This window comes from Mesoplodon densirostris, chromosome 4 (assembly GCF_025265405.1).
Source record: "Mesoplodon densirostris isolate mMesDen1 chromosome 4, mMesDen1 primary haplotype, whole genome shotgun sequence".
In the NCBI taxonomy this organism is placed as follows: Eukaryota; Metazoa; Chordata; class Mammalia; order Artiodactyla; family Ziphiidae; genus Mesoplodon; species Mesoplodon densirostris.
Genome location: NC_082664.1, coordinates 22872064 through 22993959, shown reverse-complemented (window position 1 = coordinate 22993959; position 121896 = coordinate 22872064). Strand labels below are relative to the sequence as shown.

Genomic DNA, 121896 nt, shown 5'->3' with positions numbered 1-121896 from the left:
CCTTGGAGTACTAAAATGGTTCAGGGAATTCCCTGGCAGTCCAGTGATTAGGACTCAGCACTTTCACTGCCATGGCCCCGGGTTCAATCCCTGGTCAGAGAATTAAGATCCCACAAGCTGCGTGGCGTGGCAAAAAAAAAAAAAAAAAAAAAAAAAACCCAACAACAAAAACCTAGTTCCTATACTGGGGATCTCTAATGAACCTTAAGAGGTTTCATCTCTAAAGTTATTCTCTTTCGTTTGGGCCCTTCGAGAGGTACATACCCTTTTCTCCCTAGTTTCTCTGCCCCTATCCATTTACTACACTGAGATTTGTTAGGGAAGTATCATGCTGGAATTTCTCTCTCCCAGAAGGATAAAATAATTCTAGAACTTGATAATAGCCATCAAAGCAGCCAACCAGTGAACTCAGTGACCCTTTGACATCTCTGGACCCTTGCTCCATCTCTGACGCTACTAGACTGATTCTGGAAACACTGATAATTTGTCCCTATTGAATCAGCTACCACACTCCTTGTGGGCAAAATCTCCAACTGATATGGGCAAATTTCACAGCCCACCTCCCATCAAGATTCAAATAGATCCTTCAAAACTTCTTCCCAGAATTAATCAATATCCTATAAAGAAAGAAGCCCTTCGGGCTTCCCTGGTGGCACAGTGGTTGAGAGTCTGCCTGCCGATGCAGGGAACACGGGTTCGTGCCCTGGTCCAGGAAGATCCCACATGCCGCGGAGCGGCTAGGCCTGTGAGCCATGGCCACCTGCGCGTCTGGAGCCTGTGCTCCACAACTGGAGAGGCCACAACAGTGAGAGGCCTGCATACCACAAAAAAAAAAAAAAAGAAGCCCTTCAAGGCATAAACCCTGTAACAGAAGATTGCAAGGCTCAAGGCCTCATAATCCATTGTACTACCCCCTGTAATACTCTGCTCTCCTTCTCAAGTCTCTTCACAGGGAGACAGCCTCCACATCCTAAAGCTTTTAGCTTTAAAGGGATATAAGGTCACCAAAGAAAAATTGCAGTTTGCTCAAACCCAGGCTTGATATTTAGGGCATCTGATATTAGAACAGGAAGTACACCTAGATCCAGATGGGCTTCATGGTGACCTAAGTTTTCCAAAACCCAAAACTGAGCGCCAACTGCAAGGTTCTTGCAGGCTAGCTGGTTATTGAAAAAAAAAGTCTACTCAATTGCTTTTGGCATTTAAAACCTCCAAGGGCTGGCAAGACCTTAATGACCATCCAGTGCAAGCAGCCTCTTGATAAAATGAGCGGTTTGTCCAAGACCATCCACTCACCGTGAGGACTAGAGTCCAGTCCAGAGCTTTTCTCCCCTTGCTATGGCACCCTTCCTTTCTTCCTTTGCATTTCAGCGCCGTTCACTGGGGGCAGGACTGATCCCTAATCTCTTTTATGAAGGGATTAGGCAACTCAGGAAGGTCAATGGGAGAACCTGTAGGGAATGCAAGACCCAACTATAGGCCATGGAGGTTGTGTATAGGTCCATCCCTGTGCATCTGTCCAATTTGTTATCATGACTCTGGCACTGGAATAGTGACTCGTAATTAAAGAGCCCCTTTCATTAGTAGCAATAGGTCTACTGGGATGCAGTGTAGTGTTTCTGTAGCTAAGGCTGCGGTTTCATCCCAGTTCACAGGCCTTTCTTCTACTTCACTGCTTTAAGGTATAAATGTCCAGTTCCTAGCTTATTCACTGTGCCCGGTGAGACCTAATAGGTTCCTTCTTTGGTTTAGTGAACTTGAGTACAAAAAGCATTAGTTATGCAGTTTTAATTACTTTTAAGCCTTAAATGAGTGATGAAATATAAATACCAATTAACACATCTAAGGCTTCTTCAATTACTTTTTTCCTTGCCTTTGAAATAATAAAGGCTGTTGTTCACAGCTCCAGTGTGGACAGTTCCCTTTACAGCATTTATTTCATCTAGAGTCAAAATAGGGACTATAGGGAAACCAGTGTGCTGTTCTCACCTCTGTCCTGGCAGTAAATTTCCATGCATTGTGTAAGATGCTACCAGCCAAAGAACATTGTCCAAATAGTATGCAAAAGAAAACAGCATCTGTACAGGTTGAAGAAAATTCAAGTAAATTCTTTACTAGTACAAGGGAAACAAGACCAGCTGGATGATTCCCTCTACTTCCTCCCCCTCCTCTCTTGCACAATTGGGATTAGTTTCTATTTGTTTCAAAAAAATTTCATTTAGAACAAAAAGATTCAATTAATCAAATTTTCCTAAGGAAAAAAAAATTTAGGCAACGCATGCGTGAAGAGTGGGGAAACCCAGATGCACAAACTCTGAAACTCACAGCTGTGCTTTCACATCTTGAAATAAATGTTTCCAAGAATGGAGGCTTCCGTTGTTCACATTTAAATCTTGAATCATGTAAAACTCAGTGACAACTTCATTTTCAAAGTCAGAATCCTTGTTTAGGATACTTAAATCTCATATCTAATACTTAGAAGACTTATGAGAAACTCTTTTCAATCCTGAGAGGCTAAATGAGTTCTATTGGGAGGTAGAGAGAAGGCAAAAGGAAACCGGACTGAGCAAAACCAGAAAATATTTATATGAATGTTCTCAAGTCTATTAACTGACCATGTTCGACTCAACTTACATAAGAAAAACATCACGTGGGGCTTTTGTAAGTGGGATTTAATACACAATTCAGCATTAACACTAGGTCAGGTTTAAAATAAATTAATCCAGACTGAAAACATTTGGCCACTAGGAAAACCAGAGTTTTTGCTCAATGTTGTTCAACCTGATGGCTTTCTAAGTAGTGGTGGAAATGACATGGGAAGAAATATACAAGATCCGTTAGTGCAGAAGCATCTCCTTTTGAACTGGTAGATCCTAAAGCTCATCTTATTTTTCACTTGACTCTTCAAGTATTTGGAAAATATCCAAAAAGTAAAAAAATCTTTTTTTTTGTAGTTTCCACTACAGAAACTATTTCTAATTTTTTTACTTGCATATATTTATGTATATGTCGTGACACAGTATAAGCAAATTTCAAGGTTAGTGTAGCCAATCAAAATTAGTGTCATAAAGGTAAAAGGGAGAAGCTGTTTCTCATCAAGTTGCATCCAGTGAAGACCAAGGACTCATTTTAATGACTTGTCAGAAAGGGGCTAACTGGTAAATAGGCATCACACCCACCCAACTCCAGGTTGAATGATCAAACTGCTGATGTTATAGCTCCGATGTCCAACTTCCTCAAAACTTTTATTTTAGTCAAGGTCAAAGTCATCTTGGGTGGCTATGCTCCCAGAAGTAAAATTTGAGAACCAATTTCTCCACTTGCCACAATCTGCATCATCCAAACTTTTTCAAGGATCTGATGCTTCTAAGATGAACATTTTAGCTTGATTTCTTTTGAGTTGGCTGCTAGGAAGTTAGGGCCAGATTTATAGCCTGGTTCTAACATGCATTTTGTGTACAAAGTTCACTCCTGATTTAACACTATTTTCTCCTTTGTTTCCCCTTTACTTACTTACCCTACATAAATTTCGTCGTGTTGCACTGTTATGTAGCTCTGTAAGCCCTCCTAAAAACTTTATGGGAAAAGGCAATGCACAAACAAACTTTAGCTAAGTTTTACCATAATCAGGATAAAAGTGAATACGCATACTATATATCACAGGCTGATTCAGGTCAAAGATTTCAGAGATTTAAAAAGGGAAACATTGGGGGCTTCCCTGGTGGCACAGTGGTTGAGAGTCTGCCTGCCAATGCAGGACACATGGGTTCGAGCCCTGGTCTGGGAGGATCCCACATGCCACGGAGCGCCTGGCCCCGTGAGCCACAATTGCTGAGCCTGGGCGTCTGGAGCCTGTGCTCCGCAGCGGGAGAGGCCGCGATAGTGAGAGGCCCGCGCACCGCGATGAGGAGTGGCCCCCACTTGCCACGGCTAGAGAAAGCCCTCGCACAGAAACGAAGACCCAACACAGCCATAAATTAAATAAATAAATAAATAAATAAATAAATGGGAAACATTTCTTAGCAAATTCATATTCTGTAGGATAAAATTCAACTTACAGAAATCTGAATTTCAATAGTTAAAAGTAAATGTAAGATGGATTCAAACTTCCCCTAATGAATTCTTTCCAGAAGTTTCTGAATTTCCAAAAAGGTTCAGGAAAAAATTGAATGATTCAGGTTTTTAAAAAAGTCTGCCTGGAGAGGTGCCTGGCTATGGTATGTTATAGCATACAGGATAACCAGAGGTGGAATCTTTATTTCACAGGTTTCAAGATACAGTACAAAACGAATCTGTACATCTCTCTATTAACAGGATTTGTTTACACAATTATATTACACTTCACCAGCCTTTATACTGAATTTAATTAAATACAAAATAAATTTACAAAAAGTCTACCATGGCGTTCTTTCCAATGCCAGCTTACGGTCTTTTAAAACGTCTCCTAAATATTGATAGTGGTTATACCTTGATCGTATCAATATTATGATTTTTTTTTAAATCAAAGAGAATAGTGTCATCTTGTTATTCCAAACGGGAAAGCCGGTGCATGCGAGGTGACTCCCTGCACACAACCGAGACATCCTTTTCACGCACACATCAGGTTTTTACTTGTGCAAATAGTCACTTTAAAAATACGAATCATTTTTACTTGGAATATTTTCAATTTTCTTGAAATACCAAGTGGAAGGAGAAATATAGCTTCTTTTCGAGGACTACTACACATTTAAAAATCAGGTAGTGCCTCTGACAATAGGATATTCAGAAATTTTGTATTTTCATTTATATTTGAGAGCAATGACTGATGAAAAGTATTTTCGTGAAAATAGAAGTTTCTTTTGCTTTATTTCTTGCACAGTTGTAGTCATAATATTGTATAACATAATTAAATTCACTTTCAAAACAAACACTAGCTGTTATTGGGACAAATGTAGCCCACGTTGCTCTTCTTGGTAGGTAAAGGGACTGTTTCTCTGAAGCATTTTTTGTTTTGAAATGTGCATGTGAAATGTTAGTCCAAACCTCTGAAAAAGGTTTTTTGCAGATGTAGCTAGACAATATAATACACATGCTACACACATGAAGAGCTGTGGTCTTCATTTATAGGCTCGCATGCATACTTCCAAAACACTGGTTTGAAGAACAAACATGAGGAGCAAAGAAAGGGAGGAAAAAAAAAAGCTTATACAAAATACTTAAGTTTCCTGGAGGCAACAGCAGCTCCTTAATTAAATAAAGCAACAGATCATGGCCAGATCACCAGCAGAAGTTTCTACAACTTCCCAATGGTACAGAGATAAAATGGTTTAGCAGTAAAACTCTCACAAATTAACCTTATATGCAGAAGGGTAACACATCCTCAACAGTATTAAGATAAATGACTCACAAGTTCATCTAAATGCTAAATAATAATGAATTTTGAAAAAAAGAAACCTTTTGGTTTATTTTTCTATGCCATTGGATATTAACCAAAAATAAGATAAGCCTTACCCAGAATACAGAAACAAAAGCTCCAAAAACAAAAAGGAAAAAAAAAAAAAAAACCCAAACCCCAAACCCCAATGCTACCTTTGTTAACATAAAGCAAAACAGTCTCAAGACTCTGGAACAGTTGACTAACCAAGAAACCAAATGCACAAGAGCATAGAAGCTAAGTAGAGTACTATTGTCATCACCTTGGGAGGCAGGAAGACAGACTATAAAAGGGATTGGGAGAGAAGGGCTACCACGGAGAAACGAAGCCGTACTCTATCTGCTAGCTCTAAATTCTAACATTAAAACTCCTGAATCCTGGAGTTAGTTTAATGTCACTGACATTAACTAGCTTTAGTTACTGTCATTTTATTCAAATGGATGCCATTTGATTGGGTAGGTATTGAGCATTATTTTAGGAGAAACACCAAACCCAGTTCCTATTTGCTTAGGTATCATGTCCCTTGTACAGAATGAAAAAGGGAGAAAAGTATTTTGAGACAGTCTTTAAATGAAGCCATAGGAACGAAGTTATTTTAAATTTACCATTCAAATTTCCAGTAGCAAATGACCCAGGGTAAAACAGGAGGTGGACAAAAGCCAAGAAAAAGATCTATTTGGGAGATTAATAAAAAGGACATGCCTAGTGGTACACTAACGGGAAGTTATTGCCTGGAGAACAAGACCACACTTTCCCATCTGCCTCTGGGTAGTGCACACTGCTTTAAGAAATGTTTTTTCAAAGTACTAGAAGGAAGTAAAGATAGAGATAAGAATGCTGCTAAAGGAAAAATTAGGTGGATGGTAGAAAAACATGGAAGTTTAGTTGTTCAAGTTTTAAATAAATTAAAACAGTTCCTTCGAAATGAAGCGTGGCTGCTACTGTGGATCATACTTATTTTGAAGGTTGGGGGAGAACAGGCAGGGGTGAAGACACCAACGTACTGTACCGACTGTACTCAAATCTCTAATGTAAGAGATCAAACAAGTCTTAATATTTACATGAGCTGCCCAAAGCAACATTACACTTCTGAGGGTAAAATTTCTTACCTTTCAGATCTGCGTTTATACATATGGTTCTCGCTGTCACCACCTCTTCCTATTTAGAAGCAATTACCTAGGAGGAAAGTTTGCTTACCAGGTTTCTCATAATACTCTAAACACCAAAAAAGAACACTACTTCACATTTAGAGCCTTCATGTTCATTACAGACTAATTCACTCTAGTTCTAAATACAATCTCTACTTCAAAAACCAAAGTCTTACAACTCTTCAAGTTTTCTGGCAGATAAGGGGTTATGGAAAAAGAGTATAAAGATTAATATAAACAGATGAGGTCAGCAGGCACAGAAAGCCTGCTCACACACTAAGAGAGCCTCACACCAGATACAGGCTGGTGAATGCTGCCATCCGACAACAAAAAGGAAGACAATTTGGTTGAAGTTTTAATTTTGTCATTTGTGGTATGTGACCTTCTCTGTTTTCTTTGTTGTTGCTGTCGTTGTTGTTTTCTGTAGTACTTAACCAGACAATTCTGAAGTGTTATAGCCTTGATTTTCCTGATGTTAACAGTGGGAGGGTGGTGAATACGAAAGCTAAGCAAGTAGTTGATCTTCTACTGTAACGTCAAACTGCAGAAATAAAAATCTCCCTGAACAGTACAAACAGGCTTTGGCTTTCCTCAACCACTGATTTTAATGCATCTCAGATTCTCTGAGTGTTAGTATTGCAATGGTAGTCACTGTATGCCATAGCTTGGCAACAATATTTCATATTTTAAAAATTCAGGAGGGTGGTCTGTTCTTTTGCAATAAGAAATGCAAAGTAAAATAAATCCTGGGAACAAATGCTTCAACTTTTGGGAAAGTGTGTCTGTGTTCTTGGTACCCCACCCAGAGTTCTTCAATATTGTTTTCTAATCTCTCCCCTTTAGTCCATCCTCTGGCTTCCAGATAAAGGCTCTGTATACTCAAAACAAGCAAGCAAATTACATTGAGTAATTTGGGGCAAGTTCACGTGTTAGCTCAAGAAGTCAGTTCACAATGTTTTCTATATATTCCATTCCGAGGAAATGAAGTTCACATAAAACTCTTTAACATGGCCTTTCAGTCTTTGAAGGAGAGAAGTATGGTGTAAAGTATGACAATCACCAACAGTAAGAAACCTCCCAACCTTGCCTTTTAACGTAACAAATATGCTGAATATGTACTTGCATGTGGCCTGGTAAAAGTTCCTCGGTTATCGCAGCTCTGAAACACTTTGAAGATTTTTTTTTTAACTTAAAAGGCAAGTTCTATTTTCAGACTTTCAAACATGTTAAGGTTAATTTTGCAACTAACTGGGTTTTCCTTTTTACATCGATCAGTTTTTAGTGTCGACGCATGAGACCTTAGAGATGGTTGACAGAACTTATGCACATTGAAAGAATGACCAAAAGGACCCAAGAAAGACAGCTGGACAGAGCAGACATTACCTTGAGTGTCTCACATGTTTCCAGGAAAAAAAAAGTGGGGGCAGGGGAGCCACTGAGAGTTGTTATTCCATACGGCACTGAAACGGACATTCAACTCAGTTTAGGTAAGAGTTACTTATCCCTGAAAATAAAGGCATCAGATTCTAAGCAGCTTTAGGAATTCAATGCTTCCTTGTGCCTCTTCCAGGAGGTGGCCACTGATCCAAAGTCCTAAATCAAATGCAAGTGTTCTTGGTAAACGATTTCCTTGTTTGTCACTGGTCAAGGCTGGCCACCGTGGGTCACTGTGGTGGCTGCTGCTCGGGCGGCCCCTCCTGCTGTGGTGGTGCTGGCCGTGGCCCGGGAGGCCTGGGGACAGGCATGTCCTGGTGCTGTCTCTGCCTGTAAGCGATAACTGTCCCCAACAGCAATGCGATGATGGTCATGAGGTAAAGGTCCCACTCAGGTCCCAAAAGCTGGTCCATATCAAGCTGGGTGAACAGATCTCGAAGCTTAATGAGAAAAGTATAAAAATCATTATGATCATTAAAATGTAATAGAAGGAGCTAGGAAAGTTACATCAGAGATTAGAGATAAATACAGAATTTATTAAATCAATTGGCTTTAGTAACATTTTGCAATGTGTTCCAAAAAAAAAGGGTTTTACTAAACACAGAACTACCATATGACCCAGCAATTCCACTCCAGGGTATATATCCGAAAAAACAGAAACACTAATTCTAAAAGATACCATGCACCCCAATGTTCATAGCAGCATTATTCATAATTGCCAAGATGTGGAAGCAACCTAAGTGTCCATCAACAGATGAATGGATAAAGAAGACATGGTACATATATACACAATGGAACATTACTCAGCCATAAATAAGAATGAAATTTTGCCATCTGCAGCAAAATGGATGGACTTGGAGGGCATTATGTTAAGTGAAATAAGTCAGACAGAGAAAGACAAATAGTGTATGATATCACTTATATGCAGAATCTAAAAAATACAACAAACTAGTGAACATAACAAAAAAGAAGCAGGCTCAGATACAGAGAACAAACTAGTGGTCATCAATGGGGAGAGGGAAGAGGCGGAGGGGCAATATAGGGGTAGGAGACTAAGAGGTACAAACTATTAGGTACAAAATAAGCTACAAGGATGTATTATACAACAGGGGAATTATAGCCACTATTTTATAACTATAAATGGAGTATAACCTATAAAAATTGTGAATCACTACATTGTACACCCGTAACTCTATAGTATTGTATATCAACTATACTTCAATTAAAAAAATAAAACCCACCAGACTTTAACAAAGGATCCAATCTAATAAAATTAAGGACAAAACAAGACAAAAATATAAAGACAATGAGTTCAACTGAAAAAAAAGAAAGTTTTAAAAGCCTTCAACTGAAACTCAAAATGATGTCTGAGGACCAGAGCTATGGTTCCTTTCCATTAGTAACCTAATGCACTGATTTCCAACCATTTTTCACAGGAAATATTTGAAACAAACACTGGGGACAATGGAGGACCAAGGGGGAGCAGAAATCAGTATCTTGGCCTCACCTATAACCTATTTTTAGTGATGACACACTAGCTAAAAAGCTCTCTTCTAATGAAAGCAGGGCTGTTTTACTACTTCTCGCATGTAACTGAAGATGACAGGAATTCAGAAGTTTAATAGCTGAACAAATAATGCTTTTTAGTTAGGATTTAACTAAATATTTAACAACTGAAATTGAACTTAAAAGTTATTTTCTTCATCTATGATATTTTAATTGTTTTAGTGTCACTTAAGTTATTCCTGGTATTTTCTGACTGCTACTTACCCACAAAGAAAGTAAATATGGGGCATAATCCTTTATGTTTAAATAAAATTACATTTAAAAGGTCCCCATAATATAATATTTGTAGGTACAGGTGCTAAAATTTTTCTGGAAAAAAAATTATAACAAACTATTAACTGTGTTCCCTGGGGTGGGACCCGCAATAGGAGACTTTTTTTTTTTTTTTTTCTTTTTTTGCAGTACGCGGGCCTCTCACTGTTGTGGCCTCTCCCGTTGTGGAGCACAGGCTCCGGACGCACAGGCTCAGCAGCCATGGCTCACGGGCTTAGCCGCTCTGCGGCATGTGGTATCCTCCCAGACCGGGGCACGAACCCGTGTCCCCTGCATCGGCAGGTGGACTCTCAACCACTGCGCCACCAGGGAAGCCCGAGACTTTGTTTTTCTGTATTTTTTTTACTTTCTTACCATCAATACTTATTACTCTTTTTTTTTTTTTTAAAGTTGGAATATCTAGGTGGTAGGATTATGGGGCATTTTATTGTTTTCTTGAAACTTCTGTATAAAACACAACAACTTAACATGGTGTATTACATGACCAAATCCTAGACTGTAATCAGTAGTTTATTAGTAATAAAAACTGTGAGAGACAAGGGTCTGAAATAGTCCTGAGAGAAAAAGAGCAGGCGGCTACACTATTAGTTTTTCAGTTAAAGGAACAAAGATCCTTTGAGTTAATGGAGCGTACAGCATATCCTGGCTCACGCTATTGAACAATTATAAATTTGACATTACAGATGTATAAGCAATCAAGAGGACAGAGGCCAACATCTCCAGCCCTCTGGAGCCCTATACGTGGAGGACCTCAGTACATGGGCTAGGGTTGCAAAAGGGAGAAGTTGTCGAATTTCTCTTTATAGATGCTGAAGCATTTACATCGGTGTAACAAAGAGGAAAAGCCCCTTCCGGAATCTAGTGCTGAAATGGTGCATCAACTTGTTCTAAAAGATATTAACAAAAGGTTGAAACATCATCCTTTTCTGGTCTGGTGTGAATTAAAGTTAAATAGCCCTTCTTTCTGCATACATTTTAGGACTTTCAGAGTTAAATGCTGCACCAGTGAATCCATTAGGAGGAATGACAGGTACTGTAAACAAAACAGAAAACTGGAGAACCCAAGAGCACCAACACTGTGTTGGTAACTAGAGTTGGTAGTTTTGAAGAGAATGGGTAACCCACCCATCTCCTAGCAAAGTTCTACCATTAAGCATATTTAAATAATTCAAGGTATTTTTAGAAAATATAGTTCCAGTGGTATTTTTAACATGTTCCACTATCAGAAGAACCTGAAGTACAAGAGCCTGGGCAGGTTCTCCTTCTTCCCATGTCTTAAATTCTCTTTTTAAGGGGCTGGTCTGAGTCACTGCTAGGCAGTCATCTGATTTAATGTTTACTGGAATTAGTTAACTACTATTTCAAATTGCCATGGTTTAGTCTCAGTTTTCCCTAAACCAGAAAACATCTGCACCAATGAAAAATGCTTTAGCACTGGGAACCATTGTCAAATGTTACCTGGGAACTGTTAAGTGCTTCGTGGCTATACTCATCCCTCACCTGATGAGGTCCCTTCATCTGGGAAGAAGGAAAGAGACCAGACAGTTGCAGGTCCTTCCTCCCCTCCCCCAACTTTGCAAAAACGAAACTGTGTACTGAGAAGGTTACATCATTTGTATTTTAGTTAAAAGAGACATGGACCACTTACATTTGTTTCCCGTATGTACTGCAAGAAATAGACAATACCCAATTTGCAGAGTGCTAGGAAGACTGGTACTTGAGCATCTGGGCTGGCTTCCGCTGCCATGTCATAAAAACGTTTTGCAAGGTGAATATCCTATAATACGGGCAGTAAACCAAAGTTCATTTCTTGTTAAACTAAGTAAAAATAATTACTATTTATATATTAGGAAAGTTTATTTTACCTTTCAAGTTTCATTTTAAAATTTCCCTTACCTAAAGAAAAAACCCCAAGCTTTAATTAGGTAAAATTTGTTTAATTATCTAACTGCTTAATTTTGAAAAACTTAGTTGAAAAATTTTAAAGTTAACTTGTGTTCCCCTGATCTGACATCCCACTTGCTGCGCAGATACGGTGGACACAGCTATATACCTATGCATAACACTGCTAACCTGGAGACTTCCAGGGGTGACCTGTAAGTCTCAAGTTAATATTTTCCTACTTATAACCAGTCAGTGTAAGCAATTCCTGGTTTCAGTCTGCAACAGTGATCTTCAAACTGGGGTAGACATACTCAAAGTTTTCCAAGGGGTGCATGCATGGACAGTGTTAAGGGACTTGCATCCTGTGTTCTCCTGTCTTAGATGTATTTCTATAAAGGGCGAAACAAGTCTTTACTAATTTTGGCCCAGGTTGGCGTGCTCTGCATTCAGATAAGTGGTGGAATGGGATGGTGGGAGGTGCAAAATTCTCACTTAACAACCGCACTTCTCCCAGCCCCTGACTACTGTCAAAGAATACCAAACTCATAGGTAAGAAGTCCATGAGACATGGGAAAGAAAGGCTAAACATCAAGACTGACTTTTTCTACATATTTAAATATAAGCAGTTACTTTCAGCTATTCTCTATACTTGTCCCTAAGGTGAATCTTTTTAGTTAAAAAGAAGAGCACCTTCAGATAAAAGTAACAGTATGGTCAGTGTCTTTGACTTTTTAAAAAATGTAATAAATTTTATTTGTAGTAAGATTTCAGAAGACTGCCCTGCATCTCTCTCATCCTCGAGCACATACACATACTGATATCTACACTGTTATATTTAGGATATTGAGCCAAAGACAGACTCATGAAAATGGAAAAGTATATTTTTCAAGATCATGCATCAAACTTTATGTGATCCGCAGACTCTGTGTGGATGATTCAATAGGGTAATTAAATCTTATCTATCAATCAAATCCTGAATTATTTATTCCAATTATAACCAATCCCCAACTTGTTTAATACTTAATATTTTTCTATCTATACTGGATGCTGGACTGATTAGCTTTTAGAGTATGAGTATCTCTTTTATTTTAAAAAACAGAAAACAAATAAGAAAAGGTGATCATAATATCTTATAAAAACTAATGAAATTATTGATTTTTATACATGATTAATTATTCTTAAAAGCTGAATCCCAGGGTTCCCTCCCCTAATGCTAATCAAAGGAATTCTATCCCTTTTATCATAGTCTTTATTCATAAGACTTTGTATAAGCTTTACATTACAAATTAAATTATGATGAGAAAAGCACACTGATTAATTTTCTTGTTTTACAGCCTATTATAAAAACAGACTGTTATATTACTTCAATTGATTGTCTTTAGCAAATTATTACTAAGCATATAAAAGCCATAACTTATGGGTAATCTTTACATTAGGCATCAAACCCATATTACTTTTATTTGAATTAACAAAGTCAGACTTTCTGATAGAAACTAAGTCTGATTTGGCTGACTGATCTGACAATGCAGGGAGGCTTCAACAACTATGTTACATGGCAGAGATTGTCTATGAACTGAACGCACTCAGCCTGCAGCTCCAGATTCTTGATAAAACTATATTCAAGTATCTAATATTAATATAAATGTAAAATATCAAAACTTACATATTGGAATTAAAATACTCAAGTGTCATAAAATAAAAAAGCACTTTGACAAAAAACAGTGCATTAACAAAATGAAATGAACAACCTTCTAGATTTAAAAGCACATAAGGTCACAAAGTGTCTCTAAGTGACTGAATGAGCGAGGAGTGTCATTAGCTATTGGTAAGCCTTGGGAAAGCCTTTTAGACATTACTCCCAGAAACTGAGAAAGTATGAGTCCAATGATCAGGGGACACCTTCTTCTGCAAGTCTCTAGTTTCCAAATCTTTGCTTTCAACAGAACTGAAGAGAGGCTTAACCAAGTTATCAAGTGACAGATCATTAGAAATAATTTTAATGACAGATCAGTCTGATTTTTGGCATATGTTATGGACTAAATGTTTATGTCTCCCCAAAGCTCATATGTGAAACCCTACTCCCTAATGTGATGGTATGAGGAAGTGAGGCCTTTGAGAGGGAATTAGGATTGGATGAGGTCACAAGGGTAGAGCTCTCATGAACGGAGTTAGTGTCCTTATCAGAATCCCTAAAGGGCTTGCTGCTTCTCTCTCGCTTTTTTCCTCTTGAGAGGACACAGAGAGAAGAGGGCCTTCACCAGACACCAAATCTGCTGGCACCTTGATCTTCAACTTCCCAGTCTCCAGAACTGTGAGAAACAAATGTCTGTTGTTCAAGCCACTGTGCTATAGTATTGTCACAGCAGCCCAAACTACCAAGACAGCATATATAACTCTGGAGCAGTTTAAAGAATGAAGTGACCTTGCTGTAATAAAGTTCTTCCCATTCCCCTATACTTATTTATGTGAACAAGGTTCCAGTCATATATTTATAAAATGAAAACAAGAATTAATGGTAAACCTGTTCCATGATACTTAGGCTAATTTTTAAAAATGCTCTATTCGACTCATTAAAAGATACATTTTCAATAATGACCACAAAAAGTAAAATTTTATCAAATTTTACAATATCATGAGGTTGATGAGAACAATAGTCTATTAATAACTGACCAACTATGGCTAATAATATCTCGAGAATTTTTTTTAATACTTAAGAGCCTGTCATCACAGGAAATAAAATTCAAATTTGAATTTATACACTTTTTTGTTTCAGATAAGCATGATCCGTGATCAGTACATTACACTGGTATACAATTCTGTGGGAATAATGGACTGAAATATAAATTCAGGGAGAAAAGGAAAAGATACTATTTTCATTTAATGCATTTGCTGTGTATTTTTAAAAAATGAATAATGGGGTTATCAACTTATTTTGGTATTTCGAGTAATTTAGTCATTTTATTTATAAAAATGTTAGTGGTTAAAATAGCTAGGACTTAGACCCTTTGAAACTTATGATGAGATATTTTAAATGTCAAATTAAAAATGTGCAAGAGGATACACAGTTTTTCAAAATTATTTTAAGGGTACACAGGCAAAAGCTGAAGACCGTGGGTCTAAAGAATGTTAGACTTCATTAGGAAGGTAAAAGAATGAAGATAAGTTCATCAGTAGCAAACATTAAATTCATTTCAAAATAATCTAGAAATGATAGAATTTGGCTGTTGATGGACAGTTTCTCAAACAGCAGTTATCAACAGAGGCAGCACTGCTTTTCCGATTTCATGAGTCTGTCTTTGGCTCAATTTCCTAAACACAACAGTGCAGATATCAGTATGTGTGTGTGCTCGAGGATGAGAGAGATGCAGGGCAGTCTTCTGAAATATTACAAAACTGTCTCTTAACTTAGCCCCTAAAATCTGAGCACATTCTAAAGCAAATCTATTTCCTATAAAAATGAAGATGCTTCCCCCCAAATCACAATTACATTATTCATACATTTGTTTCAAAGTCACACTCACCTGTTTAATGCCTAGTCCTTTCTCATGCATATATCCCAGGTTAAACATAGCTTGTGCACTGTGCTGCTGCTCAGATGCTAGGCGATAATGAATAAACGCCGTCTCATAATCTACGTCAGTGCCAAATCCATAGAAATGGTAGTCTCCAAGCTTAATTCTAGCCACAGTATAGCCTGAAACAAAAGGTAAATGCAAAACTGCCAATAAATAAGGTGTGTTGAAAACAGACCAAACTCTTATTTCTCCTCCTGCTAACATGTTTATATAAAATAAATGTTAATTTGTAACACACAAACTTTATAACAAATTCTTCAGCCACCATAGAAATTCAGTAAAAATTTAACTAGAAGCGTTGCTCTTCTGAAGAAGGCTTTTGTAATAGTCAGGGAGACGTAAAACAAAGTGGGTGTAATCTCTATTTCACTAATAATACTCCTCAGATGATCACTCTACTCTGTCATTTAACATTTTAAAATAATTCAACTGGGGCTTCCCTGGTGGCGCAGTGGTTAGGAGTCCGCCTGCCAGTGCAGAGGACATGGGTTTTGATCCCTGGTCTGGGAAGATCCCACATGCCGTGGAGCAACTAAGCCCGTGCGTCACAACTACTGAAGCCTGCATGCCTAGAGCCCACGAACCACAAGAGAAGACACCACAATGAGAAGCCCGTGCACAGCAAAGATGAGAAGCCCCTGCTCACAGCAACTAGAGAAAGCCCACACGCAGTAACAAAGACCCAAGGCAGCCAAAAATAAATAAATAAATAAAATAAATTTATTAAAAAAATAATAAAATAAAATAACTCAACTGGACCATTGTTTAGGGTTAGAGAAAGGGACAGGGAGACGAGGTTGAGAGTAGTATGTGTGAGAAAGAACTATTCAAATAAAAAGGAGTGGGGAAAGGCTGAAATCTTAGGTTTTACACCTATAGTCTATTGCTCATTCTATTCAGTTCTCATTTAGTACAACATACTAGCCTCCAACTAAAAACCAAAGAGTAAAGCATAGCATGATATAAACGTCCAGTACAATAAAGACCTTGAAGTTCAACTTAGAAACCCTGGGACTGGAACTTCCGTTTTAAGAATGAATACCAATCATGAATGCAAACAAGTTAAGCTATAGTTAGTATCTCTGCTTAATTTTAAAGTGGTGAATGACATGATTTAATCTTTATGTGAGATTAAAAACAAACAAACAAAAAACAATAAAGAAAGGCCCCTGGGTGAAATTCTTATCCTAGAATTAACCAACCACTCACCTTGTGAGGCGGCCCGGTTCCAGTGTAGCAAAGCTCTGGGATAAGTTTCATTCTCACCTATGATGGTTGCTTCTCCTACAAGGAAAGTTGAAATACAAATCAGGTGTTTAAGGAAAGGCCCTAGACTTTTAGGCTTTATCTGCAAACCAGGGTGGATACATGGAGCATAATTTAAATAAGAACTGGGATATAACAAATATTAAATGAAAAAACTATTGACATTAAACAAGTATGGGAATAAAATACTGAGTTCAAAGGAATCATTGGATTCAAGGCAACATTACTTCCTGAGACACATTTTCACCACAGAACTAATAACGAGACTACTGAAACACTAGATCTACATACCACTGGAAAAACAATGTTTCTGCATCTGCTGTAGTTTGAAAAATGTATTTACTGAAAGCAGTTAATTTTTTGATGGACGTCAAATCCATTTTTATCGTCAACTGTATAAAACTAACTTTGATGGCTTAGAGATCTGAGGTAAAATAACTTGAGCATGTGTGCTGTTATGTTCTAGTTATAATAATAAAGAAGTATCTTTGTGGCTTTCCTTTTTAAACAGGTTAACCCAAGGCAGGACTAAAATGAACCTTACTCTGATCGAGAATGAAGGCTGCGTTGCTTTGTGCCACTTCATAGCCTTGCTCTGCCAGCAGGAGGTACTGGATCACTGCGGCATTGTAGTCACCATCTTTATAGCTGTTATAGGCAGTCATGAGCCTCTCAGACCACCGGCCCCGTTCACATACATTCTTAAACAACTATGAACACAGGAAAAATAAATCAATACAAAATTAAGAAAGATATGTTGGAAAATCATTTTTGTACTTTGGCTATAAGCACTTGTTAAGCTTGCTCTCTCAATCTCTGGCAGTTTTACTAAGTATATATATAAAAGTCTGGGATATTTATTTGAAGCTTTCACCTAGTCTTTAGAACAGGTTTATAAAAGTAATAGCAAACAATTATATACCATTTACTCTGGCCAGGCACTATCCCAGTGATTTATGTATAGTATGTATATTGACTCACTTACTCCTCCCATGAGGGACCACTCTCTTATGAGGTAAGTCCTAGTAACAAACAGCTCCATTTTACAAGAGAGGAAACTGAAGCAGAGAGTGGTTTAGAAACTTTGCTAAGCATTTAACAATGTCCCTCTAAAGTGCCAATTACGAGAAAGCTAACAACGTTCATTTAACATACACTTTTTGATGCTGACTATGTCTCAGATACTGTCTTAGGTGTTAGAGAGACTGTAGACAATAGTATCTGCCCTTATAAACGCTGATTCCAGGAGGGAGAGACAAATGGAATAAGTGTGACTCTAACACACAGACCCTCAGAGCCTTCTTTCAGTATACCAGTGCTAGTTGGCTAAGTCTGTTTCTACTCTAGAAGAAATCATGCAAAGAAAACCAGAATTAAAACAGTAGGACTGGGTGTGGGGCAGGAGGGAGGTCCAAGAGAGAGGGGATATATATATACATATAGCTGATTCACTTTGTTATACAGCAGAAACTAACACAACATTGTAAAGCAATTATACTCTAATAAAAAATAAATAAAACAGTAGACTTTCCTATGGGGCAAATTAATTTCCTACATACAGGTTGGTAGAAAAGCCCTTACCTCCACTGCGGTGTGACATGATCGCATTACACCTGTGCCGCTGGCATGCATCTGAGCTAGGTTATAGAAAGCCAAGATATGGCCTCCCTGAGAAGCTAAATTAAAATACTTCAAGGCCTGTTTATAATCCCTCTTGACTCCAATGCCATCTGTAAGGAAAATTACACGAGAGGTTAGGAATAGTCTTAAATAAGATATAGCTGAAGCATCAGAGAAGCCTTACATAGGACTAAAACTAAATGAAATTCAGAATTCTTACTCTGGAAAGATGTGAATCTTATTAATATAGATTTGTACATCAATACAGATTAATATACTCTATAATGAAACACAAGATGCACACATCATTGAACTGGGAGGACATCAACCAGCTAGAAATTCGATAGCTCTCAGTTCCATATCATAGTGGCATCTAGAGGAAAATAGGTAATTTAGATTTGGTGTGTCCATCATTAATTCCAGCATTACTTACTATAGTACATGGAGCCAAGCTGTAGCTGCCCATCCACCCAACCTTGTTCAGCAGCTTTCTGGAAATACTTCAGTGCCAGATCATAATTCTGTAGAAAAAGAGGTCATATGATCACATGGTAAGAAAGCTCAAAAGGCTGATATACTCAGAAGCCAGGAGATTCATTCATAAAAAGAATTAACAAAGCATACAGAAAATATTCTTAAAATCATTAAAAGGATGACGTTCTAATTTTTTTTTTTTTTTTTTTTTTTGCGGTATGCGGGCCTCTCACTGTTGTGGCCTCTCCCGTTGCGGAGCACAGGCTCTGGACGCGCAGGTCCAGCGGCCATGGCTCACGGGCCCAGCCGCTCCGCGGCATATGGGATCCTCCCAGACCGGGGCACGAACCCGTATCCCCTGCATCGGCAGGCGGACTCTCAACCACTTGCGCCACCAGGGAGGCCCCGTTCTAATTTTTTATAATACAAAGATGGTAATATTTTTTAAGTCATGGGGGATTAACATTTAGGACTGTTAAAGAAAGCAAATATACTATTTTGTGAAACAATTTGATGTCTGCTCTCAGAAAGCATAAACAACACTAGTAGAACAGCAGGCCAGAAATTAAGAAACAGTCATCGTATCTTTTCGATTAACCAACTAACCCTTTTAAACCTCAATATTTCTAATATTAAATAAGAAAAATTCTCTCCTTATTTGTTCTTCCCTGGGTAGCTTATCAAACATTATATGATTATTAGATTTCAAATATCAGACATATCCCCAAAGAAAAATTAAAACAAAGGTCACTACTGGATTTCAGTACCCTAAAATGACTAGAAGGAATCAAAATGAGACCACATTACTGTCTTTTGTGCTAGGAAATACCTACAGATTAGAATTCTGTACCTAGATCTTAGTTTCGGGCCCAAATTAAAAGAACATATTGCTTGGAGAGATCACACAGAGATGAGGACAGCGATGAGGATCCAGGAGCATCCAATGAGCAAGTACCACAGAAGAATGAAGAGCAATGGCCCAGGAAAACCAAGACAGCCCCCGGGAAGAAAGAGTTCAAATAAGGTAGAACCAAAAAATGTCCTGTGGGGTTGACATTGAGGAGGTTACTGTTGAGCTATGTAGAGTAGTTACATGAGGTAAAAGCCTGACTGCTGAGAGCTGAAGAGTGAATGGTAGCAGCTCACACAGTTCATTCTTTGGGGAAACCTGGCTTTGCAGGAAAGGGCTGGAGAGAAGAGAGGTGGTAGCTAGAAGGGCAAGGGGTAGAACAGAAGGCTCTTCTCCCTCTACATGGGAGGACTTAAGAATTTTCTTAGGCTTGGGTGAAGAAATAGCAGGGAGATATTTAAGTCTGGGAGAGATGGCAGAGTAGGTGGGGTAGAGGGCATAGATGGAACAATGAGAAACAGCTTCATACCTTGAGGAGAAGGTGCCAGAGACACAGCCATTCTAAGAAGGCAGCTGCTATGGTGGGGTGGGGTAAGGGGTGGTAGGGAACCAAACTCAGAGTTTCAGCTCTAGTTATAATGAAACGGCCTCACCTGGGCTGACTGGGAGCTAGTTAAGGAATACCTCCCTACCTCACCAGCTCATTAAAGTCAGACGTCAGATTGAAGACTTACAACTTGAACTCCTCTCCCGTAGAGGTAAGCCATTCCAAGCCCACTCTGTCCAACTGGGTTGCCCTGCCAACCAGAGACAAAGTGAAAGATTCATTACAAAATAGTCAAGAATAAATGACTGCAAAAGAAATAATTTACAAGCATATTCAAAACATGTTTTAGTACTTTTCAATTTAAAACAAAATTTTCTCCTTCCCATCAGACTGAACATGATATTGAGTTTTAGAGATTTGACTTTCAGTAATTGCTGAAAAAGAGTAAACAGTAAATTCACTTACAATTAAATTTTGGTGACTTACCTTATGACTATCTGTTTCATGAATTTATGATATAAAACATGACATGTATTTAATCTTTTCAAAATTCAAAGTAGGTCATTTTTTTTGGTAGTTTTTCACTGGTAACCTCCCACCCCAATAAAGAAGATGTTGCCATGGGGCAGAATCAACAAATTAATATTGGGATCAGGTGGCAAGGATATGCTTAAGATTGTTGCAATGTTGTGGAGCAAAGACAATCATTGTTTTGAGACCGAAAAGAGAAAAATCTAGTATTCACCTAAACTCAGAAGGACAGAGACATCTTTAAAAAAGTGTCACAGTGCCCCTTTGGGAAACACTCCACTGACATTTGGGACTACAGTAACATGCACTAGTTGACAAAGAGGTCAGTGTACACACTGGAGCCAGAGGGTCTTAAATATTCATAGGCAGTTTTCTCTGGGCCAAAGAAAGCCTAACTTATGTATCATGGTTATCAAAACTACCCAGTCATGTAAGCTTTAAACCTCAAGTTGCAACACAAATAGGATAAATTATATAACACTCAATTCCATTACTAAAATCAGTATTTCCCTGATCAGGAAACTTCTCAATGAAATTGAAACAGAGAATTAATATTCAATAATCTGGTCCCTAAAAAACATACATACTGCTTTTTACCGAGTAGGTTTTTTCTAGCCAATTCATCCATATGAATCATACTTACATAAGCGCTTCCAATAATTTATGGAGCAAGTCGATTATGACTAATCCCCTTAACACAATAAACTTTCTTATTAAAATAATAGTAATATGGTACACATTTCAATATATACTGAGTCATGAAGTCTTACCATGTCAGCAGCTTTTTTAAAGTAGTGAAGAGCTGTCTCATTACTCTGAGGTACAATATCGCTTCCCTCTGAATACATCTGGAAAACAGACCCCAATTTCAATATGAGCTGTAACCTTCTCTCCAATTACATTTTTCTCCTACCTCAGCTCTTTCTTGGTTTTGTTAGATTTCATGGAATCGTTCAAAAAAGTTTAAAATTCCCCACAGGATATTTTAGAATTAAAAGCAAAACCTTAAAAGTAGACATTTTTTATACATTCTACGTCATGTCAAATTAATGACTTATCTATAAACATGAATATATAAAATCAGTTCACTGATCAACCTCAAAAGAAGAAATCTCTTTTTATTAACTACAGTTATTTGATTTTTTAAACATCTTTATTGGAGTATAATTGCTCTACAATGTTGTGTTAGTTTCTGCTGTATGACAAAGTGAATCAGCTATATGTATACATATATCCCCATATCTCCTCCCTCTTGCGTCTCCCTCCCTCCAACCCTCCCTATCCCACTCCTCTAGGTGGTCACAAAGCATCAAGCTGATCTCCCTGTGCTATGCGGCTGCTTCCCACTAGCTATTTTACATCTGGTAGTGTATATATGTCCATGCCACTCTCTCACTTCGTCCCAGCTTACCCTTCCCCCTCCCCATGTCCTCAAGTCCATTCTCTACGTCTGCATCTTTATTCCTGTCCTGCCCCTAGGTTCATCAGAACCATTTTTTTCCCTTAGATTCTATATACATGTGTTAGCATACAGTATTTGTTTTTCTCTTTCTGACTTACTTCACTCTGTATGACAGACTCTAGGTCCATCCACCTCGCTACAAATAACTCAATTTCATTTCTTTTTATGGCTGAGTAATAGTCCATTGCATATATGTGCCACATCTTCTTTATCCATTCATCTGTCGATAGACACTTAGGTTGCTTCCACGTCCTGGCTATTGTAAACAGCACTGCAATGAACATTGTGGTACATGTCTCTTTCTGAATTATGGTTTTCTCAGGGTATATGCCCAGTAATGGGATTGCTGGGTCATATGGTAGTTCTATTTTTAATTTTTTAAGGAACCTCCATACTTTTCTCCATAGTGGCTGTACCAATTCACATTCCCACCAACAGTTCAAAAGGGTCCCCTTCACTCCACACCCTCTCCATCATTTATTGTTTGTAGATTTTTTGATGATGGCCATTCTGACTGATGTGAGGTGATACCTCATTGTAGTTTTGATTTGCATTTCTCTAATGATTAGTGATGCTGAGCATCCTTTCATGTGTCAAAAGGAGAAATCTTAAACCCTGAGACAAATCTTTCTTCTCACTCTGTCCCAGCGCAAATGGTTGAACAATTGCATGGGATAAGCGATTAAACAAGGAAAAGAAGAGCCGAGCGCAATGTCCACCTTCCTTTCTCCTCTACCACTGCTTTCCCCATGATAAGATGCAGGGTATGTCTTAAATTCAGGAAAAGAAATAAAAGGTTATCTTAAAAGGTTTCAAGCACTGAATGTCTATATAGTACCAGGTATGGGAACTGATAAAAGGGCCAGGAGAAAGGAAAACTCAATGACCAGTAGTACTGTCTTTATCAATGTAAGTACTAAGGAAATAAGTAAAGAAAATCTTTTTATGAGATAAGGAAAATTAGTAAATCAGAGCAAGAATCGAGAGGGCTGAAATGAAAAGTTGTTAAATGCCAACAAAAATAGATAGGCAGTGACTTCCCTGGTGGCAAAGTGGTTAAAAATCCACCTGCCAATGCAGGGGACATGGGTTCGAGCCCTGGTCCGGAAAGATCCCACATGCCGCGGAGCAACTAAGCCCATGCGCCACAACTACTGAGCCTGTGCTCTAGAGCCCGTGAGCCACAACTACTGAAGCCCACGTGCCTAGAGCCCATGCTCCACAACAAGAGAAGCCACCGCAATGAGAAGCCCGCGCACCACAAGGAACAGTAGCCCCCGCTCGCCACAACTAGAGAAAGCCCGCGCGCAGCAACAAAGACCCAACACAGCCAAAAATAAATAAATAAACAAACAAATAAATAAATAAATGGGGGGAAAAAAAAAGATAGGCAATACCAATTTCTATGCTGTAATAGGAAGTCTAAATGTAAAGTTCTCAGGTCCCAAATGACTAGCTGTGGCAAATACTGGTTAGATCTTCTCTTTGTAAAAGCTTTTGAGATATAGTCTATCTGAGCCTCCTAACCTTAAGACTTGGCTATAGATGAAAATATCCATTGGTTTATAATGTGTTAATTTTCAAAATAATGAAAAAAGGAAGTTTTGAGGTTATGCCATGACATATGGAATCTATTCATTAAGTCTCTAGACTTAAAGGTTCCCTTGCTTGAGAAGAGAACTGCATTGAGAGGTGGGTGATGGCTATCATATTTAAAGACAATTACAAGGTCTGCAGACACATTTCAACACACTCTAAATGTCTCTTATTCAGCATGAAAGTAAACAGGTAATTATGACAGACTTAGCAAAAAACTGCATAGCATAAAGAATAAATCCCTTATTACTGTGTATAATACACAAAAAGTAGGGGTGCAGACAGTGATAGTTAACTTCGATGGAGAATTAACATACTGACAAGCAAATGCTATGTTACCTTTAAGTTACTTAAGAAAATGCCTCAGAATAGCACTTATCTTAAGACAAGATATAATATGCTTGTATTGGAAATTTTATTTCCAGCTTATATTTGGTAAATTGTAGATGATGAATACAATACGTGCTTACTATGTGAACACCTCTTGCTATTACAGAAAATGTTCACAGGATGTACAGTACCTTTCCCAAGAAGGCCATGGCATGAGAATTGCCAGCATTAGCTGCTAAATTGAAGTAGTCAAATGCTCTCTGTGAGAAAGGAATTTATGAAAATTATTAGTTGTTAATAGAACCTGCCCTTGGCTTTTAACCAAAATAATTACCTCAGGAACATTTAAAAAAATCTGTTATACTGCAGTACCTCAGTTTAAGTAAATGGCAACACGTCTCCTGGTTGTCTGAGGTACCCACCCCACTTCCCTCTCATATCCAATCCATCACTAAGTCCTATTTCTTTCACCACCAAATACTGATACATCTTGAATCCATCTACTATCCTCCATTCCCATAATTCTAGTGTAAGCTGCATTATCTCTCAGCAGAACATCTGGAACGCTCCACTCCCTCATCTTTCTGCTTTTATTTATTCTTGGGGTCATCCAAAGCGACTGTTCTTAAATCTCAACATGCCTTCCAGCCCCTTGAAGTGCTGCAGGGAATACACTGACGTGACCAGACACTGTTTATCTCAGTATTGTTTCACCTTGCTCCCTGCACTCTGGGTACACCAGCCATGTTCCTTCCTGCCTCAGGACCTATACACATGATGTTCTTTTTGGGCTGGAATGATCTTACCTCCAAGGTTCAACTTAAATGTCATCCACGTCTCTTCAGAGACAAGTGCCACCTCCCCCTCATTAACCTATCATTGGACTCATTAATTCTCCTTTGTAACAATAATCACGATTTATTACATATTCATTGGTGTGATCATTTAAACATTACCTAATGCTTCTATTAAACTTGAAGCTCTGTAAAGGTAAGGACCAAGGGTAAGGTCCAGCATTGTATCCTGAATGCCTTGCAGTGAATGGGACAGGTGGTACTCAAATATTGGTTGAATTCATGCAGTTATATATTGGGAACTCCTTTTCTTCTGTGAAAATTTATCACTGCGTAATTGTTTCACAGGTAGGCAGCATACACCACCAAGAATGTCCCAAAACTTGTTGTGTAATGCTATGTAGCAAATTCTTAACCAGAATTCTGTTCTCTCACCTGACATTTTAACTAACCAGTTCATCTGAGGCTTCACTGGCCTAATGACATGTAATTTTAATGACCTAAAGACACTTAAAGTTGTCAAAATGCTGTTTGAATAATAATTTTAAAAAGCATCAATATTTGGTATAGTTTTAGCGATAAATGTATTCTGTTACAAACTAATTCTTAAAGTTGATACAATATAGTGCTTGAAATAACCTTAATTAGAATACTTACCTGGTGTGGTAGAAAAACAGTTTTATTAGTTTGAAGAACATTTATTGAGAACTTAATATTATACATGCTAGGCACTGCCAGGTGCTGGGAATGAAGTGGCAAACAAGGCAGACACAGTTCATGCTGTTTTGGACCTTATATTCTAGCAGGGGAAACAATTACATAATTAACTAATTTATAATGGACAAAGGCCACAGGGAATACAGATTTTCAGAAGTCATAACTGTGGTCCATGACCTAGTCTTGGAGTGGGGTTGTGGTCAGTGGAGACATTCAGGGGAAGAGATCCTGGAACTGAGTTCTGGAGAATGAGTAGGATTGTTATGTGAAGAAAGGAGGTGGGATGATAATAATATTCACTCTAGTCAGAGGGACTGGCCTTCCAGAAGTCCTGAGACAGGGAGGTTCTTAATATTTTCAAAGACCTGAGAAAAGGTCCATGTGCCTGTGACTCAGAAAGCAAGGGGCTGGTGAGGTAAATAGGGACTGGTACAAGGCCTTGGAGGTCATGTTAAAGGTTTTGGTTTCCAAGCTACTAGAAATCACAGACCACTCAAGAAGAGTTTTAAGCAATGGAACTGCACGATCAGATGCACAGTTTACAAAGACAGGCTATTGCTTAGGAAATGCAGGCGGGCAGTTATTCACACAAGTGATAGGTATATTGATGGCAGATGAGCAATACACAGGACAAAAAGCAGACCAAAGTTGGTGAGTGGATATGGATCTGACTGCTATAGTTGTACACTCCTAATTTCTCACAAACTCAACAATGAATTTTCCTCAGTTCTAGGAAATATTTTCCAATAGGAGTTTTTAAAGACATACTTCTATCACAATACCTATAGAAAACCAAGACATTGTTTATGCATTTTCGGCCATATTGAGAACTAGGTTTTGGAATTAATAAAACCTTTCCCATTGCTACGAGGTATGATCACATTTTTGTTCCTCAGTTTCCTCAGGGGTTAGATCTTGAAAGCTCATTTGTGATGTTACCAACATCCATTAATCACAAAGCTTGATATCGTCACTGACTTAGCAAGAAATATATCTGGAGCATCATTTCTTGCTACAATATGAAATGTAAAGCCCTAAGAACAGGCAGGTTACCTGATGGTTTTGTTCTACTCCACGGCCTCCGTGCAGATGCAGCTGTCCCAGACCAACCTGAAAATGAACAAAAAGGAGGCAAGAGTAAATGGCAGCACCTGCCTCTGACATGTAATGAAATTAGACCAACAAGAAACCATTTGGTCACAAAAAGGTTTCTGTTCATAACACAGAAAATTAAACATTTAGTCTTAATTCCCTAAGATATTACTCTAATTTACATTTTTTGTTTGTTTGTTTTAAAGACTCTTTTGATGTGGACAATTTTTAAAGTCTTTATTGAATTTGTTACAATATCGCTTGTTTTATGTTTCGGTTTTTTGGCTGAGAAGCATGTGGGATCTTAGCTCCCTGACCAGGGACTGAACCCACACCCCTTGCACTGGAAGGCGAAGTCTTAACCACTGGACCGCCAGGGAAGTCCATATCCTACATTTAAAAAAAAGCTAAAAATGTCTGCTTTTAGTTGCAAAGTATCCTGAAATAGAGGTGAAATAAAGGCATTTCCACATAAGCTAAAGAAAAGTTCAAATCTTTTGAACTAAAGAGTATTCTTTAAGAAGAGGGAAAATTATCCTGGGAAGCTTGGAGATGCAGTAAGAAATACAGGACAAGAGAAAGGTAAATTTGTGAGTAAATCTAAATTGGATGGACTATATAAAAGAATAGTATCTTGTGGGGTTCAAAAACATGTAGGATTAAAACACAGACAAACTCAAACCAAAAGAGGGTAAGAAAGGAGAGAAAAAGGAACTTGGAAAAGCAAAATAAAAGTGAGATAGAAAATTGAAACTCAAATATATCACTAATTACTCTACTTAAAAGACTGAATGGATTAAGAAAAATAAACAAATAGTCATATGATGCTTGCAAGAGACATACGTTAAACATTAGAAGGTTGAAAGTACAGGATAGAAAAGATATTCCGGGTAAATACTAACCAAAAAAAAGTAGTGTAGCTATGCCAGTATCAGGCAAAATACAACTAAAGTAAAAAAATATTTCTGGAGATAAAAGAGGTCATTTCATGATACAAAAGTTAGCTCAACAGAAAGATAACAATATTATGTTATGCATTCAACATGGCTTAAAATATATAAACCAAAACTGATGAAACTAAAAGGAGAAAGAGACAAATCCACAATCAGAGTGGAAAAATTCAGCAATATTGCCTCAGCACTTGACGGAAGAAGCAGCCAAATTCAGTAGGGATTCATAAGATTTGAACAGTAGGATTAAGAAACACGACAATTGACACATATCAAACACTACACTCAACGACTGTAGAAATTCACATTCTCTTTAGTGCACAGAATATTTGCCCAAACTGACCAAGATGGGGCATCAAGCAAGTTGCAAGAACTCTCAAACAACTGAAGTCATACAGAGCATATTCTGACTACAGTAGATTAAGCCAGATATCAACAACAAAAAAGGTAAGCAGAAAATTCCCATGTACAGTTGTCCCTTGGCATCCATGGGGGACTGGTTCCAGGAACCCCACAGATACCAAAATCTGCAGACGCCAAGTCCCTTATATAAAATGGCATAGTATGTGCATGTAACCCATGTACAACGTCCCGTACACTTTAAATCATTTCTAGATTACTTATAATACTTAATGTAGATGCTATGTAAATAGTTGTAAATACAATGTAAATATTATGTAAATAGCTGCCAGTGTGTGACAAAGTTTGCTTTTTGGAACTTTCTGAAAAAAAAAATTTGTTTAAAAATTTTTTGATCCACAGTTAGTTGAATCTTTGGATGCAGAACCTGCTGTTACAAAGGGCTGACTGTATGTGGAAACTAAGCAATTCATTTCTAAATTACACACGGGTCAAAAGAAATCACAATAAAAATTAGAGCTAAATATAATGAAAATATGATAGTGGGAGAATGTATTATACTAGCTATCAAATTCTATAAAGCTATGAAAATTTGAGACAGTATTTGCACAAGACATGTACAAGAAAATGCAGAGCATTATTTGTAACAGCCCAAATCTGGGAAGAATAAAATGGATGAACTGTGGTCGTTTCATACAATGAAATACTATATAGCAATGCAAATGAATGAATTACAGCTATGTGAAAACACATGGATTGATTTCACAAAAACATAATGCTGAGTAAAAGAAGTTGATACCAAAAAAATGCTATATGATTTATTTTTACATAAGACTCCTTCAAAAACAGGCCAAACCAATCTATGGTGTTAGACGCCAGCTCAGTGGTTACCCACGGGCAAGAGGGAAGAAGAGTTCCAAAGAGGGGCTTCTAGGGTCCTAGTTACACCACAAAAGAGGTTCCCTTGCTGATAATTCATTGAGCTGTACTTCAGTTTTGTGTACTTTTCTGTATTCATGTCATAACTCAGTAAGTAAAAAAAAAGAAAATGATATACTGTACCACACACTTTTTTCTTTAACTTGAGATTTTCATTTAATACACTGAAATCAGCTTTCTACATTAAGCAGTATTCTACATAGTATTTAATGACCACATAGAATTCCATTATATTGGAGTGTCATATTTGAGCCAATTCCCTATTGTTAAGCATTTAGAGTGTTTTGAATTTTAACTGGTGTCATATAAAAGAAAGATGTGTAATCAGAAGAGACAACTTTATTTTAATTTCCATGAGCTAAGATATGGCTTAAGTTTTTTCTTTATTTTTAAAAGTATTCCCTTCTGTTAGTCTGAAAATTAACTGTTCTTAAAATGGACAGCGAAGTTCTCCTTTTTAATATCATCAAAACAACCCATGAAACAGCATATTATACATGATACTTTGATGTACTGAATATATCATACAGTTTACATTAAACAAGCCTACTTCTGTCCTTGACCTTGAGAAAATTATAGTCTAAGATAAGGAAAGGAAACATGGATAGCTCTGAAGAAATTCTGAATTCCAAATGTGCCAGAGACTTTTTGTCTGGGGGGGTGACAGTTTCCATCCTGGGTGACCCCCAGAAGAGCCTTCATCACCACCGCAACGCCGCTCCATTTAAGCAGCAGTTTCCAACAGGGGTGCACAGCAGAGTCACCCCGGCCAGCTTTCACGGAACCATCAATATGCCTGGGCCACATCCCAGGTGAGTCCAAACAGAAGGTCGTGAGAGTGTGGTAATCATGTAGCTAATAATAGCTCCGTGAAAATGTTATAGATATAAGTGCTTGCCCCCAGAGGCTGTCACATACAAGGCAGTAACATCTCGCGGGAGATGTTTAAACACGTACCTGTGCTTGCACATCACCTTTTTCAGCTAAGAACTGGTAATACTGAATCAAATCTTCTTCAAGCATTCCACTGTTCATTCCTGGGTTTTCCACCTCGTCAGGCAGCCGTATTCTCTGTACTACTGAGCCTCCCGTCAGTGAGATATCACTAGCAACTGAAATGTGGACAAAGTAATGATGGGGATGAAAGTCAGAGGGACTGTCCCACAGAGGGAAGTACAATTGCAGCTGCCAAATGCTGACAGACACTATGTTGAAGGAAACTGTTTCCATAGTGGTCTATAGAGTACAAAATAGTAATCTAAATTCAGGGTTTTCTTTTCCCCCACATAATATTAAGAAGTGGAACCCAAAGCAAATTTTTGAAAAGTACTTCTTAATCAAATAGTGTAAAGATGATTCTACTTGAGAGAAACAGTCACAGTATTTCAAGTAGTACAATGAAAATAGATGTATTTAAAATTAATTGTTTGGATTTTTTGGGGGGTTTGGTAAGGGGGAAAGGCAAAAAGGTAGATACCATGATTAGCAACAAGACGATAATGAGTCAGTGCAGATTCACAGCTCTGGAGGACCCCAATGCCAGCCCAGTATCGGTAACCCTGTAATACAACTTCAGGTGAGAAGAAGGCAGTTTCACATGCTTCAGTGGCATTCTTGTGGGAACAAATAAAGCTAACTATAAGCAGAATGTAATTTTGCTGTCCTTTGATCCAAGTACTTGGCTACATCATTTATCCTGAGTTTTACGTTGAGGTAACTTACTCATCAACTTCAACAACCAGGCTAAGAACTAGGAAATAAATAATAAAGTTCCGAGAGCAATCAAAATAGATGTGATCAACTTTATGTATGCAGTGTGCCCGTTTACCTATAAGAGAAAATTGCTTGGGCTCTTGCTTAGAACAGATTTCAATTTTACTTCAGATACAATTTTAACAAAAACAGGTTAATCTTCCAAAGTAGCTCTTAAAAGAAGGAACAAATTAGCGAAATAGGGAAGACAAGAGACTACTAAAACAGGCACAGTAATACCAGCAATAAATGACTTCAGAATAAGGGGGAAGATAGTTAATTATAAAGAGCAGAAGACAGAGCTCTCTGGAGCCATTTAGCACAGACTCAAATAGCTTTACCAATTTTAACAATCCTTAGGGAATGACTGTATAATAACATGTATAATATATTTTTTAATTTTTTTAAAAAAATAAATGTATTTATTTATTTTTGGCTGCGTTGGGTCTTCATTGCTGTGCACAGGCTTTCTCTAGTCGTGAAGAGTGGGGGCTATTCTTTGTTGCAGCGCACGGGCTTCTCATTGCGGTGGCTTCTCTTGTTGTGCAGCACGGGTTCTAGGTGCGTGGGCTTCAGTAGTTGTGGCACGCGGGCTTCAGTAGTTGTGGCTTGCGGGCTCTAGAGCGCAGGCTCAGTAGTTGTGGTGCAAGGGCTTAGTTGCTCCGCGGCACGTGGGATCTTCCCAGACCAGGGCTTGAACCCGTGTCCCCTGCATTGGCAGGTGGATTCTTAACCACTGCACCACCAAGGAAGACCCATAACATGTATAATATTCATACTTAATGTTCTTGTTTTGTAGCCACCATTTAAGGAGACTGATAAGTAGTTTAAAAAGATTTGTGTCAAATGTATCTAATATTTCTTGAAAATTCATCTAAAAATAACTTTTCAATTACTGTTTGAGGAATAAACGTTCCTGGAGATTAAACGAACAAGTGAAAAAGACTTCAAAATTAGTAAGGAGTGTTTCAGAAACCTAGAGCAACGCCCTTGTTTTTCACTTACTGAAACTCCTTCAGCAGTTTACCTGTGTAACAGGACTAAGCCCAAGCTCTCTGGTGTGACGTACAGCTGTTTACATGATCCCTGTCTACCTGTCCTGTTGACAGACTACCTGGCATTCTATTTTCCAACGTTTTAGTTGCTCCTTTCTTCAGAAGTATCTCCTTCCAATGCCAGTATGGGTGAGGTGCCTTTTAGGTGATTCCCTGACATTCTCATGCTGTATTGTAACAACCTCCTTACTCATGTCTCCCTTTCTACATTAAAAGCTTGTTGTGCGATGGTATTATATCTTACTGATATTTGGAATTCTAAGGACAAGTATTCAGTAAATATTTTTGGAATACACATAGGGAAAATTATCCAGGATCTACCCAACTGGCCAGAAAACTACATTTTCCTTCTTTGTTAAGTTTCATAATCCCATCAATGACCAGGCCTATAGCCCCCTCCAGATTTTGGACTGGTTTCTCTGCTTTCGATCTCATTTCTGCTCAATCTATTCTTTACATTCCTGCAAGAACTTACATATTCATTTGGAACACAGTAATATGGGTCAGAGGTCATGTGGACTCACCCAAAGTCAATTTATAAAGTAGAAGGCAGATTAAACACCTCAGCAAAAAAGAACGTGGTGGAAAGATTCTATATTTTAACACTAAGCCGTTTAAGTGATCAACACTATCAGGTAATACATAAGAGATACTCTGTAATGAACTTTATAGGACACTGGTTATTTGTATACTTAGCCCTTCATCTATTTAAATGTAAAATCTGTCATAACCCAATCTAAAAAATGATTCTGACAAACAATTCCAACTTATAGAAAATTGAGAAAGAACCATTTATCAGATTTCTATTTTAAGGGAAATCAGCCAAACTAATCATTTTAAAGACAAACTGTGGACTCTACCAATTTTCATCCACACGTAGATTCAATTGCTGTATCCATTAACAAGAAGCTGAAGGACATTCAATTGAATATTGGGTCTTAATGAATATAAGTAAATTTCAATCATGAAATCTAGAAAAGTTGTGGCCACTTGTAAACCAACTATTCAATGTTATTAGCCTTCCATTTAAGTCTTACTTACCAAAACCATGTGGGCTATCAGGTTGCCCCCAAGAGCTCCGAAAGTATAATAAACAAGGGCCTGTGAAAGAACAAAAGATGCTTAACTCAACATAGTTACATATTTACCCAATTCAAATTGTAATATACAATAAAATTTTAATAATATTACCTTTGCCTGACTTGAATTAACACCAAGTCCAGAAGCATAGAGAAAGCCAAGAGCCTGAAACAAAATGATAAAAGGCAGACAGTTTTATGAACCATGAAAAGATGCAAGAATCTTTAAATGCTAAAAGATTTGAACAGTTGCAAATAAGCACAACTGTGGAATTAAAAAGCCTCAGAAATGCATTCAAGGTTTTACAAATTACATAATGAAATATAACTTTAAGCAACTAAAAAAGCTTAGCTTGAAGATTAAAGACAATTTAATAAAACATCAACTAGAAAACCGAAGCTGAACACATTTAAATATGACTTTTACTTGATTCTTGATGAATAGCTATTATGAAAACAAAATGTCTCCTATATCATTACATCAACATATTATCTATGTGAAGGGTGATACACAATGATAGTGGGTAAGAGATTACTAAATAAGCTATCGCAGGAATAAAAAGAGGCAGCAAGGGGCTAAGTTGAAGGGGTCAAGGGAGAAAGGTCACTTTACAACACTAGAGCATACACAGTTTTCTTAAAAAAACCCAACCAGCCAACCAATGTATTGGTAAGGTTCTACCCTCTGCCCTCTGAGGATCATCCCTGATGACATGAAAGCATAGGCTAAAGTTGTAAACGCAGGTGCTATTCTCATCAAAAGCCACAAGCTCTTCTACATTTCCCAGCCTCCCTTGAAGTTAGGTAGGGCCACTGCCTGGGACGTGACCAGAGGGGATGCAAGCCATTTTCAGACCTGGCCCTTAAAAACATCCCAGAGAATCCTCCAGTCCTCCCTTCTCCCTTCGTGATGGCTTGGAAGCCCCGTGTTCCAGATGGTATATAGCTATATGACAGAAGCAGCCCCTGACCCTAAGTCACCATATGAAGAGTAACTCAGGCAGGAGAGCTGCATGGGACCTGGCATAAACAAGAATTAACTCCTTGCTGTGTGAAGCCACTGTGATTTTGGTGCTTTGCTTCATCAGCTAGAATTAATTATGGTGGAGAGAGTGCTTTGCAGTGTGTAAAGCACTGTGGCATTGTAAGGTTCTATTATTAGAGGGAAAAGATGCTTTAAAAGTAAAACCGTTCCTCAGAACAGAATGTGTCTGAAGATAAAGAATGTATGTGTGAATTTTACATAACCTGATTTATGTAAAAAGGGAAAAAAAGCTTTGAAAACAAAGGGGAGCAATTAAGATATAACCTGTTTATAAACCAAAACCAAGACTACATAAGAGTTGCATACTGATCAGGTTATCAGTCCTGTGGAAAACAATGGTCCAAATGCCTTTACTGTTTACATAGTCTGAAAACAGACTTCCTCTGTGACTAGAAATTTTGTTTTATCTTTAAGCAAATCCCGCACCATTGATAAATCTTTATTATTGAAGACCTTTTTTTTTTAAGTGGGCAAAACACCTTTATAAGTAGGACACAAAACCCAGAAACCATAAAAGATGAATAAATTCAACTAAAGTTGCTTATTTTACATGAAAAAACTTATACACAAAATTAAAAGACAATATAAAGAATACAGATAAACAGCCAGATGCAGAGGTACAAAGGGCGAGGTCCGTAAGAGTCCTGAGTGCAGGAGCTTCTGTCCCCATGGAGTTGGAGTGTACCACCTCCTGCCACGTGGATGTATTCACCAACCTGGAGGCTCTCCAAACCCCAGAGTTGAGGGATTTGTATGGAGGCTTCTTCACATAGGTATAATTGATTAGTAACTCAATCCCCAGCCCCTTTCCCTTCCCTCTATTGAGGGCATTTTAAATAAATGTGGCGACCCCTAAACCCAGGCATCAATCCTACCATTACTAGTGGGGCGTCAAGCAGATATTATGTATCAACTGGCTCAAAGGGCAATATGGAATCAGAACATCCGCTACACAGTAGCCTAACTAAGAACATTTTACTTGAGTTCATCAGCCTTTAGCTGTGTCATTCAGTTTTAGGAAACATAGATGATGAAGAAACAAACTAAAGGACACTATGAAGAAACAAGTAGACAAACTGAGGCAGAACATTCTGTAGAAAAACTGGCCCTATCTCTAACACAGAAAAAAAAAAAAAAAAAGGGTGCGGGCTATGCTAGAAGTAGCAACCAAATATAAGTATAGTCCTGGACCAAATACTGATTTGGACAAAACAGATATAAAGAAAATGTTTTGGCTCAACACCATACGAATATGGTATGGGTGTTATATGATGTAAAAGTTTACTGGAAGTGGAAGGGCTAAAGGCTATTGATTGAAAAGAGCAAGTTATGGAACAGCAGGCGATGACATTTTATTTTAATAAAGAATTTACATGAAGAGAAAGGTCTAGAAGGGTATGCATGGACTAACATATTACCAGTGCCTATGTCTGGGAGGTACATATGAGATGTTTATTTTCTTAGCTTTTTTAGTTTGTATTTCTAGTTTCCTTATAAAGGACATGTACTGCTTCTGTAACAAAATATTTTTTTACAAAAATACCAAGATTAACAGGAGCTGGAGCACCTGACCTTAGGGGAAAAAAATACAACGGTGAGTAATTTCAGATAAAAAACAATTACCTTCGTTTAATTCTCTGAAAATTTAAGTTGGAAAACTACAAATATAATTTTGGCAAGATGCAATTGCAAAACTGCCTTAAGTGACTATAAATGTTCTCAAACTAAGGAAAAAGACTGTCCAAGAAGACTGGGAAAATGATCTGTCACAAAATTAATATTTACAGTATTACTTGTTAAAGGAAGTCAGGGCAACGAAGAGTACCACGCTGTTAAAATAAACCAGTGCTGTATGCGGAGAGATCCTCCACGGAAAGTATACTTACAGTTTGTCCCTTGGGAGAACCTTCCTCAGTCAGTTTCTCAAACATCTCTTTAGCTGCCTGGATATTCTGTGTCAGGTAATCACCAAACAAAAGAGCGTAGGACACTCTCTCCAGGGCCTTGGTATGGTTCATGCTTGCTGCCTTTTGAAGATACCTATATGCTCTTTAAACATAAGTAATGAAAAAACAAATTAGCAATATTTTAGAGCTGACATTTTTTTCAAGATCTCCTAAAATGCAGCTTAACTTCCTTATTCTATAGAATCCCTCTGATATTTTATTTTTACTAAAGTAGTGTTACTTACAAAACTTACTTTTGTTTTTACATAAGGTACCAGTTCTGTTATTGCAATATCTTGGAATTCTAATTACACTAATAGTAATCCTAAAAAATTCGATTAAAAAAGTTAACTAGGGCTTCCCTGGTGGCGCAGTGGTTGAGAGTCCGCCTGCCGATGCAGTGGACACGGGTTTGTGCCCCAGGTCTGGGAAGATCCCACATGCCGCGGAGCGGCTGGGCCCGTGAGCCACGGCCACTGGGCCTGCGCGTCTGGAGCCTGTGCTCCGCAATGGGAGAGGCCACAACAGTGAGAGGCCCGTGTACCACACACACACACACACAAAAAAAGTTAACTAGATTTGCAATGTGAGAACTGTAATAATATGGTGTCCGGTAAATAATCTAATGAATGATAACCACCACAACTGTCTTCTTTGCACAGACTATAACAAAAATCAGCTGAAATTAAAGGGACATAAAATGTTACAGGACAATCACCTGTTTTATGTTCTTTCATTCCTAAATTCTAGACTTTGCAAGAAAATTACAAAGCGAAACGAAAAAATCAGAAAACACCCGACAACAATTCCTTTTGTTTGTTTTATGTCACTTTGAATTCTGGATATTGTATGTATTCCTGGCTCTGAGAAATTACTATAACTTAATCAAATATTGCCATTTGCTCACTGTTCATTCTTGTGACTGGTATTTAGGACCTTTTTACCCCAACAAGCTAAAATCTGATAAAAGTAATGCCCCTAATGTTCATATATCATATTAAGCTTTCTTGTAATGCAACTTAAGAAATCCTTTGTCTCTGGCAGTATATTAAATTTAAAAAGTACTTATCCATTTATCTCAGTAATGGCCTATCACAGGGTAAGAATGGAGTTGGCCGTGCTACCTACTCTCTTTTCTGGCTTTTCTTATTGCTTCCATTGAGGATTTTCATCCCAGTCTGGTACATCATTTCCGCTTCCTGCATTTGCCGTCTTTTGGCAGCCTCTTCTTCAGCTAAAAATAAAATTTACATTTTGCATTTACATGTATAATTCTGCACTAATTATTTATCAAACATCAGTATGTATTCTTTCTTTTGGGTGGTCATGCAAACACAATCCATGATCTTTCACCATTTCCAAGTCTGACTCTAAAGACACATGGTTTTCAGTATGGCCTTTATCTGACAAAAGATAAGACTTAGAAAAAAAAAAAACCTCATTGAAATCACTTTCTTTCAGAGAAAGCAATATCGACCTGCTTTTGGAGGGTACTTTTCTGCTAGTAATTCTAACTTTTTATATAATTCAACTAAAATTTCAGTAGGAGCTTATGATTATATATGCCAAGGTCAGTTAAAATCAGGACAGTAAAAAAAACAGAAAAATACTGTTGTAGTCAAAGAACACTTCAGTCTCACCTGAAATGCTGTATATTTTACAAGGAGAAAGTACTTGATTAATTACATAACAAAAATTAGTAAAAAAATTGATTTTTATTAACTACAGATCCTGATTTAATGTTCAAGTTCTCTACTTTTTTTTCCTATGCACTAATACAACCCTGAAAATCACAGAATTATTGCAGATTTCTCAAAAATTATTTTGTTACTGTAATATAGCATTTAACAGAAATACAGAACTCACCAAGAGACATTTGAGTATTTCATGAGGACTAATATTTACAGAAACAGAAGTGAGCTGTTCTTGCAATATAAAAACAAAATCTGATGTGTTAATCTGGAGTACTTAATCATACTGGCCTACATCCAAAGACGGACTGTATGACATATCTAGGAAAGCCTAAATAGTCTATCAGAGCCATTATTCTGAAAATGTCATTTGGTATCAAATGAGGTATATTCAAGGTTTTCCGTTGTTTTTTATTAGTTATAAACTTTTTCCCCAAAACACAGCTTGCTTGCATTTAGAAGTCAGTCCCTTTGTACTGACATGAACACTTAGGACAGTTAAATATACTATATTTGTCAAATGTTAACTTAGCACAGTGCATTTTGCTCAAGTATTTAGGAAAGGTATGATCTATCTTTCTTTTAACCACTATTAATTAACCTTCACCAGAATGTTCTATTTCCTTTATTGCCAAACAATGTTTCATTATTAATTAATTTAGCAGCCTGCCTGAGAGTTTCAGAACAACCCGTGCACACCAATGGAAAACCACCTCTAAATAAGTCACAAGTGTGATAAGCCGCCTGAGTGACGGTCTGGAAATAAGTACACTGCACGCTTCCTGCGCTGACGTCCAGGCTTTAAGGCAACAACCGCGTCATCGATGTTGACTATTTCTCACAAAGGTGGAAAAAGGACGGCTACAAAAAGGCCTTTAAACTGTTGCCTGAGACACAAAACAATGTGGACGTGCCGCCTACTGAGCAATACTTACTTTCACAAAAGCCCCACTTTTCATCTGCCTTGTAGTCATAGGTTGTAGCACACCACAGTCTGCCATCTTCCCTCCCATCTGAGGTACACTCATCATATTCCTTATCCAGGAACAGAAAAGGGAAGTGACAGGGCTCCCCGTGAGCTGTGCCTTCAATGGCGGTCAAAGCTGGAAAGAAAAAAAAAAAAATCTAAACATGAACAGCACCTCTGGTATCCATGGATTTAACACTGTCAATTTCAACTATGAGAATCCAAAGACACAGATACATGATTTGTAATGGGGAACATAAAAGACCCAGCACTGATTTTGCTCAGGGACGACGTGAAGGTGAGTCAACTTAGTGAGCATGGCTAGCTGACTACCCAGCTCTATATCTAGGTTAGAATTTTGGGAGGTCTTGAGATAATAACCTTAGAATATCAAAAGTCTACTGAAAACAGCTGCCCAAACAGTGAGCAAAAAATAAGGCAAATGCAACTGAATCAATTCCACTGCTCAGCACAACTCTCCTTTTTTTCCTATCTGAATGCTGTAAGTCAATTTCTTCAATAATATAAAGTTACCCAGGGAAAATGCTCCCCCAGGCAAAGTTAATCACTCACATACTCCTCTGTGATCCCCCAGCATTTTATTAGAATACTGATCACACTCACTGAGCTTCTTTCTTTACCATACTCTAGCTCCCACTAGACTTTGAGCTTGTTAAGGGTAAAAACCATATCTCTAATTTGTTCTGTAAGTTCTTTCCACGTATCTCCTAGGTGCTGGGAATTATGCCAGGTGCTGGAAATGAGGTGGAGCAGAGGTCTCTGCTACATGGAACTTACTGCCTAGCAAGGAAGAGAGACATTAAACAAAAGTATGATTGATGTTATGGAAAGGAAAGTTCCCCATCAGGAACTGCAGTTTACACTGAACCTCACGGATGTCTAGGAAGAGGTGGTGGATGAAATGCTTTGGGGTGGGGTAGGGGGACAAGCATTGTAGACAAAGGGAAAAGTATGTGTTAAGAATCAAATGAAAGACAGCATGGCATATTAGAGAAAATAAAGTTCATTATCTCAGAACACGTAGTGTGAGTGTCAAAGTGGACAAGAGAAGAAGCTAAAGAAGCACGAAGAAGCCAGACTAGGGAGGTCCTGACAAGTCTTACTAACTCAATTTGGATTTTATCCTGACAACAATGGAAACTCAAGAGTTTAAAGTAGGAGTGACATGCGCATACTTATACTTTACTTAGAGAGGGGACAATGGAATGCCAGGCTGGATGCAAGGTGACCGGTTTAAAGGTTGTGACAGTGGTCTAATTGAGAGGTAATGGTAGCCTGAAGAGGACAATGAAATGAAAAAAGTGGATGTACTCAAGTGATGCTAAGGAAGGAGATATGGTACTACTTACTGACTAGATGTGCAGATGAGAGGAGAGAGGAATCAAGGAAGGCTCCCAGGTATTAGGCTTCAGGAAGTGAGTAGGTGGTTGTCCTTACTAAGATAGAGAACACTAAAGGAGGAGTAGGTTACTGGGTAGGGATGAAATGGATCAGGAGAGAGACAAGTTAAGCTTTGCTCCTGCTACATTCAAGGTAGCTAACAAAAAACAAAACAAGTGAAATGTCTTAGACATCTTTTCAGCTGTAGCCAAAAAGAAACTTCTCCAGTTTACAGATGTATTTGAAGCCAAGAGTATGCATAAGAATGCCAGTTACGAGGTATATGAGAATACCAAAGGGCCGGGCCTGAGCCTAGGCTCCAACCATACGGTAAGTATGAGTACATATATGCCAACGTTCATTGGTTGCTTTTACATGGAGAATTTAATTAGGCAGCAGAGCTTAGTAAGTAACAGTATAGGTTCCGGAGTCAGAACACCTGACTCAAACCCTACTGACTATTAGCTGTGAACTTTGAGTAAGTTATTTAATCTCTCTCCTTACCCATAAAATTATTTGGAGATAACCTCCTTATCTACAAATAGGGATAACAGTCCTTGCTGCACAGAGTTACTCACAAAGATGCACTGAAATAATACATGTAAGGGACTCATCATGGTGCCTGCCCCGTAAGGTGGTAAGAGTCTAGGAGATGGCGATTGCTATTTTATTCCTGGCACTTCTGCTCTGAAAGGCTAGAAAATGTATACTCTTTCTTTCCTGTGTAAAGAAGAATACATTCTAAGACTAATTTGAAAATTATTTTCATTAAGTTATGAAAGGCAAACGAATTCAAAATGGTTTACCACCAGATAAATGTCATTCACCATCCTGGTAATCACTGACCAGAGGCAAATAACTTTTTCACCTTTGATCTGTCCACTTTTTAAGAAGTGATCTTTAATGCAACATATAAGCAAAGCATCCTTTATCAACAACCTCAGAGGCATCACTTTGACTATAGAATCTGAAAAAGGCGCTCCCATGCACTGCTACTAGATTCAAATTTGCTTTGGAAAGGTAGTATCTGTACAACTGCAGTTTGTAAACTTGAATTTCAACTTAAATAACATACAATGGTTTAAAGTATATTTGATTTTTCCCTATGATAACAGAAATTTCTGTTTTAAAAGCAAATAAGAATTGTCATAAGAATTCTAGTTTGCCAGAACTTATATTTTGTAAGTGGTTCAAATACATGAAAGCATTCGTTTTCATGTGATGGAACAATACAGCAGAAAAGAAACTGGAGAGAACCCAAAGATTTTTGGCAACAAAAGGTGTTAACCTACTACTGAGTCAGCACTAACTTAAGCAGGAAGAACTCCCAGGGTACACCTGATTTATCAATTTAGTAAAATCGAAATATCTTGGTCAAAATAATGTGTTTATTATTAAGTGAGTAGAAAGAAAATTTGTATCTCTCAGCTATCTTCTCCAAGCAAAATCACCACAGGGAAACTACTATTACCTTTTAAACTTATTTTAAAGTCTTCCAGAAGGTACTGACTGGGACTTGCTGGTTTCAAGTCAATAATCTCAAGTTGATATTCCTCACAATAGCATTGATTTCAGTTAATTTTCTTCCATGGAGAAATTCTCTAAGAATTTCGAAGCTATTATTTTAAAAACAGCCATGAGGGGCTTCCCTGGTGGCGCAGTGGTTGGGAGTCCGCCTGCCGATGCAGGGGACGCGGGTTCGTGCCCCGGTCCAGGAAGATCCCACATGCCGTGGAGCGGCTGGGCCCGTGAGCCATGGCCGCTGAGCCTGCGCATCCGGAGTCTGCGCTCCGCAGTGGGAGGGGCCACAACAGTGAGAAGCCCTCCTACCGCAAAAAAAAGAAAAACAGCCATGAAAACAGTACCAGTTTTAAAAACAATGGTAATCACTGCTCTGGCATAATGAGGCTGACTGAATACGCAATTTGAGTTAATGATAGCCGGTAATCAAATGTGACACTTAAAATGAAAGGGAGAAAAATGTGTTAAGTCAACTCTGCACCTTCATGTAAAAATGACATAGTATCACAATCTATTTAGACCTTGAGAGTAAGATATTTAACAACAGTATTTGAGAACTTATAATAACGAACAGACTGGTCTATATTTAAACTAGTAGAAATTTGCTCTTGCAAAGTCAATTAGAATCATTTAGGAAAGCTAGAAAGGTTTTTAACAACCCCCCTGCTCCCGCCCCAAACCCTACCTGAACCTGTAATCCTTCAGCGCTGGCCAGAATATAGGAAAATGGGAACTTCCATACTGTTGGCAGGAGTGTAGAGGGGCATTCAATAATATCTGTTAGAACTGAAAAGCTCCATACACCTTTCGATCCCATTTTTTCACTTTTGGGATGTTTACTTAATAGAAGTGCTCCCACGAAGATACAAAGAGGTATGTCCAAGAGAGCATTTGTGCATCATCATAATTTTAAAAACATAAAGCCAAAAAGAACTCAAAGGTTTATGACAAGTAGGTTGGTTAAATCAACTACAGTGCAGGAGTTACATCTGGGCATCAACACAGATGGAACCAAAGGTCACTAGAGAATGGTGTAGACAGAGCAGAAGATAAAGGCTGAGTCTTGGGGGCAACCTTACGTTTCAACATCAGGCAGGTTCCGAGGAACCACAGCCAAGAGAAGAAAGCATCTTCAGAAAAAGGAAAAAAATACATGAGGGGTCGGTAAGGTTAAGGACCAAGAACTGACCAGGTATTCAGCAATTAGAATGCGCCTGGAGGAGAGTGGCTTTAGTGGTCTGGAGGGGACCAGGGCCTCGTCACACTCAGATTAGAGAATGGAAAGAGAGGAAGCAAAGTCAGTGAATAGAGACAACTCTTCCCAAGAATAATGCTATGAAGGGGAGTACAGGAGTAAGGCGGTTGTCGGAGGGGCACTGGGGGCCAAGTCTTGGTTTTTCTAATATTCAGATATGATAGCATGTTTGAACGTTGGTGGAAAGAATTCAAGAGTGTGGGCAAAGACTGTCGTTTGCCATTCAGTAAACAAGGAATGTTGTCTGCTACTGAGTCACCAGCCACTGCAGCTGCGTCCCCAACAGCGCACCCTGAGGGGAATTCAGGATGGAGAAAAACAGGATACCGGCTCTATATAGTTAAGATGCATATCTAAGGAATAATTTCAGTGAGCCCAGACTCTTGCATCTTCCCAAACATAGAAAAGCACTAAAATCATTAACTTGAGATGTCTGATTTTTGTGATTAGCAGTAATATTTTGATGTCTGACTACATGCATTTTTTTTCTTCCCAGCAAAAACTATATATCCTGGCTCCCCCCTTACCTCTTAGGAGCAGGTCCTCAGAGCTATCTGCGAGGCTGTCTCCCACCATACAGTCCTCAGTAAGGTCCCCGAATAAAACATAATTTGCAACTTTTAGGTTGTATGTTTTTCTTCAGTTGCCAAGAGAAAACAATGTAAATGTGGCTAGAATGTTGTTATTGGTACTGAATTAAATGTCCTGGAATACAAATACTCATATCTTTTCCTCATTTTTAATTGTAAAATCAAAACAAGACAAAAACATCAACCTCTTGATCCATATAGATAAAGCCAAGGGATTTAGCTCTGTAAATTCCTCATTTTAAGAGCATTTACACTCTATTAAAGACTGATATTATATCTATAAGTTTAGATGGGTATTCTGTTAATAAGACGACTATTTAATCATGCTGCTTGTTTGAAGCAATTTTGTACTTCCAAATATACAGCAGTAAGTAGCATTTTAGTCAAATATATTTAGAGTCAAAAATATACTTATAGTCAGGCTTCCCTGGTGGCACAGTGGTTGAGAGTCCTCCTGCCGATGCAGGGGACACGGGTTCGTGCCCCGGTCTGGGAAGATCCCACATGCCACAGAGCAGCTAGGCCTGTGAGCCATGGCCGCTGAGCCTGCGTGTCCGGAGCCTGTGCTCCGCAACGGGAGAGGCCACAACAGTGAGAGGCCCACGTATCTCACACACACACACACACACACACACACACACACACACAAAATATATATATATATATATATATATATATATACTTACAGTCAAAAATTATATTTATAGTCAAATGTATTTATAGTCAAAAATTGAAACACAATTATGTAACGTTAAAAAGGTACCAACCTCAAGATAACTGTCATATAGTGTTGAGCAATTTTAGTAAACACAAAGATAAAAACTCAATCAACCAACCAATCAACATCAAACTTCCTAAAGTACTACAAACGGAACACAAATAACAGATGACTTGAAGCAAACCGTACTTGAGATAAAGCAAATGGTATAGGCCAAATAAAGAGGTATTTACCGTTGACTGAGAAATACGGTATAGTAATCTTCTAGGGAAAATAACAATTTTATGTTATTTGCTACAAGAAGACTGTTTTCACCCAAGGTCGAGAATTGCTAACTAGAGTTGAGAATTACATTAATGAAGGACAGACAGACATGCAGATTATACTAAGGAAGGCACTGCTTTAAGGATTAAGATGTATTTTTCAGAAAATCAATGAAATGTAGTCACCTAGAGAATGAACAAAAACATTAAGATCAGAGTTCATATAAGCTCAGTTCTCTCTGTGAAAATAACCATTCAAAAGAAGAAAAAGAAGCAAGCACTGGCCCATGTGCCCAGAAGAAAGTGACAAAAGCTTCAGGACACTCAGGTGACAGGTAGTCAGAAACCAGAGTGAAACTTGCTCAGGAAAACTGCTGCTTAAGAACAGTGAGTGTGGGGACTTCCTGGTGGTCCAGTAAGACTTCACGCTCCCAATGCAGGGGGCCAGGGTTCGATGCCTAATCCCACATGCATGCCACAACTAATAAGTCTGCATGCCACAACTAAAGATCCTGTGCACCACAACTAAGACCCGACGCAGCCAAAATAAATAAATAAATATTAAAACAAAACAAAACAGTGAGTTTCACTAAATAATGGTTGTAAAGGCATTTTGAGTTCAAAAGCCCTGGTGGGGTGCTTTTCCACAAGGATGGTCTCCCAAAGGCGTTTCCTTCCACAAATAACTTCTTGTACAACCAAACAAAAGAAACAACGATAAAAGAAAGCTCTGCATTAAAGTTAGACCTGTTGTAGGTTATGGCCTATGTTTCCTTAACCATTTATCTTCTGTTTAGTCAGAGTACTAAGGTTTGTTTATTCCTTTCCACCCTCCCTCTTGCATGTGACAATGAAGCAAAAATGCTATCCTATTATTCAACCAACTTTCCTCAGAACCCAATTTTAAGCATGTTTAGTTAAGTTTAAGCTCAGTGCCATTCAAAACAGACCAAGATACTGGTTATTTGATTTTTTTTAAAAGACTATTAGGGTAGTGTGTAGAAAAGACAATCCAAGCAATGGGAAAGTATACAAAATTAAAGAAAAAACACTGTCATCTTTAGTTACCACTGAAAATTATCTTTCTCCAAAGGTAATGACTGTTCCTAGAAAAGAGGTTCATTTTTCTTTTCAAGTGCAAATGTGGGGGGACAAATGGCTTTCTTTCCCATAAGGGACCTGTGATGGTTAACTCTGTGTATAAACTTAGCTGGGCCACAGTATCCAGATGTCTGGTCAAACACAACGCTGGGTTTCTGTGATGGTGTTTTTTGGATGAGATTAACATTTAAATCATGGACTTTGAGTAAAGCACATTACCCTCCACAATGTGGGTGGGCCTCAATCAATCAGTTAAAGGCCTAACAGAACAAGAGCAAGAAGGAATTCTGCCAGCAGAGGGCCTCCAATTCTATTGATATTTCTCTGGAGCACCCTGAGCAATAGAGGATCAATGGGGCGAGAGCTGGTTCCTTATACGGGGTGAGGGTAGGGGTGTGTCCAGGGGCTGGGCCGGAGCGGTGGCTTAGGTGGTCTGCCCACCCCTTTATGGTGGTGTGTGCAGGAGGCATGCGCAGTGCCCTGCTTTTGCTCCCGACCCCCTGCTTTTGCTCCAGGCTCTTCAAAAGTGGCTCTTCAAAAGTGGCAGTTGGGTTTTTTGGTCTCTGTTATCTTTTGTCCATCATTTTGCCCCACTGTCCCACGCAGGCAGTTATTTTTAGTCCCATACAGTTTCTATATATTTGTTGGTCGAGGAGAGGTGTGCCCAGGGGCAAGCACTGCAGCACTGCAGCAAAGGGTCCCGGGTCCCAGGTTTCTCTCAATACTAATTATTTACAATGTGACATTTTCACTTATCACTGACATTCCTTCAGGTGGCAGCCCGTGTAGACTGGCTAACAATTCGTAACCCCTTCCTCACCTCTATAGGGCTAGGGGTGGTCAAGTGATAGTTTTGGCAGTTCTACTAATAACTTCTGAGGGAGGCTCCCGCTCCTCTGATGCAGGCACCACTTCTTCCTGAGGACCTAGGACCTGGAGATACAGCTACCACCAGGTGTGACCGCCTGGGACAAACATGACGATGAAGTCAATTTACTAAGGAGACTGAACAGGAGAGAGAGAAGGAGCTGGAATCCTTGATGGCACAAGCCCTGAACCACCTTATCTATGGAGTTCTGGTTATGTGAGGCAAATAAACCTCTGCTCCTGCCACTGTTTGATGGATTTTCTGTTATCTGCCAACAAAACATGTTCCTTTTAAAATGACTATCGAGCATTCTCTAACAGGGGAATACCACAGTGTAATCACTCCCCTCTTGGTGGCCTTTCATTCATTCTTTTTCAACAAACGTTTACTGAGGTGATACGCAGAAAACAGTTAACACAACAGACATGACTGCTATCCTTTGAAAGGCTGGCCCTTGGCTGGCATCTGGGAACTTAGACTTTGGGAGGGTTCCTGCCACCCTAACCCTAGTGACTCACTGTACCTAAACTGCTTGTACAAACAATGTGGTTTATGCTCAACATCTGCTTTTCTTCTGGGAGTCTGCAATTTTGGTAGATTCCAGGCGGACAGTGATTACATGACTAGTCTCCACTAAAAACTCCAGGCACTGGGTCACTAATGAGCTTCCCTGGAAGACAACATTTCCCATGTGTTGTCACTTGTGCTAGGGGAATTAAGTGCATCCTGTGTGACTCCACCGGGAGAGGACCCTTGGGAAACTTGCACCTTGTTTCCTTTGGACCTCATCCCATGCTGATTTTGCTTTCACTACAATAAATCATAGCTGTGAGTACAACTATATCCTGAGTCCTCCCAGCAAATCACTGAACCCAGGGGTGGTCTAGGGGGTCTCCCAATATCAACTGGCATCAGAAGTGGGGTTCCCTAAACCAACCCCGACTCACTGATACATGGTGAAATTTTGGGAAAAGAAGAATAAGGGGCCCGGTGTGACGTATCTTTGGTGTCCAGCTGATTATGGGGTTATGCATGGTATGCAGCAGTAGCTGATCTGCTGTATGTTATGAGAGGTAAAAGTTACCTGTGGAATCTGAACATGATAGATCCAACTCCTGGAGAGCAGGCTTGCTGCACCCCACACTGCTTCTGGCCATGCTGGCTCAAGTGATGCCTTTGGGTTTTGCTCTCTCCTCCATGGGAGGAAAAAGGGGCCCCAAATGCCCGAAGGTAAAAAGGCCAAAAATGTTAAAAATCTGCATTGTTCTCTTCTCCAAGTGGGCTGGGGGTGGGGTTTAAATCATGTCCCAGGGCTGGAGCAACATTTTAGATAAAACAAAACAAGGGCCTCCCTGGTGGCGCAAGTGGTTGAGAGTCCGCCTGCCGATGCAGGGGATACGGGTTCGTGCCCCGGTCTGGGAGGATCCCATATGCCGCGGAGCGGCTGGGCCCGTGAGCCATGGCCGCTGAGCCTGCGCGTCCGGAGCCTGCGCGTCCGGAGCCTGTGCTCCGCAACGGGGGAGGCCACAACAGTGAGAGGCCCGCATACCGCAAAAAAAAAAAAAACAAAACAAAACAAAAAAAAACAAAACAAAACAAAACAACAACAAAAAAAGGGAGGGAGGTCACACCACAGCCGTTTTTTCAGCCTAGCTGCTGCTGCAGTACCTCCTCCACTCCGCTTCCTCCCCTGCATTCCAGCCTGGATCTTCCCCGGCAGCTGCAATGTTAACCCTGCAAACACTGAATTTATTGCTAGGAGTTTAAGTAAATTGGCAATGAGGAAAAAAGAAAAAAGGAAAATTTTTTAGTGACTTTATATTTTGTGGTTATGACATCTGGATGTATGGTAAAAATGGATATAAAATGTTAAATGCTTGTAACTGCATACATGCCAGAGGAATCATCCTGATCAAGAGAAGCTACAAAAAAAGAAATGTGTTAGTGGGACACAACTTCCTTGCTTTTTGCCGCCAGTGGGCGGGTTGGAATTTAAACTCTCTGAGTATTGGAAACAGAACAAGTCTCTGTAACTGATGAGTTTTGCTATGGAAGATATGGATTTTTGCTTGTTGGAGCCTCTGGAAAAAGGGAGATAATAAGAAAGGTGACCTACAGATGGAGATCTACTTTTAGAGTTCTAAAAAGCAGGTTTTAGTTGGCTAATGAGAGCTTGTGAAAGTGGAGGTCTGTCCCTTAGAGACCGATGTGCATATTTGTGAAGGGGTCGATTTGGACTTGAAGAATGACAAAACCAGACGGTCATAGGAAAGCCTTATCTGCCACTTGGCCTTTCTGGCCTGTAGCATCTAGTCTTTGCTGCTGAAGAAAAGCCTCTGACTTTTTTTAAACTCCTGAATTCACAGATCCTAATTGCCTGTATCTGATTCTAAGCTGAGGCCTGATACCGTCTGGTATAAGCTTCCAGCCTAAGCGGGAGCTGTGTTGAACTGAAAGCAGGCATAGGCTCATAAAGAGAACTCATACTCTGTGACCTCTGCACATTAGGCCATCTCGCTGCGGGGTCTACCCTGTGAGGACATCATAGCTGCTCGGCTGCACTGGCTGGGTCCCATACAAATCCCAGCAGGAGAGGACTTGTTCTTTGATGGGACCATCTGAAATCAGGCTCCTGATTGCGTGTACAGTGCTGACACAGAGCCTGACCACATTCTTAACTTGTGGCTATAGCTGAAAGCTGCAATTTGGGAGAGGGGACATCACGGCAACTGTGACCTCTGATCACTCCTCACAGGCTGAGCCGACTCCAACCCCCTCCAGAGCATGTCTAACCGAGGTCAGCTCCCTGTGCCTGCGTCGCCTGAAGAGCTGCCATTCGCAACGATGGACTGACACCTCTGACTCTGCTTCCCTCGCCTCTCTCCTGCTGCACACGCCTGAGTGCAAGCTGGTTAGTCATGCAGCCATCCGCAGAAAGGGGCTGATCTTTTCTAGGCTGTGCACCAGATAAAGTCACCACAGTGAAAGCGGTGGGAGGTTATGTAGAACTATTTTGAAATTTTTTGAAAATTCAGGAGTTTCGTCCTGACCGATTCGTGAATAGGACGTTTTTCTGGTTCGGCTGTATACAGGGGTTTCTCTATGAAGATGTTTTGCACCTCTTTCACAGAACCCCTCCAGACGAAAGGTCTGGATGAGAGTAGGGGATGACTGTAAAAACATAAAATTATGAATGTTGCGTGGAAAACACTGATTTTAGGACCACCAAGGGAAATACACCAAAACCCCTGCAGCCGGAAAGGCACATGGGAGGAGAGAGGGCATTATGATCTTTGTTCTTCGAAATTACTTCTGGAAGCTTCTTCCTTTTCCTGAAGGAAAACTCTCTGTGCCCCTCTCCGAGCTGTTGAGAGTGCTCTGAGTTCAGACAGCTGAGCTATGATCACACCCGGCAGCGCTGACTGGGGCAGCAGGAGCTGACCCAACCCCTGCACTTCCCACGCAGAAAACCTCCCGGTGCTGACCACACTCACGAGGTGGATGAACCGCTGTCACAGGCAACAAAACTGTTTGGAACTGATTGCCCGTCCCCCTGAAACCAAGCACTGAACTAAATTGTTTGCACTGGACTGGGATCCCCAGGACAAGATACCCATGGTGGGCAGCCTCATCACACTGCCTAATTTAGGTCTTGCTCGGGGTGCCCAACGATTGTAAACGCTCCGTTTCTAGAGATTCTCTGGGAATCCCCAACAATTCCTTCTGGGATTGTACTTCTGTATGTGTACCCTGACTATCACGACACTGCCTCAGCCCTGGAAGGCTTTCAACTCAGCTTCAACTTACCGGCCAGACTTGTACTGGGCCTGAACTGATGCTTAGAGCCAGGTAAAAAAGGTTAAAACAAAAACTTAAGGAGGAAGCTACCTGTTTTTCTAAGATAGACCTTTATGATTAATGGGATTTCTTATTTGGCTAAGACACGTGAAGAGCACAACTGAAATCAATACTGCAGGTGGGTCTCACTCTGCTGTCTGGGTCATATTGATAATAATTTTGCTGTAAAGACAACCTGGCCAATGACCAAAGGGTTATGCCACGTACAGTAGAGTGAACATAGCAGGCCTAAACTTCTATCCTTGAGAAGGCCTGCTTACAAGGCTGGCCCTTGGCTTGTGCCTGGGAACTTAAGATTTTGGAAGGGTTCCCACTACCCTAACTGTTATGAGTGACTCACCCCAACTGTACAAAAAATATGACTTATGCTGAACACTTGCTTTCCTTCTGGGAGTCTGCAATTTTGGTATGTGCTAGGCACAGAGAACCTATGTGACTAGCCCTCTATAAAAACTCCGGTACTAGGTCTCTAAGGAGTTTCCCTGGTAGACAACATTTCACACGTGTTGTCACAACTTTTTCCTGGGTAAATTAAACACATACCGTGTGACTCTCCTGGGAGAAGACCCTTGCAAGCTTGCATCTGGCGTCCCCCAGACTTACCCCATGCACCATTCCCTTTGCTGATTTTGCTTTGTACTCTTTTTCTGTAATAAATCATAGGTGTAAATACGACTATATGCTGAGTCCTGTGAGTCTTTCCAGAGAATCATCGAGCCCAGGGGATGGTCTTGGGGACTGGGAATAAGTGTGAAATGTTCCAACGAACAGCAGAAAGCAAGTGTGGCTGGAGTCCTGTGAGTGACAGATGAGGTCAGAGAGGAGAGGCTTGATCACATAAAGCCTTGTTTGGATTTTATTCTGAACTTGACAGGAAGCCATTGGTGGCTTGTGAACAGGAAGTAGGATCAGTCTGCCTGTTATTAGATAACTGGCATCAGGGGAAAGGGTGAAAACAGGGACACTAGATAAGAAGTCCTTACATACAAGAGATTCATAACTACCCTTGGGTGGTTCAGGAACTACTTTAGAAAAGAGAAACCTGGGCCTCCCTGGTGGCGCAGTGGTTGAGAGTCCGCCTGCCGATGCAGGGGATACGGGTTCGTGCCCCGGTCTGGGAGGATCCCATATGCCGCGGAGCGGCTGGGCCCGTGAGCCATGGCCGCTGGGCCTGCGCATCCGGAGCCTGTGCTCCGCAACGGGAGAGGCCACAACAGTGAGAGGCCCGCATACCGCAAAAAAAAAAAAAAAAAAAAAAAGAGAAACCTAAGTTTCTCTTTAAGGATGAGCAGAAATGCGATACATGGATTGGGGCAAGGGGGTGAGGAAGGTATCCTAAGCAGTGGGGTGAACTTGTATATGCCTCTGAAGAAGGGTGATAGGTTTAGCATCGCTCGAAAAGGGCAAATGGGGGGAAGCTTTGGGAGATGAAGTCACAGAAGATGGCGGCCACGTGCACACAGAAGGCTTTGTGAATCTTGCTAAGGAGCAAGTACTTCATCTCATAGGCAAATGGAAGATAATGGGGGTTGTAAATAGGGGAGTTATAGGATCAAATTTGGGTTTTAGGAAGATCAATATGCAGAGACATGGATAAGAGGCTGACAAAGGAAGCAAGTCTAGAAGTAACTGTCATATAACCCAGGTCTAATGTAGCTGGGAGTACACAAAAAGTCATGCATATGCAACTTATATGTATGTACATAAGCCTTTTCATGTATTAATAATACATTAAAAACAAGTTTGAATAAAAAAAAACAAAAGCAATTATTGAAAAACTAAAACAAGTGAATCTGAATGTTTATAAAGTTGTTGGTATGACCACACAGAACATTACTGAAATGATTTTAAAACACATTATATTATTGATACAAATCACTAGTAAAATAAATACTAAGAACAAAAAGAACCACAAAGAAACCTTAAACTGCATTCAGTGGTTAGTGGTAAGGTTGCCATTGTTATTTTGAAATATTATATACTTTATTATTTGTTTGATTAAAGTAATATAACATTAATGTTGTTAGGTATCATGATTTTCAGCATCAGGGCAAGGAGACCCAAACATAAAGGAAGCAAAAATCCTGATGGGTGGAAAGGACTAACAGCAGACTTGAAATCCACTCTCTCTTTTTACTGCCCAAGAAACAGAGAGACAGAGAGGTGATGTGATCAAATCATGTGAGACACATGCTAACAAGAGGCCTTCTGGCAAATGCACTCAAGGTATTTACCACCAGGAGAGTCCCTACTTGTGCACTGCTTTACCGGGTTGGACCTGGTTTGCTCACTGTACATAAACCTAGGATGTAAGTATTTATCAGGCATGACTTCCTAGAAAATACCACACAAGCCATGCAGTTATCAAGGAATAAACTGGAGAGGTTTCATCACCGAAATAGCTCCCTTTTGTGTAAGTGACACTCCATATCAATCACTCAAAGGCCTCATATATTAAAAACATACTTTAAAATAAGCCAGAGCACATCTTAATTGAGGTAAGACAGGACCTGGGAGCAGCTCTGGCAGGCACAGATCTGTGACTTGTGTCTTGTGATAATTATATCTTTGAAAATATTAGTCAAGTTTGATAGTGGGTAGGATCTCTGATTCTTGTGAGTTTGTCACTCTGACCCTCTGTGTTAGCTCACCTGTAATATTTAATGTGAACTGGAATAATCAATATCAATGTTTTATGTCCTAACCCTACCCACCAAAAAGGCCTATTAGTGACAATTCAGTTGCAATGCATATCCTTGGTGTCTAGATTACAGTATCTAAAATAAATACAATTTCCCACTAAAAGGAATATGGATCCCCTGGAGAAATGGCTGAGATTCATTTTGGGGTAAGGAAAAGTATAAGATGAATTTGGGACATCTTGTCCTGCCTAAAAAGGAAGAAGTTTAAAAGTCACCTACGATTAGTCAAAAGGACAAAGGAATGAACTTAAAGGGACTCTCAAGAGACAAAAGTGGAATAATGTGAGCAATAAAAAGAATGATTGCAAAAGAGTAAAGCACAGCTGTATAAAACCCATGGATTTGTAATGATGCTCAAAAGCAAAGCAAAACAAACAGAAAACATATTCACTGGTCTCTTTTGGAGGTTGCTAGGGCACCAAATCACTATCTGAAAATATTTCAAGGGAAAGAATCAAGCATTTATCTTGCTGTGTAGATTATATTTCTGGGTAACCAAATAGTTGATGAGGGAAAGTTCTTCTTTAGAAAAGAACTCCAGATAACAAATGCAGGAGGAATGATAAGTTAACAAGTCATTACTTTGATTTTGAAACTCCTAATGAAATAATGCATCCAGACAACAAACGAAATGGTTCCCAAAAGCTCTGGGTGAAAGGTCAATGAGGAACTTTCGAATGGCTGGGTCAGGCTGACACCACCTGACCTTGCTGACCAATCACTAGGAGTGGGACAATCAGATACTATGTAACTCCCAGGTAATGCAATGGGAAGCATACAACACTAACTATAAATATTATCGATTAAAAATAGAACTACATCTACCCAGGCCTTCAGAGCCAACTTCCAGTTCATAGACTAGACAGCAGATAGTGGAACAAGTTCAGTTACATTACCAGCATATGACTAGCTAGATCTAGAATGAGGGAAATCCTATGGCAGAAAGGATATTCTTTCTTTAACAAATAAAATGACACTTAAAAACAAGGAAGGGAAAATTGTTACAGATTAAGAGAAACCTAACATCTTACTGTGGACACTGACTGACAGAAACCAATTCCAAAAAGACATTTGAAACAAGTGGGAAAACTAAATGGAATCTGGGTATTGGGTGATAAAGGAATAATAGCTAATTTTGTGGGTGTTATAATACTATTGTATTTTCCATTTTGTTGAAAAAAAATTCTTACTTTTAGAGATATGTACGCAGGTAAAACAATGTGGAATTTGCTTAATAATCTAGGGGAAAAAAAAGAGTAAATGGATATGGAGTGGCAAAGATGAAACAAGAACAAGAGTGTTGATGGCTGTTGAAGCTGGGTGACGATGGGTACATGGGGGTCATTACACCCTCTACTTTTGTACTTGTTTGGAAGTCTCACTAACAAAAAAGAAAGGAATGAAAATAAATATTTGGCAAAAATTTAAAAATGGTAATAATACACTTGGCTGAGGTACAGGAAAAGGAACAGACTTACTTTTCTGCAGAACAGTTTAGCAACATGACTCAAATGTCTTTTCAAATTTTATACTTTACTTTTAAGGTTTACTTTTAAGAACTAACTCTAAGGAAATTTTCATAGATGTGTACAAAGGTATACTTAAAATGGTCTCCCAGCAAAAAAAAAATATTGTTATGGTATATTTACATGTAAAATTTTTATAGCCATTAACCATTAAATTGTAAAAGAATATTAAATAATATGGGAAAATGTTCAAGACAAACTGTTAAGTGCAAAACGCAGGCTGTAAAATAGTATATACATTTTGAACCAGTTTAGTCTTCTTGAAACCATACATCTAGAAAAAAGCCTGAAAGAGTATTCTCCACTATGTTGACAGCTGTTATTTCTACTTGATGGGATTAAGGTACTTTTAATCAAAGAAAAAAATGGTTTCTCTTTTTTTGTATAAAATATTTGTAATAAAAATTATATTTTTAAAAGGTAAAACCTGGATCAATTCTCAAGATTGGCTAATAACAGAATAAGCAGATATGGTGGTGATCTTTGAAATAATAAACTAAATGACAGATGGGTGGTGGGACAGGGCAGAGTGGATACATTAATAACTAATTTTTAAAAGAATAGGTATTTAGCACACTCTACTGTGAGAAAGATCAAGCTGTAAGTTTAAAAATTACAGAGTGTCAAGAAAGCAAAAGTTAGAAGAGGATTAAAGTTTTTATGTAACTTTAGGATAAACAACTAAATCAAATTACCTAGGATGACTGAAAAGATTATTGTAGTAAAAATCCTAACACAGTTCTGAAAATAACCAAAGCAGCAAGTTAGACAACCCTTCCTGTCTGAGTTTCTATTTTGTGTACCACTCTGACAGATTGTTACATACTGGAGTCCAAAAAGAAATGTTCAAATACTAATATTATACAAATGCAATTATGACTATCAAATTCAGCTTCTGTAACTTATCCTGTAAAATTATATGCTATACATTATATGTGGTGAATATCAGTAAAATAGGACTACTGCACCTTCTATAATAGCTTTAAAATTTCAGTTGCCTCCTTCCTAAATAAGGCAAAAGTAAACAAAATGTCTAGACTACCTGGTTTCCGTACTTTCATTGGCTCTTCATAGTCCTTGTTTTCTGGATTTTCAGATTCTAGAAAGCTGATTTCTTCTGTGACACTTTCTCCTTCTTGGCTTCTGAGGCCGTCTTCCTCTTCTTGAATAGGTGATTCCAATTCTGATTCTTCTGAATCAAGGAATATCTGACCAGCGACTACTCTGCCTGCTGGGCTATGGTCCTCTACCGACTCATCTGACGGCAAAGAAGTCTGACAATATAAAGTATTTTTAGTTTCCACTACTAACAAGACTCCCTCCAACCTAATTTGACCATTTCTTTCACTAATCCAGATACACCTCCTTCAGTTCCTTGAATGTGTCATACTCATTCGCCTCTATACACTTTGGCACGTGACCATCACATGCCTTCATCACCTGCCTAAACCTGACTCTTTGGATTTCAGCTTAGATGTTACCTCCCCCCAAGAAGCCTTCCTTAAATTCCCCAAGTCTAGGTTAGGGTCTCCCCCTACTTGCTCCCAATATATCTTATACTTCCCCGTATGACAGCCCTGTACTACAACTTCCTGTTTCTTATCTACATTCCTTCGAATCTAGAGATCAGGGATCATAACTGATTGGTCTCTTTGAAGATGTAATAATCAGCCTTATTCATTCAATCAACCAAGTTAAGTGCATTAACAGATTTTTTTTAAATTGATAAGTGTAAACAAATGGCAGAGGTTAAATCTTCAAATTAAAAAACTAAAAAAAAAAGAATAAAATCAATCTTTCATTAGGCAGTAAAAAATGTAACTGCCTTCAGGCTCTTCAACACACACACACACACACACACACACACAGAGCACATTTAAGTTGGAATTAAGTCTAGTAACCAACACTCTTAGAAATATTTATTATTCTCTCCTATAGGTCAGTGATTTTTCCTCCCAGAAGAATATTGGCACTAGCTATCTTTCTTTTACTTTTTTTAAAAAATATAGTTCTGTTGCTCAAAAGATGCAGATTTCACATCATTTTGAAGATACATCATTCATGCTTTTAAACTGGGCATCAAATACTGGTCAATGTAAATTTGAGTACACACCTTGGAATCTAAGGATTCATCCTGGTTGCCTTCTTCATCTGTAAAGAAATTTTAAGACAATTTAGTCATCTTTCTTGTTTGGAAATTGCAGGTATGTTAAATGAAAGCATTTGATAATACAACAAATACAGACACTGGATAAATAAATCTATAATTATCTAAAAATTGGTTGTATTCAACAACTGCTCAGAAAAGATTAAGTGAAAGGAAAAAAGGGCGTTGGGGGTGGTATTTTTTTCCTCTTTATTCAGGAAAGGCATTAGCTTCATCTGGTACACAGGTAGGAAGACCAAGACCACCACCACCAAAACCAGACACTTCTTCAGGTGCCATCCAGTTCTTTTGTATATAGTTAGTCCACTACTGAGAATGAGTTGCTAAATTTATAAAAATAGAGCCCTGATTTTGTGGTTCGGGATTCCACCCATTCTTCTCCTCAGCTCAGACTCTGGAGTAACTCTAGCTTATTTTAGTGATAACTAGCATTTAATTGTTCACTAAGACCACTAAAGATGGACATTAGGAATTATTATTATCTGACAGCAGAGTTGCCAAAGATAGTTAGAATTTGTGTTCGACTTCACTGAAGACATAACCAGATATGCATAAAAAGTAGCATCACACTATCATGTATTTACTCACATGAGATCTATTTATTAAGAAATCAATAGCTTATATCAACTATTTACATCTTTCTTCCAAATTCATACTGGCTGTTTTGGTTTTGTCCAATTACATTAAGTTTCCTTCTATTATTCTTTCTGCATTTCTCTGCTACTTCTATTCTGGCTGCTTGCTATTCTTTTTCCTGCTCTTATATAAACACATTCAACAACCCAACGGACATTCACAAATATTTGATCTTTGTATTCCCAGCCAGTTAAAAAAACAACTGTCAGATGATCTCTAAGTTTCCTTCTTACTATTAAAATTACCTGATTTTATCCAGGTGTGAGCTTCAGGATTGCCAGCTCCGTAAATTATGTGAGAAATTAACCAGTAGACAAAACGCTATAAGACCATGTGATTTTTTTACTAGGAAATTTGGTGTTATGGTTGCCATTTATCTTTACTTCATATGGTTATATCCTAAATATGATTGGTGACTTGTAACTCTCCAAAGTACAACAAAAACATGTTTTGGAGTTTGTGTTACCAAAGTACTGAGCCAACTTTAAGAAGTATAACCAACTCATTATGCACCAAATACCCAACTCTATTTCACAGTATTTGTTTCTTTTGAATATTTGAGAAAAATCAGTCTACTGGTGAGGTTGTGCCATAAAGTGCTGTAAATTCAAAGAAAACTTAAATTATAGCTATTTTCACATTCACTACTTTTAGATTACCTTCCAAATATTTTATTTCTGGTGGGTGGGGAGGAGAAGGGTTTAGCATGTATTAGTCCCACAGTGCCCATAACATTTAGGTAGTGATGTCAATTAATGAAAATCATCCTTCATGCTCACTTCTTCACAAGTATTACCCAAAGCCCAAGTTCTAACATATGGTTTAAAGTCCATTCTCAGCACATCTTTGGATAAGGAAAAAAAATTCATCTCTAATAACAAAGTTGTATGTGTGAATGTATTTAATTAGTCATAAACATTAGCTAGTTAATAAATCAAGAGCAGACATTAAATGTGAAATGTATAGGGTATATCCCCAAGTACTGAAACTTTAGATTAGTTGGAACTCAAATCACTAATCACTCAATTGAGTACCTTGTCACAATAGTTCACATATGTAGCTAATAAGTAAATAATATAGATGCCTGTAAATAAATTTTAAGACATGTACATTTGAGACACTACAAGCTGTTAGGCATTAGAGTAGCAAAATGTGTTTCTGAACTCCCAGAGACATGGGAACTTGTGACATCGGGTTATTTCATATGAATGGCATCATGTTTCTCTTTCTTTTCTCTCCACAAACTAGGAATATATACTCAGGTTACTGGTAAATAAGAGCTTTCCTTCTCATTTACTAAACTGGGAAAGCCTACTCCAGATGGTAATCTTAAAGCAAAGGTATTTTCTCTTTGAAACTAATATGTCCATTCACACAACACTTTAAAGAAGTTTCTTATAACACAGAGACTTCTGACAGGCAGTCAGGTAAGGATTAAAAATACTGAAGTTACACATAAATAAATAGAATATAGTAATGCTTTTATCAGAACACATACATCAAGCAACAAGAAAAATGCAAAAGGATTCAATGAAGAGCTATGGATTTCTCTCAAGAGTATCATATCCAAAATACCATGGTTTACATTACTTTGGTAATCATACCCCTTCCTTTGAAAAAGACCAATTTTCATTTTTATTGTATCAGCTAACAAAACGGCAAAATACCGGGGATACTCTTTCAGGGAAAAGTGGTCATTACAAATTCATTTTCCAACTTGTCATGTAAATTAAACAGACTGATATATCTTCAAACACAGAAAGCCTTCCAAGTTTAGTGAAAAGAGACCAGATATCCTGTCTTTGGCTTTGCCATTGAATCTGTGCAGATCCTAGGATACTGCTGATTCCCAATTACTCCAAATCCAAGGCCTGGAGAGCTAGGCTCAAAACCTGGCTTTATTACATGTTAACATTACACACATGGTTCAATATAGCAAGTTTGCTCAGCTTCCTCTTCCTCAAGTGTCAAAAGGGAATAATATCATCTGCCTTGTTGACTCTCAACAAAGTTTTAAGGAACAAAAGAAGAGTGAAATGAAACATATTCTGCAATCTGAAATCTACTCTTTAAATACATGGTGTTAATATAACTGTTACCTGAAATACCTAGCAGTGGACCTAATTTACAAGACGCTGTAATATTATTTGGCATAAAGAAAAGAAGTAAACCATTTTAACCAGTAAGCCACTTCCCGTCAAAAACAAGAAAACATGTGAGAAAAGTTGAAGCATTTTTCATTATTATCTTGAGAAAATGAGAGTAGTATCTTTTAAATCTCCTCCTTTAAATTTATTTATTCACAAGGAAAAGAAAACATTTCTAATAAAAGTATTATACTTTTACGTGCCTTTAAGACAAGATATTAGGTAACAGCTAGTAACAATGATAGGATCAAGATTCCTTTTGTTGGCTGATCAAATTCTATCTGGCAATAAATGCAACTTGCTCTGGGTAACCACCAACACTCAAACATTATGTCAACACAAAATTATGACCCAAAACTTGATTTTTAAATAGGAGTAAATCTTTAAAATAAAAATGAGGCTGATATCCCGTATAAATAAGCAATTTAATGAATAAAAAAAGTCAACTGAAAATCCATGTACTCAACTTATAAAACTTTATCTCACTTAAGCGTTTTATGATATTTGCACTTCATGTGAGAACAGTAGTGCCTTTATTACTGGTCAGCATGCCCATCTATATAGTTTTAGTTCTGGCTGAGTAAGATTTTTGCCTCTACCAGAGAAATGTTTTGGCAGTTTAACTATGATGGAAATCAGAACAGATGTTTTGTGAACATAGTCCTTTGCGTACATCAACACAACCCAAAGATTTAACACTTCAGTATAAACAGTCTTCTATTATAATATATGGAGAATCCCAACTGTTGATTAAAAAACATCTTCAAGCATCATCTCCACTGACATGATGCTTTTGATATGTGCAATCTAGTCAAAGGAAGATGCAGGAAAATGTTTACATGCTTTAATTTTAAGTCTGCAAACTGAATTCAGAGGGATATGCACCATATTCTTTAACTAGTAGTTCTTACACTTTAGGGTGAAGAATCACTTGTGGAGCTTTTTAAACTACAGATACCCCAACCTGTTCCAGACCTAAAACTGCGATTTTAACAAACCCTCAAGAGGAATTCTGATGCAGGTGGTTCATGGTCCATCAGGTACTCTACAGTACTGATTTCATACTTCCTTTGATCAAATAACTGCTAGCAGTGGCTTCAGGAGTTACACAGAGTTTTAAAGATTTGGTCATGAACACAAATCAACACTAGAAGGCGGGGGGCGGACCTCAGAGCATGATGTTGGCAGTAAAGTAACTGGCGTATGCTTGTTGCTTTTGAAATGGTATCTTAAACCACACTATGGATAGAGTTTTAGGTTTAGACCTCTTATTTTAGAAGCAGAATGACGTTACAGCATTGACTTACAACTAGGACGGATAATTTGAGGAGTCAGATAACCATCTGGGAAATTTTCTGTTGGGGGGAAAAAAAAAGAGTTGACATTTATACCCTGCCTTGTTCCAAAAAAAATTTAAAGCCACAGAACGGCTGTTTTGTTAACTGAAACTGATTAAAATTCAAAAGCTTTATTGTACTGATTGTTTTACCAATACTCAGAAACACTAAATGCTTCTTTACCAACACTCTCAAAGTAAACGTTTTCAGATGTAGGTAGATTAAACTATTAAAAAAGAGAAATGATAATTTTCAGAGTTAGGGTATAAATCAGCTAACTGGAAAATCAAATCAAAAGCATATGAATTTCCCTATCTATGTAAAAATCCATTTTACATTTATAAGAACCAAGATTTTTTTCAAAAATCATAAAATTACTGTTAGCAAACATGGGGCGGCTCAGAAACACTGTGACACAGTAAAAAACACTTTCTTAAGAATATTTCTTTAAAAAGGGTACGGAGTAGGCACATTTACATCAAAAGTCTTCATTTTTTAAACAAAGAGACAGGGCAATCTCAGGTGCTAAGCAAACCCACCAAACCACTGTCAACATCCTGGTTTTGATGGACCTGGCTCTGCCCAGACAACCCCAGGTGTGCCAATTACTTAACTTACAAATCCCAAAGCCAAAGTTTCAAAACCGATGCAGCACATAATCTACATGAGAGTCGTGGAAGCTCCGGAAGGGCTCCTGTGTCACTGTGGGTCTAAGCCAGATGTCAGGATTCATTCCCATGGAGTCACTGCTCATTTGGGAGGACTCGTGTAAAGTTTGTGAAGTGAGGAGAGGTGTGAGTTGGGGGACCGCCCCTTCTTTTCCTCCCCTCTCAAGCTCCCCTAAACACCCGCTCTGACCCAGGCCAACCGAAGCCCAAGAAATGACAGCGAGTGACAGGCTACTGCGAGGTGTGAGCTGGAGCCCCCACGGCCCTGCCCCGGGATGGAGGCCGGGGGGGCGGTGGCTCCTGGCCTCCAGTCCGAGGGGGCGGATACTGACCCGAGGACGCGGAGGCCGAGCCCAGCAGCACCGCACTGAGCAGGAGCGTCAGCCCAACCCAGACCCGCATCCTGCTCTCAGGGACGCTACCACCCGCTGGAGCTGTCGCTTTCTCCTCTGCCACCACCAGCTCAGCCACCGCCGCCGCCGCCACCGCCGCCTCGCCGCTGCTCTTCCTGCTCTGGTTTCCTTCCTCCGCCCCTTCCCAGGCCTCCCTGCCCTAGCGTGCAGCCAATCCCCGCCCGCCGTCGTACGCTCCTCGCCCAATCGCCGAGGCCTTCCCGCCCACCTTATTTCCCCGCCCCTGGGGTCAAGAATTGGCCAATCATTATGCGAGATTCTCACACTGGCTTTCCCGGTTGGACCACGGCCTCACCGACATGGCCCCAGCTAATTGGTAGCTCCTGGGTTTAATCATCCCGGAATCAGAGCATGAGTCCAGGGTTGGACGAAAAGTCACCCAAGACTACAATTCCCACAATGCACTTCAAGGGCCTCTCTCTGTGTGTGCTCTTGGGAAACGTAGTCCATCGTGGGGCAATATTTAAAAGTCCAGGTGGTTGTAGAAGTTCAGAGAACTTAGCTAACACCTGGGCTAGACACCAACTCCAGGCCGTGAGCTCACAGGTTTATTTTTTTTTTTGAGCCAAATAAATATCAAGAAACACACATTATAAGGTTAAGAGTTTGTAATATGTTAAGTTCTTCCTCTTTGTTTTATTTAGAAAATTTGAATTGGACATAGTGGTATCAGCACTGAGGAAAAATACAACAGCTAGACTGAATTCGAGATATATTTTTTTTTAACGTAAACGAAACAGTACCATATATACGGAAACCAAGGTGGAACTCACTACTGGTCCCCCTTTCCCCTACAAAACAAAAGGAAATAAACCCCACCTAGTACAGACTATGTCAATGCTAGTATTCATTTTTATGACATCCACCATATAATAATAATCTGGAAAAAGGGGCAGACAGTCTTTGCAAAACCCTTTCAAACATTTGTCCTCATCCCTCTCCTTTTGTAAGTTACATTGTTTTCTTGTTCATTGACTACCTAGGTCTTACATGGACTAGGTTCAACAGTCTGCGTTGGTGTATTTGGAGATAAAGGTAACAGATTGCATTGCAGAAGTGGAAATAGTCTTGTGTATTAAGTACTAACCCCAGGCATGCTCCAACTAGGTAGCAGAGCGGTGGCTTAGTGTTCCTGCCCTTTCATCAAATTGTCATTCTGCTTTCCCTAGTATTCACCCACAGTCAGCTCTTAGGTCTACAACCTAGATATTCTGAGTTCAGGATTTTGGTAAAGTCCACACTGGCCACATATCTTCATATCATCTGTGTTCCATCTTCTTTGCAGAAGAGTCCTCTTTTCTGGGAAGAGGATAAAAAACTATTGTGAACATTCACATTGGAGAGGATGAAGGAAAAATATTGTCCCATGAAAAAGAGTTCTCTTTCTACTCCTACCACACTCATCTCTATTTTTGTCACTAATAATGCTTCCTCAGAGTTCCTCTCATTTTAAATCATAGAGTAAAATCTAGTATACTATGTGACCATTTTTCTCTTTCTCACTGAAAACTTCCTTACTGACCCTCATTTTCCCTTACCTTCTTGATGCACCTGAGTTCTAGCCATACTCACCAACACCATTCTCTCTTCACTGTAACCTAAACTGCATACTATGGCCAGATGAATTTTCCTTAAACACTGCTTTCATCTTCTTTTTCAAAAATTTTTAATGGCTGCCTTAAAACTGACAGTTCTACATTCTTGTGGGAAGTATTGGGGAAGAAACTTCTTCCCTCCATAAGAGAAACAGTGATTGTCTGACTGATAAGATTGGGGAAAGTTCACTGTTCGGTTGAGAGCCAACTTCTATTTTCATCTTTTTCTTTACTGAGTGCTTCTTATATCAAAGCCCTGTGCTAGGTGCTGCAATGACAAATTTTCAGCTTCTCTTTTACTACTTTCCCAATTTCCACATTCACACTCTCTTGCCTTCTCATGGGCTCCCCTACCCTCTCCCCACTGCCCTTGCTTCTTCTTCTTCTTAGCCACAACCCTGGCATCTTCCCAACTTCACTTCCATTTCATCTTGGCTGAGTCTTCTCTGTCCAGGCCAGTCCTCGTTAATCCTCATTTCTCTAAGTGTCTACAGAACAGTCACAAACTTGCCTTTTAAATGGGTGGTAGCTTGCTGAGGTCAAAGACAACTATGCAATTCAATGTATAGGAATATAGCATTGGACTTGTCACCTACTAGCACTAGATAATTATTTGTTGATTAATAAATACACCTTACCAATAAAGTGTTTTTAAACTATTTTCAAAGCACATGCTGTCTACCCTAGTTTAATCTTAAAAAAATCTACCATACTTTTATCTTAGAAGAAATATTAAGGAGCACTTGCAACCCTATTATACAGGAAATTTACTTCACTCCTCTTACCTCATCTGAAAAATGGGTATGTTAATAATACCCCCTTCACCAGGACACCAGGTCTGTTGTGAAGTTCGAGATATACAGGGAGGAAAAAGTGCTTTCTTCATTATAGAATCGTCTACAAACATTCTTTCTTTTTTTTTCCCACATTTCAATTGACAAGTTTTATTTTATTTTTGACAAAAAATCAGTATTTCCCAAATTGGTCCTGTTATAAACATTACAGGAATGCTTGTTAAAATACAGACTCCCAGCCCTCTTATTCTGATATGGTGGGTCTGGGGCCTAGGTTTAATCATATCCCCATATAATTCTTTTTTTTTAACATCTTTATTAAAATATAATTGCTTTACATTGTTGTGTTAGTTTCTGCTGTATAACAAAGTGAATCAGCTATATGTATACATATATCCCCATGTCCCCTCCCTCATGCGTCTCCCTCCCACCCTCCCTATCCCACCCCTCTAGGTGGTCACAAGGCACCGAGCTGATCTCCCTGTGCTATGCGGCTGCTTCCCACTAGCTATCTATTTTACAATTGGTAGTGTACATATGTCAATGCCACTCTCTCACTTCATCCCAGCTTGCCCTTCCCCTTCCCGGTGTCCTCAAGTCCATTCTCTACATCTGCATCTTTATTCCTGTCCTGTCCCTAGGTTCTTCAGAACTACTTTTTTTTTTTTTTTAGATTCCATTTATGTGTGTCAGCATACGGTATTTGTTTTTCTCTTTCTGACTTACTTCACTCCGTACGAGAGACTACAAACATTATTTCTTATTGATTCTTTGTTTGAAGCAAAGGAGCAAAGCAAATTAAAAATTAATTTTTATTAAGACTAATAAATTAGCTTTATTCCCTTAATTTGAAAAAGATTTAGAGCTGCTAAAGCTATTGTCTTTAGCCAGCAATGAGTAATTGACATGTTCTGAGACCCTGACTCCCTGGGGGAAATTCCAAATCTCCAGAGCAGATCTAGAATATGGTGTGGGAAAGCCAGGTTTATTTTGTCAGGCTGCTACATTGCATTTTGATTAATTAGTGAAAAGGCTGTGAATTCTCCATGGCCTTATCCAGTCTGAGCATACACTCCTCAAGGCTTCCTGCCAACATTCCCAGTTAAAGCTGTGTACTCATTCAATTTGTACAAAATGTTAGTATTATTTAATTCATAGACTTTTTAAACTGTTTGCTCAGCTGTCTGTACTCTGTTCTACTTGTTCATATCAGTGTTCTAGGTCATTGTCACAGATTTCCGAGTTGCAGAAAACCTGTTTGCTCTGCATTACAACACAGCATAGGACCCAATAGAGGTAGATAATAAGTGCCTTTTTATGCAGTTGACATTGATGTGACCTTATTCCATTGAAATGAATCAAATAATCGGCAAATATTGAGAACCTCCTGAAAGTGTTAAGGACGTGAATCCAGCTTGTTCTTCGTTTAAGGATGGTGAGATAACCCTCAGAGCCTTTTCCTGAGAATGGAGTGATTGTCACCAACTCTAGTTGAGTATCTTTGCCTGTGCTATTCTTAGAGATCTATCTGAGTTGGCAATGTGTGAAGGCTGCCAGCACTTGCATGAACATATCTGCCAGGGCAGGATAAGGGAGAGACAGGCAGGGAGCAGGATATTTTCCCCTAGGGGCTTGGAGAAGAATGCACAGAACTTTCTTTGAGGTAGATGAGGTGAATTAAAGTCACTATTTTTATGTTTCTTTTTCATGGATAAATGAAAATATAAAACCTTGCACCATATTGTGAGATAGAACCTGGCACCTCTTTGTGTACATTCTCCGCTCCTTGAGTAAACAGACAATGTTTTTATATCTTATCGTATACCTAGAATTCCAGGATTGTATATGGCAGGTAGATAATTTAGTAATCAAAATAAACAAGCTTTGAATATTCCAGTCACTTCCTATGATCATAATTAAGTCTTGTAAAAGTCAGGATGTAGATCCCAGATTACGGAGAAGTGTATTTGATATACTACCTAAGTTTGCAGTAATAGAATGAATTGGGTCGGCTGTATGAGTGTAAGGCTCTATTTACCAAGTGTCATCCTGAAGTGACATTTACTTTGGAGATGTGTATTCTTTCTGAGCAGTGTTGGCTCACACCAGATAAAGGAAAAGCCAGGATACCTTTATACCCTGAATAAATGGACAGGCATCTTTTGACCTGACTTTTTCATAGATTTAACTACCAGTTCTGGAGAAAGACTGGATTAAAACTAAATTTCAATAAGAATTGGATTAAGTGAATTTTAGAAAATGGAAATAAACTGTTGGGAGCTCCCATTAGATTCAGAATACTTAACTCCTGTGTAGATGGCAGTGTGTTTCATTTGTGAATGTTGGATTAGGGACATTATATTCACAGGATAATCCTTCCTTTCTTCCTTCATTGATTCAACACATATTTTGGGGGCACAGTCAATGTCTTCCAGCCAAAGACCACCAGGAATACACCAGTAGTTGAACACATTAGGTTTAGTACTTATGGCAATGAGGAAGAACACACACACTGTAGGGTGTTTCAGGAAGGGGGCTTTAAATAGAACCTGTTATAGGATTTGGGCTTTGGTTGTGTTATTTGTGGGAGGATCCAGGGAAGCCCGTTTTGCTCTGGATTGGATGCTATTAGAAATACCCCTGATTTCTATGATGTCGTAGAAATCAATCAATAAACCTTATCTTAAGGGAGAGGAGGCTAGAAGGAGGATAAAACTGTCATTGGTGAAGTAGCCATTGCTCATTTTGGCCAAGAGAGGAAGTGTTGTATTTTGTGGGTGGTACAGGGAACTTGTTTTCGTCTGTGCTTAGGTAAAATTATGAAACGGCCTTGCTTTGTCTCATTTTATCTTGGTCTCAGAGTAACCTGTCTGTGGTTGGTATTCTGTGACATTATGTCCGATAGGAGAATAACATGGCCTGGGTGTGGATGCCAGGCCAGCTTCTGGATGTCACGGGCTGCTGTTTGTTTACCTTTCTCAGCACCTCCGGTGAGGCTCTTGTTGCTTGGGATTTAGCAATCCACAAAACACACAAAAGTCATGGAGCTTACATCCTAGCCAGGGGGAGAAAAAAGAATAAAGTAAATAGGTAAGGGCTTCCCTGGTGGCGCAGTGGTTGAGAGTCCACCTGCCGATGTAGGGGACGTGGGTTCGTGCCCCGGTCCGGGAGGATCCCACATGTCACGGAGTGGCTGGACCCGTGAGCCATGACCGCTGATCCTGCGCCTCCGGAGCCTGTGCTCTGCAACGGGAGAGGCCACAACAGTGAGAGGCCTGCGTACAGCGAAAATAAATAAATAAATAATATATTAGAAGCCGATAAGTACTCTAGAGAAAAAACATAAAGCCAGGGAAGAGAATAACGATACTAATGGGAGGATTGGGACCATTTAAATTTAAAGCAGGGAAGTCAGGAAAGGCTTCCCTGTAATGCACACATTTGAACGGAGACTTAAATTGATGAGGGAGTGAACCATGAAGATGTGAGAGTGAAGAGTCTTCCGGGAATAAAGAGCAGGAACCAAATGAAGGTTCCAAGGGAAAACCTCACCTGTTAGGGTCTAAGAACAGCAAGGAGGCCTGTGGCTGCAGAAGAGGGTGAAGGAAGGCATAGCAGGCGAGGAGGAGCAGGGGATGTCAGAGAAGAGATTGGGGCCAAAAGGTTTACGGATTTGGGGTCAATATTAAACGGTAATCAGAATGCGATTTTTTTTGTGTGTGTGGTACGCGGGCCTCTCACTGTTGTGGCCTCTCCCGTTGCGGAGCACAGGCTCCAGACGTGCAGACTCAGCGGCCACGGCTCACGGGTCCAGCCACTCCGCGGCATGTGGGATCTTCCCAGACCGGGGCACGAACCCGTGTCCCCTGCATTGGCAGGCAGACTCTCAACCACTGCGCCACCAGGGAAACCCAGAATGCGATTTTTTAATATTCTGAGACTGGCTATCTTGAAGTGTGGCTTGAGTAATGGCCTGGAGATTTCCCCTCTGCGGCACCGGAATGACCCAATTAATTACACAAACCTCTTTATTAATTGTTTGGACATAATGTGAAAGTAACCAATTAAAACAATTGTACTCAAAAGTTTGATTCAGAGGAGGTTTATACACTGGTGAGGAATTGAGATGGATAAGTGCAAAATAGCCATTATCAAGAGAAGGATCTTCAAGTAAGGATTTTCAAAATATTCAAATAATATTGTAAATGAAAATCCCTTGGAAGTAAAATAGGGTTTTTCATCATTTCCTATACTTGAATAGGCTCCCACCTATACCATATAAATCCAACTCAAAGGGGTGCATTGACAAAAAAGAAATATGAGTTATATATATTAAAATATACATTGGGCCTCCCTGGTGGCGCAGTGGTTAAGAGTCCGCCTGCCGATGCAGGGGATACGGGTTCGTGCCCCGGTCTGGGAGGATCCCATATGCCGCGGAGCGGCTGGGCCCGTGAGCCATGGCCGCTGGGCCTGCGCATCCGGAGCCTGTGCTCCGCAACGGGAGAGGCCACAACAGTGAGAGGCCCACATACCGCAAAAATAAAAAAAATAAAAAAAAATAAAATATACATTAATAAATATTTATCCATATATGCTTGAAAAATGTGTGTATACACAGGCACACATGTATGTGATTAAAACAACTGAGAATAAATTGCAGACATGATGCCTCTTTATCACTAAATATGTTAGTGTGTATTTTCTGAAAACAAAGAATTCTCTAACATAATCACAGAACTGTTACCAAAGTTAGGAATTTAGCACTGATTCAAATACTGTTATCTAATCTACCAACGTTACTCGGGTTGCCCTAATTTGTCACAATGATGTCTTTTTTAACAATGGAAAATCCAGGATCGTGAGGTGTATCCAGTTTGTCATGTCTCATTAGTATCCTTTAACCTGGAACAGTTCCTGAGGCTGTGTGTGTGTGTTTGTGTGTGTGTTCCTGAACCTCACTATACTGACATTTTTAAAGTGTATAACATGTTATTTCATAGAATGTGCCCTAATTTCAGTTTGTGTCATGACTAGATTCAGGTTATGCACGTTTGGAAAGAACACCTCAGAAGTGATGTTAAATGCTTCTCAGGGCATCACACCAGGAGCCAAATGCTATTGGTTAGTCCAAATCCTGGCAATGATAATCTTAATCAGTTGTTAAGGAGGGATGTTTCCACTATATTTACCTTTTATAATTAATACGTATCTTGTAGAGGATACTTTGAGACTATGTAAATATCTCATCATCCCTCAAACATTCACCCACTAGTTTTACCATGTGTATTCATGATTCTTGCCTGAACATATAATGACCATGATGGTTGCCAAATGGTTATTTTCTAATTCCATCATTATTTCTATATTTCTTTCTTTTTTTTTTTTTTGTGGTATGCGGGCCTCTCACTGTTGTGGCCTCTCCCGCCACAGAGCACAGGCTCTGGATGCGCAGGCTCAGCGGCCATGGCTCACGGGCCCAGCCCCTCCGCGGCATGTGGGATCCTCCCGGACCGGGGCACGAATCCACGTCCCCTGCATCAGCAGGTGGACTCCCAACCACTGAGCCACCAGGGAAGCCCTATTTCTATATTTCTTATTAGCTTATTCGTGTAAGCAGAGCTTTCTCTTCTTATTTATTTATTTAATTAATTTACATTGGTGCAAATTCATAGATTGTTTATTCAATAGTTTATAATCTTCACTATCATTATTATTTGGATATTCAGATCATCTCATATTTGGTCAGTGGGTGCTCCTTCAAACTGAGTCCTGTATCTTTTTGACATTTCCTCATCATTATTTGAGCATCTCCTTACATTTTGAACTATTTATATATTTTCTGCTTTTCCTAACCCAGCCCTGGAATCAGCCATTTCTCCAAGGAAGCCTGCTTTCTTTCAGTGGAGAATGGTGTTTATATACCAGGAATACTCATTGCTACTGTGGGTTTAATGCTTCCAAAATGTCTTAGTGGATTGAGTTGGAGAGAGAGTGTGTGTGTGTGTGTGTGTGTGTGTGTGTGTCTACATATGCATATAAGCATGTGCATACATATGAATGCATACATACACCCATAATATACATATGCACAGCCACACACATCTATACCCATTTCTATATCTATTTATCTCTTTCTCTATATTAAAACCTCTCAGGAAATGAATGAATGAGCCATAGAGAAAATAGAAGAAAAATTTTTTTTTCTTTTTTTTTTTTTTTGCGGTACTTGGGCCTCTCACTGTTGTGGCCTCTCCCCTTGCAGAGCACAGGCTCCCGACGCGCAGGCTCAGTGGCCATGGCTCATGGGCCCAGCCGTTCCGCGGCATGTGGGATCTTCCCGGACCGGGGCACGAACCCGTATCCCCTGCATCAGCAGGCAGACTCTCAACCACTGCGCCACCAGGGAAGCCCAGAAGAAAATATTTGCAGTACATATATTTTAAAGAGAATACAACTGGTGGGGCTGTAAAGGCTTTCAACTGTTGAGTAAAATTTTTCTTATACATTGAAACATACACCTACTGTATAACTCAGGAGTTTCATTCTTAAGTATGTACTCAAGAGAGATGAGATCATGTCCACAAAATGTCTTGTGCAAAGATGTTCATAGTAGCTATATTCACAATAGGGAAGACCTTAGAATAACTTAAAATGTCCACCTTCTGGTGAATAGATAAACAAGCGGTAGTATATTTATACAATGTAATATTACTCAGCAAAAAAAAAAAAAGGAAAGATGACTGGTTTGTACACATCATGGATGAATCACAAAAACATTATGGTGAGTGAAAGAAACCAGACACAAAAGAGAGTACGTTGTTTATGATTCCATTCCTATGGAGCTTGAGAACAGGTGAAACTAATTTATAGTGACAGCACTCAGAATAGCAGTTGCTTCCAGGTGAGGGTAGGTAGGAACACTGGAAAGAGGCAAGAGGGAAATTTTGGATAATGGCAATCTTCAGTAGTCTGATTAGTGTGTGGTTCACATGAGTATATCTATTTGTCAGAATTCATAGAACCATGCCCTTAACACCCATGCATTTAACTGTATGGAATGATACCTTGGGGCAGGCAAAATAATGACCCCCGCCAAAGGTGTTCATGTCCTAATCCCCAAACCAGTGAATATGTCACCTTGTAAGGCAGCGGTCCCCAACATTTTTGGCACCAGGGACCAGTTTTGTGGAAGACAATTTCTCCACGGGGGGTGGGGGGATGGTGCAGGCAGTAATGCAAGTGATGGGGAGCCATGAGGGGTGATGGGGGACAGCAGATGAAGCTTCGCTCACTCGCCCGCCGCTCATCTCCTGCCGTGCAGCCCGGTTCCTAACAGGCCACAGACTGGTATCGGTCCACCGCTCAGGGGTTGGAAACCCCCCGTTATAAGGCATAGGACTTTGCTGATGTAGTTAAGGGTCTTGAGATGGGGAGATTCTCCTGGATTATCCAGATGGTCCTAAACATAATCACAAGCATCCTTACAAGAGGGAGGCAGGAGGCTCCAAGTCAGAAAGAGAAGAAGTGATGATGGAGGCAGAGGTTGGGGGGATGCTGTTGCTGAAAGAGGGTCATGAGGAATACAGACAGCCTCTAGAAGCCTCTAGAAGCTGGAAAAGGCAAGGAATGGGTTATCCCTTAGAATTCCAGAAGGAACACAGCCCTGCCAACTTGGCGATTTTAGCCTTTGAAGGCCTATTTTTGGACTTCTGATATCCAGAACTGTAAGAGAATAAATTTGTGTTCTAAGCCACTACATTTGTGATAATTCGTGATAGCAGTAATAGGAAACTAATATACGCCTCATTTTAAAATATATTTTAAAAAAACACTTCTTAAAAAAGTAGTCTCATGTGCTATTAAGAAGAAAGCCATGTTGTAGAACAGACCTGGGTCCTGCTCTGGATTGTGTCATCTGCCAGCTCAGCCAGGGAACTTTTGTCAGTTTATGCAACCTCCCCGAGGCTCAGTTTCTTAATCTACAAAGTCAGAGTCACTAAACTTGCCTTACTTCTCAGACCTGTCATGAAAATTAAAAGCAATAAAATAAGAAAGGATTCTGTCAACAGAAGACCAAAGAGTAAGGCCTTATTATTGTCAGACTTTTATCCAGCACAAATGCATTAATGACCAATTGTGGTCGGGCAGTTTGAATTCTACTTCTTGTGTGAAAGATAACGAGAATAGAGGGGCAAAGGTCATGGGGAGAACTTCTTATCAGGCTGTCCTTGTTCACGTTTTTAAAAATAGCTTTTTATTTTGAAATACTTTGACTCATAAGACATTGCAAAATATGTACCTATTCATTTTCAAAGGGTGCTTATTATTTCTCTCTATTTATTCCACTCTTACTGGCAATCTGGACAGATCCTAGGTTTGCTGAGCTCCTAATCGTAGTAATTAAGCTTTGCTGTGCACTCGCAGTGTCCCTAGCACTGTGGTAGCACTTTACATATGCAGTTGTCATTTAAGCTTGATGTTAATAGTCATATGAGGAAGGTATTTCAATTTTCCCTATTTTGTAGACAGAGAAACGGAGGCATAGAAATGTTTAGTAACTTCCCCAAGCTGAGTGTGGGCCCCAGTATTTCAACCTGGAGACTGATTTCAGAGACCAAGAATGAAGAGGAAGAAGACATCCATCCTTGTATCACAGAATCAGTTAGAGACATTTCTATATTTTGTACACAAATATACGTGCAAAAGGAGTGCATGTACCCATACGAGGGAGCGGTGTTTGTGCTAAGTCAAGGAATAAAGGAAAAAAAGGATTTATGATAAAGAAAGAGAGAGGAGGAAAAAGTTGGAGACCATCTGGAAACTGTAAACATTTTTAGCAATTTTTTTAAAGCACCGATTAGGTGGCGACTAAGAAAGAGGGTGACCTAGGTATTCTGTCCTTGAGCAGTCTCACTAAAGGTACCAGAAACCATTTTTAGTTATTTATGGATTCTCCAGAAGACCTTGGGAGTTTAGCCAGGGAGTAGGCAGGACAGGTACCTCCAGTAATGAGGGCCAGGTCCCTACGTCAACTCCTCCATGCTAATTAGCCAGGCCTCCACCATTTTCCTCATCAGAATTTCTCACTTGTCAGGCTTAAGAACGGAGTTCATAGTTTAATAACAATTAAATTCATCTCCAAGTCCTGGCAATTCTTGTCCCCTAATGTTTCTTGAAAGTTCTACTTTCTTTTCTATTTCCATGGTCACCATCCTAGTCATAAGCCTTATTACTTCATGTCGCATAAACTTGCTGATGGGACCATCATCAGACTCATTTTCCTCAAACTTGCTCACTTAAAAACTTATAAAGATTTCCTGTAACCATGGGTAATGAGTTAAAATTTCCCCGTGTGACCACCAAACACCTTTTATTCTCTCTTGGCTTCTACAACTCCACTTTTATATTTTTCCCCCTAACATATGTATTAGGGCAGCTTGGGCTGCCATAACAGATTACCATAGACTGGGTGGCTTAAAGAACAGAATTTATATCTCACAGTTCTGAAGGCTGGAAGTCTGAGATCAAGGTGCCAGCATGGTTGTATTCTGGTGAGAGCTTTCTTGCAAGCAGATGTCTTTTTGCTGTGTCCTCACAAGGCATGGAGAGTGAGTGAGGGTGCCCTCAGATTTTGATGTCTCTTTTTATAAGGACACTAAATGTATCACAGGACGCCACCCTCATGACCTCATCTAATCACCTCCCAACGGCTCCATCTCCAAATACCATCACATTGGGGGGTCTAAGGCTTCAACATATGAATTTGGGGGGAGGGTGCATACAATTCAGTCCACAGCACATACATTCTGCTTCAGGTGCAGTTATACTGCTTGGACACTCCTGCACTTTCCTGTATCTGTCCTCTAGCTCGACTGCTTGCACTTATTTCCTGATTGTCTTAAGACCTTTCCAAAAACCAATTCTAGATTCGAAGAAGCGTACATCCAGTTTAATCCGTCTTTTGTTGGACTTTTTCCCTTTTCATAAAATATTCCTTTGTTCTATTTTAGTTTGTATGTATTTGATCTTAAGCATTTTGCTACATATTTTATTCCAAAATTATAATTGGGTAGTAGTGAGGCAAGTGCCATGTCTTGCAGAATAAATAGTGTTATAAAGAGAATCTCTTTATTATGAAAAGATTTTGACAACCTAACTAATGGGCTACTTATCTTTAGCACTACAAGACTCCATTACCGGCAAGACAGGAAAAAAGCACAGTAACTGAGGGTTTATTGTGGCAAGATTTAGAATCATAAAAGTTTCAAGCTTTTATCTCTCACATTACATATTTTAAAAACCTCATGCCTTAAGAAATGACTTGTTTAAGATCATATAGCGGGTTAATGATGGTGCTATAGACCCTGATCGCTTTGTTTCCAGTCTAAAGTTTATTTATTAAAATGTATGTTTTTCATTGGCTGTTGTATTAGTTTTCTATTGCTGATCAACAAGTTACAACAAATTTAGCAGCTTAAAAACACATTTATCATCTCATAGTTTCCATGGGTCAGGAGTCCTGGCACAGTTTAAATGAGTCCTCTGGTTAGGGTCTCACAAGGTTGCAACTGAGGGGTCTCAGACCTGGGTTCCTTCTCTGAGCTCATGTGGATATTGGCAGAGTTCATCTCTTTGAAGCGATAAAACCCATGGCAGCAAACTCACTGCTTCTTCAAGGCCAGCAGAAGAGAGAGTTTGTTGCTTCAAATCTTTGGATGGTAAACAGTCTTTTAAAGGGCTCATCTGATTAGGTCAGGCCCTCCCTGGATAACCTGTCTTTTGATTAACTCAAAGTCAACAGATTAGGGACCTTATATTTGTAAAAATCCCTTCATTTCTGCCATATAATGTAACCTAATAATGGGAGTGACATCCATCAAAATTAAAGGTCTGTCCCCCACTCTAAGTCAGGGTATGTACACTGTGTTAATTTTTAAAAATTAGGAAAAACACCTACAGAGAAAACAAAGTCACTTCTTGTTTGATTTCCTAAACAAAACATCATATTGATGCATCAATATTTCTTTCTAGTCATTTGTTCTTATTGCTGTTCCCTGTGCCTGTTAGGGTTTTTTGTTTTTTGTTTTTCACTTTAAAAATAAAGTCATACAGTGTATACAACCAAATTTGATACTTTATTCATTTGGTATTACTTTGTAAGAATTTTTACATGTTGTTATATATTTCCCCTCCCCCCAAAAGACATACTGTTTTCCTCTACTCAAAATTTCTTTCCAGTGGGGGGAAAATGAGAAATATAGATAAGCAAAAAAGGAAAACAAGTCAACTGAAATTGCAAGATTTAGAAGTCGCTATGCTTAGGAAAAATATTTTGATAACTCTTTGAGGTGTAAGATGGAATCCTGAGTTTCAGGATGTTGGAGGATGTCAAGATTTTAGAGAAGGGGAAAACTACTCTGAAGCTAGAGGGGAAGAATATGGAGCTCCTGGGATTGTGGGAGGGGGGAGTGAAGAGCAAAGGGAGGAAAAAAGGAGAAGCAGAAGAGATGATGGTGTGCCAGGCACTGTGCAGCCTGACTGTCCACGCCCCACTCCCCAGCTTAGTCTGCATTACGTCTGCTAAGACTTAGAAATCTTGGTATGGGACTTGCCTGGTGGCACAGTGGTTAAGAATCTGCCTGCCAATGCAGGGGACACGGGCTCGAGCCCTGGTCCGGGAAGATCCCACATGCCATGGAGCAACTAAGCCTGCGAGCCACAACTACTGAGCCTACATGCCACAACTACTGAAGCCCGCCCACCTAGAGCCCGTGCTCTGCACAAGAGAAGCCACCGCAATGAGAAGCCCGCGCACTGAAACAAAGAAAGCCCGCGTGCAGCAACAAAGACCCAAAGCAGCCAAAAATAAATAAATTAAAAAAATAAAATAAATTTAAAAAATGCAGTAAAAAGGAATCTTTTTTTTTTTTTTTTCATGGTACACGTGCCTCTCACTGTTGTGGTCTCTCCCGTTGCAGAGTACAGGCTCCGGACGCGCAGCAGCCACGGCTCATGGGCCCAGCCGCTCCGCAGCATGTGGGATCTTCCAAGACCAGGGCACGAACCCGTGTCCCCTGCATCGGCAGGCGGACTCTCAACCACTGCGCCACCAGGGAAGCCCCATATTTTTTTTTAAAAAAGAGAGTAATAGGAAATGATGGATAGGTACTTTAAAAAAAAGAGAAAGAATTCTTGGTATGAAGGACTTGTTGTAAGGCAGGGTTTCTCAACCTTGGGATGATTGGCATTTGGGGACTGGATAATTCTTTGTCATGAGGGCTCCAGGTATTGAAGAGAGTTTAGGAGACTCGCTGACTTCTACCCACTAGATACTAGTAACAGCCCCACCTCTCAGTTGTGATAGCTAAAAGTATACATAGACGTTGTCAAATATCCCACCGTGGGGCGAAATCAGCCCAGCTGAGGACCGTTGTTGTAATGGAAATGGTAGAAGGGGCTAATTTCCGTGTTGGGTGATTACGTTGACTTTGTGATATGCCAACTTGCTTATGAACTGCCTTCCCCAGAATTCCTCTTCCTGTATGTTTCTGGTTAGGGTGGGTCACAAGACTTTTGTGGGAGATTCAGAGGGCAGAAGGGAAGCAGCGGCTCACACAGGCTGCGGAGCCCACACACATTCTTGCTGATCTGCTGACTCACTCCATTGGTGTGAAGCAGCAGCTGGACCTGCAGCTGCTCTACTTCCTTGAATCCTCCTTCAGCATCTCCAACTCCAGGGATGTTAAGCTGCACGGAGAAGGGCTCTGGCTTCTGTAGGACACTGATGGCGCTGTATTAGTCTGCTAGGGCTGCCGTAACAAAGTACCGCAGACGGGTGGCTGAAACAACAGAGATATAATTTCTCACAATTCTGAAGGTTAGAAGTCTGAGATCAAGAAGCTGGCAGGGTTTGTTTCCTCTGAGGCCTGTTGATGGAATCTTCTCTCCATGTCTTCACATCATCACCCCTCTGGGTGTGTTTGTGTTCTAATTTCTTCTTCTTATGAGGACACCAGCTGTATTGGATTAGGGCCCACCCTAACGACCTAATTTTAACTTACTTAACTCTTTAAAGATTTTATCTTTTTTTTTTCCTTGTTTGAAACTAGCCCACATGCTATATAAGCAGACACCATGAGCACAGCTTCAGTACTACTATTCCTCCTCTTACGACCACAAAGACCAAGGTTCAGATCTGATGGGAAAGGAAACCAGAGGGTAAAGATTTTATTTTTAAATACAGTTATATTCTGAGATACTGGGGTATATTAGGGTTTTGTAGAAAAACATAAACAATAGGTCTCTGTATCTATCTTCCTATTTATATTTATAATACGTATTTATGTGATCTATCTATCTATCATAACAAATAGAGGCTAAGAAGTCCTAGGATCTACCACCTGCAAGCTGGAGACCCAGGAAAGTCAGCGGTGTAATTCCAGTCAGAGTCTGAAGGTCTAAGAACTTGGGGAGCTGAGTCCAAGGAAGGGAAGGAGAAGACTGATGTTCCAGCTAATGCAGGCAGGGGAAGGGAATAAATCCTCCCTTCCACTACTATTTGTTTTATTTAGTTCCCCAGCAGATTGGATGATGCTCACCCATGTTGGGGAGGGCAATCTGCTTTACTGACTCCATCCATCCAAATGTTAGTCAGAAACACCCTTACCGACACACCCAGAAATAATGTTTAATCTGGGCCCCTCGTCGTCCAGTCAAGTTTATAAAATTAAAAAATTAAATAATAAAAATAAAATGAAAAAATTTTAAATTAAATTTAAAAATTAAAATAAAATTAATCACCACATGGAAGTTAGGACGTGGGACATACATATATATAACACCACATGGGAGTTATATATGGAATATCACTCAGCCATAAAAAAGCATGAAATTCTGCCATTTGCAGCAACATGGATAGACCTAGAAAATATCATGCTTTGTGAAATGTCAGACAGAGAAAGACAAACACTGTAGGATATCAGTTACATGTGGAATCCAAAGGATAATACAAATGAATGTATATGCAAAGCAGAAACAGACTCACAGATAGCGCAAACAAATTAGTGGATACCAGTGGGGAGAGGGGAGGGGGGCAAAGTAGGGGAATGGGATTAAGAGATACAAATTACTACATATAAAATAAGTAAGCAACAAGGATGTATTATATACCATAGGGAATTTATAGCCATTATCTTGTAATAACTTTTAATGGAATATAATCTGTAAAAATACTGAATCATTATGCTGTACACCTGAAGCTAATATAACATTGTAAATCAATTATACTTCAATAAAAATAGTCTTCCCTTCCATGGCAACCCACTCTGCCTCCTGATGTTCCGTGACGGACCCCAACCCAGGCCAAGATTTGGCAAAGCACAATTTAACCGTGCCATTTCTACATATAACTAGAAAGGTCTGACTTGAGCGTCTTGAGTATAAAATAAGGGCACAATTTCTTTTCTTCCCCAGTCTTATTGAGAAATAACTGACATACATCACTATATAAGTTTATAAGGCGTACAGCATGATGGTTTGATTTATATATATCGTGAAATTGTTATCACAATAGGTTTAGTTAACATCTATCATATCATATAGATAGAATACAAAGAAGAGAAACAAGCAATTTTTAAATTTATAAATGTTATAAGAGATTAAGATTTAATACCTCACCTCTTCTTCCTCATCCTCTCCCCCAAATTTTATCATGCTTTTAATTATATCAATAATTAGTGTTTGAATCATTGTAACAATGTAAACATTGTTCACCGCAGAACCTATTAGAATACTGTGAGTACATGTCCTTTCTTTTTTTTTAAATTGAAGTATAATTGACTTACAACACTATTTTAGTTCCAGGTGCACACTATAGTGAGTTGATATTTCCATACATTACAAAATGATCACCATGATAAGTCTGTTTACCATACAAAGTTATTATTGACTGTACTTCCCATGCTGTACATTTCACCCCCACAGGGCACAGTTTCTTAAATGTTTAAAGTACAGTAATTCTAAGCTCTTATCTGCCGTCATTAGCATAAAACCACTTTCTTTTTCTGGTGTTCTTCAAAGTCAGCGTGGATAGCTTTCTAAAGTACTAACTGATGTGCTATTTCTCAGCTGCCAGGAATAGCTGTTATCCTTCCTTATTTGAAAGCTAAAGGAAAGAGCATCCACAGCTGTGGAAACAATTCACACCGTGAAACAAAGATGCCAGGTTCTTGACTTCTGTCACTCTAAATTGGAGCAGGATGGATTTTGATACGACACAAAGAGAGTTTATTTTTCTATTCCAGGAATAGGAAGGAAGAGAGAGAGGCAAAAGGATCCCCAGTCTGCAGCAGCAGAGCTGATGAACTGCAGTGAGGGGACGAAGAAGCGTGCTCTGCAAGACCCACGGACCCATCGTGGGGTGTGTGTGTGTGTGTGTGTGTGTGTGTGTGTGCGCGCACGTGCACGCACTGACAGTAGTCATGAGGAATGTCCAGGACGGGAGGAAAATTCCTTCCTTGAATTTGAAATTCCTTGGGTGTGAAATAAAGAGATTTTGTATCTCACTTTCTGCCCGGTCCTTTGGAGACACTGTCTTACTCTATTTGGGATGTTCTAACAAAATACCACAAACTGGGTGGCTTATAACCAACAGAAACTTATTTCTCACAGTTGGTTCTGATGAGGACCTTCTTCCAGGTTGCAGACTACAGACTTCTTGTGGTGTCCACACATGGCAGAGAGCAAAGGGAAAGTAAGCTCTCTGGGGACGGTTATGGGGGCACCAATCCCATTCATGAGGGCTCTATCCTCATGACCTCATCCAAACCTAATCACCTCCTTAAGGCCTCACCTCCTCATACCATAACATTGGGAGTAGGGTTTTAACAGATGAATTCTGGGGGGACACAAACATTGTCCATAAGAGATGTTCACCTTATAGTGTCTCCTCATGTCACCAGGCATAGAGAAGCTGTGAAAATGCGGACATGGAATGTCTAGTCACAGGGGGGTCAAGAGTGTGGTTTGGAGAGGCTCTGAATGTTCTTAGGGGCCTGAGGAGAGAGAGTGGAGCATGAAAGCCAGTAGGCTTGTTGCTGGGAACCGGGAGGGTGGCTGAAGTCCCATCGAATCTTCTATGTCACAGGACCAAACTGTGAGCCAGGTCAGCAGGGGGAGGTCAGAGGCAGTGCTGGGCTGAGAGAACAGTGGGGGAAGATCAGGGACCAGGAATACTGCCTCGCCTTGATGCTACTTTGTGATTTAAACTTTCCCTAATGTAAGTTGTCCCCCTGGGATGGGGGTTGTGTGCAGGTCAATAGATCTTGGATTGGTTCAATTTTAAAGTGAAGGTGAAAAAACCTAAACCAAAGCAACAAAAAACATTTGCTTTATGAGACTGAAGAAAACCTAACCCTGAAAAGACAAAATTAAGTTGTCTGCTATCAGAGAGGTGCCTGGCACAAAAATCAGAAATTAAAATGAGTAGTATTGCATTTTATTCACTGCTGTGACTCTGGAAATACACACCTGGTACAACCTCAGTCACCCTTACAATCCTCACGGCGACCTGAAAATCATATGTGCAGTTGTTTTGTTGCCTGCTCCCTTCTAGGGGAGCAGGAACTCAGACCTGCCCTCCCAGGTCAGAGTCCAAAGTGCCCACCTGCAGACTGTGCTGCCTGCCTGCTGCTCTTGATGGTCTCATGCGCCCCCTTGTGGCTATCACTTGATATGGCGCCCGCTCAAGGTCGGAGGCAGGAAGGTCCTTTCCTCAGTGTCTGTAAGGTCAGAGGCTGCTCGGATGGAAAATGGTCTTAGGCTCCAAGAGTTACAGATCTTGGTGACATACACATGACTGTTTCCCACAAAGCATGTCCATGGCATCAGGATGGCGGAGGCAGGACGGTTCCAGAATCAATACCCTGCTCTGCCCAGACTAGGCGTCTCCTAGGACTACCTGAGCCCTGGCTGACTGTCACAAGCCTGTCTTCCTCTCTCCCTGCGGTGTCTTCTTAGGTTCTCCTTTCCAGCTAAGAGGCCTCACTTGAGGCCATTTTGTCCTTCAGACGTGTTCTATTATATTTTTTAAAAAATAAACTTTTGGGCCTCCCTGGTGGCGCAGTGGTTGAGAGTCCGCCTGCCGATGCAGGGGATACGGGTTCGTGCCCCGATCTGGGAGGATCCCATATGCCGCGGAGCGGCTGGGCCCGTGAGCCATGGCCGCTGGGCCTGCGCATCCGGAGCCTGTGCTCCGCAACGGGAGAGGCCACAGCAGTGAGAGGCCCGCATACCGCAAAAAGAAAAAAAATAATAATAATAAAATAAATAAATAAATAAACTTTTAACCTTAGAATGGTTTTAGATTTACAGAAAAGTTGCCAATATAGTACAGAGTTCCCATATGCTCCACACCTGGTTTCCCCTATTGTTTAATGCATTCTTACAGTGATGTAGTACCCTTGCCACAATGAATGAACCAGCACTGATACATTAGTACTAACTAAAGTCCATACTCTATTCAGCTTTCCCTAGTTTTTACCTCATGTCCTTCTGTTCCAGGATCCCATCCAGGACACTGTATTGCATTTAATCATATCTCTTTAGGCTCCGGCTGGCTAGGAGAGTTTCCCAGATCTTCCTTGTTTTTTGTTTGTTTGTTTATTTATTTTTTTGAGATTGACAATTTTGAGGGATCCCGGCAGGGTATTTTGTAGAATGTCTTTAAATTAGGATTTGTCTGACAGTTTTCTCATGATTTGACTGGGATTATGGGTTTTGTAAAAAAGATCACAGAGGTGAAGGGTTCCTCTTACCACATCAGGTCAAGGGTACGTACAATCAATAGATTTACAACTGCTGAGGCTGACTTTGATCATCTGGCTGAGGTAATGTTTGCCAGAGTGCCCCACTGTAAAGTTACTCTTTTTTTCTCCCTTCTGTACTGTACTCTTAGGAAGAAAATCTCTGTATGAAGCCTTTTTGTTACTTTTGAATCTCAATGAAAAGATCCTGCGTCTCCAGCAGCGATTCTGTTTTTCAGGGTCCTTCCATAAGCAAATTATTATCTGTGGTTCAAGGAATATTAAAAAATAATATTTGGACCCATTTTCATGTATAACTATTCTCTGAAGGCTATTGTCTTGCAAAGACAAGATACTACACTGGATAACAAAGTAGTGGGGGAGGAAGCCTTCACCTGCCATGCTGAGCTGGTGTCACGCTTGTGTTCCTCCAATGAGGGACGCAAACGGACACGCCTGCCAGGCCTGTGCCCGGCATTTCAGAGCTCAGGGGTGAGTACAAATGGAGGCCTATATTCTGTGTTTCCAATGAACTAAAAGTTATAAATTAAGCAAACCAACTGTTGTATCCTCCTGCCAAAACAAATGCCCCCCACAAAAAATGTGCAAAGCTACAGACTTAAATAACTGCGACTCAGCAAATATCAGACAGCTGAATTTAATTACTATCACTCATGCCTGGGTGTTCTGTTGATGGTCATGTTTGGGTGAGTCATAAAGACATATGTAAGTTACAAATTACACATTTATTCCAAAATTTTAATTTTTCTTCCCTTAATTTCAGCGATATCTCTAGTTAGGTTGTTTAATCAAGATTTTTCACAAAATTTCTGCTCTATTAAGGAGTGCCAAATTACGTAATCTTTCTGGAGGCATTGAAGTTCTTAGATAGCTTTTTACTCCAAATTGGAGAAACCACTTTGCTGAGGCTATAGCAATTTTGATGGCCAATAAAGTTTTTAAAGCACTACTTAAATTCAGAAACATACAGCAAATATTATATAACATGTTCAAATATTGTGATAGGGTTGCATGTGGTAAATTGTATTTATATTACAGAAAATATTACATATTTTAATTCATTATACAATTGCTATTTTATATCATAATTTGTTTTTTTAAAAAATATTTTTATTTATTTGTTTTTGGCTTTGTTGCTGTGCACAGGCTTTCTCTAGTTGCGGTGAGCAGGGACTACTCTTCATTGTTGTGTGCAGGCTTCTCATTGCGGTGGCTTCTCTTGTTGCAGAGCACGGGCTCTAGGTGCGCAGCCTTCAGTAGCTGTGGCGTGTGGGCTCAGTAGTTATGGCTCACAGGCTTAGTTGCTCTGTGGCATGTGGGATCTTCCTGGACCAGGGCTCGAACCCGTGTCCCCTGCATTGGCAGGTGGATTCTTAGCCACTGTGCCACCAGGGAAGTCCTATGTATCATAATTTAAATTGTTCCCTAGAGTAGTATCTAGATCCATTCATGGATCTTCTTTCAAACTTTTCAATGCTGAAGCATTATAAAGAGAACTTAAAAATAGTAGTTAGATATTCAATTTGTTAAAAATATCTCTTCAGTTAGCAATATACCCTGATCTGTTATTTGCCAGAGATAGGCTTTCTAAAATTTGTTTGGGAAATGTTTATACATAATCATGAAAACATTTTCATTTTTTCTAAATCCTTTATATTTTATTAGAATATCACTTCGTTGCATATTTTACATCAGTTTCTTACAATTTGGAAAAATATTCTCTAAAATTAAAAATATATAGTTTAATAGCTTTTTAAAATATTTATTTATATATTTGGCTGCTCCGGGTCTTAGTTGTGGCACGTGGGATCTTCGTTGTGGCCCTCGGGATCTTTAGTTGTGGCATGTCGGATCTAGTTCCCTGACCAGGGATCGAAGCTGGGCACTGGGCCACCAGGGAAGTCCCTTAACACAGGGATCCCCAACCCCTGGGCCATGGACTGTATCCATGGCCTGTTAGGAACCAGGCCGCACAGCAGGAGGTGAGTGGCAGGTGAGCAAGCAAAGCTCCCCATCGCTCCCCACTGCTCCCATTACTGCCTGAACTTCCACGATACCGGTCCCTGGTGCCAAAAAGGTTGGGGACCGCTGCCTTAATAGCTTTTGAAGTGGAATATTACAGATCTGTTTTGTTTCTTCTTTAAAGTTAAAAGTAAGCAATGAGGCTTCCCTGGTGGCGCAGTGGTTGGGGGTCCACCTGCCAATGCAGGGGACGCGGGTTCGTGCCCTGGTCCGGGGGGATCCCACATGCTGCGGGGCAGCTGGGCTGGTGGGCCATGGCCGCCAGCCCTGCGCGTCCAGGGCCTGTGCTCCGCGGCGGGAGGGGCCGCAGCGGTGAGAGGCCAGCGTACCGCAAAAAAATAAAAAAAAAAGTAAGCAATGGATCATGCCAAATAAATACAGATAGCACAAATTCAAAATTAATTTTATTTTTGATGATTATTCACTTTTTATTTGGGAATACGATTTTGCTGAACTCTCCTAGTACATCTTAGATCTTCTCTAAGTGGAATCTAGTTGCTTTAACAGAATGTAGCACACATCTCATTATGAGTCAAATTTTGGTATAGGGTCAAATATCATGTTGCATCATGGTAATCCGTCTTTGGGCAGATCCAGAAACCCTGCATTTCATCTCTGGAACTGTTCCAAAGAATAGCATTCCTATTGGTGCAGATAAGCCCATTTCACCCAGCAATAAATTCCAACTATGTTCCACACACAGCACAAACAAATGCTTCTGGACTTTTGGTAAAAATTCTGGCTTACTCATCTTTTTGTTTGCCAGCCATGTCAGTGAGATTCGGCAAGCCTTTAAGCTTTGCTCATCAATCTTTTAAGTCAATACCTAAAATTGAAAGTTATTTTCTCAGTTTTTCAGTAAAGTCTAAACGTATTTTCACAACTGCTGTAAAACCAGTGAGATATATACATTTTGACTTGTTTTCCTTTTCTGGTAGTTCAACAATACATGTAATGAATATACATTTTTAATATGAATTTTGATGTTTGTACAACCTGATTGAACTAATAATAACTTTTTAAACTTTATGTATGTTTTCTTTCTTCACCTTATTACTCATGAAATAAATGGCCTCATTTTGAATTTTCTGTCCTTGAGAGTGATCATTTACTTCATTATGTTTAGCTGCATTATATTTTTGTTTATTTTAGCACCAAAAATTGAAACCATCTGTACTAAACCTGAAAATTTTCCATTGTTTTCTGTAAATACTATGCTTTAAGTGAGCCAAAAAGCATCATTATGCTTGACAAATTTTGGATACATAACATCATCCTTTTAAGAACATCACGGTAAGGGTCTCAACCGGCACCATTTATGTTTATTGAATAATATCGATTGCTCTTTATTAATCCCTTTTTTCAGTGCTATAATTGCATGTATTTTCTTTCTGTGTGCACATTATGTTTTGTGATATGTAATTGTATCTTTATTTGATAAAGAATATAAGGTTGTAGGAACTTCATCTGATCTATCCATATTGTGAATTGATGAGAAAAATCTGCTAATTTAAAAAAAATAGCAATTAAATTTTCATTAGAGAATATATAATAAATTGGTCAGGAATTTTATGTGAGTCATGCTTGACAGAAATTTGTCCTTTTTTTTGGTTTCCAGTTTTAAAATATTTATGTAATGTGTTGAGTTCCACTTTCATATATTTTATTAATATTTCTATCATGATCTCAATGACCTAAAGCATTAGGCAATAGAACTCAAAGTGTGTATAATTTAGACATATTTTCATCTAAAATATGCATGTAAATAAATTTAAAAATAAAAATTTTATGTATATTTTCAAAAATTATTTTTCTTTTGAAGTATTAAAAATTATGTTAAAATTAAAGGTGATGTATAAATTATAATTAATGAGTATGAACTTTTAATAAAAATGAAGTTAAAACATTTTAATATAATATTTCTTAAAATTTAATTAAATTACATTAAATATTTTATAAAAATAAAACTATTTGCAATTCCAGCATTCAGTGTCTATATAGTTGCCAATGTAAAGCGTCATACATGTTATATCTAAACCTATTTCTACAAAATTTAAGAGTAATTGCAAAATGTCCCTTCATTACCATTTGCAACTGCTACGAACATCGTGAAGTTTTTGAGACTCTTCAGAAATGTGAATTGGAATAGGAAATGCATCAGGAAAAAAAATGCTTGGTACTACTGGGAAATGATAGTTTATTTCAAAAGAATCTGTCTCAGTTCCTTTAGACTGCTATAACAAAATACCATTACTTGAGTGACTTATAAAGAGCAGAAATTTGTTGCTCACAGTTCTGTAGGCTGAAAGTCCACGATCAGGGTGCTAGCATGGTTGGGTTCTGGTAAGAACCCTCTTTTGGGTTGTAGACTGCCAGCTTCTTCTTGTATCCTCACGGGACAGGAAGGGACGAGAGAACTTTCTTGCGCCTTTTTTCTGAGGGCATTAATCCCACCATGGGACTCCTCCCCCGAAATCTAATCACCTGCCAGAGGCCCCACCTCCTCACACCATCAACTTGGGGGTTAGGATTTCAAAGTATGAATTTTAGGGGAATGCAAACATTCAGACCATAGCAGAATCTATTACCTTTATGCTGAGAGGGAAAAGTTATTTTGTGGTCTCTTTCCAAAGCAGTATCTACACTTCCTACATTGGCCACAGAGCAATACATCTGGACACAACTACCTTCTGTTTCAAGGGTTTAGAGCAAGAGATATGCAGAATCATTTTTCCAGCCTGGATGGCGGTAGTTATGAATGATGTTTATGTTGCAGGTTGCACTGAGCCTGAGTACATTCTTGGTGCTTGCACATACCTCTGTGTGTGTGTGTGTGTGTATACCCTAAGACATACGGTCCAGGGCAGCTCTCTTTTTGCTCAAAGAGCAGTACTGACATCTGATATCAGACATTAAAGCAGTGTGGGTAGAAGAATAGATTCAGAGTTAAGAATTCATTTTGTCTTTTTTTTTTTTAAATTAAAGTATCGTTAGTTAAATACAAAGATGGTTTTAAATTCTTATAAGGGAATGGCCCCAAAGCATACAAACAAAACTAAACAATCCCTGCAAAGACCCCACCAGAGAACTCCAAAGCATTATGTGAATTTTTGTTGAGATGATCACATTTTTCCCCAGACCACCTATTGTTTTTTACAACCCAAAGTGCACATGTAATCCAAAAACCATTCATCCAAAAATGAAAAAGAGCTTGTGCATATCAGCAGGTTGTGTTTTCCCTGTGTGAGATAATAGAAAATAGATATATTCGTCTTTGCCTCTGGTTTCTGACACAGGGCTCTTGAAACGCTTGTAACTTCCTGGGTGATAGGACAGTCTTTTATTCTAATGAGGTGACTCTTGGGCTCCTGGGTGGGGGCTGGTCACCAGAAAGATAAAGCCATGATTAGGAGCTTGGAATTTTCAGCCTCAATCCCCGCCCCCTCCATTCTTTAGAGAGGGGATAGGGGCTAGAAACTGAGTTACTGATTGACTATGCCTACTTGATGAAGTCTCCATAAAAATCCCCAAAGTACAGGGTTGGGGAGCTTCCATGTTGGTGAACTCATGGAGGTGCTGGGAGAGTGATGCCTGGAGAGGGCATGGAAGCCCTGCCCCTTTCCCACATTCCTTGCCCTGTGCACCTCCTCCATCTGGATGTTCATGTGTGCTTTATCATATCCTTTCATAATAAACTGGTAGACAGTAAGTAAACAGTTTTGTTGAGTTCTGTGAACTGCTCTAGCAAATTAATCAAACCCGAGGAGGGGGTCCAAGGAACCTCCAATTTGTAGCTGATTGGTCAGAGCACAAGTGACCACCTGGACTTGAGATTGGCATCTGAAGTTGAGGGGGAGGCAGTCCTGTGGGACTGAGCCCTTAACCTGTGGGATCTGATGCTATCTCCAGGTAGATAGTGACCGAATTGAGTTAAATTGTAGGACACCCAGCTGAGGTCGGGGAAAAACGCCGCACATCTGGTGTCAGAAGGGCTGTGAGCGTGGTCATGTGAGAGTAAAGAAGAAACACAGGAGGACTGAGGTGCTTTTTATACACTCTGTTATTCTCCATGGCGCTTATCCCAATGTGTAATTAGTTTTAAATTTTTATGTTATCTGTTTAACATTTGTTTTCCTTGTTGGGGTTTGAGGAAGATAATAAATCCTACCTCATTCCTTCTCTGGGTTCAGAATCAATTAAGAAGTAAAACACAGAAGTCAGACAGGGATAAAAACATCAGTGTTGTTACTGATGACACTGCCTTGACAACTCCACTTGCTGCTGATGTTTATGAATCATTCAAAGGGAGATGCCTGAGTTTTTGCAAGTTCAACTGTGTCCTTGGAGGATATATGCAATACTCACAATCCCCCACTCCCCACTTCTTTCAGGAGATACTGTAAACATTTCCAGAGATTAAAACAATTAATTTCAATCTCTTTTAACAACAACAACAGCAAAAGGCCATATGGCTTGCTGGGAGCAGAACTGCAAGAGGAATGGGGCAGGGGGGAAGGGATAACTTGGGAGATTGGGATTGACATATACACACTACTATATATAAAATAGATAGCTAATAAGAACCTACTGTATAGCACAGGGAACTCTATTCAGTACTCTGTAATGACCTATGTGGTAATAGAATCTAAAAAAGAGTGGACACATGTATATGTATAACTGACTCACTTTGCTGTACACCTGAAACTAACACAACATTGTAAATCAACTATACTCCAATTAGGAAAAAAAAACGGTACTCTAAATTCAAATTGTGTGATTATCCAATACACAGTACAGTCTTAAGGACCAATGCTATTTCAGTTTCTAGCTCTGTTACTTACTCAGTCTGAGTTTGGGGTCATGTTCTCAAGCACGCAGACTCAAGTTCTTCATACGCACAATTAGAATATTAACATCTAGAAAAAAAAATGAAATAGGAATATGACGTAAGCAAGTTGTTCACTAAGCAGACTGTGGTGTGCAGAGACAGCTCAGGAAGCATGTATCAGTCTAGAAACATGTTCAGAAACCCATCTCCTACTATTAAATGTATATGAATGTCTTTATAAGTAGACTATTTTATGTCCGAACAATATGAATTCTGTTTCCACAGATGGTTAATCTGTGTAAGGCATATTTTTAATTCAATATATGTGACATATTATATTTACTGAAAAAAAAAAAGTATTGTAACAGGAAAGACGCACGGTGGCAGCACCAACAGCAGGACTGGGTTGCGGAGGGGAACGCACGCGGCTGTGTGTGCAGGGCGCCTGCGCAGACATGAAGGCGGGGAACGGGGACTCTTTCCGGCGTGTTCGCTGGTGTTGGTTGGTTCGCAGCCTGGCGAGTTCTCCGGGTGAAGTCTGAAACTGGCTCCTGTACGTTGGAGGACAAGGAGAGACTGAAGAAAGAGGCAGGCACTCCAGATTGGTAGGTGGCAGGTTTAATAAGCAAGGAAGCTTACATACGAGGCTTGTCTTGGGCGGCCCCAAGACGAGTAGATTCCGCCCCCGCCGGCCAGAATCGGAAAAGTTAATATAGAGGCCTTAACAAGGTTCAGTGGTGTATTCTGTCCAGATGGCCAACACAGCACCTTACTCTCTCAAGGCTGCATCCTTGAAAACAGCTCCCACTGTGGGACCAGAGGGCAGAAGGTACGGAGGAGGGCTGGGAATCTCTTATTGCCCCAGTCCAACTGGTGGGTCAACTGGTGGTCACGTCCTCTCAATAACCTCCTCCAAACCGGGTCCTTCTTTCTATCATGTTGGGCTGGGGGTGATGGAGATGGATATTTAGGGTAGGGGTGTCGGGGTTGGGGGGAAATCACCAAGATTCCAGAGTTCTGAGCCTGCTGTCATCCTAGGATCTCTGGTTTAAATGAGAGTCGCCAGTTTTCACTCCTCTTGAAAAGATGGCTTGCTTGAGAGAGGTAGTTAGGTAGGTAGGTAGGTAGGTAGTTAGGTAGGTAGTTAGTGAGGTTGTGTGAGGTCACCAGGGGTCTTGAACTGGGAGGGAGAGAAGAAGGGAGCAAATTCATTGAAATTGGGGTAGCTCAGAATGAATGTTCAGACAGAGTAGAAACTTTATATGTGCTTGGAAGGTGGGTAAGCAAAGCCAGGTTGATGCTTAGAGTGAGACGGATGGACGGGGAAGGATCAGCCCTGGCTGGGCCCTGGAGGTGACTGGGTGGAGGTGAACCTGGTTGTGGAAGGTAAATTAAAGTGAGGAGGTATAGGAAGACACAGGGGCTTGCCTGGCATACAGATTTCAGCTCCCCCCCCCCACCAATAAAAACGCTGTTACCTCTAATGAAATAGAAATTGGAGAAGCTCAGGATCCTGCAGCTCATTTGAAGGGTTGCTGCTAGTGGCAAAAACTAACAAGTTTGTGCTCAAAGGGGAGCTGAGTAAAACGCCATGGTTAAAGGAATGTAAAGAAACTTGCCAGTTAAGCCTGGAGGCCAGGCCGCCTTGCAGAAGAGCATTGCATGTGTTTAAATTTTAAGAAACACTGGTTTGAATTCAAGGTTATGTGGAGTTTTGAGTGACTGCTCAGTATGGTTTACTTAAAAGAGGACATCTCTGCACACAAACCAAAATGACCTGTATAAGGCTAAGGCAGTGACTATATATGTGTAGTCTATACACATCGGGCATCCCAGCCATTCCTTATTTATTTATCCAGTTTTACATTAGATACCATTTTTACTAGGGCTACCATAGGAAATTGAATAAATCCAACCACAGGGACAAAGTGGCCTTCAAAAATGTAGGTAGTAGCCAAGCAAATTTTACATGTCTTGTGCAATTTTGCAAGGAGGTAGGTAAGAAGGTGGAAATGTGTTTTGCAAATCTGCAGCTGCTGAAGCATTTGATTTTAAAGACTAAGGGGGTGACTAGGATGGCAAGTTTCTTTCACTTTTTTTAAAGGAACGTTTAGGGCTATATTGGTCCTGTGGTATCATCGAATTCCGCCTTCTCATTTTAGAAAAGATAACAGACCCACAGAGAGTCAGAGTTTTGCTAAAGATAATAAGACCTTGCTAGCAGTCAAGCAGGATCTGGTAATCTGAAGGCATCGTGCTCTGATAAGACTGGAATCTGTCTGTGGGGTTTATGTGACTTGCTGGGCAGCAGGGTCTCCTGAGGGTGCACTCAAATCCCTCTGCGCACTTGTCCCCATGCATAGGCCTTGTGGAAGTCTCCTGTTCCCCTGACCCCCCCCCCCCGGGGATGACTTAGGAGAGCCTCTAGAAGGTTGAATGAATCCTGCGTGTGTACTTCCTGCTCCCACTGTGTGACCTCTGGCTGCCTGCCGTGGCGAGCTAGCTAAGAGAACACAGAGGCTTTAGTGCTATTTTCTTTCCTTAGTAATCTCTCAGGAAGCTTCATTTGTATGCAGTCTCTAAGGAAGTGTCGTTTGTATGCAGTGACACTGGAGGAAAGGGAGGATGCAGCTTTGGAAGCTGGGACATCGGATTTGAGGAGGGGAAGGTCAGTGCATCCTGCAGTTGCTCAGCTGAGTCTGCAAGACTGACCTCCTCGCCTGTCCCCTTCTCATGACCACTCCTCAGGCAGGAATATCCTCTTCAGGGTTTAACTCACTACCAAAGCCACCTCCTCACTCCTCCTCTGCCACACTTTGGAGGCCTTTCAGCCTTCAGAAAGATGCTTACCTACTGTGCGCCCCCTCCCCTTAAATAGGAGAGAAAGACACAGCCAGGGAGGTCAAGGGAGTGATGCTGAAGAGAGTGTAAATCAGTGATGTCAGCTTTCCTTCCCTGTCAAACCCAACCCCGGAGCTATGTTCAGCTAGTGCACATAGCATTATTCAACAGATCTTGGCTGATTGAAAATAAATTTGCGGGTAAAAAAAAGAAGATTGAGATTTCAGAACATGGTGGGAGTATGTTTAACATTGATTCTCTGATCTCAGAGAAAAGAAAACAGAAAGGCAATTTTCCTCTGATTTCTTTTTTTTAAATTAATTAACCTAATTTATTTATTTTTGGCTGCATTGGGTCTTTGTTGCTGCACGTGGGCTTTCTCTAGTTGTGGTGAGCGGGGGCTACTCGCCGTTGTGGTGCACATGCCTCTCATGCAGTGGCTTCTCGTTGCGGAGCACCAGCTCTAGGTGCACAGGCTTCAGTAGTTGTGGCACGCGGGCTCTAGACTGCAGGCTCAGGAGTTGTGGCACACGGGCTTAGCTGCTCGGCGGCACACGGTATCTTCCCAGACCAGGGCTCGAACCCTTGTCCCCTGCATTGACAGGCAGATTCTTAACCACTGTGCCACCAGGGAAGCCCCAATTTTCTTCTAATTGCAATCAGAATATCTTGGAGATGAAAGGAATCTTAGTGATTATTCAGTTTCCTTGTTGTTTTACAAATAGGGATTTAATGACTTGCATTTCTCGCTGTCTGAACCTTGCTTAAATAACCTGTACTCATATATTTTCATTTTTGAATTGAATAGAATATCTGTTGGATAGATACCCAAACACTTCTTCCCTCACATTTCCCATTCCTTGCTCATGCTTTCTGAATGTCTGGCTGTCCAGTGGCTCATTAAGCTGGGAAACAGGCAGTGGCTTTGGGGTCTTTATGCTTTAATCCTGAGTCTTGCCATGGGCTCATGACTTCTGAAGCAGGCCCCTTGACAGTTACAAAAACTGCCCGAGGTTCAGATTTACAAACACTGGCAATTTTACCAGGGCTGTTTTGATGAGTTCAGTTAAAAATCACAATGCAAGTTCCCCCACCCCTACCCTTCCCCTTTTAAAGTGCTATTACATGCTACAAACTGTTAAGTAATTTAGATAATCTAGGATGTTAATAACCAAGGTCCATCCTTCAGCACTACACAGCAAATAGGTGCAGGATTGAGGTCCAGTTCCAGCTCATAGCGATGTGAAGTGAAGGCAGCAAACTGGCTATGACGCTTGAGACATATCACCCAAGTCTCACCAAAGCCTGAACTGTATTTGGCACATGGTAGTTTCTTAATGAATGCTTGTTGAATCATAAATTTGTGTGTTTATAAAAAGAGGGGGCTTAAATGCTTTAAAATAATGAGCTAAAAAAGATATCAGAACATGTCAACTTTGCCCTGCTTGAGCATACTCAGATGATATGTGTGCATGGCAGGCAGTCAACATGTGACATATATATATTAATTATATACGTGTATATATATGTGTATGTGTGTATATACATATAAAATACTGCTGTTGCAAAGCTACAACTGCTGCTACTGTTATTCATCCACCCAACAAATATTTTGTGAGTATCCATTATCTGTAGGATGTTGGAGCTACAACTGTGAACAACAGTCATTTGTATGATATAGTGGAAAGCGTATGGGCTTTGGAATCAGACACACCTGGGTCTGAATCCTAGCTCTTTCACTTACTACCTGCAGAGTGAACTGGGCTTGCTGACTTCTCTGAGCCTTAGTTTTCTCATCTGTAATGTGGGGATATTAGTAGCATCCTTGAAAGTAGGGTTGTTATGAAGACTAAATGAAGTAAATAACATCTGTTAAGTTTACAGAGTCACAGAATGTGGTCAGTATAGGAAGTTTTTTCCACGGAAATGTTTCAGATGCTGTGGCCTTTCGCCACGAGAGGGCGGCATAACCACAGTGTTTGCAACTCTCCTTTCTCCCCACGCAGATGGCTTTCAGCCTTGAACACAGCGTTACCCTCGTACTGTGAGTTTAATGCAACATTTAAAGGCCTAAACAGCTTAGTATAATATTTTAAAAGTGGCAGGTGCTAACCTCCAGGCTTCTATTCAACTGGGTATCGATAAGAATGATCAATTAAGTGTTCCACGTTCCAGATGTTGAGAATATTTTTGCAATTAGGACTCGGCTGGATCTGACTTTTTGAGTCTTAAAAATTAGGCCAAGTTATCTAAAAGCATCAAGCTGTCTGTGGGTATATCCAGAATTTCATGGGGAGTTGGCCCAGCTGTTCAACCCGGGCCTCCTGGCAGTCATTTGAAGTTTGTACAAATTCTTTACTCTGTTTAAGACAGTCTTTTATTCAACAGATATTTATTGAATACCTACTATGTACCAGACGCTGTTCTAAGTGTTGAATATTCAGCAGGAGGTAAAAAAAAAAAAAGATAAATCAAGACATCATCACTGTTAGTAAGCAATATATGAGATTTATCAAATTCCTAAATGAAAGTAACAAATAGGAAAGAAGCGGCACAATGTGCTGAAATAATAGGGCAGGGCTGCCCATTCTCACCCCTGGATCTGGAACTATTGTAGGTCCCTAGGAATGGCCCAGCGCTGGCCCTCGCCCATGGCTGAGGCTGGACTTTGCCAATGTGATGTCCCAGCAGGGAACATTTGTATCAGTGATTCTAAACCTTTGTGCCATGACACACAGGTGTGTTACTAAGAATTATACAGAGTGCACAAGAGGAAATTTGCTATTACCATGAATCTCAGCCTGGAAATCAGGGAGCAAAAGCTGTAGCTTGCTTTATCCTCCTATGAGTCATTCTAATTTTATTTTGTTCCCTGATTCTGTTAAGAGGGCGGAAACTTCATCTTAGTCAGTTCATGGCTCTAATTCTGCGTTGGGTGGTGCAGCAGGGGGTGATGTGAAGGCACTGGTGAGTCGCTGGGGGCGGTCCTTCAAGTCCTTGATGTCATCTGGGCCGAAGGCGTCTGTTTAGAAGTCCATGACTCATCTGGTCCTTGGTTATCAGTTCGCTCAGGTTGACAAGGAGACATCCATCCTCTCTCCCATAAGTTTCAGACTCATTAGCTCATTCTACTACCTCCTGTGCCTCTAGGGGCACAGGAATTACTCTGTCACACTCTGTGAGGCCGCAGTAGCCCTGTCTAGCTGTCCCGGAAACACCAGGTAGCCTTTTCTTCTTTGCATCTTGCTGCCTCCTCCAAAGGTTCTTCCCTGAGAATGGGGATCCTCTTTCCTGCTCCCAGATGCCTCGTCTCACACCTCCCTGGGATTTTAATGCCTCCCTGGGGTTAAAGTGCCCCTTTCTCAGCATTCCTGGCTTCTGGGATCTCATTGCTTCCCCGTACACTATTTCAAGCTTAAAAATTCTTTTAAGTCTAGGATTGGAAGAAATCCTTGCTCTTTTATCCATGATTTCTCTCTAAAAACTGATATCCCAAATTCTGTTTCACCTAAATTCCTAGTCTTATGGAAAAACCCAAATCTAGAATGAATCTTAAAGGCTGTAGGATTTTCCCCTTGCTGTGTCTCTCTACCTCCCTTCTTACTCCAAAATAAGCACAGGCTAAACTTGCTGCTTGGGTGTGGGGAGAAGGATAGAAAGGTGAAAGGAGATACAGGGAAAAAATATTGGTTAATATTTCAAATACATTATCCTGCCACACCAATAATAAAGCACCCACATTTGTGAATGATTTATCCTTTTTATAAACTGGAGTAGTTTCAAGGTTATCCTGTGACAACTTGCATCCTATTGTTCCTTTGGATTTCAGCTCAATCATTTCTTCCTCAGGGAAGGGTCTTCTGACCTGCCCTCATCTATGCTTTCACAGCACGATTTTTCTCCCTCTCATGATACTTACTCTCATTTTAAAAAATTATGGCAAAGTATGCATGACAGATTTTGCCATCTTAACCATTTTTTAGTGTACAGTTCGGGGGCATTAAGGACATTCCCATCGTTGTGTCACCATCACCACCAATCTGTCCACAGAATTCCTTTCATTTTATAAAATTGAGATAGTTTTAAGTTATTTGTGTGATTCTTTGATTAGTGTCTGTGTACTCCACTAGGCTCTAAGCTCCATGAGGGCTCAGACTATGCCCCGTTGTCCTCATTGCTATTTTAGTCTCTGGTGCAGTGTATACCACAGAGTAGTTGCTCAACTGGTCCTTACTGAGTGAGTGGGTGGCTCTCACTTGCTCTCCTTATATGCATTCTTGAGTAGGAAAGGAGGGAGGTACAGCTAGTGTGCCAGAAATTTCTCACAACTCTGAGTGCACCCGGGCATGTGTTGTACAATTTCACATCTTCTAGAAAAATTTGAGGACTTTGGGTTAACGTGGCAGCCTCAAGCTGCATCTTTCCCCTAAAACCTAATGAAATAAAAAAAAATCATAAACAGTAACAAAAGGAGGAAAGAGATATAGTTATAAGATTATAGATATATAGTATCTATCTCTCTATATATAGACAGATAACATTTATCTATATAATTATCTATCTATCTAGTTATAGACTTATAGATATAAGATACAATAACTTTAAAAAACTAGCCTTTATGGAAAGACTCAGAAGATGCAGGAACAGTGTAGAATCCTAGCCATGCCCAGACTGTCCAGAAGCTAGACTGGTGAGACAACAAAATTCTGAGAATTCTCACTGGTAGCTCCAAATTTGAAGAGAAGCCAACTGAGCAAACTGACCTTTATTTTTCTTCATCTGACTGAGGAATAGTGGGAATGGATACTGAAAGAAAGCAATGAGTGGGGGTAGCTCCATGGTCAGGCATGGAATTGGAGAAGCCTGCTGAAGCCCAAGGTCACCTGCTGAAACTCAGGGTCACCCAGCAATGGGAGTGAGATACACACATTGCCATGTGCGTGAAATCAGGTAAGGTGGCCCTTTGTGCAGTAAAGATATCAAATAGTGGAAGAGAGAGCAGGATTAGGTTTTCCAACCAAATCTGCCCTGCTCACCATCTCAGGTGAGTTCTTCCATCTGAGTCTTGGACAGGAAACTAAAAGTCTCAGATACAGTGCAAAGAGAGTCAAGCAGTCAGCCCACTGCATCAGGTCAGATAGAAAGTCTGCTCAGGGCTGTCGAGCATGAGCAAAATATAAATAGCATGGCAGCAATGCAAACCTACTACAGCAAAAGAAACAACAAGCAAACCACAAACCAAAGCAAGCAAACAAGCATGAAGTATAATACACAGACTTCATTTTAGAAGAAAACATAACTCAAGAAACAGAAGAAAATTCTTTGCAGTCACTTTATGTTATAGAACAGTTTGTTATAAGAGAACAAATATAATCAGTCAAGAACTTAAAGATAATAAAACAATAGAGTAAAATCAGAGAGTTATGGAAGAGCTATGGAATTAAGTTCAAGAACTAAGTGATGTCACTATAGAACTAATAAGTAACAGCAAAGAGCAAAATTTAAACATTGCTGAAATTTGAATTATTAACCCAGAAGAAAGGCTTGAGACAATCTTGGTAAATGTAATTAAGAAAACAAACATTAAAGCAAGTAAATTGGGGATTTCACCAGCGGTCCAGTGGTTAAGACTTTGCTTTCCAGTGCAGGGGGTGCAGGTTCAACCCCTGGTCAGGGAGCTAAGATCCCACATGCCTCGGGGCCAAAAAACCAAAACATAAAGCAGAAGCAATATTGTAACAAATTCAGTAAAGACTTTAAAAATGTTCCACATCAAAAAAAAAAAAAACTTGAAAAAAAACAAGTAAATTGAAGCTAATAGATATAAAATGCAAAAAAATTCAACATAAAAGTATTGGGTATCTCTGAAGTGTTCAGGGAAATAATGAAGAAAATGTTCTCTAAATTGAAGACAAAACTGAGTCTGCAAATCCAAAGGGCATACTGTATTCTAGGAAAATTAGAAGCATAAAGCTCAACACTAAGACATATTTTAGTTAAGAAGGTGAAATTCAATGAAAGAAATAATTCTGTAGGAATCTAGAGAGAAAAAGCAAGTCCTCTACAAGGAGAAAAAAACCACCAGGTTGGTCTCAGATTTCTCCACAACAATATTTAATGGCAGAAGACAATGGAACCAGACCTCTAAAATCCTGATGGGGAAATATTTGACCTTGGACTCTTTTACCTGTCTAAAATGATGTTCAGGTGCAAAGGGATTTTGAAACACAAAAGAACTTAATAGCACCTGCAGGAACTTCTTGGAAAAAAACTACATGCAAGTAAAGCCAGCCATTTAATGTATGAATCAAAATACAGAATACAGGAATGTTAGAAGCCCTGGTAAATATTGGTGGTGAAAACTGAATTCATGTAAATGTAGAATTAATATTAAATAACTATGGGACATACAGGTAAAGAACAAATGTAAATGTTATAAACATAGACCATGTAAAAATAATAATATAACTAGCAAATATCAAGAAGAGGGGGAAAGAAGAGGAAGAAATGTAGAAATAACAGTGAAGAGAAACTCTACTGAAATATGCAGCCTTAAAAAAGACTGCAATTCTCCGACATTTTTAATAAATTCATTTCTTAAGAGAGACCTTTAAAAATTTTTTTTTGAGAAAGTGAGAAAACATTTGTTTGATGTTAAATAACTCCTTCTATTTCACCATAGTTTCTTTTACTTTCGTAAAATGAAAGTAAATTTGAAACTGATACTTTTTAATGAAAAATTCATATATTAAAAATAAGCTCACTTTAATAAACACATTTCTCCTTTTTCTCTTTTTCATTCATCTGTCTTTCCTTCTTTCTGTATTTATGCCTAGAAAGACATGTGTGATCATTTTAACTTAATACTAACAGTTATTCCTGGCTATGGGATTTGGATTTTTTTTTTTTTTACCTTTGGCTTTGTGATTTTTCTGCATTCTTTCCATTTTTCTAATAGGTATGTACCATTTTTATCAAAATGAGTGATTTTTATTTAAAAACCAAAGAATAAAGTGGAAATCGATATGATGTGTTAACAGTGGTTAATTCTGGGTGGGTGGAAATTGGATGATTATTAGGCTTTTCTTTGTACTTTTCTATATTTTTCTTAATTTTAAAAAATTTTGAAGAGAGAAAAATGAGAAGGATAAGTTGAGAATATCTGCTTTTTATCAACTGAATAGCAATCATGCGAGTGTCATTTGTGGCCTGCCATAAATTCAAGGACAGGTTGATAGGGCTGGCCGGCCAGAATGGGTTGTAGGATCCGTCATAGTAAGCCACAGGATGACAGGCTGGTGTGGCAAACGGCCACTCTTGGGTGGTCCAGGAGAAAGGTGACAGCGTCTGGGTACTAGGAGTCTTTTTCAAGGCATTGGGAGAATCATAGAAATTTCAAGAGAACAGACAGACCTATTCATCATTACATATACTTAAATATGTCGTGACTCAATTGTCCCCTTGAAGTGTAACACCTAGTAAAGTCTGGGAACACTCATAGGTGTTAATATTTTCATTGACTTTGTAATTGAATTTTATTCTGCTTATTAAGTGTTCATCACAGGGGGAAATATATCAATGAAAACTGGTGAAACAATAAAAGTTTTGTACCAAAAATAAGAGCAGATTGATTTGTTTTATTAATAGGAAGAGGATAGGATGCCCAGACAATAGGTAAAACATAAAACTAGTGTGGCTAAAAAGTAGCTGCACGTTATAATGTCCGTAACCACGCCTGGTGTCACCCTTCCCTTGGTGCTCTAAGACAGGCAGGCACAGTAAAGTTGAAAGAGCATGAAGTTTAAAGTCAAATTCCTGCTCTTCTACCTACAGTTTCCTTCTCTAGGAAGTGGAGATCCTATGGCCAGCTTTGTTGGGTTTGATTCAGATGACCTATGTGTAAAGAGCAATGAACAGTTCAAGGGAGGTAATTGCTATTGGAGCACATGATGAGCAGGGCACACCTCTTCCTCTTCTCTGGAATGACCACCGACTAGCTGTTGCCTGAAAAGTGTGCTCTCTTTTCCTTACTGCTGTCTTTATTTCAAATTGACCAATTACCGACCCACGCAGGGGGTCCACTGGGGCACCTGCAAACTTAAACATGAATTAAACTTTATTCAGAGGGAGAGGTGGGATGTTCTAGCCCTGATGCTGTAAGAGAAGAACATGTGCATGAGGCCCATGTGTTATCTTGGGTACCAGAGAGCTGGAGGGAGCGCAGAGATGAGCTGGCCCAGCATTCCTCACTTTCTAGGTAAAGACACTGCGACCCAGAGGGGAGAAGGCTTGCTTCACATATTGCTAATTAGTAGTGATGCTGTGATAAAAGGACTCAGCATCCTGACTTAGCATAAGCACCCCTACTTTGGGCCAACGGGAGTTTGAATGGAAGGACTGGCTTATAAAGAAGTGCGGAAGCTTAGAAACTAGACTGGGGAAAAAGAGTTGACCCTCAACACCCCTGGCCTAGCCTATGGGTCCTCCATGAGGATGCTGTAGTTCCAGCAGCCTGTGTGTCCTTGTGGGAAAACGGTCATTTCCTTGTTGCCAGGAGGCATTGCTGTCTTTTCCCCTCTCCTCGGTTTACCTGCTGATCAGCACATTGTCCAATTCCAGAAGCATTGCTGGTCAATAACTGTCCTCTGTGATGTGTCCATGGAATAGACTTGAATGTGGGCGTTCCTGAGCCTTGAGAAGACCACGTGGAGGAACAAAGCCAGAGATGGCACCTGGAGTGCTCCTGGACACAGAAGCAAGGAGGCAAGGGCAGGGTGTGGTCAGCAGTGAGGGAGTTCAGAGCAGTACAGTCAGAAACAAGGTGGGTCCCTGACATGTGTTGAGGTCTCACCTGTGGGTTTATTGCAATACCCTGGGAGTGAGAGCGTTGGTGATGAGGTACTGCAGTGTGTAAGCAATTAGTTCACAGAGGCTTCAGGGCAGGCAGGTCTTTAGCCTGCAGTTGGTGGATTTGACTGACCATGATTCCCTCACGTGGGACCAAAAGTCTTGGAAGTTTGTGCTTCTTTTGAGACAAGCCCCTTGCAGACGCTCTGACAGGACTGGGCTGAGATTTGTGCTTTGCCACATTTTTATCTTCAGGCCCACCTGCCCTCTTCTCTGCTCACTCTTTTCCTTTCTCCAGGGTCTTCCCATTTGCAAAATCGAGAAAGCACACATTTAGAAATTCCAGGAGAACGGAACAAAGATACTTTATGAAAAGGAGACATGATCTCATAGAAGAGGGATGTTTATTTACTCCAGCCCTGGAGAAGTTCATTCTAAGGGCACAATTTTGAAGCCGATGACACCTGTGAGGGAGCTGGATGCTTCAAGTAAATTGGGAATAAAAATGCTCATTGCCTCGAGGCCCTAAAATCTAAAGGAACTAGTGGAGATTTAAAGACAGACTCTCAAAGTTACTCTTTCCTCCCCACTGGCTTTAATTTCTATTTTTGCTGTGTTTTTTCCTGAACTTCTTTTTATATTTGGAGAGAGGAGGAACGTGTTCTTGGGGATTTGGGAGAATTGGGTTAAAGCTGATAACTCTAGACATCAGGTGTTAGTCATGGCTCTCAGAGAAAGGTGGTCAAAGCAGAAGAAGGTGGGTATGGAGTTGGGTTTGCTCACCTCCAGGTCCATTGTCTCCAGAATTTCCCTTTTCCTTAACTTGTTCCCGTTTGGTCCTCCCCTCAAGGCTGTGGCAAGTCCATCGGCCTCCCTGGCTTTTATATTCTGAGCCAAAGATTCCATAAACAAGATCACCCTGCCGCCCCCCCCCCCCACCTCCCGCCTCCCCCCCCAGCTCTGAAGAAGCGGACTGTTGTTAGGCTTGACACATAGTAGGTGCTCAGATAGTCATTCAGGTAATAAGTGAGTATGTTCTAGGTTTAACACAAATGGAGGAGGTGAGGCTCAGAGACCTTCTCACTCTTTCCAAGGTTGCATCCTAGCAGGTAGCAGAACTTAAAGTCTGGTCCAAGTAAGGGAAAATGCATATAAAAGTAGTAAACCTAGTGGAAGCAGGGTCTCCTCAGTGTCCCAGGATTAGTATGGGGCGTTCACTGTTGGAGTCACAGGAGGAGGGCAGTGTAGGCTGGAGTCATTGGTGAGACTTCCTGGAAAAGCTGGGGCTTGGATTGAATGAGAAACAGTGAGAGGAGGTGGGAGGAGCGTGGTATCCCAGGTGGGAGGCAACAGTGACCAAGGCTGAGAGGCAACACAGGTTTATTATTTAGGGAGCATCTGGGAGGTAGACCAGTTGGCTGAAGAAGTCTGAGTAGAGGCCCTGCAGTAGATGAGGTTGGAGAAGCCAGCAAATGCCAGGCTGGGAAGCACTGACCATCTTTATCATTTGCACCATCCCAGTTCTTGATCCCCAGGGATGAAGTGGACGCTGTGGTGCGTACACAGCCCGGATGCCCCCTCTGAGATCCAGCCTGTGTTCCCTCAGCTGCCCGGCGTATTGTCTGCTGAGAGCTCGTGGCTGAGTCCATCCCTGGGTAGGGAGCTGCCTCATTCAGTGTTCTGCCCTCTAGTCAATGACTAGTTGAGATGGGGGTGCAAAGGCCTGGTCCTCTTGCCCCAGCTGTGGGCCAACCCCTAAGAGCTGTGTTGGTTTTGGAGCTCCCATGGGACAGGCTGAAGTCGCTGCCCCAGTGCAAGACCTCCCTCCGTCCAGTTCTGCCCCTCTCTCCCCTGAAGGTGTGGTTCAGGAGCGTGATCTCCAGTACACTCTCTGCATGAAAATCTACTATCTCAGCATCTGTTTCCTAGGGAACCTGCCTTAAGCCAGTTGAAACAGCACTTGTCCTAGAAAGCAGACTAAGAAAACCGCTTGTGGTGAAAACCCCATTGCCGGTGGCAGGTAGAGTAACGCTAGTCCTTGGCGTGCAGTGACGGTGCAATCGTTAGAACTTTCACCAGTGGTGAACTGGGATGGGACACCAATCAAACAGATCAGACTGGTGGGTTCAGTAGCTCAGGCACAGGGACGGTTTGGGGGAGTGGTCATTATAGGGATTACTAACTGAATAGCTCTTGCTGGGGGCTATCTACGCACTGGTGAAAGACTGAGGGTGGGCCACTGACTAGTGAAAGCTAGAGGTCCTCCTTGGTAGATATAAATATTCTTTTCTCTTGCAGCCAGAGGGCAAAAAAAGCTAAAGAGCAGGTTCAGTATTTCATTACAGGAACTGCGACCTCCAGAGGAGGTTGAATTCACAGCCCAGCAGGTGCACCTCACCAGGTCATGACCCTGCTTGGGAGGAGAGAGGACCCTGAGACTTGGGCTGGGGAGGTCTGAATTGATTCACTGAGAATTTTTTAATCCTCTGAGCCCTCTGGGCCCCATGGACCTGCGGAAGTAGCTACTCTGCCCTGCAGTAATCTGAGGCTTGAGCTGTTAAGTCTGGGACAAGGATGTTTATAGTAAGACTACAAGAAGGGAAGGACGTGGAGATGATAAGAAGAAATGAGGTTTGTGTTCCAGTGGTCACTAATGCTCCAGTGGTTACTGGAGGAGTAGGCAATTTAATACACTGATGAATAAGGTATTGTCATAGCAATAAATACGGTTTATCTATGTATAGATTAGGTATAGTAAATCTTACATGTCCTCAAGATAGAATGTATTTTTCTCTTTCCTATTTTCCAATTTCCATTTTCAGTTTTATGTCATGAAATAATAATAACAATTCTAACAACAGTGATTAAACTAATAAATAACATTGTCCACTAGTGCATGAGAGTGAAGAATGTACGTTATAAATAATGATAGTTTATTTATGATACTGTCTACTCACTCTTTCTCCCAGCAAGGTGCTTGGGGATCTTAAAAAAGCTACCAAACAAATACACCCGCACATATACATAGGAGATACAGTATAGTATGTATTATATCACAAATAAGAAATCTTCCAAATGACAGTTCATAAAGAAAATAGTAATCCTAGAATAAAAATCATTAGAGATGGCGGACATTTATTACATTTATATACTACCAAAACTTGGTTTTATGAATCCCAAACTTAATTTAGATGTTTTTTGAATACAAATAGATACAAATCTTAGTAAAACATTATTGACTCTCAGGTAGAAAAACACATTCCTATGTATTTTTTTTTCCCCCTGCAAAGCTATGCATATCCTGTCAGTTTCAGTGGTTTACAGATGTCTGGGTTTTTGGACTAATACATTAAAAAAAAAAAAACCTTTTGAGGACCAACATAGGGCAACAATCTATTTTGCCAATTAAATTTATTTGGAAAAAGTCATTGTTCTCTTACTACTATTATTCTATAGAAAGAATGAAGATTTAACAGTAAAAGGTAGGAGGGATATAATCTCATGAGAAAGGGTTTCAATTTCTTTGACGAATAAAAAAAATTTGCTTCATGAAAAACTCTTGGTTTTTTTCACTTATTTCGTTGGGAAACAGTGAAAAGTTTTGTCAAGATGGGCGTTGATGCTATACATGGACAGAAGATTAGGAACCAGTAATGTGATGCATTTCTATGAATTAGGTTTAAGAAAGTTTTCATTATTTCCACTGGCGAGATGCAGAAAGCACGTTACAGGTTGATTTGAAGTTACTTGCTCTGGGGCAGCTGTTCTCGCACTTAAGCATCAGCATTCTCTGGAGAACATCTTAGAACACACTGCTGCCCCAGACCCAGAGTTTCTGAGTCAGAAGGTGGGGGCTAAGAATCTAACAGTTTCTCAGATGAGGTTCAGGCTGCTGGCCTGGAGATCACTCTTTGAGAACCACTGTTCTAGAGTATTAAAAAAGGCAATTGCTAAAATGTATTTTCATTTTTTCAGGAATGTTGTACTAATTTTGCAGTCTTTCTTCTTCTCATTACTCAAAGAGTACATTCAGACTGCAAGCTCTATTTTATGGAACAGAAGATGCAAATATCTTGCCCAAGTGTTCCCATGGCCTGGAACACCTTTATCACCTTGCCTTTTTTTTTTTTTGGCTGCGCTGGGGCTTTGTTGCTGCGCCTGGGCTTTCTCTAGTTGTGGCGAGCGGGAGCTGCTCTTCTTTGCAGTGCGTGGTCTTCTCATTGCGGTAGCTTCTCTTCTTGCGGAGCACGGGCTCTAGGGTGTGCGGGCTCAGTAGTTGTGGCTCGCGGGCTCTAGAGCGCAGGCTCAGTAGTTGTGGCGCTCAGGCTTAGTTGCTCCTCAGCATGTGGGATCTTCCTGGACCAGGGATTGAACCCGTGTCCCCTGCGTTGGCAGGTGGATTCATAACCACTGCACCACCAGGAAAGTCCCTATCACCTTGCCTTTTGGGTGAATGCTGACACGTTTTTCTAGAGCCTGTTTAAACATCATCTCCTCTTTCCTTAACCGCCCATGTAGAATCGATCTCCGCCACTTTTATTTCTCTATCTCCCTCATTTCTTCCCCTTTCCCCTTGCCCTTTCCTTCTTCTCTCCCTTCCTTCCTTCCTTTTTCCCTTCCTTCCTTCCGTCCTTCCTTCTTTTCACGGTTGTCCCTATTAGGTTCTGACCTTGTGAAGAGCAGGTGCTAAACTTCAAAACCTAGAATCTAGCATCATGCCTGCTGTTGACTTTGTCCATTTGTTTGGCATATCACAGCAACAACCAAATTAGTGAGTTGAGTAATCATCTAGTGCATTTGTTCTCTGTAGATGGTCTGAATTATCCAGGTTCAACATTTTGTCTCCTTCCCCTCACCTCCTGCCCCCTGTCATCTATAGCACAATGTTATTTTTTTTGAAGAAAATCATGTGATAGCTGATTAAGCTGCCCACTTTAAGTGTCTACTGTACCAGCCAACAAGTCAAATATTGAGGTAAGTATATGGAGGTCCCCAGTCCCCACATGTGTCCATTTCTAGCCTAACTGGCTTTCCTAGACTAGAATCCTATTCAGTATATCCCTGGCAAAAATTTGTGTACTATGCCTACCAGTTTTGGGGGACATCAAAGTGTGATGCTTTAGATATATAAATACCAAAACTCTTCAAGGTCCTTTCAAATATAAAAAAATATATAGAGAGTAATACATATGCTTTGGGTATTTTTCCCAATTCCATAGGTAGGAATAGAAAACTGGAGCCATCTGGAGCACTTGAATTTTCCAGTGGCTTAATGTCCCTTCTTTCCATTACTTACACACTGTATTTCTTTTGAAATCAGGGGCCATTATAATGGGGTAGCAAAAATATTGACAGGTCAAATATATGCCAAATATAGATGACTTTTTATTTTTGATATTAAGGATTTGTTTTTGCCATTCTGGCCAAAATCTCAAGGCCAAAGACTCTTGATGGTGTGACCCAAGCACTCAAGCATTCAAGAAGAAGCTGAGTGAGTGTGGAAAAGACAGGTTCACAAGCTGCATTACATTTATAACTGTTTCCAAGTCCATGAAGACAGAGATGAGGGAGCAAAACATATTTGGACTGTAGACCTGCGCTAAGGAGCAGAAAGACATGCAAATAAAAGAATCAGATAGAGGGACTTCCCCGGCAGTCCAGTGGTAAAGAGTCCACCTTCCAATGCAGGGGATGTGGGTTCAATCCCTGGTCAGGGAACTAAGATCCCATGTACCGCGGGGCAGCTAAGCCCACACACCACAACTAGAGAGAGAAAACCCGTGCACCACAACTAGAGAGGAGCCCACGCACTGCAATGAAAAAGATCCCACATGCCTGAACGAAGATCCCGTGTGCCACAACTAAGACCTGACGCAGCCAAAAAAAAAAAAAAAAAAAGAATGGGATAGAATAGATAAAGGGAGTTGGCATCCCAGAAATTTTAAGGCATTTCCTCTAGCTAACATGAAATGTAATATTTCTCTACATACATTAATTAAATAAAATAAAAAGAGAACATTTTAAAAATTAATTTTTGTCAAAGGATGACATTTCCCATACTATTTCATGAACAAGGATTACTCAATACTTCTTAGGCGTGTTTAGATTGCTTGAACTCTTTCATTTAAGAAAGGTAGAGCGTGTGGCCCTCAAAACTGCACAGCTAGTGAACATTGGTTTAAAGTGCTTTGTTACATTTCATTCAAAGGTGTCTACGAGAGCAGCAGCTACTTGGTTCTGCTATCGCCGGAGACTTTTAGGGCCTTCCCTGACTGTCACCTGGGTGCCGCGGTGCGGGTAGGAGGAAGAAGCTGTCCTAGCTGTGTGTTGTCCTTGCAGCCAGCAGGAAGCGAGCACCCTCTCGAAAGCCCAGGGGTCCCGCGACCCCTTTTACCAGCGCCATGGCAGTTCCAGGTTGCAACAAGCACAGTGTCCGAGCAGGCTGTAAAAAATGTGGCTATCGTGGTCACCTGACTTTTGAATGCTGCAATTTTCTTTGATTAGACGCCAAAAGGGACATAATTTTGGATGTGAGCAGCACAAGTAGTGAGGAGAGTAATGAAGAGAATGAAGAACTGAATAAACTGCAAGCATTACAAGAAAAAAGAATAAATGAAGAAGAGGAGAAGAAAAAAGCAAAAAGCAAAGAGAAAATCAAGTTAGAAAAAAAAGGAAAAGGTCTCATTCATCCAGTTCTACTGAAGAGGACACTTGAAAACAAAAGAAACAAAAATATCAGAAGAAAGAAAAGAAGAAAGAGAAAAAGAGTAAGTCAAAAAAGGGGAAGCATCACAAAAAAGACAAAAAGAAGAGAAAAAAGGAAAAGCATTCCTCTGCCCCTAATAGTTCTGAAATCTCCAAAAAGTAACTGAGACTTTGGCCTGAACCATTAAATTAAAAAATTTGGTTTTGAAAATTATTAGACTTTCCTTGAAATTTGCTATATAATTATGCTTTGCAATAAATCACAGCCTTTTCCATATAGACATTTTTCATATATGGGGCCATTACTGTATGGCAATATTTTAGTGTACTATGATTATAGAGTATTGAATCAGTCTTATTACTTGATAGCCATGCCCCAAGTATGGATATTTGTGCAACAAAACTCATTGTTTTTGGTATTCCTCTGTGTGTGTATCTGGCTAGTGTTATTACTTCATAAGTTGATTGTAAATGGCTTTACTACAGTCAACACAGGCAATCTACGTAGCAGTTAATGAGTACTGCTGAATTAAGTGTCCACATTCCAGTGTTAAAGTGAGGTAGGGGATAATGCTTTGCACTTGACACTGAAAAAATTCATAGCTTTATATCCTATGATAATGTATAAAGAGAGTGAAGTTCTTCACTGTTGTTTTTAAATCTTGGCTTTTTTTGGATGTCACAGGAGATGAAGCTGCTTTATTGGTCTTGACCAGAACTTTTTAAATGAATGGCATCAGCAGGAAGATGATAATGAAAGTATTTATAACAAAATTTCACTGTTTTCTGAGATGCAGAGTTTCTAGTACCTGCCTCCTTGGTTTTTGTAACAAAATATTTCTTCCTTGCTTAAAAAGACAAGTCTAGTTCAGCCTACTTGTAGGTCTCATAGAGATGATGCTGTGTTGGGCAGGATTTTCAAGATAGACTCCTGAGTTGTTTAACAAATATGCCATATTGGCATGTCTTAAAGAGATACCTCAAACATAGAACTTTTTATTTAGGAGGATAACAGCTAAATCTTCATTAGAAATGTTTTTTTTTTTTTTGCGATATGCGGGCTAGGTTATTTATCATTGGTTTAGCACAAATTTTACCTGAAAAAAAAGCACATAGGCCAGTGAGCTTTGGTAAAACTCACTTGATATTCTGCCCCACACTTCCCTTCCTTCAAATACAGTCTCACAGCCAGTACCCCAATCAATTCTCAGACCTCAGGCCTTGTCTATAAGTATGGTCTTATTAATTCATTCAACACGTAAGTATTGATTACCTCGTGTGTGCAGGTATGTAGGTGTAGGTTTCCGTGAATATGAAACTAAATAGATAATAGTGAACTTAAAGTCTACTTGGTCAGCTTGTTTTAGGATTACTGTGTTCTCATCTGCATAGTAAGGTGAAAGAGAATTCCTAAATTACTGTTTTGGCTATAACTGTGTCCTGATAATAAGGCTGTAGAATTTCCTCATGTCCAACTCAATAAAGGCATCATTTTAAAGCAATATTATAAGCCCTCTTTTGACTCTTTTTTTTTTTTTCTTTTTTTTTGCTGTACACGGGCCTCTCACTGTTGTGGCCTCTCCCATTGCGGAGCACAGGCTCCAGACGTGCAGGCTCAGCGGCCATGGCTCACGGGCCCAGCCGCTCCGCGGCATGTGGGATCCTCCCGGACTGGGGCACGAACCCGTGTCCCCTGCCTCGGCAGGCGGACTCTTAACCACTGCGCCACCAGGGAAGCCCTCTTCCTTATTTTAAAATCCAGCAAAGTGCTCTGCACTTCTTAGGCACTCAATAATTATTTCTAATCAAATGAAACCCTGAATAAAGTCCCAGCTTCCTGAGAAGATTTCAGGCCAGTAGAAACGTATTAGGTACAAGAGAGGAAAACCTAGGGATGATTGAGTACTACATGCCAGACACTTGCTGGATATATTATCTAACAGGGATAGAGAGCCCAGGGTCTAGTTCTAGGAGTTTGGAAAGAGACTGTCAGGTCCTTCCATAGAGATAATTCATGAGGGAGAACATTCTGAGGCCGCACCAACTCTTTATTCCTGGAATGACAGTCCATGAATGCCCAGTTTGAGAGCCAGACAGAAGAGAAAAGATAGAGTACAGGGGACTCCAGGGATTGCAAAAAGGCCACAGTGGGAAGGCCTCAGGGAGAGGTGCGTGTGGAGCTTGACGGGAAGAAAGAAGAGGACAGGTGGTTTGGAATAAGTCTCATGTTTTCTAATGCTCCCTGTGAATTGGTGAAAGGAACTGCTGGGCAGATAGGAACTGTTATTCTCGTCACAACGGGTCAAGAGAGGTCTGGGATGCATTGAAGGTTGCTAGTGTACAAATGACTGAAGAAATACTGAAAAGTATATTAAAAAGTAGGTGTTTTTTTTAAAACCTTAAAAAAGTTTATCCACATACAGATTTTATTTGAAGACAGTATAAACAATCTAAACATAAGACTCTTTTAAATGTGGGCCAAATGTCCCTTATGCTCACTCTATGATAGGCCCCATCCTCATACTACTGATAGGGAAACTGAGGCTCAGAAAGAATGAGTGATTGGAAGAATGTCACACTGGTAAGTGGTGGAGACAGGATTGGCCCTGGATCTTTTGGACTCTAAAGCCTTTTTTTTTTTTTTTTAAACTATATCATACTATCAAAGCAACATAGGATCAGACAGCAAGGGTGGTGTTGCAGGTCAGGGCATCCAGAACACCCTACTGCTGTACCTGCTGTTTGATCCGTGTTCAAAGAGCCCAGGGAATGGTGACTGTCCCCTACCACCACTGCTGCCCTGCTGGCCGTGACTGTTTTTTTTTTGCAAATCAGATGAGAAATGTGTTTGAGAGTTTTGTGCAGTTTGATTCTGTCAGGTCAAAGAAACTGCCATTGCCCCCAAGCAGAACAAAATGTTTCAGAGTGCCACATCACTGTCCTTAATGACTTGATAATTAAGACAACACTACAGAAGTACAGTTTAAATGTACGCAAATTACTTGGAAAGAAAAAAATAAGCAAACTCAAATGATTCACTATTTGTTTAATTAGAGCAGAATCTTTTTTCCTTTTTAACATCTTTATTGGAGTATAATTGCTTTGCAATGGTGTGTTAGTTTCTGTTGTATAACAAAGTGGATCAGCTATACTAGAATCTTTTTTGTTTGTTTGTTTTTTTAAAGCCATTAACAATGGAATCCTAAATGAATTGATGGAAAACAATAGTAATTAGAGACAGCTCTGATAATAGCGCAGGAAGAAGAGCTCAGTGTGCATCGTTAAGTCAAAGGATACTTGGCTTGGGTCCTAGAAGGAGGGATTGTGAAAACGTTTGAATGGTTCTCTTCGTTTGATCCCCCTGAAGTAGAGCTGAGACAGACACTGGGGGGCTCAGGGAGTTTATTTGGGAGGTGATCCCAGGAAGCATGAGTGAGGGAAGGTAAGGTAGGAAAGGAGAAGAATCAAAACCTGTGTTAGTGAGCAAGCTATTGCTGTGGGCATTGGGGGCTCAATCCTGCTGGAGACCCCCTGAGAGACTGTAGAACACACTTCAGAATTGTTCCACAGAGGGACTGCTGAAGACAGTTTTTTCACCACCCCTTCTCGGTTGAGGGTTGTTCCTGGGAGCATTACATCCTGGACCCTTCTCAGCTGCCCTGACAAGCTCCTAGGCCCTCGAGCAGGCCTTCAGGCAGAGAAGCAGAAAGACATCTCCTTGAGGAGGGGAGTTGGGAACCTGCTGGCATGCATGTAAGTGTCCTTGGAGGCTGCTGGTGAATTTAGAAATGTGCCACGGGGACATGGCACAGGACATCAACAGCATCTGTTACAGATGGACTTTTGTAAGCTGTCATCCTTCTAGACCAGCACCCTATGATAAAAATATAATGTAAGACCCAAATATGAGCCACATGTGTAATTTCATATTTTCTATTAGCTACATTACAAAATCAAAAAGAAACAGGTGATATTAATTTTAACAATGTTTTATTTAATTCCCTATGTCCAAACTGTTTATATTTCAACATGTATTCAATATAAGAAATCACTCATGAGATATCTTACCTTTTTTTTTTCTTGCCAAGTCTTTGAAATCTCGTATGCATTTTACACCTACAGCACATCTCAGTTTGGACCAGCCACATTTCAAGCGCTCAAGAGCCATATGTGGCTCATGGCTACTGTGCCACACAGTTCTAGATGACTCTAAGAAGGACTCTCCATGAGTATCCATTCCCATTTTGCTGAAGCAGCTGCTGGTTTCTTGTTCTGTGGGGAACTTGTTTTTCAAGGAGGGGAAGACCATGGCTTCTGTTCATGCAGCTCCCTTGTGCGTACTTTTATTAGGCAATAGGCTAGTTAAGAAGATTGTTTCTATGTGCTGTATATTTTGCACCTGTTTACACTTCTAATATTGATATAACTGATATTTGGAAAAACAAATGAAGAGGAAACATCCTGTTAAAATAAAACCTAACCAGCACCAAGGAAAAAAATAAAAGGACACTCATTTGGAAATGGCATAAAGCAAAAATCTGTGATTTTCTTCAAAGTAACATTTAAGTCATAATCTCCCCCAGTATTTTAGGGTTATCCTTTCTTATTTTGTGAACATTATTAAGTGATCTCTCTTTATAATTTATAGACCTTTTCAGGAGCTTTCTCTGTCCTTTTGATTTCAGATTCCCTTCTTCTGGTTTATGTGGCAAAGACTGTCATGATGAATTTTTCTTGAGGACATTGATTATTGTTTACAGCTTTTGAGGCCCTTAACCAGGGCTTGCTGTGGAGGTCTGGGGGAGCACTGGGAAGGCAGGGCACCATTTGGCCTGACCTCTCAAAGGCTGGTAGCACCAAATGAGATTCTACCTATAGTTACTACATTGAAAAAAACCTTTCTTGTTGGATAATAAAAATAATATGTACATTTAAACTATACTACATTTCTTGCAACTTCCCTCTTTTTACGTATTTCTTCCTTTGAAAAACATCTAGGAACCCTAAAAAATGGCCTCTCTTTATAGGTGAGAGGAGTGACAGATTCTCGTAACTGACTAGCGTTTCATTTCCAATCTCCTCTTTTTTCTTTTCTGACTCTATTAGAGAGGCTGTTAAGACAACATCAACAACAAACAAATATTAATTTTCTAGTCTTCCTTGAAGTCAGCGGGTGGCCATGTGATAGTGTTGGCCAATGAGATATAAGTGGAAATCTGCTGGTGTCTCTTCTTCCTCTTCTTTCTTATTCCTTTCTGGAACTCAGACATGATGGTTGGCAATGTAGCAGCCCTTTGGACACCAGGAGACAATTGGCATGAGGATGAAGGCCAATATGCTGAGAATGGTAGAGAAAAAGCTAGAAGATTTGGTATCTGATGGCAGTTTTGAGCTTCTCTGTCAGCCCTGGAAGTACTTTCAGACTTCTTGTTATTTGAGACAAATACCTTATATGTTTAAGCCACTGTTAATTAGATTTTCTTATACCTACAGAGAAATGAATTTCTGTCTGATATAGAGGCCCTGCCCAAACCACCACTGAAACAAACTCGGTATGCATTTGCTTTCTTGTCCCTCTCTACAAGTGGCTAATTAAGCATTCACCCAGAAACACAATTAAAACAAACAAATACACAAAACACTGCAAGTCTGAAGTTATCAATTCTCCAGAGTCCCAATTCGATATATCTTTGAAAAAGTGTAGACTAATCAAATCATTTACCTGTGTGTTCCAACCCAGAAACCCCTTATTTAAAATGACTATAATTTCTTATTCAAATCATCACTCTCTTCATTTAAAGGGGAAAAAAATCACTTAGGATTACTCATCTTGCCTTGAACCTGGCATATAGAAAGCAATCAGCAAATGTTTATCATATTGATAAACTGATAAAATCATGCAAGTAAAAATAACTTCTTATTCATCAGGATTTGTTCATTTTTATCCCTTTTTGGGAAAGCTCCCTCAAACTTTTAACAGGCTGCCCCAGTCCATGGACAATATTGGCTCAGAATGTCACTACCCCAAAGATGCCTTCTGGAAGCTGAGACCTTCCCGTGGGGGGAGGGACAAAAGGAACAGGTCACCTAAAGTAGGGAGTTGTTTTCCTCCGAAGACTTTCCCCTCCTATAGTAACTGCCCAGTACTTCTAGTAACTGTAAGTAAGGAGTTGTTAGTTTCCATGTTGTCTTTCCTTTCTGAGACAAATAACCCCAAATGAGTACCTTTTAGAACCATGTGGAAGTTTTCTCCCCGCTCCATGTGGGTGAACCTGAAGAAAGCTATTACAGGAGGATGAAAGCCTCAGAGATCAGATCTGGATCCCAAACAGGAGGATCAAAATCCAGTCTTGATACTTTCTGACCAAACCCACCTTGTATTGTTAAAATATTGTAAATTATTATAAAAATAATTATAAATATAAATATCTATAAATATATATTACAAGTATATACTATATATATGATTATAAAAATATTTTAAAATAGATACAATATTGTTAAAATAAAGCTGCTCTGTTGGCTTATCCAAATCCTCTGAGGTTTCTCTGAGGGCAAAAACCTGCAGGCTTCTGCCTTCAACCTTTACCTATCAGGCCATCACTTGATGGCTGAGCAATGTAACTTTGGGTTGGAACAAATATGCTAGCTGTCTGACCTTGGATAAGTCATGTAACTTCTCTGAGTGTCAGTTTTCTCACCTTTAAAATGGGAATTATAATAGTACTGATCTCATCAGGTTGTTGTGATGGTTAAATGAGACAATACATGTATAAGGCTTAGCACAGTGCCTTGCATAGACTAAGCCCTCAAATAAATATTATTAAATTGTTAATTATGAATAATTAATATTTACTAATAAAATAATATTTACAACTGCCTGACAGTTTATTTCAGATTAAGGTAGGTAGTGCTGACTTGTTTTCGGGAGGGCATGGCCTCTATGTTTTTTAAAAAACAAATAATTGTAATGACTTTTAGAGTCACTTTGGTTCTCTTGTTGGATCTGCTGAATGGCCGGTTTAGAAACCATGTCTAAGAACTAAAGCATCAGCTTGAAAGAAAAGGTTAAGAGCTTTCTTTCCAAGTTATCCTAGAGAGTAATGAGAAGTGAATCATTCAACTTTCCTTCCCCTAACCTGTGCATCTGGATCAGAACAATATCTAACATAAGTGTGTTAGTTAGAACATCCTCCTTTTCAAGAATTCTTCAGTTGTGTCTTTATAGCAATGGCGAAATAGAATTGGGATTCCTAATACCCAAAGAAACCTCATTTGTGTTGGTTGGGACCCTGCTTGGGCCTGAACAGCAGCTGAGTGCTTGGCAGTCATGGAAGAACAAAATTGTTCAACATTTTTAGAGTTGAGAAAGCTTAACCTCTAATTCAAATCAGCACCTGGGAGAAGACGGGGGATGAAGAAGAGGAGGGGTTCTTTGTTTCGTTCCAACTAGTTTACCCTGAGTCTGCAGCTGTTTAGAGTTTCTAAGAGGCTGTTAGTTCCAATTAATTTGGCATACAGTCTTGTATGTGTGCTTGATGAATTAAGAGGCAGCAATGAATTTATCTGTGCACCAGCCATAAAATTTCCATTACTTTTCTTAATGAAATTTACATTTGATTCTGAAAGCTTTTAAAAAAGTTGCTCATTTGTTTTTTGAGGCCTTCCCCTCCTCCTTCTATATAATTCATGTCGAAATAAGAACTTTGCTTAGAGAGAGATTGGACATTTATATAAGGCATTTTGCTTTGGGGACAGGAAGACTTTGCCCTTCCCAATGTTTGGAAATGTCAAAGGCTGGTATCATCAGATACTTCATGGGCTCTAAAGTAGGTGTTGGGGAGGGAGCAAACTTTCCCTTCTAGGGAAAGAACACTTCTAGTTTCTTCTGGCTGGTCTAAGAGTTAAATTGATCTGAGACAGATTAGTAGGAGAAAATCAAATTTAATTCTATCCATAAGGGAATCCCACATACATAAAGAGGGTCAGAGACCTCACATGCATGAAAGGGTGAGAGAAAGAAAGATAAAATGAGGTATATATGCCATCCTGAGCTAAGGAATGGGATAGGGGCCTGGGACTTCCAAGGACAAGAGGGCCGTTCACAGGACGATAAGAAGAAAAGTAGTTGTTTGGTAATTAGTTGTTTGCCCTGCCGTGTAGATGGGGCCACTTAGATAAATTTATCTCCAGTAATAACTCTTTTCTGGGAAAAATCCCCAATTTAAATTTTTCTAGGTAATTACGGGAGAGGCGGTAGTTTCTCTTGAATCCATGAGGTCTCAATTGCCTTTAGCTCAAAGTAATTCTCATACAGAAGTGACACATTCTGGGGAGGCTTGTTCTGAACCTCTACGTAGGGTAAAATAGGAAGTTCTAGCCGAAGAGGCTAAGTATGGGTTTTTCAGGAAGTTCAGTTATCGCTTGCAGACTGGAAAAGCAAAAATCTATAGAGCAAGTTGTGGGGAGGAAAATAGATATTCAGCTGCAGTAAGGTCAGGTCTGAGTTGTCATTCCTGAGCTCTGTGCTTCCATTTAGCAGAGAAACCTGGCAAGATGAGAAGCACGGAGTACTGTGATCTTAGTCTTGGCTGAAATCTGCCTAAGAGTCTCAAAACCTAGAGGGGAGTGACAAAAGCTGATAAACCTGCATTTCAAGCTCCAAGCAATTTTCTCTCTAGCACGAACTAATGACTGGAGTACACTTTTGAAGGTAGCCTGTTTTTTTGTTCTAGAAAGAGCACAAATATACAATTTCATTAGGTAAATGTAATGCACATCATCATCAGAAATGTGTTTGAGAGGCTGTGGCTCTGAGGAAATAAACTGTGAATGTTTATGTTGTCAGCTTCTTGCATCTCCGAAGACCCTTTCTTTTAGAAAAATGCTTCTTTTCTGTGTATTAATTTAGAATGGGCTATAGCTAAAGAGCGTTACTTGTTCTTGTGGAGATAGGGAGACTGGAAGGGGGCAGCAAGGACAGCAAGAGTGAACTTTACCGTGCACTGGAGCATGGCAATAAGAAAGGAGCTGGATTAAGATGGGGAAGTGCATCCCAGACTGTACCTTTAATGCTGCATGTTCCTCAGACTCAGCTCTGGAACAGCCTTCCGGTTGGTGACCGGGGGTCAAGTCCATCCTACTGGGTAGAGACGGGATTCTTTTGGAGAGAGAAAATATTTCCATTTTCATTAGTCCTGAGTAACAGCAGAAAATGAATTCTTAGATGTCAGGGCTTCAGCTGGGGCATCTCTGGATTTTTTTCTCCAGTCCTGGTCATGGACTAGCCTAGACATGCTGGAACCACTCTAGAAGGTAGAGGGAAGATGACCTGCTGAGAAGAGAAATCCCATGGGGGATTTCCGAGAAGGGGCTGGGCTTGGAATCCTTCAGATGGCCAAATCTAGGAGTTGCAGTTTGTTCTGTGCATCTGATTTTTATCTCTGAACCTAAAATAAAATCACGTTAAATATTACAGCCTGTCTCCAGCACGTTGTGGAAAATAAAGGTGAAATTTGTTATTGCCTTGGTTCAGAACCATAAAGGAAAAGAGTAGGTACCCCTATGAGTGGGAGGATCCCAAAGTGGGAAGGGCTGGAGGGTGAGTGCAGCCTGATAATAGGAGGGGCCTCAGTGTGGGTGGGGCCTGAAAGTAGGAGGGGTCTGAGAGTGGGTGGGGCCCGAGAATAGAAGAGGCCTGAGGGAGGGGCCCTACCTGCGTTTATAAATGCTAAGTAGAAGTGGAGTACATTTTGGAAAATGTAAGTTTTGACCCGACCTTTGAGAAGTAGAGAGACATGATTAAAATACTGTAAAGAAGGATTGGAGCAGGACAAGGAGATAGGGAGACCAGTAAGGAGGTTTTGTCCCTATGCTGTAGAAAATGAAAGAAAAGGGTAGGTTTGAGAGAGAGAGATGGGGATCATCCTTTCTCTGGCAACTGCTCCACTTTCTTGTGCCTGAAAGAGGAAGTTATCACCTCTGCCACATTTTTCCCAGCACAAAATGGGGCCGTATATAATAGAGCAGGTATAAGTGCTTCCTAGCTGCTTGGCATCTTTGAAGTGCTTCTTGCAGCCTGTGAAGTAGAAACTATAGAGGCTCTTACCACCATGCTATTACAGCATCCTGCCACAGTAACACTCCTCTCTCCCCTTACTTGGTATTTCCTGTTGAAAAATTAAATAATAATTGTGAAATTTATTTATTCTCTGAGGACAAATGTAAAATAAGTCTCTTTTCTCTTTTATTATTTGCTGAGCCTCCCCCAAAGTTAAAAACAGATATAAAATTTGCACAGAAATTCTGCAGGAATACATCCTGCATTCCCTGCTTCTGGACTATGAAGTCATGATATCCGAGAGAGGTTTGCTCCTGTCTCCCAGGGTAGCGAGCGTATGTGTCAGCTACCTGGGAGCAAGGGGTAGATGCTAATATGATACTCCATTCATGAAGCTTATTCACTAATGTCTCAATTTACCCTGATAGCTTGTGAGGCAGGCTGTACTTTGCAGATTAGGTGACTGTGTCCCCGAGAAACTATGACTTGTCCAAGGTCTGCTTACGATTAGGTGACTGTGTCCCTGAGAAACTATGACTTGTCCAAGGTCTGCTTACGCTGGTACAGAAGATCGGGTCTTTGATTCCCTCCCTCCAGTCTTCTGTCCTGACCTGTTGAGGGGTTTTTGCTGTGCTGCTGGTGGAGAGTAGTGAGAACTTCTCTGCTGACCCTGCCCACCTGATTTGTGGCATTCACAGGATTTCTGTGTGGCTCTCTGGGTAGTGGTCGTGAAGGCGGGGGGTACTCCATGCTGGTCACGTAGAGGGGGCCCCTTCAGAGGCCTGTGGAGATAACATAGTGTGAAGGAAGAGAGTCTAAGGTTGTTTCTGAAAGTTGTGCTCACTTGGGCTGCTGACGTTTTCCTCTGCCCAACCTAGCGGAAGTTTTCTCATCTTTAGTTTTTGCCCCGGTACATGAAATCTTTTGATTTGGATCTTTGCACAGGCCATATTCCCAGCAGGATCAGACCACACCACCTCCCTCACCCGTCCCATTTGCTGATCTTCGCAGCCAAGTGTGTGCTCACCAGGAGCTGCGGGTGGAAGGCCCACGTGGGGCCCAGAGCTCTGAAGGGCCAGGTTGGTCTTTATATGCTGGATGGTTCCTTGACCCCTGAGAGCAGGGCCACCTGGGGAGGAATGCAGACTTAGAGTCCTGCCATTCAGAAGTGTGGGGAGCCGGGGAATCACTCTCCTTCTAAGTGATTCCTTATAACTCTCCAACAAGCTCTTTTGGCAAGCCGGGTGTGAGCACGCAAGTGGGGTTAGAGGAGGGGGCAGTGGTGCTTTGCAAATAATTCTTGTTACACAGCTGTAGCTGAGACCCCTCTGCCGTCACGAAAGCCTCAGGCCTTCACTCTCCCTTTTCCTTGTATGTTGCTCCGTAGCTGAGGCTTAATAGACCTGCAGTTCCTATGGAGAGGGGGCTCATATTTGAGAGCTGGATCCCTTGACCCAGGCCATCTGAGAGCTGAGTTCCAAAGGTTAATGTTTTGAGTGACTGACAGAGTCTTTTCAAAGGGTGGCTAGATTCCAGTTCCTGGAGGAGCTGGGAAGACCCCGTCTCCTGGGGTTTTTATTCTGCTTTCTGGTGAGATCACAAGAAAGGCTGTGGTTTGTCTGAGTGAGTCCAGTGTGGGCTACTCTGGAGTCCTGCTTGAGAAAGCATTGGGTATCTCAAAGGATGGGGTCTTTCCTACCACACTCATCTAGGTGGGCAATTACTTATTTGGGTGCCTGGCTCTCTGTCTACCTCTCTAGACATATGAGAAGCTCCTGGAGGGCAGGGCTGCATCGTAGACATCTTTCTATCTTCAGAGTCTGACTAATACTCTACCCTCAGGATATATTTGTTGAGTAAAACTTTTTTTTTTATAGAGCTTCTTTTTTAAAAATTATTTTATTTTATTTATTTTATTTTTGGCTGTGTTGGGTCTTCATTGCTGCGTACAGGCTTTTCTCTGGTTGCGGCGAGTGGGGGCTACTCTTCGTTGTGGTACATGGGCTTCTCATTGTGGTGGCCTCTCTTGTTGCAGAGCACGGGCTCTCGGCACGCGGGCTTCAGTAGTTGTGGCACACGGGCTCAGTAGTTGTGGCACGTGGGCTCAGTCGCTCCGTAGCACGTGGGATCTTCCCGGACCAGGGTTCGAAACTGTGTCCCCTGCATTGGCAGGCGGATTCTTAACCACTGCGCCACCAGGGAAGCCCAAGTAAAACTTTTGGTTGAACTAATTTTAAGTGGTAGATGAGCCCCTGTTTATTTTTATTTTTGAAAACTAGATTTTCATTGTAAAAATAAAGCAAGTCCATGGTAAAAATGAAAAGAGTACAAAAGAGTGAAAATAAGAATGAAATTCCCACTCTTCAGAGCAAAAGCACTATTAGAAGTTGCCTATGGTTCTTTCCAGAAATGTCCAGTGAACCTGCATCTCAAGCACATTTTTATTTTCACAAGCAAGGTCATACTACACCCATGTTTCTGCAACTAGCCTTTGTATAGTTAACTATCTATCTTGAATATCTTTTTATAGTAGTACATATAGATCTACCCCAATCTTTATAATGGCTGCAGTCTACTGTAGAGGTTTTCCATAATTTATTTGACCAGTTCCCTATTGATGGGTATACAGATGCTGCCAGAATCTTGATTATGACATATAATGCTGTAGCAAATATCTACTTATGTTTATATTTGTATATCCTTGGGATAAATTTCTAGAGGTGTAAGTTTATTAGATCTTGCCAGTTGCCTTTCAAAAATTGCACCAATTCCCAGTCTCACCAGTAGTGTGTGTGAATGTCCATTTCTTCACATCCTTGGTAACACTGAGGATTAGCAAATGCTTTCATCTTTGGTAGGATAATAGAAACTAATTTTTTGTCAAATTTGTATTTCTTTAATTATGAGTGAGTTTCAACTTTTTCCAAATTTAGCAGCTATTTTATTTTACTTTCTGTGAACTACTTGTTCAGGTCCTTTACTGATTTTCTTATTAGATTGTTTCTGTCTTTCTCTCTTTATGGATTTGTAAGGAATCTCAATTTCCTCATGATATTACCTGTTTGTCACATTTGTTAAAAATTGTCCATGTTTGTCACACCTTTTGACTTTGACTGTATTTTGGTCACAAAGAATTTAACATTTCATGTAGTTAAATTTACCAGTCTTTTCTTTTATGCTTCTGAATTTTGTGTCATGTCTAGAAAGGATTTTGCCATTCAAGATTATAAACAAAATTCACTTAATTTTTTTTACAAATATATATTATTAACTGTATTGAAATATTTGATCCATCTAGAATGTATTTTGGTACAAAGAGTCCTATAGGGATTCAGATTTACTTTTTCCAGAAAGATAGCCAGTTGTCCCAGCTCTATCTTTCCCTCACTGATTTGAAATGACACCTTATTATGTATAACAAATAAATATTTGTTTTTCTTGTGAAAATACGTGGCAGTATTTAAAAGAGACCAACATGCCCTTTTCCAAATATATACTGCACATATATGTTTCCAGTTTCCCTAAATGAGTTCTTTGGAATTGTTTTCAATCATGGAATCAAAGATTTTTTTTAAGCCAACCTTTTCTACAAGGTAAGAAGTGGGAAAAGGGTAGTTGTGAACAGTTTGGGTTGTAAGGAGAGACTGGGTGAGTTTTGCATTTCAAAAGCTTCCCTAGAGGGGCTTCCCTGGTGGCGCAGTGGTTGAGAATCTGCCTGCCAATGCAGGGGACACGGGCTCGAGCCCTGGTCTGGGAAGATCCCGCATGCCGTGGAGCAACTGGGCCCGTGAGCCACAACTACTGAGCCTGCGTGTCTGGAGCCTGTACGCCACAACAAGAGAGGCCGTGATAGTGAGAGGCCCGCGCACCACGATGGAGAGTGGCCCCCGCTCGCCGCAACTAGAGAAAGCCCTCGTACAGAAACAAAGACCTAGAGAAAGGCCTCGTACAGAAACAAAGACCCAACACAGCAAAAATAAATTAAAAAAAAAAAAAAAAAAGCTTCCCTAGAAAGGCGGCTGTGTCGGGCCTGCTGGGTTTCCCTTCACTCTAATCCGGCCTCACCCTCAGCCAGGCAAGCACACCAGTCCACTACTCCCACCTAACTCCAGGGTCAACCTCTGCCTCCCTCCCGGGGGTGTGTGAGTGTCCCTGTTTGTGGAGTTGGGCCCCGTGGAGAGTACTGCCTCTCCACACATCCTTTCCCGCTAAACGAAAAGGCTTTTGACCCACGCACACAGCTGTTTACTCTATCATCATTTGTCTGCCTCAAGGCAGAGGATTTGGCTTCCTGAGAAGTAATTAAATTAACCCGAAGTCCAAACTCGAAGAAACAAATGAATATTGTCTCCATCTCAGGGAAGGGACCCCCTACGCAGGAGATGTGTATTTTAGGGGTTTTTTCCTTTCATAACTCTGCTAAAATTTGGATCCCAGATTTCCCCTTAGAAGTGTTAACTAAATACATGAGTCTGGGCAGGTTTCCCCTTTGCTCAAAAGATTCTAGATCCGCAGACAATAATTTGGTTATTTACATCCCACAGACCCATCATGGAGAACTTAAATTTAATGTGTCCCGCCAGGGAGGTTCAACATGACTCTCTTATTTACAGTTAGGAGAATAAAAATTAACACAAAAAAACAAGTTCAATCTTTGTACCATACCACACACAGACACATAAAAAAAACCCCAAAAGTTTACTTGTAAACCTTAACTTTATTGTTAAAGCTTTCTAATTTTCTTGTGTCTTTTGAGCCTATATATGTGTGTGTGTGTGTGTGTGTGTGTGTGTGTGTGTGTGTGTGTGTGTGTGTGTGTGTGTGTGTGTGTGTAGAAATTCCCTAGGGATTT

At 40.1% G+C, this 121896-nt stretch overlaps 1 protein-coding gene, 1 non-coding gene and 1 pseudogene across 2 annotated transcripts; 1 reads left to right on the top strand and 2 right to left on the bottom strand.

The window, feature by feature from the left end:
- Positions 1-4237: 4237 nt before the first annotated feature.
- SEL1L (SEL1L adaptor subunit of SYVN1 ubiquitin ligase) lies at positions 4238-61631 on the bottom strand. Its single transcript, XM_060095749.1, has 21 exons — positions 61447-61631; positions 56273-56310; positions 55202-55433; positions 38325-38492; positions 36827-36932; positions 35639-35801; positions 32820-32873; positions 32670-32729; positions 30299-30380; positions 29779-29933; positions 26534-26590; positions 24161-24229; positions 21352-21429; positions 20238-20300; positions 18613-18700; positions 18141-18289; positions 17104-17269; positions 16503-16577; positions 15240-15412; positions 11483-11611; positions 4238-8435 (listed from the first exon to the last, which is right to left on the bottom strand). Exons 1-21 carry the CDS (start codon positions 61514-61516, stop codon positions 8226-8228), a joined length of 2385 nt encoding a protein of 794 aa, XP_059951732.1. The 5' UTR covers positions 61517-61631; the 3' UTR covers positions 4238-8225.
- A 15381-nt stretch (positions 61632-77012) lies between these two features.
- On the bottom strand, positions 77013-77139 carry LOC132489672 (small nucleolar RNA SNORA61). The gene has a single exon (XR_009532063.1). It is a non-coding gene; the product is annotated as a small nucleolar RNA SNORA61 (small nucleolar RNA).
- A 29514-nt stretch (positions 77140-106653) lies between these two features.
- Positions 106654-107193, top strand: LOC132489039 (protein SREK1IP1-like; annotated as a pseudogene).
- The last annotated feature ends 14703 nt before the right edge of the window (positions 107194-121896 follow it).

Excerpts from the sequence above, each read along its gene's own strand:
- SEL1L (XM_060095749.1), bottom strand. The coding sequence starts at position 61,516 with ATGCGGGTCTGGGTTGGGCTGACGCTCCTGCTCAGTGCGGTGCTGCTG. Across the intron at positions 38,493-55,201 it reads AATGAAAGTACGGAAACCAG|CTTTGACCGCCATTGAAGGC; the intron begins GTAGTCTAGACA and ends TTTTCTTTCCAG. Across the intron at positions 24,230-26,533 it reads GAGTAGAACAAAACCATCAG|AGAGCATTTGACTACTTCAA; the intron begins GTAACCTGCCTG and ends CCTTTCTCACAG.